The 116,571-nt window shown below is 37.8% G+C and overlaps 3 protein-coding genes and 1 long non-coding RNA gene across 5 annotated transcripts; 3 read left to right on the forward strand and 1 right to left on the reverse strand.

The window, feature by feature from the left end:
- Window positions 1-22,844: 22,844 nt before the first annotated feature.
- Window positions 22,845-24,968, forward strand: LOC756067. Its single transcript, XR_004062114.1, has 3 exons — window positions 22,845-22,909; window positions 23,985-24,151; window positions 24,634-24,968. It is a non-coding gene; the product is annotated as an uncharacterized LOC756067 (long non-coding RNA).
- A 4,256-nt stretch (window positions 24,969-29,224) lies between these two features.
- LOC105443292 (ABC transporter G family member 21-like) lies at window positions 29,225-36,165 on the forward strand. Its single transcript, XM_030974759.1, has 8 exons — window positions 29,225-29,364; window positions 30,282-30,419; window positions 31,052-31,144; window positions 31,383-31,518; window positions 33,717-33,822; window positions 34,272-34,371; window positions 34,987-35,054; window positions 35,443-36,165. Exons 1-6 carry the CDS (start codon window positions 29,233-29,235, stop codon window positions 34,369-34,371), a joined length of 705 nt encoding a protein of 234 aa, XP_030830619.1. The 5' UTR covers window positions 29,225-29,232; the 3' UTR covers window positions 34,987-35,054; window positions 35,443-36,165.
- A 5,797-nt stretch (window positions 36,166-41,962) lies between these two features.
- LOC105443293 lies at window positions 41,963-47,831 on the reverse strand. 2 transcript variants are annotated; one of them, XM_030974566.1, is made up of 5 exons: window positions 47,773-47,831; window positions 46,564-46,718; window positions 46,252-46,306; window positions 45,806-45,909; window positions 41,963-45,254 (listed from the first exon to the last, which is right to left on the reverse strand). In XM_030974566.1, exons 2-5 carry the CDS (start codon window positions 46,618-46,620, stop codon window positions 44,775-44,777), a joined length of 696 nt encoding a protein of 231 aa, XP_030830426.1. In that variant the 5' UTR covers window positions 46,621-46,718; window positions 47,773-47,831; the 3' UTR covers window positions 41,963-44,774. The 2 variants fall into 2 exon arrangements, with proteins under 2 accessions (XP_030830426.1, XP_030830425.1); XM_030974565.1 differs by lacking the exon at window positions 46,252-46,306 and having other exon boundaries at window positions 46,509-46,718.
- A 4,152-nt stretch (window positions 47,832-51,983) lies between these two features.
- On the forward strand, window positions 51,984-81,570 carry LOC100890285 (sperm-associated antigen 1). The gene is made up of 23 exons (XM_030974479.1): window positions 51,984-52,078; window positions 55,902-56,071; window positions 56,935-57,009; window positions 57,565-57,649; window positions 57,971-58,081; window positions 58,932-59,127; window positions 59,502-59,560; window positions 60,130-60,229; window positions 60,985-61,062; window positions 62,263-62,369; window positions 63,964-64,411; window positions 65,085-65,259; window positions 65,782-65,862; window positions 66,171-66,388; window positions 67,341-67,642; window positions 68,231-68,338; window positions 69,210-69,299; window positions 69,918-70,031; window positions 72,022-72,168; window positions 72,597-72,827; window positions 73,413-73,521; window positions 79,989-80,156; window positions 81,479-81,570. The coding sequence occupies exons 2-23, from the start codon at window positions 55,929-55,931 to the stop codon at window positions 81,568-81,570; spliced, it is 3,237 nt and encodes a 1,078-aa protein (XP_030830339.1). The 5' UTR covers window positions 51,984-52,078; window positions 55,902-55,928.
- Window positions 81,571-116,571: the final 35,001 nt, after the last annotated feature.

Genomic DNA, 116,571 nt, shown 5'->3' on the forward strand with positions numbered 1-116,571 from the left:
TATTTTGCGCGCGCACTGACGCGCGGACGTACGCGCACGCGCGCGTTTTTTGACCTGAAATTGACCGGACGAATATTGACCTTAATCATGATAAATATGAATCAAAAATGGCTTTTGGTTATGAAGATATGATCATGAGTTGATTTTCAGAAAAATTTACAAAATGGCGCCTAGATGACGTCATCAGTGAAGGTCATAGTTGAAAACGTTATTGTGTTTTGTACATATGCCTATACATATATGTGTGCCAAATTTGAGCCATTTTCAAGTAATCGTGCTTACAAAAAAGTGGTTTGAAATAATTAAAATAAATAATAAAGGCAATTCTAACGAAATTATAAGGTGTTCTGTACGCTTTACAGCCCACCTGATAATAAAGGCAATTTTAACAAAATTATAAGGTGGTCTGTACGATATACAGCCCACCTGATAAATAAATAAAGGTAATTCTAACGAAATTATAAGGTGGTCTGTATTAGATACAGCCCACCTGATAAAATAAATAAAGGCAATTCTAACGAAATTATAAAGTGGTCTGTACGATATACAGCCCACCTGATAAATAAATAAAGGTAATTCTAACGAAATTATAAGGTGGTCTGTACGATATACAGCCCACCGGATAATAAATAAATAGATAAACAAAGGCAATTCTAATGAAATTATAAGGTGGTCTGTACGATATACAGCCCACCTGATAATTACAAAAATAACATTAGTAACACCACCAACCATAATAATCATTGTTGTCATTATTATTGTGATACTGCTTCTAATACAACTCCTACTACATGTACTAGGAAGGAGGGGAAGAGGAAGAATCTTATTGTTTATTTTTTGTATTATCGAGGCATACAAATGCACAGGGAGGTAAAAGAGGGAAAAGTAAGGCGACGAAGAGGGAGAGAGAACGAGAGGGGATAGCCTATGGCCCGGGTTCAAATTCAGTTCTCTTTAATTTATTTGACCCAGTACTGATAATACTGAACTGCAGTTCAGGCGCGAGGCCTGCTTTGAACACTCCAATTTTTTCAAAGTAAACGTTCCGGCCTCTCCTCATAATTTTATCTACCATGTGATTGCCAAGTGTACGCCACACCGAATAGCACTAGCTCACATTTTCTTATTGTTGTCAAGAACTTATTGGCATGCAGCCAGTAGATTTTCATCATGTGTTTGATCTTGTATTGAAAAAAAAGATCAAACACATCATCATAATCTACAGAGTGCAACCAAAAATTTCTTAACAACAATTGAAATTTCTTTCAGGAAGCCTAACACTAAAAAGGTGTTTTTGATTCAAAGAGCATCGTAGAGACGATGAACAAATAAGAATAATGATACAGTTACTTCTATTTTCCCCGCCAAATAATCCGAACAAAAGAATCAACCGAGGGTAATCAACTGTTAAACGAATTTATCATGAGTCCTTGAAAAATTAATTAATACTGCTTGTCAAATATTATTGAAGAACAGCAAAGGCGAACGCGAAAGTCGCTACAATTCAGAAATCATTGCTTGCATTGCTTTTCTCTCAAAATTACCGTGATATATCAAGCTACATAGAACTATGATCGACACAAAAGATATTGTCTTGAAAACAGTCAGAAACATTAGAACTTGAATGAATAAAACATAATGCAAATGAATGAGACTAGAATGAATAGGACACAAGTTAATTTCTACCATTTAAATCATCCAGTACCAAAATACCTGAGCAAAATTCGAACCAGATGCATTTAATGGTAAACTTAAAGACAATGATTCATGACAATTGTCAATTGTCATGAGTTTATCGTCTAGACGTATTGCAAAAGATAATCAGAATAATAATGATCAGAATGATACCTCTACTATAAGGCCTTATTCTACATGTACTATACTACACTACTGCCATTGTAGTTTATGCTGATAATACAGATGATAATAATGATATGATAACAATTATAATAAAATAACAATAATAACGATTATAATAATTACAATAATAACTTATCTTAACGATAATAATCATGATAAGGATAATAATCACAATAACAAATGTGGAGCCCCACAGAATACCCCCCCCCCTATTTTTTGTATATCTTTGACTATGTATGTATGACACAAGTATATTTCTAGCCCCCATATAGTCCCTCCTCTTAGTTAATTAGGTACCCCCTCCTGCGAGAGTGGCCTCACCCACAACTAACCTAAACACACCAGCTGGGATACCAGGAGTGGCTTCTCACTTTGTTTTGCCATGCATCCTAGTCAACACCTTTCTTATTTTGTCTTCCTTTAATAGGTAAGAAAGAATCTTATATTATTCAATTGTGTTATATTCTTGTTGTTCATAATATGTGTATTTCTAAACTATTAGCTTCACTATTCACATATCTTGTATTACTGTGTAAAAAGAGATATTAATGATCTTTGCCAATGACTTGTTGGATTATATGACATGTGGACTATGAGAGGAAATATAAGAGATGCCATGTGGGGAGAGATAATGTCATTGATGAACATAGTAATCACTTGTAGAAATGATAGGAAAGTATTATCGAGTGTGTGAGATTGATGATTATGTTGTTTGATTTAGACAACATTTTAAGTAAGTTTTGAGAAGAGAAAATACTTCTTTAATGTCAGTATATTTGTCTTTTGCTCGATATTCATGTGTATATAAAATTATATATATATTCTTAGCCAATTAGGACATGTGCCCTTTACTATGCATTATGCCGAAGCACATTGTTATATATTATAGTTTGGTTAGATACAGTTTAATAGCGACATGGGTTGTTCGAGTCCAGATTAACTTTAACTTTCAGTATTATGGTATGAGTGAGTGTGGACTCACCATGTGTACAATACTAGTGTGTTATTAGGATATGGCAATAATACTCCTACTACATGTACTAGGAAGGAGGGGAGCAGTCGGCGGAGCAATTGTCGGCGGAGCAACTGTCGGCGGAGCAACTGTCGCGGAGCAACTGTCGCGGAGCAATTGTCGCGTTTTGCGGAGTAAATGTCGGCGGAGCAATCGTCGGCGGAGCATGTGTCATGGAACCGGGGGGGGGGGGGGGGGGGGGGTTAGAGGTCACTTTTCACTTAGGTCACTTTTTGTTTTTGTTGTTGTCCAAAAAGAATCGCAACGACTCAGCCGACCGCTGAATAAGCGGGGGGGGGGGGGGGGGGGGGGGGGATGGGGTAAGAGGACACCTTTTTTTTTTTTTCGGTCTCGAAATTTGAAAATTTGACATTTTGCTCCGTTGGGGGGGGGGGGGTAAGGTCAGCTTTTTTAGGTCAGCCATGGGAATTTAAAAAAAAAAAAAAAAAAAAAAAAAAAATAATAATAATAAAATAATCCAAAGGGGGGGGGGGGGGGGGGTTTAAGGGGGGTTTAGGGGGTTTACACACAAAAAAAAAAAACCTGTGTACGCGCCTGGCTTGAATGTTTCATTGCAATTGTGTGGGTCTGGAAACCGATGAAACGATTTCCCCTTGGTTTTCGAGGAACAATTATTACAACCAAACATTTGGCAGTACACCATGATTGACATGTATTGATTGCATATACCGCGTGCGCCGCGCTACATTAGTTTTTCGTGCGATACGTCATATACCCGTGCGGTACCCAAGAGGACTTACGGAAATTTCGACAAAATGGCAGTTTCCTTGGGCAGGTGATGACGTCGTAAAACAAAATCAAATGAAACGTTATTATTCTCTCTATGTCATGATAATGCTTTACAGTCGAGAGGTTAATTCTCTTTTAACCCTAATAAGGCCTTAGGGGTTGGGGGCGTTATGCCCCCCCCCCCCCTCCGCGATTTTTCTGATTGTTCCTGAACGCATCCGGATGGCGCCCCGCCGGTCGCTGACTTTTTTCTTTCGAGTCTTGCGCATCTTTTAAAACAATTTTGTTTGGAAAATCGGGGGTACAGTTACAAAGTCACGTGACTTTTCGTCTTTGCATTTCGTGATTTGTGTACAAAACATATGGAAATGTCATTTTTCCTAAAAGAGATAAAACATTGGTTATTGGGTCTTGTTTAAAGTTTAGGTGTTTGTTCTGGGAGTCAAAATAGTTGAATTGTAGTTAGAAAAAACAAAACAAACAACAACAACAATAAAATACAAAAGTTGAAAAAACAATGAAATACATAAGAAATTATCAAAACAATAGATAAAATAAGGAATAACCTAGCTCTTTCGTGTCGTATTATTGTTTCAAATGGTCTAACGTATACATGTAGTGGAAAAGAATGCTTAGATATAAATAATATATGATTTATGGGTAAAAAGGTGAATATTATGACCGTATTTGCATAAATTACCATAAATATGCAAATGAGTGAATTTTTCAAAAAAATAAATTTACCATAGTATTCTATACACTTCACCTGACATGCATGCAAATTTTCGCTGCAATCAGCCGTTTTAAGGGGGCATGATGCCCCCCCCCCCCCGGGGCACTATCAAGACCTCAAATAACCCGGCCTTTTTAGGGTTAATACGTGAGAACTTTGTTGAATTTGTATGTTTAATCACATTTCCATTCATATATAATTGCTCTAGTAGCACACGTCTTTGAAATGTTAAACAACATAACATTGGATTTTTCCTAGTTAAATTGCAGTCTGCGTTAATCCACTCATTAAGTTTTGGAAGTCCTTTGTTCATATGTTTGGTCAGCCATTCAACGTCATTATGCTTATAAAATATATTGGTGTCGATCATCTGCGAATAGTATAAAATTCAAAAGGGGAGTGGCTGACTGATTGTAAATCATTTATATACATTAAACAGAGTATGGGGCCTACATGAATAGTAGACAGTGAATTGTTTGCGATCATTTGGATAAGGGTAACACCACGAATTCCATAATAAAGATTTTTGGAAAGGAGAATATCATGGTTTATTGAATCGAAAGCTCTCTTAAAATCTAAAAATATATCCAGCATTGATTTCTCTGTTTTCAACTGCTTTGAAACTTGCAATAAAACTATTCCAAAGAGCATGATCAATTGAATACCTGTTCCTAAATCCAAACTGTGTATTACGAAGTATACTTTGTTTATCAAAAAAATTGTGTAGTCTGGAATAGATGCATTTTTTTCCATAGATTTTAAAGGAGAGTGGAAGTAATGAAATGGGTCTGTAATTTAAGAATATATCATTTGGTTCCTATTTATGTATAGGAATGATTTTGGCAATTTTCAGGCCTACAGGTTCACCCTGCTCAATATGTGAATTGAAATTATTGCACAACGGTCTAGATATGACATGAAAAACTTTTTTTTTGTTTTAAATACATAAAAATCGATATAGTCAAAACCAGGAGCTTGACCATTTTTGAAAGACAGCGAGCATTCTTGATTATTTCTTTTTCAGTGAAGCGTAAGAAATATGCAGTATGAGAAAAATTTGCTATTCAAATAAGAGGTACAATCAACATTAGCGACCAATTTGTGACCAACGTATTTAAAATAATCATCAAACCTCTCAGCCGTTTCTATAGAATCACTTATAATTGAGTTGTTACAGTCATACACAGAGGCATGTTCTGATATTTCCTTCTCTGGGTACTTTTGGACTTCGAGAAAATCTCAAATGCCGTTAATAGGGTAACACCCAAAGACAAATCTTTTAAGAATGAATATCATAATCGTGGAATCTCTTTGAATGGCTGTGAAATTGAAATTTTATGAAAATTGAAGACATGGACAAACATATTACGAAAGATTCCCAAAAGTGAGGAGACCATACAAAAATTTCGGCATCATAACATGTTTTGTGTTACCTTCGAAAAAATCTCAACTGCCATAGGTTAACAAGCAAAGACAAGTCTTTTAAGAACGAGTATACGAAATTATATATATATACCCCTACATTATGATTAATTAATTAGTAGGACTGATTCTAAATTATATTGTTTCTCTCTTTACATGGTCCAAGATACAGCTGAAAGATAAAGTTGAGTTCTGGTCAAGGTAGAATTGATAACATCTCATGTCTACCTGTATATAATACTTCCCCTCCAAGAGATCTTGTCAAGTGTATGATAATAAAGCACTTGATCAATCAGGTAGGTGGTCAATGTTAAAAAATGTTAAAAAATGATTTTAAAAATAATTAGCAATTTTCTAGGTTTTAACTTTTTTTTTTACTCACACGGTATACAGGTAGACATGAGATGTTATCAATTCGACCTCGTCCGACTTTTTCGCATGACCAGAACTCAACTTTATTCTCGCGTAATCGCCAAAATCGCTGATTCTTCCAGCATGTTTGATGATAAGTTTGCATTTTGCGCTGACGCCGAAAATGTTCCCTACCCTGATATTTGTTATGTATTTACTTTTCCAATTGACACTTATTTATTTTCAAAACATCGATCTACAGGAACAAAATTGGAAAAGCAAATAATATTCAATTTAGTATTAGTTCTTCTTTCGAACCAAACAAAACCAGCAACAACAAACTAAAAACAAATGAGGACAAAAAAAAATTGAACGTTGTAAATTGCATCGCATATTTCCATTTTATCACTTTTATGTAAATTCACGGACGCATGAAATCATGTGTCCTCCTGATGGGGAGGATGTCAAAGCCTTAAGCAAGATCGCAAAAAGTTTCGAAAAATCAACCCAAGGCAATTTCAAAATCGTTGTTCATTACGTATTGAAAGGCGAAAACATTACATTACGATATCCGAACATAATTATTGAATGGGGTTTCGAAATTACCCTCGAGTTGACTTCTCGAAAGTCTCGAAAGTCTTTGCAACCGTAACAACAATAATAAAGTGGTCATTAAAGATCAGTAGGCCTCCTTTAATATCAAACACTTGGCAAAAGTGATAGGCCATTATCCACTGAGCCAAAGAAGTATTTAAAGCCACCGCTTAAGATTGATACGTGATATTATTTTCAGAACGTCGCCATTGTGTTTGCGCACGGCCCGTTCTGTGACGTATCGCATGGAGTTGCTTGAAACACGATTGCAAAGACCTCAACAAATTAGAAAGTCTTTAAAAAAATTCAAGTCAAAGGCAATTATATGAATTTTATGAAAGTCTTTATATACCGTGTTGTACATCTTTGTTGTATTTTGTTAAACCAATTAAAACACAGGTATGCTATCCTCATCAAAGTAGAATGAAACCCAGCAAGCTGATAATTTTTACTCAAAACTGTCAGCCCGTATAAATATCTTGAAATAACTCCTAGTTGATTACAAAGCAAAGGAAACAATCCCTCAAAACTTTTAAGTTTCCTTGCTAGACATTAGTAGTAGTTACCACAGTGACATCGTGGACGGCCATAGGGTTTGTTTACGAATTTTCTCGTGTACAAAAGTTTTGACATGATGTATTCATGGCTAGTAAAGATGGTGATTGATCATAAAGCTGAGATGTACTAGCAAATTCTGAATGATCCGTCAGCGGCGTTGTGGATACAACGATACGACGTTGCGCAGTTAATGATAGAGTGGTAGACCTCAACAAGAGAGTGGGTGTTCTAGAAAATTTGGTGATTGATCATAAAGATGAATAATCCGTCAACGGCGTTGAGTATATAACAATGCGGCGTTACGGTTATTGCGGCGTTTCGGCATTAAACTACGGATTTACGGCGTTAAACTACGTCGTTGCGACAAAATGATAAACTATATAATTATAAAGATTCAATTTCCTTTGTATCAGTTCTGAGTTAAAATCAACGAGACGACACGAATACTTTCGACATGTCCAACTGTTACGCTTGTTCACCATGCGATAGGACCTATAGTCGCAAGTTCGACATGAAGAGGCATAAACAGAACGTACATCCTGATATGAAAGAGCATGTATACGAAACTGAAGATTCCAACGCTGGTGAAGAAGCTAGTGAAGATGATTTCTCCGAACCACCCTCTAAAAAGCAAAGAGTTGTACAGTTAATACAGTTTTTTTTATTTATATGTACGTTCTTGTCACTCTTTTGAATAATTGGTCGAACTTTGTCTGACCTAGCCACAACTTACGCATGCCAAATATTGCTTAACAAAAGAAACTGCTCAACTCTTTGAAACAGAGGAACCAAATAATTTGTCTCCGTACGTTATGAGAGAACATCCATTCATTGAATGCATTAAATAAAAGATTTATCATTAGGAAACTATTACACATGTGAGTTTCCTACATTGTAACTAAAATACAGGTCAGTGGGTATCTTGTAGGGCTATGACATCACTATTTTAATCAAAATGGCAACTCCCATAATGGCTAGCAAGGAAACTGCAAACATTGGATATATTGTTTTCCTTGCTAAGTAATCAATTATGAGTACTTTTAAGATATTTTAAGTGGCTCACAATTTTTAATAAGTCTGTCAGCTAAAGCTTGTTGGGTTTCATTTCCCTGATTACTTTTTAATCTTCAGAGTCTCCCCCCCCCCAAAAAAAATAAAAAAATATATATATATATTTTAAAAAATGGCTCAATGGCTATATGAAAAAGCGAGATTGTTTAAAGGTATAGACCAGTTCTGTTCATGCGATTGCATATAGGTATTTGTGTGTACTGCAAAGTTCTGGATTCATCAAAATGATAAAATCGGATGGCTTACCGTAAACGACTGTCTTACCCAGGTCATAAATTGTCCATTATCATTGCGACATACTGGTTAAGTCGAGAATCTGGCCGATTCAATTTTGATCTCCAACACACCGTACCAACGCAAATATTCATATATTCAAATATTAATATGCAAGGCAGCGTGGCAAGGTTAGGTTTAGAAAAGACGCGGGCCGGATCGATATGATAATTTACCAAATACACTGTTGGTCATAATGGTGGAATAATTATTTTTACCCAAATTTATGGAATGATTTTGACAATTATTTATTCTTAATGGATCTAGATAACAGTATACATTCTCAGAAACAAAGAAAATGCAATAAATTATCAATAATTCATTGCATTTTGCCCCGACCCCTAACATCAACAAAAATCTTCTATGTGGGCATGCCTTGAACCATAATGTATGGCCCTACAGAGGTTTTTTTTTTACTGTTGGGGACCGGGGGGAAATGCAATGAATTAAATGAATTATTGATAATTTATTTCATTTTCTTTGTTTTTTGTATTTGTGGGGCGGCGACGTACCCCCGCTGCGTAGAGTCATGATTCAGTGGCTAAGCAATGGCCTCGTTACTGTGAGGCCCCAGATTAAAAACCGTGTCGATCAGCTATATAAGTGCACTTTTGTGAGGCATTAGTCCTCATTACTGTCACTTATAACTTAAGGACGTAGGTCCCCTGGTTGATTAGCACAGTAGCACACACATGCTTTAGTAGTCACACAAAACACTCGCAAATTATTATTCAATAAAATCTGAGAATGTATACTATTATTTAGATCTTTTAGGAATAAATCATTCTCAAAGTCATTCCATGAATTGGGGTAAAAATAATTATTACACCTTTATGACCAAAAGTCATGTCTTGTTCTACCTTGCAATGTACCATGCATTTGTGTGTGTGTGTGTGTGTGTGAGAGAGAGAGAGAGACAGAGAGAGATAGAGAGAGAGAGAGAGAGAGAGAGAGAGAGAGAGAATGTTATTAAAAAGGTATCAGAAATTAAAATTTGTGAGAAAAAGAAAATGCTCTAGCTTTTAACGTACAAACTGTCTGAAGTTTTCTTCTGCGTTCAGTATACCACACGGTTTCACTTACATACTAATATACAGGTATGAACATACTGCAATTCTTTCGACTGAAATACAATGTAACATTTTCTCTTTTCTTACCAACTTTCGTAGATGAAACATTTATTATCGAAGAACAGCCAGTAGCAAATCAGGGAACATTACTCTTGTATGTTGACAAAAATCATGGAACCCAAAAATATAGAAAAATGTTTTCGATAATATTTTACCTTTTTAGTGACGTGATATATATATTTTTTTGTGGGGGTGGGGAATTTCTCTTAATTTCTTTTTTAAAGAATAGTGTCACCATCTATTAATTCTTTATTTATCGATCATCAAACAAACTAAATATAAATAATCATTGATCAGAATTTCCCATCTTAAAGTAAAGAATTAAGATTATCCAATGTAAACAGGTGTTATACAATTTATAATTGCTTATATCCTGCAACAATCGTTGCTTGCTAAATTGCTCCTCCCTAAAATTACAATGAGACATATATGTAGATGAAAATATGATCGACACAAAATGATAGTGTCTTGAAAACATTAAGAAAACATTAGAAATAGAATAATAAATGTGATCATGTAAACGTGATAAACCTCCGGTACCAAATAACCAAGCAGAACCAGGAAAAATGCAAATAAGGGTATACTTAAAGAATATAATTCATGAAATATTGTCCAAGGTCTTTCATCTGATTACATACCTACCTATCAATTTACAATATATATAATCCATAACTCACCAATGAAAATGTAAAATGTAATTTATTATTTTTTGCAACCAGTATTTTCTCTGTCGGATTTGTGGTTCAAATTCATTTTTATTTTTAAAGTTATTTAACATGGTACTAATGAATTTATCTGACATGCGATTGCCATGTGACACTATATGAAATAGTACCACCACAATATACTGAGGTGAAGCAAAGTTTGGCTTACAGCCAGTATATTAAGCTCTCGTGTTCGATCTTGTAATTGTTAACACGTCAGAATAAACCAGGTGTGATCTACTGGCTGCAAGCCAAACGTTGTTTGGTTGACACATATGGTTGTTAGACATTCAAACAGCTTTGTAGAGACGGGGAACAAATACATATAACAATACACCATCGTTAATCGTGAGAATGTTCAATTCTGCGTCTCCCTCCTAAATTCTGCAAACTGTGGAACAACCGAGTGGAATCAAATGTGTACATATAATCGATCGGACAACGTTTTTAAAAGAATAAATGACCAAAGACGAAATTGACTATGAAATGTGCAAGATTAGGAAGTTGCGGGATGAATCGAATGAAGAAAAAAGTATTAAATTGATTGAGAAAGTGTTGGGAACATTTTTTCCCTTCCCTCAGATGGAAAGGATTTTTTTTCTGATTTTGTCATGGTTATCCACGGTGTTAAACAAGGTGTGGTTTTATCACCCTATCTTATTTTTAATTGTAAATTGATGGTCTCCTTCATACATTGAAGGCACTTGGGAAAGCTATGTTTTATGGGTCAAATCTTTGCAGATGCTTTTTCATATGCTGACGATTCGATTATTATATCACCAAATGTGTCAGCCTTGAACGAAATGATTGTTATTTGTGAGGATTTTGCTCTTCAATTTGATTTGAAATGTAATAGTGAGAAAAGTCAACCTAGCATATTCAAATGTGGTTGAAAACATGGGAAACCTGTCAAAGCAGTAGACGAAGTATGTCATCTTGGAAACGTTCTTTACAATTTATTGTGAATCTTGTTCTTTCCAAAATTATTGGTGATTTTAATCGTCAATGTTTCATTCTGCGGAGTCATTTCCAATATGCTATATGTGATGTTCGAGTCGTTATTTCGGCACTCTGAAGTTGACAAAGTCAAGGAAACCAGAATCGACAGAAGAAAAAAGAATAACCCTCATGAAGTCATATTGCCAAATTTAATCTGACACATTCATTGATACCCGAATCGACAAACAGAAATAAGAATAACCCTAATGCTGTCACATTGTCACTTCATTACATGAGTTAAATTGGCAAATGGGGGATGAACGATTTTATATGCAATTTTCTTTTCTATACAAAAGAAATAAGAAAAAACACGATCATAACAGGAATCAATGTTTTCTTGTCGGTTTTTTTTGTCTGTTTAATCATCTGTTAGCCCAATATTGCTTGTCCGTGTATTTACTGTTTTGTTCTGCTTTGCATTTCACCTTTGGTGAATCTTTTTAAAGGATTGTTGAAATAAAGATGTAAAGCTTCGTTATGTTTTGTATGAGATGTACATTCATAGGCGTCGAAAGTGGGGGGGGGGGGGGGGGGCAACACGCATTTTGCCCCCCCCCTCCAAAAAAAAAAGCAGTAAAGGAGTAAAGATGGTTTATATTTTTAACCCAAAAGAACATAACAATAATAAAAACCTGAATTAAATCACATATAAAATTCCATTCAAAGAAAAGGAAAGTTAACAGGAAAAACATTGCGCATTCCACCTATATTTATCAATGGAGGTTTTTATAATAGCGATACGCGCATATCGTGGACATACTGTGAGAGAATGGGAAAGCGTGTCTGTTTTTTGTTATAGAACTTATAGGGGTGAGAAGACATGAGCCCCTGAAGGCTGGGGAACTGATGGGGGGGGGGGGGGGGGGTTAGGGTTATTTCTTATTCGATACCAGTGGTTTACAAATGTTGCTGAAATGACATGATTTTCCGGTATTTTTCTCAATTTTTTGTAAGTCATAACTTTTTATGCGATTGTTGGAAAATTAGAAATTCCCAAATTTAAAGTCGGGCAAAAAATATGCTTATTTATGTCTGGGTCTGCAGAACGGCTGGGATCGGGTGCTGGAGCCCCCTCACTTTTTTGAAAAAGTATGTTACAGAAAAAATGAAAGAAAGAGAGAGAGAAAAGATAAGTGACCTGCCAATGTCACAAATGAGGTATCAAAGTATGCTCATCTGATCATAATTAAATACCTAAAACCCCTGAGCTTCCGAGGGCTCTGCTCCCTGGACTCTCCGCCAATTTGTGACCTCCCAGTGTCACAAATAAGGTATCTAAATATGCTTATCTGATCGTAATTTAATGCCTAAAAACCCTGAGCTTCCTGGGGCTCAGCCCTTTGACCCCCTGCCGGGGCTCAGGCCCTGGACCCCACGACTGATCGTTAATACTCCACTTTGAAAAACGTTCCGCGGGGCCTTCATGTTACGTGTAGGAGTGGTAGTGATGCAGATTTTCCTTCTGCCTCCCCCGGCAACTTCCAAACGTTTTTGCTCATTACGTCACTGCCCCTGGAAGGTGAGCCCCTGGAATGTTTGCCCCCCCACCCCCCATCCCAAACTGCTTCCGTTGCGCCTGTGTACATTTAATACCATAGTGAAGGGGATAGGTTTTTGATTGAGATATCTGGATAGTGTATATTCTTTATAGAGTATACAGAATAAAAACAAGATGGAATTTGCTTTATGTGGTGAAATGGATGATGTCAGAAGTATTATGGGGCAAACAAGAAAATGGAACTGTATAACGGATAACGGAGAATGTTCATTCCTAAGTTATCAAGAATGTAATGATTACGGTACTTATCTTTGTCTACATTATATTGGCAGAGATGGAATGCTGTTAGGGAGACGGAAAGTAAAAGATAGACTTGTTTAATAGGGAGTGCTGTTTTGTATGGTTTCTGCTTTATGAATGGTTTAGATTTAATTTACATTTTTATAGACAATTGAGGTGTCAGTTCCATTGTTACTGCTTAAAGCCATTTATGAGTATGATGCATATGTGTTCATGTGGCCTTTCGATTGAGCATGGGTGAACGTGTGTGGATGTGTGTGAGGCATACTTTTTTGTTGGGGGTAGGGGAGTGTATGAGACGAGCTAGAAGTGAGAAGGGAACGATACATCTCTCGTCTCATCATATTCCTTTTCTTAAATATTAATTTCTTTTAGGACTTAAGTTCTTCTTCTTTTTAACTACTACATGATTGTATCACATATTTTTTCTCACAATAACACAAATATGCTTTGTCTATTCTAGGTGAAAATGTAATAAAAAAATCGTTGTTGAAGTATGACCTACTGTGATTTTAATCATTATAAAACATAAGCTATTTCTTTCATGTATTGTAATGATGAGGTAAATAAGCACAAATTTATTAAGTCTCATGTATAATTTTGCACTATTTTGTATCTTAATTGTGCAATTAATGTATTCGATTTTATTTTTTAAAGAGAAAGAGTATAAAATTCCAAAACAACACCACCGACTACAAAATTACCCCCCCCGAAAAAAAAACAGTTTATAAGTATTGAACAGGAAGAAAGAAATCGGGAGAAAATTCATCAAAACGAACATTAAATACGTACTATATGTTCATTCGTGATGGAAATGGATGCAGGCATATTGAAATATGAAATAATGAATTATAGAGCGATGATACATTCTTTGACGTTGATTGATTCGTTCAAATTTACATGAATGTGGTGACTTGTCGGCTACGAACGGCAGGCTACAATATCTACTCTTTCTATCAAAATAATAAGAAATATGTAGCTCTAGTAAATACACAGACAAGAAAGTAAAAAAAAAAAAAAAAAGGGCAACAGCGTAGCTAGGATTTCATTTTAGGGGTGGGTGCAGATTGTCCCCCACCCTCTCTCAAGCGCGAAGCGTGGAAGTTGTGACGGTTCATTAAATTATATGAGAAAGAAGACGATTCGTTGTACCTTTCTCGACTCTTAATCCCTGTCTGAATTTTCAAAAATAATATTCGATTCGTTGATTTTTATTAGGATATCCTCAGAAATGTGTATCATGCATGTGATAAATATATATTGACGTTTAAATCAACCAATCACCAAACAATCAGCATTTCATCATAAGATTTCCATAATTTGCCACTCTGTTATGACTTATTTCTTGCTTAATTTTTGTATGAGAGCGGGGTTGCGTCTAGGTATCTACACACTGGCTTGCAATTCCTACACTTTCCTCAGCTGCTCAAAGTAGATTGTGTTGGCACGCATGATGGCTGATGGCTATAGAATTTAAAGCTTATCATACAATTACATTTTCAAATAAAGGATAGTATATGATGCATATCTGTTGTTTCTTTTATAATCTTTTTGGCTCAGTCTTGATCATGTTTCTTTGTCTGCTCCTTTTTCTTCCTACGTCCTCCTTTCTTTTCTCTTTCTCTCTCTCTTTTAGCCGGCGCTAATCGCCCCCCAACCCCCCCTTCCTTGGCTACGCGTCTTAAAAAGGGAGATGCCAGAATGAAGACATTGAAGAAGATTAAAAGTTTGGATAAAAATAATCAAACAATGTGTTTTGAGGTCATATTTGTTAAAAATTTAGAAATTTTTATCCATCAACATGTTGTTGAACACTATGTTCAATTTTACATGAATGTGGTTGACTTGTCGGTTACGAACGGCAGGCTTCGGTATCTACTCAATCTATCAAACACTACGAAATCTAGCTGCAGTTAATAACCAGACAAGGAAGTAAATAAAGCAGGGAGATGATTAAAAGTTTGAATAAAACATAATCACAAATGTGTTCTGAGGTCATATTTATCCACCTGCGTATTGTTAAAAACTATGTTCAATTTTACACGAATGCGGTGACTTGTCGGTTACGAGCAGATGGTCATGGCAGGCTTCGATATTTTATAATACTAGAAGCTTTCTAGAGAGTACTTTAACATAAAGCTGGATAGAAACACTTCGTCACATCAAGCAACGAGAAAGTATACATCATCTCACAGAATTCTACTCGAACACTGCATCGAAATCAGGTAGGCCCAACATCTCTTATGTCTGTTGCACATGAGACGTCTTTCTGATGGTGTCAGTTCTTACTTGTATTTATAATGATATCGATTATTTAGGAGCGCTAAAACAAAAAGTACCCTTTCGCCTACAAAGTAACAGAATGTAAAGAGAGAAACTAAAAACTCATAAATAGGTAAATCATACTTTATTACTGAGGGAAGTATTTTTTTAAAGTGGTAAGACAGGTTAATTCTCTGATGGAAAGGGGGACATTGTTCCACGTTTTCGAAGCAGCCACAGTAACTGTATTTTTCGGTATAGTTGAGAGTCTGGAATTTGGGAATAATTAGTGTAAATTCAGTTGTTAAGCGTAGGTCTGCATTTCTAAAGACATGTCTTTGCCTCTTGAGCAGCGGGCTTTTAGTGCACATTGATCAGGAGCTTTGCTTTGGCAACTCTGATCGGCGAGATGGCCCAGTGATTTCGTAATCGCGAGATCCCGGCTCTGGATGTATAAAACATAAAACTCAAGGAGGGTGGGGTTAAGCTGTGAAGTGCATGTACTTACAGCAGTGCAGAAATGGACCGGGAACATCCTCTTTCAATATGGCATTCAAATCATTATCAGTTGTTTGGTTTCAGAAAGCGAAGAATGCGGCATTCTGAAGCCTTCCGCCTTGCATTCATCAGAACAAACCGCAATTCCCGTATTTTCTGCAGCCTGTAGGAACAGAATACCTTAGAATTTGTTTTAACATATTTAATAAGTCTTTACATTTTCTATTTTCTTTATTTCAACTGCAGGGAAATAGTAGCATTGAGAAGTTCGAGAAACATACTAGCTGGATCTTGTCCATGTGGTCAGACGTCTGCTCTGTTTGTTGAGACTTTTGACAAATTGATGCGAGAAAAACAATCATCGGTGATCAGTCACCATTGACCTTAAGCCTAACCCCAACGAATTCATAACCTTACCTCTAAAATACAAAAAAAAAATCAATAAATATATATAATACAATTTGAATCTCGTTTCAAAATTAAAGTATCAATATGCCTACATGTAGCCCAATATAGTTTTGTGTTGACAACAGGTTAGTCAACTCACTGGAAATTTGATTGTTTTGATATAATGCATTGAAGAGTACAATCTTGTACATGTGCTTCATGTGTAGATAAAACGTGCAAAGGAAACCATTGAGGGGTATACATTAATGAGTTGTAAATTGTAGAAAAAAAAAATCAACTGCTTTATTCTCTGACACATTGTGCACACAACTGTCTCATTAAATAGAATGACGTAATAATTCCTCCTCGGGTTAATTTACTTTTGTTCATGTTGTGAGAGGGGTAAATATGAAAATTAGAAGAGAGAGATAAAGAGAGGAAAAAAAAGAGAAAGAGGGAGGAGAAGAGATAGACAGGGAGCAGGCATATCAGAGAGGTAGAGAGAGATTGTAAAAAGCGTGTATCGAAAAGGATACGAGAGAGAGAGAGAGAGAGAGAGAGAGAGAAAAGAGGGGCAGGGAGGAATAGTCATGGAGCAGGCATATAAATAGAGAAAGAGATATTGGAGCAAGTCTGTATAGAGGATACGAGAGAGAGAGAGAGAGAACATATGGGCAGGGAGATCTATTATGTTCAATTAAATACAAACATCTTCACAAAACTATATCAATACCCGTACATTGGTCATTACGTTCTGTTGATGATGATGATAATGGTTTCTTTAATCTGTTCAATGACCTAATCATCTAAAGTTATGAAACATAAAACTGTTGATACATGACAATAAAATTGTGTATGTTTGTGTGTGTGTGCGTGTGTGTGTGCGTGTGTATGATGTGTGTGTGTGTGTTCATCGGTGTGTATCTATAATATGTAGTATCTTATTTATATATTGTTATTGTTGTAGTAACGTGTACAAACATGTAATCTCATAATTTATTATTTAAGTTTTTTAAACTTCCTTTTTAGTCTCCAATTTCTTAATTCCAGAATTGTAAGATTATGATTGTTTCATGTTACTTTTTTACATATATTATGTTATGGTTTTATGATTGAAATAAATGAACTGAACTGAACAGAGTATATCGATTAGTAGGCGGTTTCCTGGCACCACGTATTAGTCAAAACATATTCTTTCACATGAATGGTAATAAGAGCTTCCATTTCATTTTTTGAGAGGGGGTGTTTCCTAAACTGGTCTTTACCTTTAATGCACAGATCGAACCTCGATAGAACCTTAGTGGAACCTTAATGAAATTATTACATTAATCTTCTTTTTTTCTTTTTCTTTTTAAATTTACCGCAACCGCATGTGCATTCACGCGCACCCACACGCCCAGACGCAACCCTCCCCCACACACACCCATCCACTTCATTGAGATCAGTGCTTAATATACTCTTGCTGGTAGGGATTTATCTACATCCACTTATTTTCAATGAAAATGGGTTGGGGTCGTGAGCTGGGGGAATGGGGGTGTCTTTTTCTGCGTGTCAGGCTGTGATACAAGTGTGGAATGGAAATCGTCGGCTGGAAGTATATTGATCCATTTAAAGTGATAAATAGTGTGCTTAAACAAAAAAAACGTAATGTGTTTCCATGGTTGGATGGAATTATCACTTATCGCTAAGACTTTTGAAAATGAATCAAAGGACAATATATTTGTATAATCTTTTGAAATCATGTTTGGAATTTGAAATACATCATGGTTATTTCTGCACATTTCAGAGAGCGATGGACAGTGCTTTGACATTGACTTAGGATAACTTTCCGGAATTCTTTGCGATTGCGTGAAATAGTTTGACTTGGTTGACAAGTTCATATCGCAAGCAGCTAGATAAAAACGTAAAGTTATCTCATTGAAATCCCACTTTATAGAGCAGACCTTTGATATGGCAATGCGAAATCTCTCGGTGCAGTCGTTACGGCCCATTCCCCCGAACAAGCAGCTCTCTCTTGCATGGGACAACATTGACGTGACGTTCTACCCGAAACGGTCCTGGGGAGAACATTGCAGAGGACAGCAAAAAACAAACGAAAAGCAGATACTGAAAGGAGGTAACGCCCTCCAACCCCACCCTCAATTTCTCGATACCCCTGATTTATTTCCTCTTAGCATGCACTAGTATAATGACGATTTCATTTCGATATTTAAGGACTAGCCATTACACTTTTAGCTGCAAAAAGATTTATCTTAATTGAACCTGCACCATCAATTCTATTTGTAGTTGGAAACTTAGCAGTGTTTTTCCCCATGCTTACCATTTGGCTCAATCCTATATCATGTTATATAATTCATATTAACTATGCATTAATAAGCATGTAACTTACTTTCCTATCCTTATACTGAATTGAACACAAACCAGTATTAATATCACATTCATTCGCATTGTTTGACAAGATGATATAGAAATCAATCAAATCAAATCGAATTTCTGTCATATCTTCAGGAATGAGATTTTTGGTATCACTGGATATTTACTGGAATAAAGTAATGTTTTTTGGGTAATCCTTTTGAGGATTAAAACAGATTTCTTTCATTTTGAAGGATAACAAACTGAATTCAAATTTCCTTGTATAGTGAAAGTTATAATCTTATTGAACGTGCTTTGTTATTCATTATCCTTTTTTTAAGAAAAACATCATGTCTCTATTTGTACATTGTATCCCATCTCTTCCTCTGTTTAGTTTCAGGAGTAGCACGTCCTGGAAAGTTGATGGCACTCATGGGTGCAAGGTAAAGTTATCATACTATCCAACATGTTGAACTTGCCCTTATCTAGCACTCTTCTCTATGTCTGTGTATCATTTATGATTAGCTTCATTTTGTGGTAATGACAAAATATCATGTTCACAGAGAGTCGTCTGAAACTTTTAATAGATGTAATATTCGTTACAGCAAATGGGCCGAAATTATATATGCAAAGCTATTTCAGTGCACATATGATTTAGTTGATACACGTTTATTGAATACACACACAACATCATCTTCAATGGAGCCTCCCGTAGAACATGCTCCCTTTTGGCTTTAAGCTTCGAGTAATTTTACCTATTATTATATGAAATCAAAAATCGGGATCGAGTAGCTAACATTTTATATCATGCACATACGATCAAAATGGCATCAAGTTTCACCCCTTTAATCAAAGGATAGCTGACAAAATATAATCGATGCTTTCAATGATAAATTGATTTCACTTGAACACTACTGAATATTGAGTATTCTGTTACCACTTTCCCAGTGGCGCGGGTAAAACGACTCTGCTAAACGTTCTTTCGAGGCGACGCACTAGTGATTTAGCCGTGAGTGGTGACGTGCTGTTGAATGGAGGACCGATGTCTAAAATTGACGCCTCGGTGGGAGAATTGATCGGCTACGTTCAGCAAAATGATTTACTGCCGTCGACGCTGACTGTGCGAGAGTATCTTACCTTCTCGGTTTGTTTCCACTTTATCTTATTTCATTTGTCTTCTTCTACTGCATATTTAATGTAATACGCCTATAGGTTGTCGTCATGGCTTGTACTTCATAAACTGTCGATAACAAACTAAAAGGGCGAGTGCAAATGTTTTCTGAAAAGATATGAGATTAATTATTGATTCAAGTAGTTTTGCTCGATTTTGTTTTAATTACAGCAAACGAAAAATTGTTAATATTGGCCCTACCTAGGCCCTTGTATTCCTGTTATATACAATTTTAATAACATTCATGTTCAAAACCGATATAAACTTGAAATGCTTTTAATCGGGGGATAAGCCTCTTTAGCATTGCATTTGGAACATCTTAATTCTGACTCCCCCCCCCCCATTCACCGTACATTTTTTATCCCGAAACTCCAAGAAAATTATAATTTTAGCATAGGGTAGGTGTAGGGAATAGGAGACCACCAAGCTTGAACCCAACACTGTCTGTTCGTGTTGGCTTCAATATTGCTATAGAGCCATCTGTGGCCTTTAACAACACTACTGCGTATATCCAATTCATGTCGAAGACTAAAATGCGTTCTTTTTTCGAGAAAATTGGCAAAATTGACCAAGGTAAGCAATTTTAATCGTAAAATTTCGCTCTAATATAAAAACACAATTTTGACTGAATATTGTGGTGTATGCAGATATTTAGAGGTGGCTCTTAAAAAGTAGTTTTAAAAGGAAGTTTATAAAGTGTGCCAACCATCACAGAAATCTTATGGCCATTGTGTGTTGTGAATGGGTGTTGCAATGCACATTATGAATGGTGTCTGATCAGAAATGTGTGCAGGAAATGGGGGACACCAGGTCCAAGATGGGGGTCGTTTGTTGTGAATGTCGAGTATGCCGAGGACAGTCAATGAACCGATGCTGGTTGGTTAGTTGTCCATGTACAGAAATATTTTGGGCCACATTTGATTTATTTATTTCTGTTTGATTTTTTTTTTCTTTTGCATTTTTACAAATATATAACAAACAAAACATTGAAAATTTTACACATTTCAAAAGAATATAATTCGAACAAAGTAACTAATCGAAAACATCAAACAGGAGGGTTGGCAAAGTGAGCAAAGCTTGATAGCATGACTACCCTCAATGGATACATAATAATACGAATATGGTGGAACAAATATTGGTAAAGGGGAAAAGAGAGAGAGAGAGAGAAAAAATAAAAAAGAAAGAGGGGTGTACATCAAGATTCACAGATGTATGTGATACAATGTAGTTGGATTTCAATTTGATATATGAAGATAAAAAAGGAAGATGCACATTTGAATATTGGGTGGCCAACTTGGGATGTATTATAGAATGAGGAGACTCACGAGGTCGATATAAATGTAAAAGTGAGATCAGCGAGCTGGTTTATACTGTACAGACTGTAAACCTTTGTTTGTATACAAAACAGGTTTTGGGAGTATCCCAAGTAGGCCACATTGTTTTAAAATCGTTTCAAAATTACAGTAAGTTCATTGTCTACATGTATCTCTTTCAAAAAGTGTTTGAACTAACTATAACAATCCCATTTTCATTCAGATTGTACTTAAAATGTCTTGATTTGTAACTGTCCATTATTACCTACACATGCAGATAATGACAGACCTTTGGTGATGACGTCATTAATCATTGTTATCTTATTAATCAGTTACATCATTACCACAATTTTGTTACCAAATAAAGAGAAGAAGTTACTGAAGAGAATACAAAACTTTCCGTATGTGTAACATGTTCATGTTTATATAAATTATGCAAATGTGCTTAAGGGTCTCCAATTCCCTACACCTACCCTAATAGCAAAAGACAATTATGAAGTATTAGGCCCCGTTGCAAATAACTTACCGTTGATGGTAACTTTGCCACCAATGGTAAGTTTTGTGCAACGGAACACAGGTCTTACAAATAGCATCAATTGAGCTCCGCTCGTTCGTGTCTCCTTATATCGGTCAAGATAAATTCAAAGTTCCTAAATTAAATCTTGATCTTTGGAGTGGTTGCTACAACCGGCCGTGTCAGACATGTGTCAGACTGAGCTGTAACTACGTCTCTTATTGTCTGTCTGTCATTAAGATTTAGCAAAGGCCTGTTCGATATTATGCTCTCTTGCTTGCTCGCATGATATCTGCAATAGTGTATATACAGGCTTCTGTTGTTCATGATTACTTTATTATCATTAGGCTACTCTCACTTTGGGCAAGTTGAACTCTCGACAAATCGAAGACAAGGTGGATGAACTTCTGTGCAAGGTATAGTGAAGAGATGAATGACACTCAACATTTGCTAGTCTAACTATAATAAAGCACATTTAGGTTTTCTGCTAGTCAGCCAAAGATAATCTGAGTAACAATGACTAATCATTAAACTGTGGGTGATATTATCGCAGGTGATGCGTTTCTGAAAAGTTCGTCATACAGCTTATTAATCAGTTTATATTCATGTAATTAGGGTGTTTCCAGTGGAAAAATATAATAACGGGCCAGGACCAACAGTGATTTTCACTATAGCATGTATTTCCAAAGTAACGTTTTGTCGCTTTTCTATTAACGTTGTCGAGAGGGGTCGCATTCTGATATTTTCGGTAGATTAAATGGTTTTATATTCCTGGTCGGGGATGGAAAAATGTGACCCAAATTGCATCTTAAATTTTCCGGATCTCGTCATATTTTTAAATATTTGTGAAGGGCTCGGACTGGCAATAGAAACTTTTCGTGTGAAGCCTTCGATTTGGTGGTTCAGGGCCGGTCGATTACTTTCGTTGAAGGCTAGTTGAGTTTATCAAGGTAAGGTGGACTGGTCACCAGGGCCAAAGTATTGTTTAAGTCTACCACCTTCACCAGATCTTTACTTTTCGCATTGCTACTTTCCCGTTAAATTTTACACGTTGTGGCGGACAGTTTTCCCTTCTAGAATGTGCTGATTCACTGATTGATGTCGGCCACAGTCGCATTTCTGGAAGCGAAAGAAAGAGGGTTTCCGTAGCTTGCAAGGTACGTAAAAGTTCCTGAAAACAGGATAAATAAAAATGGAGAGAAAAAGAAGAGGAAAAAGAAAAGAGGGAGCAGAAGAAGTATGTGTAAGTGTGGGTGTGTGTGTGGGGGGAGGGGGGGTGTGTGTGTGTGTGTGTGTGAGAGAGAGAGAGAGAGAGAGAGAGAGAGGGAGGGAGAGAGAGGGGTAGAGGGAGATGGAGCTTACCCATCCAGGCAAGCCAGGTAATCCCATTTTTTTTCAAACGTTTTTTGGTCGTACATGGATTGCTGAAACGAAGAAAAATGATCGTTTGTTATTTTGGTTATGCTGGGCAATATTTTAACAAATATGTTCTTTTTTAATATATTTTCGTAAATTGGAAGAAGATGAATTTCGCTACAGTAACTCTTGGGGATACATCATGTATTGAAATGGATATGTTTTGACTTTTGATACCTTGTTGAAAAGAAAGAGAGAGAGAGAGAGAGAAAGATTCCGCGTTTGTTCATATAATTATACAGAAAGCATAAATTGTTTGTTTGACATTGTTGCTTAAACACTATGGCCCGCATTCACAAAATAGGTTTGTCGACAAACCTCCTTCTGTTTCGACAAACCTCCTTTTGTTATTTACAAACCAGGTTTGTAAAAAAACGCGTCAAAACGCGTCATATGACGTATATAAACCTCGGTTTGTCGACAAACCTCCTTTGTGAATTCGGGCCCTTTTCTTGTTCATCATTCTGTGGACATGGAGGAAGCCATATAATTTACATTAACTCTTCGGATTTTCTTAAAATGGTGGCTTTACGCTTGAAATATCTCCATACTAAAAGGACCAATACACAGCAATTGAGATAGCATCATGCCATTATTACACGTGTTTATATCCCTTATTAAAAAGAACCATATGATAACCATGTTTTTTCTCTCCAAATCACCATCCACCATGGTAACCATGGTACCCATGGTATCAAACAATGATAAACATAGGTTTATAAAACAATGAATTTCATTGTTTGATACCATGGTTACCATAGTGGATGGTAATTTGGACCAAAAAAAAAGATGGTTACCATGATTCTTTTTTATTAGATGTTTTCGGAACGGCGAGTGCTACTACTGGACGAGCCAACGACTGGGCTAGACTCAAGTGTGGCCTATTTCTTGATTCTCACTCTACGATCTCTGTGTGACATTGGGTACAATATCATTTGCACAATCCACCAGCCCTCATCTCAGGTCTTCAACATCTTTGATACGTAAGAATCTGTTACCACATTCTTTTCTTCCTAACTCCAAAAGGAATCACCAAGATATATTTTGCGCCGTAGTAGATTTGGGGTTCTATACTGGTGTCAGGCGCTTACGCAGGGGGGCGGGGGTGGGGGGGGGGGGGGAGCGGGGTTACCCCCCTCATTTTTTTAATGTGTGTGTTTTGGAGGAATACCCCCCTCATTTTTTTTAAAATTAAAGGGTGACAAAAAAAGTGACCTTACCACCCGCCCCCCTACTGAACGAAATATCCGTCGGCATAATTTTTCAATTTCCGGGACACAAAACAAAAATGTGCTCTCACCCCCCCCCCCCCATCCTTTAGTAAATGGTTCGGTTTAAAAAAATGTCAGAGGTCAATATGTCAAGCCTCAAGGGTAAAATAGCAGACGTAAAAATGTCAGGAGTAAAAATGTTACAGGTAAAATCTAACAAGTTACTCAACCTTTTGTTATCTTCTTTTAAACAGTTTATTCCTACTCGCAGAAGGCCGGTGCGCTTATTTTGGCGCTAGAACTGAGGCTGTCGGCTACTTCTCGTATATCGGTTATGCTTGCCCTGATACCTTTTCGCCAGCGGACTTCTTTATCGACGTCCTAGCCATTAAGCCTGGTAAAGAGGAAGCTTTACTGGCCCGCCTCAGTGTAAGAACAAAAAACATTTAATTCGGTCAAAAAAATCATAATACAGAGACGGTATAATGACATAGGCTGTTTTTAGTCCGGTTAAATCCATAAGGCATGAGCCTTTATCAGTTTATTTTATCTAGAGAAAAATAGGAAAGATCCTTGATGTATTGGGTATAGTTCCGTACAGTATGTCCCGCACGAAAATGGTTAAAGACCCGGAGGGGAATGACACTGCAAGAATTTACTAGGAGGGCGGACGACAAAGATGTGTGGAACAAGGTTGTAATCAACCTATTTGAACTGAAAAGATACCAAGATAGATAGAAAGACAGAATGTAATATATTCCCCACATCTACCATGCCTAATTGCCTTTCATTTCCCCCTTGTAATAAGTAGGTATAGTATTATTATGTATTGTTATATGCATTTCTTTTTTAATTGTACAATTCAGGGTTAGCTATTTATATGGACCGGATTTGTAGTAAATATACGTGTAATTAATATTAGTAGTAGGCCTAATTAATCATACCCGCACATTTACAGAAAATTAATTTAATCTCAATTCATCAAATTAAAACAATGCCATATAGAGGAAATGCATTTACCCAAGAACAAAAAAACAAAAACCATATGGTATGGTTTGATTTTTCCGATTTAATATTGCGGTCGTGAACTAATTGTGTCTATTCTCGGTCACGCGATATCGATTGCGAGAATTCTTATAAGCATATTTTACGTCAAGGGTGGTATTCTAAAAACTATATGTTATATAACTATATGTTATGTTAATTTGTGTTAAGGTTACGCCCCCGAAAGGCCCATTTCCATTGATTACCCAATTTAGAGCACCTTTTTTGGTGCCTAATTCGTGAGAATTTTTTTTTTGTTACCAGGGGGGCGGGCCCGTCGCCCCCCCCCCCCCCGTGGATCCGCGCCTGACGGTAGCGGCCGAAGTACATAGCCTATTGTCAGGTAAATGTAGTCTCATATTACAGACACCGTTACGTACAACGACTTACTTGCAAACTACATCATGATTATTAGTAATAAGAAGGAGAGAAAAAGACTCATTTTCGAATTGATGCATAGACTTCACAAATTCTAAACGGCTAAGTGATTCCAACGCATTAGATGTACAACTTTGCATGTTTTAAAACGGTGTATGTCATTTCTTAAATGCCTGTATCCTTTTCTCTTACTGATCTCTGAAGGACATCGCTGACACTTTTGATGAATTATGTTTCCCTACAATTTCGAAGATAGAATACGACTTAGAAAAAGCAAGGAAGGGGAAAGATGAGGTAACTTTTTTTAAAATCTTCTTCAGGTTTGTACTATTGTTATGTGCAAGGTGTTTTAGGGGAAGAATATCACAGATATATTATATGGAAAACTTGTATTGCTCTTCCTTGTATACATTCTTTGAAAAAGCAAGAAAAAAATAGCACAATTCAAAAAATGCTTGAAGTGAATGTTAAACATCAACGGTATCAATAAGATACTGATACACTTTGGCAGAGATTTCATATTTCAGTGTACAAATAAAAAAATCTTATGATCATTCTAAGTTGTGAAAAACCCCGGCCCCCCCCCCCCCCACTCAGTGTTATTTAGGGTACGCATATGCTCGTTCCCTCTTTTTGAAAGCACCCCCTATCTGAGGACTGCCAACATTTCCGAACCCCCCTTTCGCGGGCTTTTCGCGGGCTTTTCGCGGGCTTTTCGCGGGATTTTCCTGCCTTGGAGACCCCCTAAATCAGGAAAAATGCTCAATGTACCCCCCTAAATTCGGAATAATTTCTCAGGAGTCCAAAGAGATGAGAGAAAAAAAAAGAAAAAACACCCCCCTTTTAAAGAAATCTCCGGGTGAAAAGTCAAATACACCCCTTTTTTTACAATTCTCGGGCCGGACTTTGTCGCACGAAAAGTACCCCTTTACCGGACATTTTGGCAACACGCATGCGGTCATTTCGAAACCTGAGTGGGGGGGCCGGGTGAAAAACGTAATAATTAAAACTAACAACTAATCTTACAGACACAAGGAAACAGTAGTCACCCTCATAAACTCAATAATGTCGATAAGAGTCATTGGCCCGAATTCACAAAGGAGGTTTGTCGACAAATCTTGGTTTTCGTCGTCATAATTATGACGCATTTCGACGCGTTTTTACAAACCAGGTTTGTAAAAAAACGCGTCAAAACGCGTCATATGACGCACGAAAACCAAGGTTTGTCGACAAACCTCCTTTGTCAATTCGGGCCAATGGGTCTGAGAAGGAGAGAGAGAGAGCAAGAGAGAGAGAGAGAGAGATAGAGCAGAGAGAGACAGACAGAGAGAGAGAGAGACAGAGAGAGAGAGCGAGAGAAAGGGGAGAAATGTATTTGGAATGAAAAAATAGAAAGAATGAGAGAGTTTGGATGAGTGTCATAGTGCCAAGTACAGGTATTGCTTTAAAAAAAAAAAAATCACTTTGGATTTAAAGGTCTCTAAAGAAGTTATGATTCTCAAATTTAATGGTAAATTATTCCAAAGAGAAGGTGCTGCAGCTGAAAAGGCCCTCTCACCACAGACTGTTCGCGTCTTGGGGATCTAAAGAAGATGCTGGTGTAATGATCTAAGACTACGAGCTGGTGTATAAGGCATAACAAGGTTTTGTAAATAGTTTGGTGCCGATCCATTTACAGTCTTTCATGCGAGGAGAAGGACTTTGAATTTTATGCGCTTGTGGATTGGCAACCAGTGCAACATTTTGAGAACAGGAGATAAAAACCTAGCGTCTACCCGTTTTTAACATGCGCCAGAACCATTATTTGGTGCTTGTTTAGAAGGGAATTCACCCTCCTCAAATAAAAAAAAAAAGTTGGCTCGGCCAGACACAAAAGAATGAATAGTGAAAAGTTTGATAAAAATGGGATAATACAAAATGAGTTATAATTATATGCGATGATCATAGTTTTGTGTGTGTGCAAAAGGCATTGTCTAAACATCCAATATATCACCCTTTCCCACTGGAAAGACATGCTTGATACATTATGGGTCAACAACATTTTTCACATGACCTAAAGTTAGTAAAGTGTCTGTTCTACTTTCGAAAACATAAAAGGGGTGATAAAAGAGAGATTTTAGGTCATCAAAATGTGACGGTTCTGTCTGTACAACTAGGGCTACCAGTCCTTAATCTCAATATATTTTCGTATTGCAGGAATCGTTGATAAGAGAAGACGCGGATACCTGGTAAGATTTTAATTTTACTTATCATGTTCACATTTACAGGTTATTATACAAATAATACACAGCAGTGAGGGCATTAGTGAGAATTACCCACACAAGGTATCTTTGGAACAGCCTAACACGCCCGGGGCGGTAGCTGAGGGTGTTTGGACTGTTTTGAAGGTACCGAGTGTGTGTAATTTCACTCATGCCCGAACAAAATACTGTGTTTATTATTTGTTTTATAAGATTTTGTTTTATTTGTCATATGAAATGATGTTTTATAACATGATTTTACTAATGACCGGTCATTAGAATGGGATAATGACCGGTCATTATCCAAATTACGCGTTAGGCAATATAAATGCCTGGTCACGTGTACGCTTTCAACCAATCTTATGATTAGGATCCACGTCATCATCTTATAATGTTTCAATACCACACACTTGTGCAGAGGCACACACATGACAAAGCACACATGTTTGTTATCAGAATATGAAAACAGGGTTAAACATATTTACGTTGTGACACCAAAACCACGTCACCGCGTGGGTACATTATCATGTTCTCATTAGACATCGATCTTCATATTATACAGTGCTTCCCAGAAAAAAGCGAAACCCAGAATTATCGATGTTTTATCATAACTTAATCACAATTATGATTAATAAATGACACATATTCGTAAAGCCTAAATCCTCCTCTTTCATAATGATGCATATTTCACGATCAGCCATGCACACAGAAGACGATATACTCCATGCATGGCTGATCGCGACGAAACGGAGTTAAGTCTTTTGTCAACTATGTTTGTTGCTACGGCACGCAGCCAGTGAAAACGAATTCATTTAGTTAAATTATGGAAATGCAAGCAAACATAACTTTGTTATTTCTGGCCCAGGGTTACACATAAAACTTACCTACGTTCAGGTTTAACTTTTGGGAATGTTTGTTGCATTTGTTTTAGTCATCTTCAATATTATAAAAAGAAGGTTCACTGATACTCCCCCCCCCCAATAATCTTATTAGCAATTAAAATCAGTTAGTGCAATTCTAATTTGATTTAATTTTGTCACAGAAGGGTTATTATGACTTGATGTAAATATTTAAAAGTTATTATCATTGTTTTTTTAGTTGTTATTATTTTGTATTGTTATTAGAAGATATGCGTCTAATTATGACAAGAATTACTTGACAAATTACCTATTGACTACTGATGAACCGCTGATGTTTAACCTTCATTATTTTCAAATCAGTCAGCTGCCTTGGTTTAAACAGTTCGTCTATCTTTTCTGGCGAAGTTCAGTGGGTGTTTCGCGTGATCCTAAACTCAACATTCTCCGTATCATACTCATAGGGGTAAGTCTCCGCCCTATGACTTGATGTAAATACTTTAAAGTTAGGGGCCAAACCCATGTTGGATCGAACAAAAGAAGAAAAAAAAAGGGGGGGGGAGAGGAGGAGAAGAAGGACAAAAAAAAGATTGTGTCGTATTTGTTGACGAACATGGCTTCCGGAATTCCACCAGCCCTCCCCAGACAACCTTGCTAAAGAAAAGGTTGTGCGTAATTCTTGTTTCTTTTTCTATCCTCAACGGCTTTTCCGATTCTATGTCCTTCGTAAGGGAAAGATCAACTCTATATGTTATTTTTTCACCATCATGTCTTTAACAAGCAATGGAAGAAATTAGGAAAACTTGAACTCTCAAAGGAGGTAATATTTTAATTATAACTTCAAACAATAATTGTTATACTTTTGAAGCATGTTGATAACATTATTTGTTCAGTCCAAGTACGAAATGTCATAGTTTGTATATTGTTTTTATTTTGTATATAATTAATACACAACAGACGGCAGGGGTGAACAGATTTTATACCTCAGATATACGAAACTGTTTCGATTTTCTCAGATTGCTTTTGTCATTCTTATAGGCCTCTTTGTATATGAAAGCTTTCTAACTGTAATGAAAGAACTATCCTCGGGGAATTGACAGGAAAGTTCGTATTCTTACGAGATAAACCTACAGCCTGCATTACTGTCGTGTAGACTATCCCATATCATCGAAATAATGGTGACTCTTCATTGTTACTAATTGGGTAACCGTTATACCTCAGTCACGCCGCAGCTAAGGCCGACTGCAAACCGACCGTTCGCGAAAATGTACATTTTTATTCTATGTATTATTGGGTCTGGGGTCGGTCGTCTCTGTGTGACTAGGGTATAACACCACCTTTCTCTGTTTGTTTCGGTTTATATTTGTTGTCTTCCCCGAACAGGTGGCATGTGTGTTAATTCAGATGTCCTACGTGCACCTGGAGGAGACCTACACTGTATCTCGTGCTAACAACATCCAGGGTCTTCTCTTTCTCCTTGCATCCTTCTTCATCATCTGGAATTCACTCCTAGTGCTTGCGGTAAACGATGCTTTATTTTATCCATATTGTTCCCGACAGCCCAATTATTTGCAACGCCCCTATTTTTCCAATATGTATATGGTTTCTATGGTAGTACCCATCCTATTTAATTTTCTCTGTGATCTCCTCTCTCGGCCCGGCCCCCCGCCCCGGGAAAAAAAAACGTTTAAAAACACGTTAATATTTGGGGGACGTGCAGAAAATCAGCCAAAGGGAGGGGGACATTATCCCCAATCTGGACTATGCAATTTATTATTCTTAATATAGCTTAAGGAATTCATTCGTAATGTTTCATTATTTAGGCTGATGTGAGTTGGTCTAGTGGAACCGTCAGTGGTAAGCCTATAAAGCTATTTGTTTTCACCTAGAAACTTACTTTAACGGACCCCTTTACGAAACTGAATAACGTCTTTCAGATAGGTCAGTTCCAAAAACCTGAATCAATTTTTGACAGATACACGTCTATAAAAACGTAATTATGAGGAGGGGGGGGGGGGGGGGGCGTTCGTGTTGACATTTGAACCCTGTTATGGCTGTGACCAGACGTAAGGATCTATCATCTACGTACGAGTTGAATCCTGGCTACGAATATTCTTGATCAGAATTTCTGGAATTTTGTTTTTTACCACCAGGTTCTGCCGAAGGATCTACCGCTACTTATTCGAGAGCACCAGGATGGCCTATATCAGCTGAGTGCATATTACATCACTACCTTCCTCGTTCAGGTTGGTTGAGTAAGAAACGGCATGGATATATGTTTGATTACGTAATACGTCCTTCTTATGTTCGTACATTGACTACTACTTTCCAATAGGTGATAGACAAGGCCTTTGATCTTGCATTATGTTGATTTTGTTTAAGTCTTTGCCTTGCGCTCGTGTTCAAAGCACATCATCCTGACATTGTCATCTCCATCCTCAACCTCCGATATTTAAATGCTCTTTCTTAATGATTGTTTTTAAGAGCATCGTTGGTACAATCTTCATGATCGGCTCCGTGTCATCAATCTATTTCGTGGTTGGCCTCAAGAGAGATCCTAGCAGTTTCTTCATCAATCTTGCAGTTCTCATCATCATCTACCTAATCAACGTCGGATTCGGTGAGAACCTTGTCATTATAATGTATGTAATTCAGCGTCATATATATATATATATATATACATTGTGTTTATATTGTGCTGTTGAGAAGGAAATAAATGTTAATAAATACAAATACAAATATATACAGTTGGGCCCAAAAGGTTTCATTGACAAAAGTTGTCCTCATATTTTTGTTTACAACTTCACACATTCCGGTCAACTATTCTCCTCATGAGAACAGACAAGTTGGGTATCTCCCTAATGGATCTATAGGACACCTACCCCCTGGACATCCACCCCGGATAACCACCCCAGTCAACTACCCCCCCCCCCCTAGGACAACTACCACCGGACAACTTCCCACAGACAACTACCCCCTACGACAATCATCCTCTAGGACAACAACCCCCGGAAAACTATCCTAGGGGGTAGTTGTCCTAAGGGGTAGTTGTCCGGGGGTAGTTGTCCTAGGGGTTAGTTGTCCGGGGAGTAATTGTCCTGGGGTTAGTCGTCCTAGAGGGTGGTTGCCCTAGGGGGTAGTTGACTGGGGGTGGTTATCCGGGAGATGGATGTCCAAGGGGTAGGTGTCCGGATATGCTCCCTAATATACTTAGTTTATATTTCATAAATTTATATTCACTTTGAAACATATATATAGTTTATAACAGTTTTTCTTCTCCAGAAAATCAAAGGTTCTAAAGTTTTACATACAACCCCTTGTTACGACTTCTAAATTAGGCTTTAGAAATTTATGTTTCTAAAAATTATTAAGGCATTTTACTTAAATGAGTGATGTGAAAATTACTTAAGAATGTGATTTGACAACATGTCATTCCCATAATCATAATAATTAATTCAAATTAATGCAAATCTCTATACATTTGAAGCAGTGTTCAAATTTTATCATTACAAAATGCAAGGAGGTGAAAGAATGAGAATACCATTGTCGTAATTGAAAAGGGTTCACATTAATTAATACATGTCCAAGAGCATTGCAAACATGGTGTCATGGGAAAGTACTAGGAGTATATAGCAAGGATATCCTGAAGCGTGCTATTGACTTGCGCAAGGCAGGTTCTTCGTTGAGGGGGGGGGGGGGATATCGAAGACTCTCATCATACCTAGGTCATCTGTACAAACCATCATACGCAAGTACAATGTTAATTGGGACAGTACACTCTATCAAGGTCGAGTAGAAACCGGAAGCTCACTCCAACAGAACGTATACTTGTCTGCAAAGTGCAGTTAAACACAAGGATGATGTTCGACAAACTTTGAAGGCTTGAGGATCCAAGGTGTTGTCCACTATACTGTACTGAGGGTCCACCGCGATCATGGACTAAAATTCTTTTGAGATAGAAAGAATCCTCTTCTCCAGGACCATCATCGCAAAGCCCGAATTATTTTTGCTAATGAACTCTTCCAAAAAGACAAGGACTTCTGGGCGACAATCCTCTGGTCAGACCAGGGAGGTGGGAGGACAGACGAGACCAAGATCGAACTCTTTGGCCACAGTGATCTTCAACGTTATGCTTAACGACGGAAAGAAGAGGCCTTCAACCCTAACAACACAGTATGGAGTTGGCAGCTTCGGGTAATGGGGGTATTTTGCATCAAGTGGTCCTGCCTCACTTCAGGAGATTGATGGCGTCAGCACTTCATGAAGTAAATGAAGCAGTCAACTCAAAACATAATCTGGGTTCATAATTGATTTGGGTCCAGTGTCGAAGCGTGGGCCCAGTCTTTTTTTTGGGGGGGGGGAGGGGGAGGGGGTGGGAAATCTTTAGTCTACTCTGTGTTTTTTTATTTTTTAATATGGGAAAAACTATTTTTCACCATGTGTATACCTTTTGGCCCAACTGTAGCTATGAACCATTAGTCCCCAAGTGAAATTCTGTTGTTGGTTTTATCAAGCATGTTGAGAAAGTCATTAACTGCTAAAAACTGCAATTGACGGGGTGACTTAATTAAGAGTCAAATAATCAAAGTAAAAGACGGGTTCTACCATGAACATGATCACTTTTTTTTCTTCTTGACGTTGATCAAATAATATTTGCCATTTATTAACCTACATGCATATGAATTTAATCGTTACAGCCATGTAATAATATTTCTGATATGTGTCAGTTTTATAATAACTAGGAAACAAATGATGATATTCGTTGTTATCGTTGCTGTTTTTGTTGTCTTTTATTTTGTTATTTATTTGTATCGATAGATGCCTTGATATCTGCTATCTGTGAGGCTCCGGGTAAGACCGTCTCGAATGCAATCCCTTGTGTGATCTTGTCCAATGTAACCGGGGGATACTTCTGTACCCTGGGGTAGGTTTGTAACGAACCCTGCGGTTTGTTTGTAATTATGATAATTCTAATCCTTCTCTCACATCATCCATCAAGTTCATGCTATTAAAAAAAAGTTAATAATGTTTGTATTTTGTCTCTTATTTATTACGCAACATTTTGACGTTCCTGGAAATTATCTACGGGAACAATTATGATCATTCATGCTAAAAAATAGTTACTATGTTTATATTGTCTCTCTTATTGACTTACACAACATTTTGAAGTTTTTAAAAGTTATCCGCCGAAACGATATAATCGAAGGTAGTCATGTCATCTCCCTGATCTTTCTAAGGTCAATAATTATAACGGTAGACGGGTATAAATAATAAAAGTCTGTTATTGATACTCCGGACTGAAAGCCGCATCATTTTTCACATGTCTTTCCTCTACCCATTAAAAAACTAAAAAAAAAATGATTTGATTAACAGGTCTATGCCCCGGTTTCTGGCTCCGATTCTCGCCATTAATTGGCTGCCATGGGATACGAATTGCTGTCTATCAACCAATGGAAGGGTGTTTCTGGTATAGGTAAGTTCTGACTCACTTAACCCGAACCATTAACCTGTCGGAAAGTTATGAAATTGGGTTATTTCATCAATGTATAGATACGACAGTTAGAAAATACCAAATATATTAGTAACAGAGAAGGGGGGGGGGGGGGGGGGCTAAAGGTTGCAGCCCCCACGAATGTTAAAATGACAACAATTGAGGCAATCACAAACCCTTATTAGGGCAGTTGCCACTTCATATTGGAGGAGCCTACTTATCCTTGTAATATACATTGTAGGCCTCTATTTCCTTTTTCTTCGTTGCTTTTTTTGTGATGACATTTTCACTTGGATATTAATTTTGTAGAATAATTTGTTTACTACGCCCCTGCCCCACTTTTCTGAAAAAAGGTGCTTTAAAAATTATGGTTCAGCTTTTGTAATCGTGGAATATTTTAAAGCCTTCTCAACATATATCGTCTGTTCGGAGCCAGAAGAGTTTTAACTCTGGGTAAAAGTTTAAAAAGTAATGCCCTTTTGGTTCCAAACCGACGATACGTAGCAATGCATAAAATTGCGATTAATAAATAACATTAATTTCGTTCAAACATAATTATTGTATCGCATAAATCATTTTGTTCCAATCTTGATATAGAGTGCGACGGTAAACTGTGCCTGTTTGAAGATGGAGAGGGAGTTTTGAGACACTGGGAGCTTTCCCAGGTGAGTGATATTTTCTTGAAATGAACACGAAGGTTTACAGTGTAGTAGCGTGAGTCCATCCATATAAAGGAGGCACTTGAATAATGGGAAGGGGGGGGGGCACCGGTCTTACTCGTAAACATGGAATGCGAGAGGTGGTTATTCCCCGTTCTTTACCCTGTGCCCTTTTCCTATGTTCCCTTTCTCTCTTTACTTCCATTTTCTTTATTTGTATTTTTGGGAGTGAGTGAGAGAAAGAAGAAAGAAAGGAGAGAGAGAGAGAGAGAGAGAGAGAGAGAGAGAGAGACGGACAGAGACAGGGGAGAGAGATACACAGAGAGATAGAAAGAGAGTGATTTACACAGCCGGTAGTATAAAATGTTTTTTCTCCCCATTTCATTCTATATAGAACGCATTCAACAAGGACATGACGTACATTCTGTGTCAACTCGTCGGGTATCATGTACTGGCTTACATCGTTCTCTCTATGAAGATGCGTTTCAAGTGGGCAATTCGATGATTTCCCTTCCAGACCTCTAGATCTCTGTTACCATGAACAATCGTATTTCCAATTCGTAAATATCAAAAGTAAGGCAAACCCTTACTATAAAGATCCAAACTTAGTGATTTCCACCCAGATGGATATAAAATTTGGTTTGACAAAACCATGAGCTTAATTCTAACACATTTTAATATTGTATCCGTTTTTCTTTCCATATTGAATTAAGTACATTCTTATGATACACGAACTTGAATGTAATCATTAGAATGTTGCCTAATTTGTTTACAAATGTAGGCCTATATATATTGGAAGTAGGCTAGATACTATAATGCTAGCCGTGTAGATTGAGAGTTCTTTAAGGCTGCACATAAGGTGCGCAATTATAAAAACGAATGATGAGGTACATGATTTATATTTAAATTACGTATAAGTTCACAATTTCCTTATTTAGATATAGGATTATGTGTGTTTCCTTTTTGCATAGTAATAAGGATGTAAAAATGTATTGGAGAGGTAAGATCGGTTCTAGGACGATTACCCCCGACCAATTATCAACGAGACAATTACCCTCCCCCCCCCCCAAGGACAACCACCCGAGGACTGTTACCCCGACCAATTACCAACGAGACAATTACCCCCCCCCCCAGGACAACCACCCCGAGGAATGTTACCCTGACCAATGACCATCGAGACAATTACCCCCCCCCCAAGGACAACCACTCCAAGGACTGTTACCCCGACCAATGACCATCGAGACAATCCCCCCCCCCCCCCCCCCAGGACAACCAGCTCCGAGGACAATTACCCCAAAGGACAATTATCACCCGAGGACAATTAATCCCACTTAAAATTACCCTCTTTGACAATCACCCTCACCCCGAGGACAATTACCCCCCGAAAAAAACCCGACTTATTATCGGGGTAGACTTTCCTTTTAAGGAACAAGGGCAAACCTATCCAAAAAAGTTTGAGTAAAATCGGATAACTAATAAGGAGGTTATGAATTTTTAAAACGCGTCATATGACGTACGAAAACCAAGGTTTGTCGACAAACCTCCTTTGTGAATTCGGGCCAATACTTTTCTTTGTGTCGTAAGTCCAATGATCTCGTATTTAAGTTGAGAAGTAGAATGTCAACTTTCAGATGGTACAAGCGTTCCTTTTGTGTCGTAAGTCGGAGGATCTTGTATTTAAGTTGAGAAGTAGAATAGCCAGTCTTTTTCTTTGTACACATTCACATTATTTAGCCCATACTTATCCAATATTTTGTAAACTAAAAACATTGCAAATCGCTGACATTCACAATTTTCAAACTGCAATCTTTATGTTTAAATTTTGAATAAATACTATACCTTTGGCATTTCGAAATATTTTTGTTTACAATAGTGATATACATTCTTATCCTACACGACACTCATTCGATTTCCACATTCATTCAAAGCATCGATGAAAAAATGTTTAATATCTACATATTCAAAAACGTTATAAGGGTCTTAGAGGTTTTGATTGTTTGTTTATATAAATTAATTTTAGATGACCAGTTCATTAACAATACGAATCGAACACTTTCTTCACCTGCACACATCCACTTGCACACACTTGCAATTTTGTTTGTTTGTTTCTTTAATTTCTTTCAACTTTTTATTCAAATACTTTCTGAACAAATCTTTGTACGTGACACTCTATTCCCCTACATACTCCTATAACAGCGCCATGTACCCCCTTCCCGGCTGCTATCTACTCAAGCATTCTTGCCTATGATAGTTGGCCTCTGCATTTATATTGATTATTTTTACTTACCTCTATACTTTCAAGCTTTCAATCATATATATATATATATATATGCATTTGTATGTGTGTGTATTTAAAGTTGTCACTCTTTATGTAAATCAATTATATTATATACTATTATTATTATCAATAAATGCAGAAACATCTGCTAAAAAAAAGTTGGTACAATTGTTCCTTTACTTTGAGTCGTAAGTCCAAGGATATTCATATGTTACAAGCTTTCCTTTTCTTTGAGTCTTAAAGTGAGCAATATTTTTTTTTGGCTCCCTAAAATTTGAAAATCGCGCCGGTCGAGAATTCGCTCTGTGGGGGGAGGAGTGGGGGGGGGGGGGGGAGGAGGGGGGGGGGGGGGGGTAGTGAGCACTGAAACTACATCTTATATAATTTAGCCATCAGTTGCAAAAAATATGAGCTAAGGTTTATTTCCATCAATCGAGAGCAAGTTCACATGATTAAAGAATGCATACGTAATTAGAACATCAACAAATCGTAAGCTCGATTTCCTGGCCCCAGGGGCCGTCTTAGGGCCCTTTGTGGGGTCTAGGGGGCAGAGCCCACGGGAGCTCAGGGGTTTTAAGGTATTTAATTACGGTCAGATGAGCATCAAGGGGCCGTCTTAGGGCCCTTGGTGGGGTCCAGAGGGCAGAGCCCCGGAAGCTCGGGGCTTACGGTCAGATGAGCATCCAGGGAACCGCCTTAGGTCCCTTGGTGGGGTCCAGGGGGCAGAGCCCCGAAAGCTCGGGGGTTTTAGGCATTTAATTACGGTCAGATGAGCACATTTTGATACCTCATTTGTGACATTGGCAGGTCACTTATTTTTTCTCCCTCTCTCTTCGTTTCTTTTTCTCTGTAACATACTTTTTCAAAAAGTGAGGGGGCTCAGACCATTATCCAGGCTGGTATTGTCAGATTACTTTAAGCATATTGTAATCAAACTCAGTGATATTTTCCAAGCAAACTTATTTATTTTACTGCCGGATAGATCGCGTTCAAAAATTAAGAAAAAAACATGGCACAAAGAGAATACATTATGCTATGTTATACAAACATTGGTGATGAATAAATTATGGAATAAAATACTTTTAGTCATTTTGTTTTCATATACCATCCTTGAACTGTTTTCTGCTAAGATGACAGTATTGACAGTATTATGACACCGGTCACTAATATTGTATTGATATGTGAATGAATAAAGCAAAGACTATTATGATGAAACAAAGATAATTTATAATTCAGATGAAGAAGAAAGTTATTGCCATTGACTAAATTCTGCTGGAATTTCTAGGAACATACTTGTATTCTACTCATGGCGCGGATCCAGGATTTCTTTGGGGGGGGGGGGGGCAAATTTGAAATTATGCGAGCCAAATATTAGTACGTAATGGCAACCAGCAGTGGCGTAAAGAGCAAAAACGTTTTTTTGATCCGCATCACCCCACTCTTACATGCAGGCTCCGCTGAACGTTCTTTTTAAAGTGGGTGGAGGGAGACTAAAGTATTTACGATCAGGTAGAGCGTAGCGTAAATTGGAGTGGGGTCTAGGGGTGGAACCCCCGGAAGCTCAGGGGGTCTGGGCATTTAATTACGGTCAGACGAGCATATTTTGATACCTTATTTGTGACACTTTCAGATCACTTATTGGTGTGGGGTCCAGGGGCGGAGCTTCCGGAAGCTCAAGAGTTTTAGGCAATAACTTATGATCATATGAGCACCCAGGGGTCAGGCTTAGGTTGGGTCCAGGGGGCAAAACCTCTGAAGCTCAGGGGTTTTAGGCGTTTAATTACGGTTAGATGAGCAGTTTTTTAATACCCTATTTGTGACACTGGCAGGACACTAATTGGCGTGGGGTCCAAGGGGCGTTGCCCCTAGAAGCTCAGGGGTTTCAGGCATTTAATCACGGTCAGATGAGCATATTTTGATATCTCATTATTTTGCAACACTGGCAGGTCAATAATTCTTCTTTCTTCTCTCTTTTATTTCTATTTCTCTTTAATATACTTTTCAAAAAAAATTGGGGACTCGAGGCCCTCGATCCCCGCCGTTCCGCGGGCCCTGATATGTAGGCCTCTAAATAAGCATATTTCTTGCCTGACTGTAAATTTAGGAATTTGTCATTTTCCAACAGATGCATAAAAAGTATAATCTATTTAAAAGTGAGAGAAAAAATCTCGAAAAATTATGTCATTTCACCAACATTTGTAAATCACCGGTTTCGAATTAGAAAAATAAACCACGTTTAATATTTGAAGTCCCCCCCCCCCAATCTACACCTTGTTGGCGGGGAAAATTGCAACTGATCTCCTGTACCTTTAATTATTTCTCTTTTTTTCTTTCCCTTTCTCTCCTCTTTCCCTTTTCCTTCCCTTCCTACTCTCTCATTTAGGTTTGCTGGGGGAGGGGGGAGGGAGAGGGGGCAAGGGCCTTTCGCCCCCTCCCCCGATCCACGCGTTGTTGGCACCTAAATGGAATGAAATGTCTGTCGTTCTACACCCCTCGCTCTATCTCTCTCTTCCTTTCTCTCTTTCTCCCAATATCTCTCTCATCTGAACGTACTATACCGCGAAGATACCGACACCATTATTACAAGTGCAACACAAATCCATATACATGTATATCAATAGTTTAATGAACAATATTAATCTCCGTAAAATACATTCTATATTAGCTTTTTGAATATAAACATTCTTAGGCCTTAACAAAAACAAAGATTTCCGACCGACTAACACATGTTTTGGTACCTTAAGGGCAATACAACACCTTTTTTGTTAGGCCTTATGGGGCATTGCAAGAAAGTTGCGATTGATTGCAAGTTGCAAAATCTGCAACTGATATTTGCAATCGATTGCAACTCAAGTTTCTTGCAACGCCCCACTAGTCTCCTAAATTTCCTAGGGTTTTGGGGGGATTAGAGTTTTAACAATTAAATTGAGTTAATTAGATCTAGCTTTTATTCTCCCCTCTCTCTCTCTCTCTTTCTCTTTCTTACTAATGGGGCGTTGCAAGAAAGTTGAGTTGCGATCAACTGCAAGACTTACGCTTGATTTTTGAAATTTGTAATTGATTGCAACTTTCCCGCCCCATTAGACTCACACTGTATTTCACATACAGAAAATTTAGCTGTTGAGACCATCCCAAAGCATTGGTTTTGTCTCATTGAATAACATCACAATGCCACTGGCTTAATGTTTATCAGTTGCCTTCAAAAAGCTAGTTTTATACAAGTACATCTATATATACAAATACAAATTTGAAATATACATGTATCATATCACAACAAATATTTATGAATATGCAGTGGATTGATCATGACCTTTACAAAAATACTGGTCTCTTTGAAATAAAATGATTTAAGTTTTCCCGGTCTAATTCATCAATACTGATGCACAGTTGTTTGATTGCTCATCAGGATCAGCATGCAATTTGCCTTTAAGCCTAACAAAAAAGATGTGTATTGCCCTTTAGGTGCCAAAACATGGGTCGATGGTAATTTTTTATTTTTTTTAATACTTTTTTTTTTACTCCCTCAGTCTTTAGGCTGATATTTCCCAGTTTTGAAGTTAATACATTTTTTTCTCTAAAAAACGGTAAACAATAAAATAAAATTTAAAAGCCGACCGAGATTTCAAGATTTTCGGGTCGGTCGCAAAGGGCAATACAACATCTTTTTATAGGCCTTATTAGCATTCCACTTGATTTTTAGGGCAAACGATAATTCAAATTCACACAGCATGCCTTATTATAATAATAACAGTTAATTCTTTTTTTTTAGCGTTGTTCAGGTCTGCAGGCCCTTCTCAATGCGCTTTACAGATATATATTATTACCCGGTCATCGGATTCAGGCTTACCCACACACAATCACACAATGTATGGACATTCTCCACTCCCTGGGGGGCATCCCAGCCAGGCGTCATTTTTACAAGCGCACACTTGCTCATCTAGCCACATTAAACTTTCGCATCCTACCGGGTACCCATTAAAGGTAAAGACCAGTTATGGTCATGCGATTGCATTGTGAAAGAAACGTTGTGGAATCGATCAGAAAAGGTTGATCATCTAGCATCTAGCATCTGCAAGGTTCTGGAATCATCAAAATGATAAGAAATTTGGCCCATTCTTCGTAAAGTTACAAGCACTATACACAGAAAGATGCATATGGGACTACCCTATATCTCTCACGGACCATGAGAGAAACAAATTTACCAAATATATGAATTAGTAGGCGGTTTCCCGGCAAATTTGTTATCATCGTGTATTAGTCAAAACATATTCTTTCACATGATTGGTAATGAGAGCTTCCATTTCATTTTTTGAAATTAGGGCGTTTCCAATACTGGTCTTTACCTTTAACACCTGGGTGGAGAGTGACAAATGTAGATCAATGTCTTGCCAAAGGACATTAGTGCCGCGGTGGGACTTGAACCACGGACCTTGAGATCGACATTCCGATGACATATCCACCCTACCACGAAACCTCTACAAAATGGTATAAAATGGGCAGTGACATTTTAATCATATCCAGAGAGCAGTCAAATTCATAAATGCTTGGGAGGTTAAAAATGGACTTGCATCAAATACTGACTGGACGAGTGAAAAAACAACAACTTGAATTTAACAAATACATGATCACTTCTGAGAAGTTTTTATCTCAATAGAGATCACAGATTTTCATGTGGAATGCATTTTTCTTCAATTCTGAACTGAAGTCACATTTTAAGGGCATGATGCAAATAGCTAGCTAATAGCTATCTCTGATTTCGAATTTATTCTGGTATAAATCTTCATGCAACATATGAGTTGCTCCAACCAATATACATGTACCTTGAATGCTGTCCTTCTCATATACGTTTCTCTGTTCAATAGGCAAAATCAAAATGGTGCAAAATTTGTAGATACAAAAATGTGTCAAGATAAAGGGAGCAACAATTTTTTTCTTTTCCATCGTTGTTGCCAATATATGCCCAAGAATATGTGTACAATCTTTCAACACAGACTACTGCAATCATTTTTGTATACTTTACAATGCACTTTACTTGCAAAGAAATGACAGCCGTGGTCTAATTTCTGATAGGCGACAGAATACAGATTTTAGCATCTATTTTGCATCTCATACAGCCCATACATGTAGATAAGAATTTGTGGTAAAATTTGAAGTTCTTTGATTTTTTTTCTTTATATTTTAGTTTATGCAACTGAAATTATAATGAATGGATAGCAAAACTCTATACTTGAGGTGACTATTATAGATGAGCGTCCCATTCACTACGCCATCTTAAAGCAAATCAGAACGACTGATGGGAAGTTCTGTCTGAGATGGAATGCAGTTTCACTATGACTAATCAACATTACATTTACGATTATATAATAGTGGCATAGTGGTATTCACTTGGTGTTTAACTGAAAGATTTCAAATTCAAACCTGGCACAAATGTCTTGGCAATCATTCAATAATGCTGTTGGAAGCGAGAAATGCACTTACTGATTTCAAGAATGTTCTATTCATAATTAAAAACAATGTACTATCACAGAGAGGTTTTGAGTTTTGCATCAAGCTAATGCTAGAACTTATGGAAAAAAAGCCTGGGGAGTGTTTTACAAAGACTAAGATCGACTTTAAGTTGGATTTAACTATGGCAGACAGTTCATGCAACTGTTTGCTCTCACCATTATGATCTTGGATAAATTTGTTTTCTTCAATAATGAATAATAAAAAATGTAAATTCTGTAGATTTGTGGGCATGTTTTGTCTGTCCCTTCAGAGATCAATAACGGCCTGCAATAGTTAAGTCCAACTTATATTTGATCTTAGTCTTTGTGTAACACCCCCTGGACTGGAAGAGGACCTGAATACTAAACCAGAAGGTTTTAGTGACCAGGCCTGGTGTGACTCCCAGCTCTAAATAAAGCCCAGCAGTCCTTTAGGTATTTTAAGAATGAACATGGAAATTGAAAACCTGTTATGTGGTATGGGTTTTCTGCTTCTCATTAGAAACTAATTACAATATACAATGTACAGAGGGAATATGCATTGTATGTTATTTGTATAAAACCACCATACTATATGATAACAGAGGCAAGGAAAAGACAATCATCAAAAAAAAATTGGCATTACTGATTCCCGTCTATACAATATACATACATGTACATTTGATTTCCTACAAAACCAATGGCCTTGCCATCAAGAATGAAAGCACTAGGACAAGTGGTGCTCATTTCTTTCACTTTCTCTTTTGCTCTCTCTCTGTCCGTGAGAATTAAAAAAAAAAAATGATTATAAAGACCTCTGAAATTGTATGTTACTCAAATTTGTTGTAAGATGCTACTGAAGAATACATCTGTGTAAAATTTTAGCCCATTTTCTTCACAGTTGGGCTTCATTTAGCTTCAGGTGTCTTAAATCAACAAAATAGTTTGAATAAAACACCAAGTTTAACAAGTTTAACTAGGCGTTTTTGGGTGCGCCTGTAATCCAGCTACCAGTGGAAGTTACAAACTGATTCAGCTAGGACGCAGGCTCGAAACTGAGTCACATCTTTTGGATGGCGACGTTTTAAGGTCGGTCCCCAGACGTAAATAATCATATCTGATTGATACACGTCTGTAAAAACCCAATACACACGCACAAGAGTTGAATAAAGGAAAACAAAAATCAGATAACCGAGATATTACAACACTGATCAGGACTGATTGCACCCATGGCAGATCTTAAGTTTTGCATTAGATATCTCTGTTCTGACCTGGACACATAATGCAAAACTAATGTCACCAAAGTCTGTTTGTTAGTTTCCGCCTAAGGATTCCCAAGTCTTGATTGCATCACTGAACTCTGTGGACAGTCACAATTAGACCTAAATTTCACTTGACATGTCTCATACCACTTTTAACAACACCATCTAATATGGGGTCAATAACAGGGTCAAGCATTAATCATCATATTCTTTGGTGAGGAATGGAAAAGAGTTGTTTTATAAACAAGCCATGGTTGCAGCAGAGGATCTTAGGAAGCTCCTCTTTGCTTTACTTGTTGTAATATATACATTTTTATTTCTTTGGGGAAACACTAGCCAGTAGCCATGCCAGCAGACTTTGAGATCACAGAGATGGCTATATAAATCACAGTCACTCTTAACAAACACTCAAGAAAGATTACCAAGAGTGCTTTTCAGGACTCCCCAATCCTCCCTCTCTCTCACATGGTGCTACCACAAGCCTACTGTATACATACATTTTTGTTTCTTGGGGAAAACACAAGACATGCCAGCAGACTTTGAGATCACAGATTTGGCCATATAAATCACAGTCACTCTTAACCTGTTGCCTGTGGAATTCCCTCAGTCCCATAGACTGAATGTAGGATCCACTCAGTTCCTGTAGGCAATGGGTTAACAATCAAACCTGTTCAAACCATACCCAGGAGTACAAATGTTCACTGTGGATATTGCATCTAAATCATCTTTTTGTACCAGTTCCTTTCGCCTGAGCTGCATTCCCAGGCCTAAGCGGCTGTTTCTCATGCTTACATTGTATCCTAGCAACCAACTGCTCTTTCCAGTTGCTCTCATCCACGGCCCTTGCCCAGGTCGGGATGGCTGCTGTCGGTAAAGATATCCCGGCCATAGCAGCTCGGATCTGGTCATCCGCGGCCATCCCTTCTTTCCTCTGCTCCAGTGTCTGTTGTGTATCGGTGTGTGCGACCTGGCTAGCAGCGTCTGGGGCGGGGGTGGCCGAAGGAAGGAGTTTGGCAAGATGAATGGGGAGGTTAGGCTTGGTGGGGTCTGTGCTTGTGCAGGTTTCACTGTACTGGGAATATGCTGCATGAGGCATGTCTTTTTCAAGCTCATCATCCAGGCTTCCTGTGGCAGCACTCGGTTTGGGTTGTGCTGAAGCTGTCTCTTTGTCATCCTCATCTTCAGCTTCATCATCATCATGCTACAGGGTAATGACACAGTAGATCTTTTTTGTAATGTATTCATATATAATGCATAAATCTTTGTTAAGTGACTTTTACAAATGATTTCATTCACCAATTACAAATAATCGTATGTCAGGCAGAATTTTTGAATTGCATACATTGATTGTTACTAGGTAACCAGGGGTGATAGTGAGCACTAAAAAAGGAATTTTGTTTCCTTCTTTCTCAACCACCCTCCCCTTGAGTAAAAAAAGAAAGAAAAAGGAATTGGGGGGGGGGGGGGAATTGCATCTAACAACATTCCCCCCTTTTGAGTAAGAAAATTGGGGGGAAATAGGGAAAACTGGGAAAATAAGGGAAAAATCAGGGGGGGGGGTGGGGGGGGGAGAAGGAAAAAAATTGGGGAAAAAACAAAATTTAAAAAATTGGGAAATAAAAAAAGAATAATCTGGTGAACCATTTTAAATCAGGTAATTATCAGGCCTGGGTAACAAGCTAACAACCATAAATGAACAGGCAACCTGCATTGGTTTGAACATGGGCAAGACAAGAAAATGACTATTCATACCTCTTGGTCCTGCATCAAAAGTTGATAACCCCCATACTGAGCACCTCCCCCTGTCTCTGCTCCTCCACCATCATCACTGTCTTCCTCCTCGCTGCTCATATCACCTGCAAATAATCATAAGAGTCAAAACTAGTTTAATATAATCCAAGGAAATGTCAAGTCAAAAACAAAAGGTGAAAATCAACGGGGTATTGAGGGGGGGGGGTGCTCTGTGGGTTTTAGAATTTTAAAGAAACGACACCCTTAAATCTGTGTTTTTTCTATGACCCCCCCCCCCCCCCCACTTATTCACCAGCTGGCTGATTCGCGGCTGAATATTTTCTCACGGATTAAGCACAAAAAAGCCAAAAAAAGAACTCCTTACCTCTCCCCTCCCCCCACCCCCTTATCCTCGGACCAGCGCCCCTGATGTATACTGTATAAATAAGATGTAAAGAAGGTCAAACCTGCATTCAAGACTGAGTTGTAGTCCTGGGGTGGTGGCTCCAACTCGTCCTCTGCCTCCCTTAAATCTGTGTTTTTTCTATGACCCCCCCCACTTATTCACCAGCTGGCTGATTCGCGGCTGAATATTTTCTCACGAATTAAGCACAAAAAAGCCAAAAAAAGAACTCCTTACCTCTCCCCCCCCCCCCCACCCCCTTATCCTCGGACCAGCGCCCCTGATGTATACTGTATAAATAAGATGTAAAGAAGGTCAAACCTGCATTCAAGACTGAGTTGTAGTCCTGGGGTGGTGGCTCCAACTCGTCCTCTGCCTCCTTTGTTGACTGGGGGTTGTTGCCAGGCTCATTAGCTTTCGGTATTGGGCTCATGTTGTTTGCCCTTCAAGAGGACTGTAGGTCTCCAAAGTGATGAAACTTTAGTTTGGTTGTTAGTTTGGCTTTCTTTGGTTCCAAAAGATGAATGCACACTGGTGGAAATAGAGAGAGAATTTTGTAAACATTATTGGCAAAGATACAGTCACTTGGGAAGTTGGGACATCAAATGTAACAATGCCACCGCTGTCAATGGATGTTACATTTTACAAATGTTGGATTAACGTCTTTATCCCTTCACATTTAAAATGGCCAGTTGACTTTCATCCCACTAGCTCTAGACAACGTTTTGTTATACAGCGATTTGCAGGCCTATAAACGTAATATTTTCTTTTCTTTGTCTTTGGTTTTGTTAGCTTTGTTTATTAATGATTTTATGTTCTAATTTCCTTTGTAAAATTGTAGACCTATTGCAATGACCTTGCAAATAAAATCTAAAGCCAAATTCTAATGTGTAAATTTATTTGAAGGACAATGCACTATTGCACTCAGAATGTGGGAAAAATAACTAGTCTAAGTTTAAGTAGTCTAAACTAGAAGTAGAATCACTTTTGTTCAGTAAAATAAAATCCTTAAGCCAGGCTTAAGACCTTAGTTTATAGGCCTATAATGAAATAGTTGGAGTTTCAAAATCTAAGCGAACTTTGCCTTTGCCTTGGAGTTTGGTCATCACCATGATCGATCACCCCTTCATTCTTCAAACATTTGATACTCACACAACTCACGTCATACACCAGTTATAAATATTCATAATACCGCGTACACAGAATCTGATGCGATAATTGATCAAATGATGAGATTTCATACACAAATTAAAAGTGCAAAGCAATGTTTACTAGACTCTAGATCAATGACATGACATCGCCAAAAAAAAAAATCGACGGATCGCATCGGCGCGGCACGAGTTGCTCGCTCGCCCTCGGGGCCGGGCCGGGGCGGCCGCCCGGCTTGACAGTGCATTGGGCGTGATCAGTTTGATCCAGTCATCACTGCAGTGTCGCCAATGATTTGAAATGTGATACTAAATCTACATTCATTCTAGATACAACGTCATAAAAAATAATACTGTACAGGACTGATCTTCAACGCTCCACAACCATGAATAAACTTTGATCAAACCAATTTTATGTTACTTTTTACAGCTCTTACATTAATTTGATCTTGACCGCAGAGTCGAGCCACCCATCACAGCGCTAGCGCTATCAACAATACCATGCAATATGAATCGTCTCTTATTAATCTTGATTAAAATCGACCCGCATCCACTTCCGTACTTTTTGTTTCGTCCTTTTTCATGCTGTATCGACTAGCTTGCACCACCAAAATTAATCTAATCTCTCTCTCTCTATCACCCACTCGTGAAAGGGGGGGGGGGCAGGCGCGGAACCAGGGGGGAGGCGGGGTCGAGCGGGCCTTGCCCCCCCCCCCCGCAAAAAAAAAGAAGAGGAAGAAGAAGAAGAAGAAAAGAAAAGAGATCGGGGGGGGGGGGGGCGAAAGGGCCTGTTGCCTCTCCCCCACCGATCAAAATAATAAGAGAGAAGGACTGAGGAAAGGGAAAGAAAAAAAGAAATGAAGAGATAACGGGAAGGAGAAGAAAAGAAAAGAATGGGGATATCAGTTGCAATTTTCCCGCCAACAAGTTGTGGATCCGGGGGGGGGGAGGTCCTTGCCCCCCCCCCCCCCCGCCCCCGCCAAAAAAGAGAGAGAAGGAAGGGAAGGGAAAGGGAAAGAGGAGAGAAAGGGAAAGAAAAAAATAAGAGAAAAAAGAAAGGTAGGGTCCCCCCAAACGTCTGCCAAAAATATAAACAAAAAACAAACGAAAAAGAGAGGAGAGAAAAGAAAGAAAGAGGACGTATAAGAAATAGAAGCAGACAAAGAACAATTTTAAAATTCAGACAAGGATTTAGAGTCGAGAACGGTACAACAAAGCATCTTCTTTTTCTAATTTTAATGAAACGTCAAAGCTTCCGAGCTTCGCGCAGGAGGGGGGAGGGGGACTGACGAGGATTATTTTCGAGGGGTGTGACTGAATTGAGACAAGGTTTAAGAGTTGCGAATGGTACAACGAATCGTATTCTTTCTCTAATAATTTAATAAAACGTAAAAGCTTCGGCGCTTCGCGCGGGAGGGAGAAGCTGAATTCAGACGAGGATTAAGAGTCGAGAACGATACAGCGAATCATCTTCTTTCTCTAATAATTTAATAAAACGTCAAAGCTTCCGCGCTTCACGCAGGAGCTGAATTAAGACAAAGATTAAGAGTCGAAAATTGTAATACGAATCGTCTTCTTTCTCTAATGGTTTAATGAAACGTAAAAGTTTTCGCGCTTCTCGCAGGAGAGGGAAAACTTAATACAGACGAGGAACATTTTCGAGGGGGGGGGGGGCTGAATTGAGACAAGGATTAAGAGTCGAGAATGGTACAACGAATCGTCTTCTTTCTCTGATAATTTAATGAAACGTCAAAGGGGGAAGCTGAATTCAGACGAGGATTAAGAGTCGAGAACGGTACAACGAATCGTCTTCTTTCTCTAATAATAATTTAATGAAACGTCAAAGCTTCGAGCTTCGCGCAGGAGGGGGGGGGGGAGGGACTAAATAAGGACAAGGATTAAGAGTCGAAATTGTAATACAACTCGTCTCCATCTCTAATGGTTTAATGAAACGTAAGAAGTTTTCGCGCTTCGCGCTGGAGGGGAAAACTGAATTCAGACGATGATTATTTTCGAGGGGGGGGGAACTGAATTGAGACAAGGATTAAGAATTGAGAATGGTACAACGAATCGTCTTCTTTCTCTAATAATTTAATGAAACGTCAAAGCTTTTGCGCTTCGCGCGGGAGGGAGAAACTGAAATCAGACGAGGGTTATAAGAGTCGAGAACGGTACAGCGAATCGTCTTATTTCACCTTTGATTTAATGAAACGTAAGAGGGGGGGGGGGGGCTGAATTCAGACGAGGATTAAGAGTCGAGAACAGTACAGCGAGTCGTCTTCTTTCTCTTATGATTTAATAAAGCGTAAAGGGGGGAACTGAATTAAGACGAGGATTAAGAGTCGAGAACGACAACGAATCGTTTTCTTTCTCTAATGATTTGGGGATTGAACCCCCCCCCCCCTTGGTAATTTTTATGTGTGTGTTTTGGAGGAAACCCCTCCCCTTTTTTTTAATTTAATAAAAAAAAAAAAAAAAATTATGCCAATGGCTGACCTAAAAAAGGTGACCTTACCCCCCCCCCCCCCCAACGAAGAAAAATGTCAAATTTTCAAATTTCGAGACCAAAAAAAAAAGTGTCCTCTTACCCCCCCCCCCCCGCTTATTCAGCGGCTGACTGAGTCGTTGCGAAATTTCAAAATGTCAAAATGTTAAACCCCCCCCCCTTGAAAAAATCGTGCGTACGCCACTGGTCAGGATATCGTCGGTAAAATTGCGCTGCCGTCGGGAAAAATGAGAAAAGGGAAAAGGAAAGAAAGAAAAAGAAAAGGAAAAGAAAGGATAGAGGAGAGAAGGAGAAAAAAAAGAGAACAAGAAAAAAGGAAGGAGAGGGAAAAAAGGAAAAGAAAGTAAAGAACAGAAAGGAATAAAGGGAAAAAAGAGTAAAAGGGAACAAAATAAAGGGGGGGGGGGTGAAAGAGAGGAGAGAGAGAGAGAGAGAGAGAGAGGGGTGTAAGAGCCTGAGAGAAGAGGGGTGGGTGTAAGAAAGAGAGGGGGATGTTAGGTATAGAGTCGCTTCGTCGAGGGAGCAAGAAAGATACGCATAGTTATGTTGCTGTGTCGGGTCCGCGGTGTCGGTAATCTAGCTCTATCCTCGTGTACTATATCAATTATGTTCTGTCGGTAGGCCGGCATATTTTTACGAACTGTAAATTTTTATCATTTTTTAAACGAAACAGTACAACGAATCGTCTTCTTTCTCTAACAATGTATGTCAAAGCTTTCGCGCTTCTCGCGGGAGCGGCGAAAATAAATTCAGACACGGATTAAGAGTAGGCCCTAATGATTTAATGAAACGTCAAAGCTTCCGCGCTTCTCGCGGAAGGCGGAAACTGAATTCAGACAAGGATTAAGAGTAGAGAACGGTACAAAGAACCGTCTTCTTCCTCTAATATTCTAATTAAACGTCAAAGCTTCCGGGAAATATCAAACTTTGCCTTTTAATGACGCACTTTGAAAATTTCCATTTTTAGGTTCTTGCGAGGGACGCAGCGGTCGACCTAGCAAAAATGTTTGCATTCTGTACTTTGAACAATTTTGAAAACACAGGCAAACTTAAGCCTCTTTCTCCGTCTTTTAATAACATAAAATTGTAAATTTAGACACTTTTTGGTGATTTCTATACATTTTTGAAGAGCCCTTTAAAAAAAAAGGAAGACATTCCTCATTGGCTTTGATTCACCGTTGACCCTTTCATGATTTATGAGGCACTATTGGAAATTATTCATCGTTGTTGTTGCTGTTGTTTTTGTACTACGGTAAGGGCCCTACGTACTGACATTTATACTTTACAATAAAGCCAGTTTAGTTGATCATACATAAGGGATCACATTAATTATTTATAACGCCAGTGCAGTATATAATCTTTATTTATTTATTTATTTATTTCTGATATTTAGACAAGAGGACTCATTATTACCAATAATGGTGGTGGCTTCCATGAGGCCCCGTGTTAAACACAATGAGGTACATTATGGTTTAACAATATATATATATATATATATATATATATATATATATATATATATATGATAATAATATTAATAACAAAATCTTAAACATAAATTCATAACAGCAATACAAAAATAAGTAAGAACAAGACATTATATACAAAGTATTTGGTATATCCTAGTAATAAAAGAATGGTTTGTTTGTTTTGTTTTGCTTTGCTTTTCGTTCAAGAAAACGTTGTTGCATAATTATAATATTTTAATAGAACATTATAGCAAAGACAGTGATTAGTTTTTTAATCCGATGAAAAGTAAGTATTAGCATATTTCGGTAAGTACTAGACCTTGAAAAAAGGCAACATATACTTTGAGAGTTCAATTGTTACAATTAACAACAAAATATATTACAGGATAGTAGTACTGGAAAATATGAAAATTTAATGCATGTAATCTTGTTGCATTGTGCTCCTTAACGTGCAAGTGAGCAGAGCGACAGAGTTGGAAGATTGTCAGTTTTGAATTACTGAAATATTATGGATTCTAAACTCTAAAGAACCCTACAGCCAAATTATCGTATGTTCGAAATTGTGGTTTGTCGATCATGAAAAAAAACGCGGGGCTGCACCTCACCCGTTCCGCGGCACATGGAGCGAATCAAGAGGAGGGCAATATTGCAGGGACGATAATGACCAATACGACTCTGGACGACTCACAAGATCGCGTAATTAAGTTACCTCCGATATTGCTTTTTTGCACGAGGGATTGAGCAAGATCTTCACGTCGCATGTGAAAGGTTCGTCATTAAAATAATTAGTCTAGAGAGAATGATTGATGTTAACCTGTTGATATATGATAATAAATGGATGGATGTAGATTATGAAAGAAATTCAAAATGTTTCATAATGATTTGCAAACTATTCAATTTCAACCGATTTCCGAGGGTGCCGTTGCGTTGCGCGCTGGCGTTGCATTTGATGTGAATCATTGTCACATTTTATTTCATGAATCATGTGCTGATTCTGACTAGATCTAGGCCTACACATCAATTAATAAACATTGTTAACTGCCATTGTAAAATATACTAGTCTACTAATCTACTTTACTATACAAAATGCGTCCTAGTAGTAGATCCTAAGAGTAGGGAGGCCAATGCCCGGGCGTAAGGCTTCTACTAGGGAGGCCAATGCCCGGGCGTAAGGCTTCTACACCTACGATTTGTGCGCTCGTCGCCCACTTCAAAAAATTAGCAAAGGGAAAAAAATGATGTAAAAATAAAAATTGAAGAAAATATGAAAAGAAAATACAATTATACATTTCACAACATACCTATAATCACGGATCTGTAACAGTCTTTCACCATTTGTTGACAATCTTGCAGATTTTGACGTTTTTTAATCCAATAATTGTGGTTGCAGACGACCTTGACGCACTCGCACCACCGACTAAGAAAATCCTAGAGGGCGTAGAGGTTTGCTCACTAAAAACCTTCTCATTGGCAGAAGGTAGACCCTAAAAATATGGGATCCGTTTTGAGTAAAGAACTTTTGATAGAGATCAACATTTCAGATGTTCACAATTGCCACTTCTAACAACTAGAAAATATAAAGAAAAAAGATTATATCTTTTTAAATACAGATTTTTACAAACTGAACATTCGAAAGTAGATAGAGTACGATGTTTCTGTCAATCTTGCGTTGGTTTGAGCCCTATAGCTACATCCATCTCAAAATGAGAAGGAAAACAGTGAACAGTGACGTCATTGTTCGCGCCAAAAATAAAGGGTATTGCGACATAATCTGAGCTCCGGTCAGATCGTGCGGAAAGCGTAGTCTTATTTATAGACCCTAGTACCTTATTCTCACAGCACTAGATACGAGTGTCGTGCAGTAATGTATGAGAAGTGTTAAAAAAGATATTTCAGTAAAAAAAAAAGTCTACGTGAGCAGTCTATACTCCAATTGAGAATTGAAATGAAAGCCATGATTTGAAGGTGTGTGTTGTATGACATGGTTAGTGAGTGTGTATGTTACGTATAGCGAAAGGGAGAGAGAGAGAGAGAGAGTGAGAGAAATATTAGTACACGTACGTTGCATGCATGGATGTGCGCTATGATTGTGTTCGCTGCAAGATGGATTTTAATTGGACCTCGTAACTTCTCGATCGTTGATAATAAGGAATACTCATGAGGAAATCAAATTATTGGAATACACATCTAAGGTAAATATCAAAGAATTATATATATTTCTTTCCTTTTTTGAACCATCGTCTTTGGCTCGTAGTAGTAGTAGAAGATGTAATCGTTCGCACATTGATGGCTGGACTTCAGCCTGCATCGGGGCTTGCCTGTGTCGGTGGAGGGATCAACTAAGAAGAAGGTGTGTACGTGTGCGACCGATTCAAGGCTAGCCGCTGATGAGTGATTGCACTTTCGCGCGAAGTTTTAAACTTCATCATGAACTTTGTCCCTCGGGCCTGTCTAATTATGAACGTAACTTTGCGACATGAAATATAATTGTTTCAAGGCTCTTACGTACGGAAAGGCGTAGAAGGAAATGGCTACAAACCAGCTGGATATCTCCTATTTGATGGAACCTATGGAGTCGGCAGATGGGTGGATTTTCTTAGTGAAAGTAAATGCTTTCTTTTAATCTTAGTTTTAGTATAAACAAATTAGTAATTAAAAAGTTAGATTTGGGCATTGGCCTCCCTACTTCTACACCTACGATTTGTGCGCTCGTCGCCCACTTCAAAAAATTAGCAAAGGGAAAAAAATGATGTAAAAATAAAAATTGAAGAAAATATGAAAAGAAAATACAATTATACATTTCACAACATACCTATAATCACGGATCTGTAACAGTCTTTCACCATTTGTTGACAATCTTGCAGATTTTGACGTTTTTTAATCCAATAATTGTGGTTGCAGACGACCTTGACGCACTCGCACCACCGACTAAGAAAATCCTAGAGGGCGTAGAGGTTTGCTCACTAAAAACCTTCTCATTGGCAGAAGGTAGACCCTAAAAATATGGGATCCGTTTTGAGTAAAGAACTTTTGATAGAGATCAACATTTCAGATGTTCACAATTGCCACTTCTAACAACTAGAAAATATAAAGAAAAAAGATTATATCTTTTTAAATACAGATTTTTACAAACTGAACATTCGAAAGTAGATAGAGTACGATGTTTCTGTCAATCTTGCGTTGGTTTGAGCCCTATAACTACATCCATCTCAAAATGAGAAGGAAAACAGTGAACAGTGACGTCATTGTTCGCGCCAAAAATAAAGGGTATTGCGACATAATCTGAGCTCCGGTCAAATCGTGCGCAAAGCGTAGTCTTATTTATAGACCCTAGTACCTTATTCTCACAGCACTAGATACGAGTGTCGTGCAGTAATGTATGAGAAGTGTTAAAAAAGATATTTCAGTAAAAAAAAAAGTCTACGTGAGCAGTCTATACTCCAATTGAGAATTGAAATGAAAGCCATGATTTGAAGGTGTGTGTTGGTTAGTGAGTGTGTATGTTACGTATAGTGAAAGGGAGAGAGAGAGAGAGAGAGAGTGAGAGAAATATTAGTACACGTACGTTGCATGCATGGATGTGCGCTATGATTGTGTTCGCTGCAAGATGGATTTTAATTGGACCTCGTAACTTCTCGATCGTTGATAATAAGGAATACTCATGAGGAAATCAAATTATTGGAATACACATCAAAGGTAAATATCAATGAATATATATATTTCTTTCCTTTTTTGAACCATCGTCTTCGGCTCGTAGTAGTAGAAGATGTAATCGTTCGCACATTGATGGCTGGACTTCAGCCTGCATCGGGGGTTGCCTGTGTCGGTGGAGGGATCAACTAAGAAGAAGAAGGTGTGTACGTGTGCGACCGATTCAAGGCTAGCCGCTGTTGAGTGATTGCACTTTCGCGCGAAGTTTTAAACTTCATCATGAACTTTGTCCCTCGGGCCTGTCTAATTATGAACGTAACTTTGCGACATGAAATATAATTGTTTCAAGGCTCTTACGTACGGAAAGGCGTAGAAGGAATTGGCTACAAACCAGCTGGATATCTCCTATTTGATGGAACCTATGGAGTCGGCAGATGGGTGGATTTTCTTAGTGAAAGTAAATGCTTTCTTTTAATCTTAGTTTTAGTATAAACAAATTAGTAATTAAAAAGTTAGATTTGGGCATTGGCCTCCCTACTAAGAGTAATGATTGTCCGCATTTTCTCACGTTTTTTTCTTTGGCGCTTTGCGGAGTGCGGGGTTCGCGTTCCTGATCCGCTCGCTGGCGATGCGAAAAAAGGATTCCACGTAATAAAATACCAGAAGTTCAACGTCTACTTTTATGTCTGTCTTCTCGAGGACTTAGCGCTCTTAGCGTGAACGTCTCTGTACAAAGTCAATGTAAAATGCATCAAGAAAATCATTGCAGAACCCGTTTTTCACATCGCCATCGCGCGAATCGGAAAACGGAATTGTCAGCGAAAATGCGGACAATCGTTAATTTTTGCAGACGCGTTTTCTGTTTTTCGATTTGCGCAATGGCGATGTGAAAAACAGATTGACATTTATATTTGTTCTCCTTGTTGTTTCTCCTTTCCAGGATTGTTGTTGGGTGTACAGTAAAAAGATGGCTAACATAGATGCTGCGCAACAGATACTTGGAACAAGTAGTTCTTCTGACAAAAGAATTCCCATAGAACTTTTGGACTATGACTACATTGGGAAATGTACAGATGCAAAAGAACTGGAGAAGATCTACAAAATTCTCAGGTCAGTCCCACAAATTGTGTACCCCTCCACCCTTATAACTTTATTTCCGTTCCCTCCTCTCCTCTTTTTAGTTCATGTCTTTTCCTTGGTTTTTTTTTCATTTTTTTTTTCTTTCCTAGATTATTGTTCTGTCTGTCGGTCATTCTCCAAGCTAAATTTCTTCTCTTTCCAGTAGGCCCTGTTAACAAATTTGTCTCTTATTTATTTATTTTTTGTGTTTTGTGTTTTGTATTATTATGATTATTATTATTTATTGTTTTAATAAGGGGGGGGGGGGATGAGGTTCCATGTTTACAGGCCTACCGGAACCCTGTTGATGTTGAACTCTGCCTTTTGTGAGGAGCCAGTAATTTTAGAAAGCTGACTCTGCTTTTCAAATAATTAATTCAATTTCCAAATGATAGACAATAAGCGGTATACTGTTAAACAAATCCAATACCCAGTAGGACATGCCTGTCTGCCGTCTCTCCTACCCCTTTAAAGATATGTAAATGTAGAGAAGAATGCAAATTGACAATTTGTTCTGTTCATCCTCATTGCTTATTTTGTGTGAAAAGACAATGTTTAAGATTAATTATAGAGAATCTTTCAACACTGCCACGGCTAAAGGAGTGTAATGTAACTCACCACCTCTTTGCTTTTATTATCACCCCACTTGTGAAGGAAAATCTTTGCAGCTGTTTTAAATTGGCTCGTACCTTCCTTTCAGTAAACATCAACATTAAAATAGTCTAACGAAGTGACTATTATGGCCTTCCAACTCTACTCTTTGGCTCTGAAATTTGAACTGTATATCTTTCAGTGCTACTGCCTTGAGTGAATTGAATGGATGATTTATCTTTCTCTTGTTATTTTCTGAACAGGTCTGGTACCGAGGGTTACTACCCTGACCTTGTAGACTTCTGTGAGAAAAAGCTAGCAGACATTGCTCCGAAGAGGTACTATCAAACATTTTTATTTTGTGGTTTTTATTTGTGTACCTGTTTTAAAGTATGTTCTGTTATCGCAATACATGATGGGGGAGTAAAAAAGGCGTTGCTTTTTGAAACACTTGACCTGTACGCCCAGACTTTACTTGAACAAAATTTACAATGATATACCTTCAGTCAAGTATACATCACTTGTTCAATTGTTGCAGCACACGGCAGGAGCGGCTACAGTACATTATTATGTGGACGGCAACATGTTTGTGAGGGTTTACAAACTACACTGATATTGCCTCATCACCCTACATGTTTATTATTGTTTAAACATATTTGTGGCTTAATTACACCCAGTAATAAGATTGATTGATCGATCTGTAATTGAAAAAACAAGTCAGAAAAAATCTTGGAACCAGCAGGATTTGAACCTGCCCATCTTTCTTTCTTTTTTTCAATTACAGATCGATCAATCAATCTTATTTACTGGGTGTAAGCCACAATTATGTTTAAACAATTAACATTTCTCCAAGGAAGCATTACATTTATAAAATGTTTATTATTGTCTTATAGTAAATTACTGAGGAAGGAGGTTACCCCAGCTACGGAGTTTGACCTGGGCAAAGAGGAGTGGACAAAGGTCAACAATGACGTCAAGGTAATGAATATGGCTCTATTATATAGAACAATATTTATTGATTTGTGAAAAAGATTACCGTAATTGTAAGAAAAGTGTTTTGTCTTCTAATGGACCCAGTTCTTTTGAAGATTTGTAAGGCCAGTGGAAGATGGATGTGATCATAGTAAAGGTTTTTTGGTAGGATCTTCTCCATTACTTTAACCCGTTGCATGCTGAAGTCGGCCATTCCAATAGGCTCAGCACAGAAACCACCCAGTTTCTTTCAGCGAGACTGAATAAAATTTCAATTTCAATTTCATTTATTTCTGGTGAATGTTTTGTTTTGCATTTTCATTAAAGGAATGGGCCGATGACATTTCCAAGGAGGGGAGCATAGATGGAGAAGAGGCCACGGACGAGAACTTACCACCTGTTCGAAATAGGGGTGTGATAAACACAGCAGGCAAGAAGGTAATATCAATTATAAATCACCCCTCTTAAATAGAGATTCAAACATCCTGTGCATTACTGGTAACAGAACTATTAAATATGCACAAGCACCTTTAGACTTCTGAAGCGTTCCTCCCATATGCCAGAGTAAACTGCTGAATGAAACAACAACAACAAAAGAAGAAGAGAATACCCCCCCCCCCCCCCCCCCGCCCAAACAAAAAGGAAAAATGGAAAAAATGAAAAAAAGAAAGAAAGTGAGAATGAGAATAATGATATTTAAATAAATGAAACGACAAAACCACAGCGTAAAATTGAAAATAAATAGTATTTAGGTTTCCAGTTTAAAGATTTGACAGTGAACTTTGTTGAGCTTGACCTCAGGATAAACAAGAATGCTTCCCCACTACCTCGTGGTAGTATTAAAGGAAAACAACTCTTTATTTTGGCTACAGTCAATCAATTTTGCTCAGTATGTAATATTTCTGGGGGGTGTTTCACAAAGGTTCTAAGTTGAACTTAACTCTATTATTTGTTCTTAAATATTATGGAGAGCCATTTGCAGCCTCATAATGAAATGTATTCAAAAGCAAAAATTCAAGTATTTTAGACTTTTCATTAATTCCACATCAAGAACATGAAATCTTTCATGATATTAGAAAATATGAATGATTTGAATCAACATTTTATGCCTTCCAAAATAACTTTTACAAAATATTTTCAAGGATGCTAATGGCATTCCATATTGTTAAGTCCAACTTACAAATAAGTTCAACTTAGGATCTTTGTGAAACACCCCCCCCCCCCTGAAACCATATATCCCATTCTACTTGTTACCCCTCTGTAATATTCATCTTTTTATCCCTCACAGAACAAATCTTCCAAGGAGTGGGGGAAGCCGTCGTCAGAGCGGATCAAAGGGTCGGACTTCAAACAGTGGGACAAGTATGATGCTGATGAAGAAGAAGCCAAAGTGGAGGACAAGGATGAAGGCATGAAAGCTGCCTACGAGAAACTGGCAAGAGCCCGATCAGCCACAGAGGCCAGAGCGGAAATTGATACAAGTGGTAATTCATTTATTTATTGATTTATTTCTGATATTTATACAGAGTGGCACATATCACCAATTTGGTGGTTTTCCATGGAGCCCTGTTTTGTATTAAAAATAAACAAATAACAGCAGCAAAAACAAATAGGTAAATACACAAGTATATAAAGAGGTAAAATAACAAAAATGATCATTCAAGAATTATCCTTGACCATTTACAAGAAATATGTGAATTGAATTTTCGAGACATTGATGAGTTATGTGAATCTGACAAGGTTCATGAGCTTGAAAATGAATGGGAAAAAAAATCAATGGTTAATTTGTGTAAATTCTTGGGGGGGAAAAAAAAACTGAGCAATTGTTGTTAATTGTTGATTTCATTGTTCTTATCAGGTATGTCAGACCGAGAACGAGAAGCTGTGGCAAACAGAGAGAAAGACAAAGGAAACGAGGTGAGTGTTGGCATCCATTATGCCATTTTAATTTTTGCTGCTAATCCAGTGTATTGAAGATTGTCACCAGAATTTATATTGAGTCATTTCAAGTTGGGTGTTAGTGTTAGTGTTAGTGTTTAGAGCAGTCAAGAACTCTTAATCGAGCTAAAAATTTGCTGATGAAATTAAAGAGCCCGATATCAATATCGATAGCAAAACACGTAAACACCACTACACCCTACACTAGTTCCATGCCTAAAGTGTCGTAGATGTATAAATTAATGATAACTAAAGGGGTTGTCACATATATGTGAAATAAGGTAGTTAAGCATAGTGGAAGCTTCCGTAGCTTAAATGGACTTGGTAATGTTGTTCAGATTGTTCTAAAGGTTTGAGTGGACACATTGCAGGAAATAAATGCTGTATTGTAATCCATTTTGTTTAATGGTCATTTATACCAAGCTATGAGTTTTCTCTGTAATAGGCATTACATGCTAGCTACAACAAGAATCATGGACAGGATCGGTTTATACCACTCAATTCATCTTTAATTTCATTTTTGTTGTTGTTTTCTCTGTTTTGCCCAGGCATTCCGTGCCAGTGATTACCAAGAAGCTATTCTCTACTATACCAGGAGTCTATCTGTGGTAGCTTCTGCTCCTGCGTTCAACAACAGGTCCCTAGCAAGTGAGTTTTGGGATCAGGCTCCTAAACCCCAACCATTTTGTCTGTGTCCTTAAGGTTGCGAGATGATAAAGGAATAATGATGATAAAACGTAGAGATATACTGAAATCAGCATATGTATTAAAATAATCAATTGGATCACATGGAAATAGGTTACGTTTTTTCTTTTTTATCCTTGGATTATTTCAGGAATATGAAAATTTAAGGTTTGATATGTCGAAAGATTCAAATCGATTAATATTCAGGACTGATAATTACCCGATTTAAATCGGTTCTTCTGATTTTTTTTTTGATTTTTTTTTTTTTTAACCCAATTTTTTTATCTTTCCCCGATTTTTATCCCAATTTTGCTGATTTTTTTCTTATTTTCTCTATTCTTCCCTATTTTCCCCTATTTTTTCCCTATTTTGTCCCAATTTTCTTACTCAAAGAAGAGGGGGGGGGGGGGGGGGGGGGGGGTGGGGGGGGGGGTGGGTGGGGGGGGGGGGGTGGGGGGGGGAGGGGGGGGGGGGGGGGGGGGGGGGGGGGGGGGGGGGGGGGAAATGTTGTAAGATGCCTTTTTTTTCACTGAATCCTCCTTTTTTTTTTTTTTACTCAAGGGGAGCTTGGTTGAGAGGAAAAAAAAACTATTAGTGCTCACTATCACCCCTGAATATTACAATGTTTTCTAAAATCGGGTCGTACAGTGTCTGGCTTTACCTTGTATTACATGTACAATCACATGGTGCTAACTGTTGCTTATCTTCTTATCTTACAGGAATTAAACTAGGAGAGTATGAAGGAGCAGAGAAAGACTGTACTAAGGTGCTGCAACTAGAGCCTACCAACATCAAAGGTAGAGTAACCTCTCTTATATAAACATGAGTGCCATATGGTTGAAGAAGAAGTACAATTGACAATGATAAAGGGCCGTATTATGTGTTTTTAACCATGGCTGTCAATATTTTACTGCCAAGATATTTTGAACTGTCAACCCCTTAATTGCTGAAGAATTCTGTAGGTTTGGGTAATAATTCAATACAATTTCTCCCAAAGACCTTCATTTGCCTCACAGAAAATATTATATTCTTCTAGGGAATACCCTTCCCTCCTGAAGGCCATTATGGTTACATTCATGTGTGTTTGTATATGCATTGTTTAGCAATGACGTTTGCACAGGTATTGAGTAGGTATTTATAGAAATTGGGGAATTTCAGACTTGGGGAATTCCAACCATGTACAATCTGGATTGCGCAATAGTATTTCAAAACACTGTTTTCACATACACAAATGACACAAACTGTCAACAATACAGTAGAGGATCTTTGACATTCACTTCTACTTCAGTTTTATGTAGGAATTGCATGTATTTTAAGACAGGTTTTGTGGTATGACAAACTCATGTAGCTACTAATAACTACACATTCATATGTTGGTGAGTATACTGTGTATTGACATGTATGATGTAATGTGCTATATGAATATAACATTATTGCTGTTGTTATTATCATTATTAGTTTTAAAATTATTTTCTTATGATTATTTTTTTTATTATTATTATTATTATTTTTATTTTTATTTTTATTATTATTCTTCTCCTTATTATGATTTTTACTATTATTAATGCTATTATTACTACTATTGGTAGTAGTAGTATTATTATTATGTTCATGTTTATGTGAGAGGATTTGTCTGTTCTAGCCTATTTTTTGAATGGCATTAAAATGTAAAAAAATTTATCTGTAGAATACCTATATGCTTCTAGGCATGCATACCTTTGTAATGTAGTAATTGATCTGCCAGATTATTATTTGCCACTCCTCAAAGTTATTGTGTATTTTAGTTTAAATGATCTGCTATTGCTATTATTTCAGTTGTGTATAGTAGAACTTCAGAGTAAAACTATTCTGTAAAATGTACATAGAAGATCAGGATGGTAGTGATCATAATATATCTTGAAGTATAATTATTCAATAATTAATTTATGCAGAGTTCAACCACTCTTAATTTTTCACTTGAAGATTGATAAAAAATCATTGCACACTTATGTTTGCAGCCCTTTTGCGGAGAGGAACAGCCAGGAAATCTCTGAAGAATTACGAGTTGGCTCTCAAAGATCTGCAGGCTGTACTTCAAGTAGAACCCAACAACAAGCAGGCTTTGGTAAGTGCCAGTTATCATGTTGGTCTGAAATCTTTTACAAGGCAATCTTGTATGGAATATTGTCTCCATTACTTTATTGCGCTCGATTGGGGTGTTACAGACCTGCCAACCAGTACGATTTAGTCCTATTTAGTACGATTTTTAGAAGCAAATACGACAGTACGATTTTCCTTAATAAAATACGATTTTCAAAAAAAAAAAAAAAAAAAAAAAAAATGATTTTTTATTTTTTTTATTTATTTATTTTTTAATTTAATTTTTTAAATTTTGTTAAAATTAATATTTTGTGTGTGCATCCGCCATTTTCAATGGCAAAATGTCCATTCTGTCCTGTAAAGTATCCTACAAGTATCTCACATCAGAAATTTGGGGATGTTCATTGGTTCATCAAACACACCAGTCATGACAAAATCATGCATATTCAACCAATGATCAATAAAAAAAATTCTTTCTGTAGGTAGAAACTGTAAGAGGCATTGATCCGCGTAACAATCCGTGTTTATTTTCAAGAATACAACTTTTGTCAGTAAAATACAACTTTTGGGACTAAAGAATACAGTTTTTGAATTCCAGAGGTTGGCAGGTCTGGTGTTATTAATATATGTAATAAGCCATGTATTTTCATTTAATTTTTTCATTTTCGAATTCTTTATTCGCTTAAAATTCAAAAGCACATATATACAAAATCAAGGTTACAATATTGAAAGTAACATGATATAAACAAAATACAAAACATTTATACAAACAAACAGAGTTCAGTTGTATTGCAGTGATGCAATAACTCCAATGAGAGAAGCAAAAATAGCAATGATAGTTTTGCAAGTAAATAAAGCTACAACAAAAATTGCAATTTTGTTTCAACAATCACTCCCTCCCCCTTCCCCCTTCCCCCCATCCCCCTTCCCCCTTCCCCCTTCCCCCTTCCCCCTCCCCCTCCCCCATGTCCCACGCAGGAGGAAAGCATCACTGTCCATGTACAATTAATTTGTCAGGATAGAAAAAACACATTTTTTTCATTAAGCCTCATTTTACTTTGATAAACTTATTAAAGACCGCAATGTACACTAGAGTCACAGAACAAAACTTAATTGGAATACTGGAAAACTAGGATATTTTGAAAGGGTTCACAAGTTATGACTTCTGATTGAAATGTGAAGTGGAATCTAATAAGTAGATTCTGCATGTATTACTATCTTTCTGTTACATTAAAAATAAAAGTGCTTATAAAGCGCTTACCTTCGAAGTTACTAAGCGCTACAACATACAAAATACAATGAAACATTTACATATTTAAAAAAACAAAATACAGTCAAACCTGTCTACAGCGACCGCCCAAGGGAAACACAAAAAGTGGTCTTCGTAGACAGATGGTCTTTATAGACAGGTTCCTTTAGTACATGTTTCAATGAGAAACCATTTTCAAAGGAAACAAAAAATGTGGTCCTTGTAGACAGGTGGTCTTTGTAGACAGGTGGTCACTAAAGCAGGTTTGACTGTATATACAAATAAACCTACAAATTACAATACATATGGAAATATAGTACACATTCTCTGTGTTTTGAGTAATTTTTATTTTGTGTCTGTTTTTCCTTAGGACATGGTGAATGATGTTGTGACTAAGATGGGGAAGGATAAGACGCAGGTCGGGGACAAGCTTTCGAACGGTGAAACCAAGGAAACCAAAGCCAAGTCTGGAGGCAGGAGACTAGTCATCCAGGAGGTGGAGAGCGGCGAGGAGGAGGACGATGAGGAGAATGGATCTCGACGCCAAGCAAGCAGTGGCACCAGTGAAACGGACGGTGGCACTTCCAGCAAGTCCAAGAAGCCACCTCCTTCATCTGATGCCTCTACTGACCTTGCTCAGGCCAAGAATGCACCCCAAACATTGAAAGAGGTACCAACACCGACCCCGCCCAAGCCTGCTCCATCCCTTCCTGGTGCAGTGGTTTCTCTCAAGGATGATGGCAATGACTTCTTCAAGCAGGGGCAGTATGGAGATGCTAATGATCGCTACAGCAAAGCCATCATGACTCTGGAAAAGGGTGAGCTCTCGGTCATTTAAATGATCATTTAGATCTATCTGTTGACATCATTGTTAATTGTGTTAATCATCAAATGTGCATTAATTTTGTTATCTCTGAATTCCATCTAAAAAAAGAAGAATATCTTTAAGTATTATGTTTATCAGATCAAGAACATTTGTACAATTTATTTGTATGCCTCAGTTACGTAGTAGCTGGAGGCATTATGCCTTCGGGTTTGTCCGCCTGTCCGTACGTCCCATTCTTGTGATCGCGTTATCTCAAGAATCGATTAATAGATTCCTGCCAAACTTGGGTCATGTATGACTGTATGTATCTTGCAGAGCCAATGAACTGATTAGATTTTGGGGTCACCAGGCCAAAGATAATAGAGTCATGCATGTTTATGAAAAATAGCTTGTAATCACAATATTCTGAGAACCTTTTAATGAATTACAATCAAACCTGAATTTTAAAATTGCTTCTGTTTTGGTTCGTAAAATCGCTCTATGGAGGAGGCATCATTTTTTAGAATCTCTTAGAGTTTTCCTTTATTTGCATATTTATACGTTTAAAACTAGCATTTATTCAACCGTTCTCTGAAGCATTGATTTTGGAGTTACTCACTGATTAACTGTTAAGTAAGGCCAAAGTTTAAAGCTTATTTTATACCCTCATTCAACTGTTTCAACAGACAGGGAAGTGTACCCCATGGGATTGTCAACTCTATTCAGCAACAGGGCATCCTGTCATCTCAAGTCCGGCGATCCCAAAGCCTGCGTTGAGGACTGCACATCGGCTCTTGAACTTAACCCCAACAACGTCAAGACGTACTTGAAGAGGGCCCAGGCGTACGAGATGCTTGAAAAGTTAGTGATAAATATAGGCTTTTAGTTATTCCCATCGCTCTACAATAGGAACTGGGTTGGGGTTTACTAGTGCTCTAGTTCTTTCCAACTGCAGTTACCCATGGTATGCAAATCCATTTCATTTTTTTGGTTCAAATTCTAGTTTTGAGAGAAGTATAGTATAGAGTAGATTAAGTTTATTCCTGTTTATCATCTGTTTTTCACTTACATTAAAGACCGTCAACACTATTGGGCCAGAAGGGATTAGACCACACAGCGAGGTCACTGACAGGTGGCTTTATCATTAACTCAGCTCTCAACTAACATAAGAAAAAAGAGGATGATGGGGGACCAACAGGCACCGATTGGGGAAGTTTTCTAAATAGAGGGAGCAAGTAGCGACAAGTAGGACAGTGGGGCTTTAAGAACAATGTAGTTGAGTATGTTGCATATCATTTTCTATGATGCTATTCTTGTAGCATGAGCTCTCAAGTATTCAGAATATGCCTTTCCAAATATATTCTTGTCTTTCTCCCTGAATAGGTACGACTATGCCTATGTAGAATTCAAGACAGCGATGAACTACGACATGTACAATACCAATGCACAAAATGGAGCCAGCAGGTAAGTAATTATGCATAGTTCTAAATCATTGATTCACTCCTTTTACATGGCATGTTTGCTTTGCCTTTTTTTATCCACATGGATTTAATATATTTATTTTGTCAAAATAACCTGTTTTGATTTTATGATAAGTCAAAATGTCTAAAAGAAGAAGGACTAAATAAAGGCAAAGGGACAATATTTGCATCCTCTTTTCCTATGATCGTGTTCTCTCATATGCTCATTCGTATTCGTTATTCATTCCCATGTGTGCATGCATTCATTCATTCACTCATTTAGTCACTTCCTTGTATCGATATTACATACAGGATGCTACCCATTTTGAAGGATAAGCATGGGAAGCAATGGAGAGAGAAATTACCCTCGGTACCCAAATTTCCCAGCGTTCCCTGGCCAGCCTATGTGACCTCTAACCTTGGTTCCTCCACCACCCCCGCCACTTCTACCACCACCACCATGACAACAGATTCAGGGACTCACACCGGCTCTGTGTCTACCCCAGCACAGGTGCAGTCCACCAAACCAGGTGAGTACAGCCATCCACTATTATTATTATTATTATTGAATTAAAAATCAATTTCTTTGTGAAAAGAATGTTGGAAAAATGTGCATATTTGCATCATTAATTAGACATAAATTAAAATTAACGATATATATATATATCATAAATTTTACTAAGCATTCTTGATTAGTACATGATAAGACACAAACACGCCAAGTTTGGACAAAATCGGGAATCATCAAAATGATAAGAAATATGGCCCAGTCTTTGTAAAGTTACAAGCACTGTACACAGAAAGATGTATATGGGACTATACAACACATGCGTAATATCTATCACGTCCAAATAGATAAACTAATTTACCAAATATATCAATAAGTAGGCGGCTTCTCGGCAAAATTTGTATCATCACGTATTGGTCAAAACATATTCTTTCACATGATTGGTAATGAAGCTAGCATTTCATTTTTTGAGAGGGGGGCATTTCCAAACTGGTCTTTACCTTTAAAACTACAGCTAGATCAGCCTATAATATATACAATGGCATAGCGTCCTTTATCTGTTCATTCATGCATTAAATAGAGCTCCGTCTCCCAAACATTTGAAAAAATGTTTCATACATATCAAAAAGAATATTGCACCGTGAATGTTGATGTGTAATGAGTGTTTTTTAACATATGTGTCCAAATGAAATGACTTCATGTTTCATTTGAGCTTTGCAATGAGATTGAAAAGAAATGTTGGAAGCTAACTTTTCAACAGCAGGCTGTGTTCAGATCAGTCGGGCCTTTTTTTGGTTAGATGTTTAATGAAATAAAAGGGAACTTATCTAGACCATCACAAGGAATGCATTTGAATCCACTCTGCTTTTTACTTTCTACTTGTATTGGTCTGAAGTTTGGTGTAGCTGTCCAAACAAAAAAATATGAACCCATCCAATCTTTTACTTTTCTAATTGCTTTGAAATTTGATTTAGCTGCCAAAACCAGTACTGCACAAATCACACCCCCTGTGGCAGAAGTCCCTTCGTCATCGTCATCTACCACCCCTTCTGCTGCAAAGGCCACACCCAGTGCCCAAAAGGGAGCTCCGCCCTCTTCTGAAGGGGGCGTGTCATCACCCAGGAAGACCACTCCTACCGGCAGTCCTTCCCCTGCATCACCATCACAACCGTCACCAGGAGGAGCAGGGCAGAGGAAGAGTGCTCCGGATAAACCAAAGACGAAGGATGAGAGGTTCCAGGAATTCAAGGGTCAGGGCAATGACCTTGTGAAGCAGGTATTGTGGTTCATCTTCCTCCTCCTTCTCTTCCTTGTCATCATAGTCATCATCATTGTCATCATATTTAGTCTTGACTAAATTTCCTTTATTCTTAACATTAGTAATAGTATCTTTAATCATCCTTATCATATTAATCACCTTTACTGTGAACATTACTGTCATCTTTCATCATTAACGTCATCGTCATCATCCATAGCCCTCAAAATTAATTCTTTATGCTTACTATCATTTCTCATATTTCTTATGTTGTTGTTGCTGTTCTTCAAACTTGCTTTAGGTGCTCTCTTTTCTCATTTTGTTGATTCAGTATATTTAAAAGTACTATGTCCCATTTATAGGCCCCCAAAACGAAAATGTTAAGTTCCACCGGCATATGAAAGATAATACTAATTTAGAGCTGTTCTCGACTGTTGGTTGTTGAATTGACTTTAGGGTTTGAAATCCTTTTAGTAAATAGTTGTGATTGTCAGACCCTTATTCTCAAATGTTAAGTAATTACACCTCCATGCAATAATACTTTAATCAGAGATATGCCAAACACTGTTCTGTATCTTTTATATGGTAATTCTGTTTTTCTATCTCCAGGGAAAGTACAGTCCAGCCATCGGCTGTTATAGCCGTAGTATAGAGGTAGACCCTAGCCAGGCTGTCAGCTACTCCAACAGAGCTCTCTGCTATCTCAAGCTGGACCTGGTAAGAAAACACTCTCTCTGCAAGGAAATTCTCTTGGGACCTGTTTCACAAAGCCTTTTTTCAATGACAAATTATAAATAACAGTGACAAATCTGCTGATAACCAATCAGAAGCAAGGATTTTAGTAGCTTATAACAAAACTGTCATTTGTCGCTGATGATAGGTTTTGCGAAACACCCCCTTGGTGTTTTGTCTAAGATAGAATCAGTAATGAAATATTGTTTTCATATGCTCTGTAATTTTTTTGTATTGGAAGTCATTTAGCTCATGAAGTTTCGTATATTATGTTTTATTCTGGGAAATTTCATTTTGAACTGGTAATTGGAATCAAAGGAGATCAGCGTATGAAAGCAGTAGGACTCCTATTAACATAATATTCTCTTCTGTAGGTTATTTTTCTAATAAATATTAATATAAATAAAGATTTACTTTCTTGATTACCTACATAAATGCTACAGTACTACCCATTATAGAGGTAAATCTAACATTGCAGGAGCTCTCTTTGTGAAAGTCTGTACTGAACCATTTGTTTTAGTCTTTATTTGAGGTTTGGAGATGGGTCTGACTCCCCACAAACCAATACAAAAGAAGGGGGGGGGGGTGTAAAAAAAAAAAACAATCCTGAGTAGGATGAGACCAATAGTTGTATATTATTTTTTATGTACCGGTAGTATACAGTGATACAAACTGTTGAAAGGAGCCATTTGCAGACTGTTTACTGAGTCTAGACCCTATTAAAGTAAATTGGAAAACTGCAGTGCTCCTTGATCTATTAAAGACAACAGATGTTATCACTTGACTGAGGTGAAGCCATTTTCTTACAAATGATCTTATTATGTTACTCCGTCTTCTTACTTTACCCATCACCCAGCCAGAAGATGCAATCGAGGACTGCAACGAGGCACTGAAGAGGGACCCCAAGGGAATCAAAGCTCTCTATCGCAGAGCCCAGGCAAGAAAGGTAAGGAATAAGTTACTTTGATGGTTTCTTAATGTGAGTCGTGGCGAAGGGAGCATGGTCGTGTCGAAAAACACTTACTCCTGCTACAGTGGCTACCTGGTAATATCCTACACTTACCGAACCATGGACCTTAAAATCCGCCCAATCCTATGCAGTCCAATGTTATGCAACAACCCCATGTGAATCATTTGCTCTCAAAGAAAAGGATTGTAATAAAATTGAAATTCAAACAAAAATATGAAACTACTTATCAAATAAAAGTAGATTTAGTGGAACCAATTTTGATGAAACAAGTTCTGGCAACATTTTTAAACTTGCTTAAGCTTGGGTATATAGAGGGCAGCACACTGAGCCAACGGGTAGTGTCCCTAATATGCGTACGTCTGTCCGTACAGGAGCGTAAAACCTGCTGGCTTAGAGTTCGCCAAGTTGCCTACTTCACGAACGACTATAAACCGACGCATCAACATCTTTAAGCAATCTCTATCCGACATATTGTGAAAATCTTGTGCCAGTTGTCACAAATAACAATCCCTCCTGGTTTCTTTTAGGAACAAAAATTATTGAGAATATAATTTCATGATGTTGTACAGAGTTTTCCTCTTTGTCTCTTTTTAGATGTTGGGCAGCTTCCGGGAGAGTGTTAAAGATCTGATGGATCTGCTCAAAATAGAACCCAACAATGCACCTGCAAAGAAGGAACTAGACATTGTGAAAGACGCCTGGAGAAAGGTGAGTGGTGCTTAGTAACGAGATGGAGGTAAAAGAAGGAATGGAGAGAAGGATAGAGTGAAGGAGAGAAGGATGGAGTGAGGGAGGGATGGAGAGAAAGATAGAGGGAAGGAGGGATAAAGAGAAGGATGGAGGGAGGGATGGAATGAGAGATGGAGTTGGGGAGGGAGTGAGGGATGAAAAGGAGGATGGAGGAAGGGAGGCACGGAGAGAAGAATGGAGTGAGGGATGAATAGAATGGGAGATGGAGCTGGTGAGGGAGGGAGGGAAGGAAAGGAGGATGGAGGGAGAGAGGCATGGAGAGAAGGATGGAGTGAGGGATGAATAGAATGAGAGATGGAGCTGGGGAGGGGGTGAGGGATGGAAAGGAGGATGGAGGGAGGGAGGCACAGAGAGAAGGATGGAGTGATGGATGAATAGAATGAGAGATGGAGCTGGGGAGGGAGTGAGGGATGGAAAGGAGGATGGAGGGAGGGAGGCACAGAGATAAGGATGGAGTGATGGATGAATAGAATGAGAGATGGAGCTGGGGAGGGAGTGAGGGATGGAAAGGAGGATGGAGGGAGGGAGACATGGAGAGAAGGATGGAGTGAGGGATGAATAGAATGAGAGATGGAGCTGGGGAGGGAGTGAGGGATGGAAAGGAGGATGGAGGGAGGAAGGCATGGAGAGAAGGATGGAATGAGAGATGGAGCTGGGAGTGATGGAAAGGAGGATGGAGGGAGGGAGGCACGGAGAGAATGATTGAGTGAGGGATGGATGGAATGAGAGATGGAGCTGGGGAGGGAAGGAGGATGGAGGGAGGGAGGCACAGAGAGAAGGATGGAGTGAGGGATGGAAAGGAATGAGAGATGGAGCTGGTGAGGAGGGAGGGATGGAAAGGAGGATGGAGGGAGGGAGGCATGGAGTGAAGGATGGAATGAGAGATGGAGCTGGGAGTGATGGAAAGGAGGAGGGAGGGAGGGAGGCACGGAGAGATTGATTGAGTGAGGGATGGATGGAATGAGAGATGGAGCTGGGGAGGGAAGGAGGATGGAGGGAGGGAGACACAGAGAGAAGGATGGAGTGAGGGATGGAAAGGAACGAGAGATGGAGCTGGTGAGGGAGGGAGGGATGGAAAGGAGGATGGAGGAAGGGAGGCACAGAGAGAAGGATGGAGTGAGGGAGGGATGGAATGAGAGATGGAGTTGGGGAGGGAGGGAGTGATGGAAAGGAGAATGGAGGGAGGGAGGCAGAATCGTTAATACCTCTCCTCATTCATTTACCTCAACTGAATTGTATTTATTATTTATCACTTTGATTTGTTTTGTCTTCTTTTCCAATATAAATTACACATTCATTCATACAAACATGAGGTTATGTTTTAAGTTTACCTATTTTTATAATCCCCACATTGACATTTATTTGTTTGTAGTCTAATGTTATTCTGTATTTCTGCTTTTGTTCTCGTTGATATTTGTCTTCCAAATCTTTATTTTGTCAGTAAAGTGTTAAATAATTGTTTTGTATATTTTTATTGAAATGTGGAAAATAAATCAATTCAATTTTTTTTAAAAAGTGAAAGTGGAAGTATGGTGGGTAGATCTGGATCTGTTGGCGTATCTTTTGGATTCATTGTAAAAATTTACCTCGCGATTTATTCTTCTGTTTTCCTTTAAAGTGACCGGGTAATATTGCCTTAGATTCTGAAACAAAATCCTAGATTTAGCTTATGCTGTAATCTTAATTATAAACTTTTAGGTCAGTCAGGAATCCCATGACTTTTCAAGCCGATTACCCGTCTGATTATCAAGATATTTATGATTGGAAATCGAAATGAGTATGGTAAAACTGGTCACTCAAAGTTTTTTAATTTTTTGAGGCACTTCATGATCATTTTGAAGCGCAATTTTTACGGCTTCAATATTTCACCATATCACAGACACTGATAACACATAGGGCCATGCTTCTCAGATTTAACATTGTTAAACGATGCCTTTAATGTTGATAGGACATGAGGGATAAGCAGAACCAGGCAGCTCAGGAGAGCAAGCCGAGCGAAGGAAAAAAGAGTGCAGAGAACGGCGTAAACAAGAAGAAGAAATCTGGAAAGAGAATGCAGATTGAGGAAGAGGATGCGAGTAGTGATGAAGATAAGGTGAGTAAAGCTTTTTCTCAGTGTATACATTTAATACATTATGAGCTTTATTATGATGACAGTGATGATGATACATGCAGTGGTTGTCCAGGTGTCATCGTCAGCATTTCCAACTTTCAATATATCGCTTCTGCAACCATTATTATCACTTGTGCCATCTCTGGGCTTTATTTTGTGAAAAGTACAGGATTAGGGTCAGGTTGCCATTAGATTGTGATAGGTTTAAGCTTAGGGGTGGGATCAAGCTTAGGGATGGGATCGAGTTTAGGTTGAACGTAAGAATTTGGGTAAAGTAGGAAGCTGAGGCAGAGCAATTGTTGCAGGAATACACTTAGTGAGAAAACAAAATTGACCATGGAGTGATTGTTGCAGTAGGAGCATTATCCTGTACAACCACTTCCACCTTTAACTGTATGTTTCCAAAATAGGAGCCAGTATCCACAAAAAACAAAGCTCACACAACCTCTCAACCAGGAAGTCACTCTGAGGGGAGAGCAAAGTCGGCAACCTCATCACCAGCAACTGAGAAGGGAGTTGCAGACACAGGCAAGAAAGAGAACAGGAAGAAGGATTCTACTGCTGCGGAGGAAAAGGGGAGAAGTTTGACAAGCCATCGTCTTCAAAAGTTGCCAATGGTGTGCCAGCTCAAAAAAAGGTTAGCTTGCCAGCTGATTTTCAAGAAATAAAAAGTTGATCCATGCGAGCTTGGAAACTATTTTAGTATCTATCGCATGTTTATCTCAAACATCCAAGTGATATATAGTGTTGAAGGTATAGTGAATGAAATCAGGAAAATAGGGTAGTGAAAATTGATATCCAGTTTATACATCATTCTGTTAACCTTTCCTCTAAAGATTGTAGATAAATGAAGGAGGCTCTATATTATATTATAAGATAATGACGTCGATCTTAATCAAATGATTGGTTGAGAGCGTACACGTAATTTTGAAAATGACCGGTCATTATCAAATGTTAATGACCGGTCATTATCAAAATTTCATAAAACAAATAAAACGTAATCTTATAAAACAAATAATACACATCATTTTGTTCGGGCATTAGTAAAATAACCCACACTTGGTACCTTCAAAACAGTCCAAACACCCTCGGCTAGAGCCTCAGGTATGTTAGGCTGTTCCAAATGTACCTTGTATGGGTAATTCTTACTGATCACTGCTGTGTATTATTTGTATACTAATGTATGTGTATATTCATCTCATGATTTTCTTTGGCACTCTTTTTAGATGACCGCCTATGAATTCATGCAAGAATGGACATCACTCAAGAAGAGGAAGAACGTAGAGGGCCATGCCAGACTCTTGAAGCAAGTCCAGCCGCATGATATTCCAAAGGGTAAGAAACAATGGCCCATTTTCGTAATGAAATCAAATTTTTTCAAAGGCTGGTTCAAATTATCGAATATTTGTGGGGCACCACAAATATTAGAAATGGTGATATTTATGGATATTTCAGCCAACTCTGAACCAATTTTGATCAAACAAAGATGATTTTGTCATTTAACCCGTTCAACTCGGGAACCGAGATTTCTCGGGTCCCGAGGTACGTACTCACAAACGGGAACCGAGATTTCTCGGGTCCGAGCAAGGGCTTCTCTTATTGCAGAAAAGTACATCTATTCACCTTCTAAATACAATAAAAACTACCTGTATACAAACCTTGAACCTTTGGCTACATGCATCTCATTTTTTACCGACTGTAGATGCGTAATTTTTGTTTTATTACAAGTTTAGCATGAGAATGCACGAGTCCTCTTTCAGGATATTCGTATAGAACACATGCAAGTCAGTTTACGTTATTTTCATAGATTTTCGAATTCGCTGCTGCTAGCTAGCTGGGTCTACAATGCCTAGGACTGTGTAAGCCGGACATAATGATTTTACAAGCAGCGAATTCCACACTCGCTCTGGATACCTTTGTACTCGGCACGCGCGGATACACCGTTCAATGCATGAGCCTTGGCCTTATATGGTCATTGATGCCTATTCATGGTAACGGGCCGATTATTGAAAAGCTTATAGTATATTACAGTCTCGTTCGACCTAGCGCTCTCAGTTCAGTTTACTCATGCGTACGTATACAGGGTACCGGGCCGACCTATTATTGGGGAGATTAGCTAGTCTCGATATAGTCCATCCCATTGTTTCGTTTCAAGGTTGTCGGCTATTATTTACTTATCGAGCTATAAAGTGTCGGAGTTTTACTATTTAGTTCAGCTTTTTTATTTTCACGATAGTTGGTTGCACAAATTAGTTCTCAATTCTTTGCTTATAACTGCTCTTTATCTATGTAAGATAGTTTCTCAAAATGTCTCGTCATCGGAGAAAGCCTATTTTTAGCGTTGAAGATGCTCGAGAAGCGATCCTTGACTCGGACTCAGAAAATGAATATGATAAAATGGACTTATCAAGCGAAGAAGAGTATTCGTTGGACGTAGAAAATGAAGAATATGAAACAACGACATTCGATGATATTTCCATAAGTTATCTATAAAGCCTGTCGTCTCAAAAGTTTTGACTCCACATCTATCTTTTACGTCATTGTATTTACATGACAATACGCTTTTCATTTTATCAACTTGACCAATTTAGCGAATCATTCATGTATGGACCTCCTCTTGTATGAAAGGCTTATCCAGGCTCCCTCAGCTGCCCCACGCTAAGGGGGAACAAAAGAATGTAAAGAAGTAACTACTCTTGCCGTTTTGAAAGAAGAGGATGTAGGCGTAAATAGGTCAATTTACATTACAATACAAACAACCACTCTAACTTATACACCTTTACGAGGGCATGTAACAATTTTAGAGCAGGTTGAAGTAAAATATCTTGATCAACCTAAAGCCGGTCTTGGCTTGAGCGGGCATATGAAATGTTCAAATGTTATGTTCTGAAAAACGACCCCTTACTCTTCCTCTCTCCCCCCACCGAATATTACTCTTGTCTTGAGCAACTCCGGCGGTAAAGCCACGAATATGAGACTTTTCCCGGGCAAAGATGCTACCATGGCAATGAAGAAAAGCGAGTGCAAGATGAAGAAAATAATTGTTATTATTATTATTACTATTTTATTACAATATTGTAAGCATCATCATCATCATCATCATCATGATCATCATTATCATTATCATGTTTGCATGTACATGCCATCTACAGAACTGATCATGAAACGAGGATTATCTAAGTTTATTGACACGATAGGTTGAACAAGGACACAGATGGAGACGAAGACAAATAAAGTGAATTATTACGTTGTTTGCACTTCTTTCTTTATTGTTCCGTAATATAATGAATTACTATATTTCAATATTTATTTTCGAATAAATAAAAGACTACCAATACTACGGCGATTAACTCCTTATTAGCCACATCCTTTCAAAAAACAAAAAACAAACACAACAACGCGATACGGAAATAAAATACACTGAAGCACAATTCCAATTTCACAAAATTCCTGACGTATTCAGAGAGGGAAGGGGGGGGATAGAGACAGACAGACAGAGACAGACAGAGAAAGATAGATAAATAGATAGAAGAGAGAGAGAGAGAGAGAGAGATGATAATATAATAATAATAATAATAATAATAATAATAATTGATTCTTATTGAGCGCTACTACAGACAAACTGATCAGAGCGCTATACAACAGAAAAGAGACATACAAATCATAACAATTAAACTAGGAACAGTAATCAAGATATTATGAACGAAAAGAAAATTTAGCTACTCAAAATGTACATTATGGATTCAAGATGGAAAGAGTTGGGTTTGATTGTGATGAATTATGATTTTGTTCTAATCTCTGTCATTCATTTAGCTCTTTCCATTACATACAAAACAAATAAAATATGCGTACAATGATATTTAATGATATTTGTCTCTCCGGTCACCCCCCCCCCCCAACTCTGATTGTTTTTTCTTCTTTATTTTGTCTCCTTTTTGTTTGATTATATCTTTTTGCTAAAGTATAATGTCCGACGTATAACATCAAGGATATGTTATAATAATTAATCTCAAGGAAGGGATGATGTCGGCATACATGCAAATGGCGGAATAGACAACATTATGAAGATGAAGATGGAAAACGACATAGACAGAGAGACAGACGGACAGGGAGAGAGGGGGGGGGGGGGCGGGGCGAGATATAAAGTTGGACGTAGTCTGTACTGTATTTATTACTATGATATTTTTCTCACCGATTCCCCCCCCCCCCCTCAAGCTCACATTTTTTTCCCCATTTTTGTTGTTGTTTTGTTTATATCTTTGGGCTAAAGTATAATATCCGACGGATAATAGTACAGTCAATATAGCATAATAAACAATTTTTGTATCAATCAGTTTGATGCAACAGGGATTTACAATCAAAAGTTTTACTTGGTATAATTGTTGTTCAGTAATGTTCTTCTCATTTCGACATTATCAGCCGCTCGTTCTCTATTTCGTTTCCTATAATAAATATAAGATATAATGTGTACATCATCAGGGATAATTACGTTATAATAATTAATCTCAAGGAAGAGATGCTGCCGGCGTACAAGCAAATGGAGGAATAGAAAACATTATAAAAAAAATGAAGATGGAAAATGACATTGCCAGATAGACAGAAAGACAGAGAGAGAGAGAGAGGGAAAGAGAGAGAGAACAAGGGAGAGAGAGAGAGAGAGAGAGAGAAAGGGGAGGGAAAGCTAGGGGGCGGGAGAGATAGAAAGTTGGACGTAGTCCGTACTGTATTTATTTATATAATATTTGTCTCTCTGATCACCCCCCCCCCCCAGCTCCGATTTTTTTTTACCCTTTAGTTTGCCCTTTTTTTTCTTCATCATATAGATATCTTTTCACTGAAGTATAATATCCGACGTATAATAGTATTGTAAATATGGCATTTTAAACATTTTTTTATATCAATTTGATGCAACAGAAATTTTCATTCAAAAGTTTTACTTTGGTAATGTAATTATTGTTCAGTAATATTCTTCGCATTTCGACATTATCAGCCGCTCGTTCTCTATTTCGTTTCCTATAATAAATATAAGGTATAATGTGTACATCATCAGGGATAATTACGTTATAATAATTAATCTCAAGGAAGAGATGATGTCGGTATACAAGCAAACGGAGTAATAGAAAACATTTAATAAAAAAAGATGAAGATGGAAAACGACATTGCCAGATAGACAGAGAGACATATAGAGGGAGAGAGAGAGAGGGGGGAAATAGAAAGAGAAAGAGAGAACGAGCGAGAGAGAGAGAGATAGAGAGAGAAAGGGGAGGGGAAGGGGGCGAGAGAGATAGAAAGTTGGACGTAGTCCGTACTGTATTTATTTATATGATATTTGTCTCTCCGATCATCCTCCCCCCCCCCCCCCCACCCCAGCTCCGATTTTTGTCACTTTTAGTCTGTCCTTTTTGTTATCATATAGATATCTTTTCGCTGAAGTATAATGTCCGACGTATAATAGTATTGTCAGTATAGCATAATAAACAGTGTTTATATCAATTTGTTGCAACAGAGATTTTCATTCAAAAGTTTTACTTTGGAAATATAATTATTGTACAGTAATATTCTTCGCATTTAGACATTATCAGCCGCTCGTTTTTCACTTCGCTCCCTATAATAAATATAAGGTATAATAAAGTGTGTACATCATCATTATTTTATAATAATTTATCTCAAAAAAGGAATGGTGCCGGCATACAAGCAAACGGCGGAACAAAATTGGCAGATAGACAGAGAAAGCGACCGAGTGAGAGATAGAGGGAGAGAGATACACACATAAGCAGAGAGAAAAAGAGAGAGAAACAATCATTTCTTATAATTATCTATTTGTCTGTGACATTTTATCTTTATCACATATTCTTGTCCATTCCTTTATCGTGCATGATTGTTGTCTTTGAATGAGTGTTTCAGATAGGGTAAAGTCTGGCTTTACGTTATATGATTTTTATTTATGAGAATGTCGGAACGTGATCCCATTTAGAAATTTAAAAAACAGCAACGACAACTACAATAACAACAAGACCCTTCCCTCCCCCCAAAAACATAAACCAGGGTTATACATGAATACAAAGTCAGTTCATTGTTGTTGTTGTTGTTGTTGTTGTTTGGTATTATCGGCGTTTCATTCTTTTTTTAGAAAATTTACGCCTTTCACTTTATTTTTTTTTCTTCTATTTTTTGGTACTATTTGTAAATTCATACTCTTCTCTCTTTTTTTGGATAATAAAATCTCAGATCTGTCATCCAATTATTCAATTATACCCTTACCTTACTTCCGCTCTTTAGAGTTTTATAGCCATGACAACGACCCGTACCCTCAGCAACGTTCATTGTTCCTCTTACGTAACTCAGCTGTGGGAACATGCATGGACCAAAGGCAAAGACAAAGCTCTTTTCGCACATTCTATATAGGTCCCAAATACTTGCAGACATTTCTGTGTCGGTTTTATTTGTATGTATACTTTGTCAATACATATACTTACAAACTACAATTGTCAAAATTTGGCAATATATTCATACATATTGATATTTATATGGCATAAACATGCTCAAAGCGCTTTACATTAGTAAATAAAACAAACTAATTATTTTGCTCTCCAAATGGCACATCGGTATAGTCTGTACTGTATTTATTTATTATTATTCTATTTTGTCTCTCCTTTCACCCCAACCCTCCCCCATTCTGGATTCTTCTTTAGTTTCATTTTATCATGTCTATATCTTTTCGCTATAGTATAATGTCCGACAAAATAATATTATAACCGTCAATTTAGGCTGGTAATTATTTCATATGAATATGATGCAACAGAGATTTACATTCAAATCTTTAATTTCTTATAAATTGTGTATTTTTCTCATAAAATTGAGTATCTAAATAAAAAGCGAAAGAAGAAGAACAAATAAGAATGAGGCGAAGAAGAAGAAGAAAAGATAACGAAGAAGAAAACCCTACGAAAGAGCTGAAAGAACTGAGAGGCTTGGACAGCAGAGAACGGCCGTTCAACGTGTTCTCGACATGACAAAGCCAGATTGGCAAATGATCTGCGCATGCGCTAGGTTCCCGTTAGTCGAAGCCTCTGGCCGCTTGAACGCACACGCATTGTGGCGCGCGCTGAGCGGTCTCACGGTACGGCGTGTTCGATTTTTAATCTCGTTTGTGAGGTGGCTATCAGGCTGAATAATGCCGAGCTGAACGGGTTAAATTGTATTTCTTTCAAATTTGACACGTGGTTTTTCATTATCTCACAAACCCCCTCTGCAACAAAACTCAACTATCCCTTTAAATATATTATGTCCCTTTTGCAGCCAACATCAAATTCTGTAGAAATTTGCAGGAATTATGAATATGTCATGTATGTCCTATCTGTGAAATTTAAACGTTAGCAGTGTCCTAATATTCCAATTATGCAAGAAAACTTATTTACTTGCTAGACTTCAATGCCGTCAGACACTATTGAGTGACTGACTCTCTTTTTTTCTTCTTTGGTAATAACATACAGTGTTCATACAATGAGCTGTAAAGGATACATGAGCATTTGTCTACGTCAATAACCCACTTCTTGTATTAATAATGGCCAAAATTAAACTGATTGAATATTTTGCGCAGCATAAAACATACAACCATTCGGTACAGTCGTCTGAAAATCACTTACAGACATTTTCAAGCCCCCCTTTTTTTAGGGAAGTTCTAAATTAGTATCATCTTTCAAATGCCGTTGGAATTTAACCTTTTCATTTTTCGGGCCTGCAAATGGGACATAGTACCTTTAACAAATAAAATTGCTTTGTTTTGTAACTGTCCCTTCTAGTTCTGAGCAACAAGCTTGATGGAGAGATGTTGACCAAGATCTTGAGTGCGTCTGCCAACCACCTAGTGGAAGAAGACCCTGCCTTCACGTACCAGCTCCTCAACAAGCTACGATGTGTAGATCGCTTCAAGACCATCGCCATGTTCCTCACCAAAATGGATAAAGACAGTAAGAAACACTCCTCTCCCCCAACTCTCCCTTTCTCGCTCTCTCTCTCTCTCTCTCTCTTTCTCTCCTTCTCTCTCTCTCTCCTCTCTCTCCCCTTCTCTCTATCCTTCTCTCTTTCCTTCTCTCTCTGTGTCTCCCCCTTCCCCCTCTCTCTTTTCCAAGAAAGCAAGTTCATGAGACATTCTCGTTCTCTCTCTCTTGCCCTCCCCATCTATCTATCGCTTTTGCCTCCTGACTTTTCATCCCTTTCTCATTCTTTTACTAATGGTAAAATCAGAAAAAAATCATAATAACAGCTAACTGTCAACAGAGAAGTGCCACAAATCCTTATTGCCAATGTAAGGCTTCTTACCGTTGGAAGAAAGAAATTTGGCTGTTGATTCGTGAAAGTTCTCATCACTTTGTATTTCCAAGGTGGCTGGACATGAATATCCCCTTTTCTCTTTTATTCTCTCTCATAATCTATCACAGGTTACTTTCAATAAGCCAGTTTATAGATACAATCTGTGCATGAGCAGATAAAGGTCATTTTGTACCAAAATTGCAAAACTGAGAAAAATACTGGATACATGCTCATAAAAGTTGTGTCATCATAATTCAGTTATGCACCTACTGTACATTCGATGGACAAAAGATGGAAATATTCTTCTCAAGAGGGCAAACCAAATGTATACATGAAGCACATCCATGACTTTTTCAGTGAATATTCTAAAATGCACAAAGTGGGACTTCTGAATGTTTGAAGGATGTGTGGATATTTGGGTCATTTGTACCATGTACTAATTAAAGTAGGAACTGGTCTACTGAGTTGAATATTGCATTAGCAGTGGTCCTTGCAATGAAATTCAAATTTATTCCAATGCCAAATAGATTTAGATCTTATCCATGGAGGTTTGACACAGTAACTTCTAAAAGATTTGTACGGTAGGTAAACCATGGGAGTGTCGTGGTCGACTCGAGTGGCTTAAGGCGCTTGACTGGAGATGCGAAGGTTGAGGGTTCGAATCAGGACACGGCACTAATATCCTTTGGCAAGATATTAACTTACTCTTGCTACGCTCCACCCAGGTGTTAAAATGGGTACCCGGTAGGATGCGACCGTCATTGTTGGTCACACGGTTCTTGAGCGTCAAGTAACGCCTGGCTGGAATGCTTCCCAGAAGTGGAGATTGTGCACACAGTGTGCGAGGGCAAGCACTGAATCCACTGACCGGGGTAATAATATATCTGTAAAGCGTTTTGAGATGTGTTAAGCGCTATATAAAAGCTGAATATTATTATTATTATCTCTATTTTTCTTTTATTTTCTTTCACCACCCCAGACATGCAAAGATGCATGAACATGATCTCATCAAAGCCAGAGGTATGCAAGGAAGAGGATCTCAAGAAGCTAAGGAAAGCCTACCAGATATAGGAGCGAATATCACCACACCTGGAGTGGAATTACTGTGTTTTTTTTCAAGTATTTTTTCACCTTCCGTCTCTCTCTCTCTCTTCCTCACTCTAATTTGTATTGGTTCTGTATCATAACCCTTGCAGGCTACATAAAGTATTCTCTTATCATTGTATGGAGCATGACAACAAGATCTCTCCCTTTTTCATCCATGCTCTTTGCACTATAGATATCTCCTCTGTGTTTGAAAAAAGGGGAGGGGGCTGACTTCACCTATCATACACAAGCAAGGCTTTTGAGTAATTCCCTTTCACTAGATAATTCATGGAATAGGAAACAACCCCTTACATTTTTATTGTACTCAGCTTTCTAAATACACAAATAACCTCAAGAATACACTTGCTGTGGTCAAACATCTTTTCCACAAGAACATCTCCATATTATAAGTGCAAGATATTTTATTTAAAATCCTAAACTTTTAGCAATGTTGCAATAACTAGGCAATGTGTTTCATGATCAATTTTGGAATTTCTAACATTGCTTTATTTTTTTCGGCTACAAAAGAAATGCAGAGGACAAAAAAAAAAAGATTGCATTTGACTATTGTTAAGCAATAACATTTGACTGGGAGAATCCCAAAAATAGTGACAATCGGCATGTTTCCACTGGAAATTTGTTTATACAGAAGCCTCTACCTGGAATCTCCAGAAATTAACAGAAAGTAACTGCATATGAAGTCCAGTAGAAACGTGTTAAGTGTCTCTCTGAGATGTGTATTAAACTCACTGGGTATCCTATACTTTCTAAACTAACTCCCAAGTTTGTATTTTTTCTCTTGTTCTTGTCTTATGTCAAGGATTATATGTATTTGCCTTTCAAGGAACATGCCACCCAGTGTAACATTTCTGTGTTAAGTTTGTTCAATATTGTGGAATGAATTGCATGATATCTTACTATTTTTTATGACAGTTGTATGAGTACTTGACTAAATAAAAGTCGCAGAGTGTTATATGAAAACTGACAAAGCAAAGGTCAGAAAAAGAGATGGAAAGAGTACCTTTTGTCAGTGGTAAATATGATTTTGCTTTAAAGCGTATTAGGCATGAAAACTTCATACTCGGTTTGATGAGGTGAAATCAGGAAGTTCTTGATAAGGATTTCCTGAGGTATATTTGTTCCAAAGGGGAACATTGGGAAACTTTGTTGAATGTATTTCTGTTATATTCAATTTACTAAGCCCTGTATTTGACTTGTACGTGCAGTGAATTAAAATGAGTAAAACAGTCAGATTTTCATCCCACTCATTCCATTTTCAACTTTTCAATTTTTGCCTGCAGTATCGATTGAAATACTAATTTGAGATCTAATCTGAGATTTAGGAATAAGTCCATAAACACGTTATATACTTACTCCAATACCACTCTTTGTAGATAGTAATATTTAGATTATACAGTATGAGTATATAGATAACTTGTCTCAAGTTTTAATCAAAGAAATTACTATCAAACAGTATTGTATGTTTATCTCTATTTTTCTTCTGTTTTATTTCTTGTCGTCACAGAGAGAAGATGATGTTGCTGCAATAGCTATTTTTGTTACTCTTGAGAAAATAATGAAATTTTCTTCCACTTCTTGATGTTACCGGAGGCTGCTTGGGGTTATACAATAATCAATGAGTTGCCTTTTTCCAGATACATGTATTATGATGATGATGTCTGATGATAATTATGTCATTAAAATTTCCCAGTTTTGCATCTTGGAATGAATAAATGAGCTGTATGCCAGAATTATATTTGCACTGTCATGCATGTCTTCTTTTAGGAAAACTTAACGTTGGAAATATGCGTGTTTTAAATGTAGTCTTAAACAGTTCATGAAAGAGATAGAGAGAAAGAGAGAGATAAAGAACGAGAGAGAAAGATAGAGGGAGTGGATGAGAGAGACAGAGAGCGGAGAAAGGGAGAGAAAGAAAGAAATATATATATATATATATATATATAAGGAAAGAGAAGAGAGAAAAAGTTGGAGCAAAATAAAGAAGAATGGGATGAGAGAGTGAGGTGTGTGTGTGTGAGAGAAAGAAAGAGAGAGACGGACAGAGAGTGCCGGACAGAAAGAGAATAACAAGTGAGAGGGATACGGAAAGAGGGAGAGAGGAATGATAAAGATAGAAAGAGAGAGAGAGAGAGAGGGAGAGAAATAAAGAAAGAGAAGAGAGAAATGCAGCATGACAACAAAAATATATATAAACAACTTGAAGAAAACCTTAATTTTGGATAATGGATGAGGGCCCATTATACATACAAAGACAAATGCACGATCAGCTGATTAGATAAGTTACAGAGGATGCATAAATTAAATCTTACATCCTAATTTAATTGTTGGGGAGACAGGCTGGAACGCGTACTCATCTGCGCGCAATGTATTGTTAAATGTCTGTACTTTACTCGGTGGCAAAACTACGGGAAAAATGTGGAACCTTCACCCCCCCCCCCCCCACATCGAATTGAATAATTTGGACAAGACTAAAAAGAACTTTAAGAATAACTGAGAAAATGAAAGTTACTGACATTTCTGTAAATAGCAATTTGGAGAGAAGCTTGCAGTATACGTCAGATCGTGCTAATTCCTCGGGGGTGATTGTCCTTGGGGAGTAATTGTCCTCGTAGGTAGTTGGCCTCAGGGGGTAGTTGTCCTCGGTGGGTAGGACAGAGAAGGTAGCATATATTGGCACCAAGATTAACGGCGATATGAATATTCATTATTCCCTACGTCACAGACGTGCGGCGTGCGTACTCTGTCATATACACATGTATTCAGTACATGAAGCATTAGGTCATGTACATTGCTCCGGAATGAAGAGAATCATTATAAAGGACGAATTACTCCGTGAAGCCAAGTACAAGCAGGGAATTGAAAATAGCAAACGTTCCTCGGAGCGGCTATACACTCCCTAATCTATAGCTAGTTTTGTAATGATAGTTTATTTAGGATAATGGACATTTAGTAGGCCTATTGTTTAGTTGTTAAATAACATCACTCAGTGTGATTTGATTCGAGATATATCTCATTAATAAAACAGTATAGGCTGTATGAGTCTCGAACGAACCATATCGCCACTAATCTTGGTGCCAACACCGTTAAACTATGCTCCAAATTTAGTAATACATTTTGTGTGCCCTATAATGACCCGGGGTTGGATTATTTAGGAGAACAGAAGATTGATATTGTTAAGTTGTTTCATAACATCACTCAGTTTGATTTGATTCGAGATATATTTCATTAATAAAACAGTATAAAGGCTCTATGTGTCTCCAAGAACGATCGCCACTAATCTTGGTGCCAACACCGTTAAACTATGCTCCAAATTTAGTACTACCTTTTTTGTGCCCTATAATTATGCTAAAGACCAATGCAGGGTTGGATTCTTTAGGAGAATGGAAGATTGATATTGTTGTTTCATAACATCATTCAGTTTCATTTGATTCGAGATATATCTCATTAATAAAACAGTATAAAGGCTCTATATGAGTCTCACACGAACGATCGCCACTAATCTTGGTGCCAACACCGTTAATCTATGCTCCAAATTTAGTAATACATTTTGTGTGCCCTATAATGACCCGGGGTTGGATTATTTAGGAGAACAGAAGATTGATATTGTTAAGTTGTTTCATAACATCACTCAGTTTGATTTGATTCGAGATATATCTCATTAATAAAACGGTATAAAGGCTGTATGAGTCTCGGACGAACCATCGCCACTAATCTTGGTGCCAACACCGTTGATCTATGCTCCAAATTTAGTCATACATTTTGTGTGCCTTATAATGACCCGGCGGGGTTGGATTATTTAGGAGAACAGAAGATTGATATTGTTAAGTTGTTTCATAACATCTCTCAGTTTGATTTGATTCGAGATATATTTCATTAATAAGACAGTATAAAGGCTCTATGAGTCTCCAAGAACGATCGCCACTAATCTTGGTGCCAACACCGTTAATCTATGCTCCAAATTTAGTACTACCTTTTTTGTGCCCCATATGCTAAAGACCCATGCAGGGTTGGATTCTTTAGGAGAATGGAAGATTGATATTGTTGTTTCATAACATCATTCAGTTTGATTTGATTCGAGATATATCTCATTAATAAAACAGTATAAAGGCTGTATGAGTCTCACAAGAACGATCGCCACTAATCTTGGTGCCAACACCGTTAATCTATGCTCCAAATTTTGTAATACATTTTGTGTGCCCTATAATGACCCGGGGTTGGATTATTTAGGAGAACAGAAGATTGATATTGTTAAGTTGTTTCATAACATCACTCAGTTTGATTTGATTCGAGACATATCTCATTAATAAAACAGTATTAAGGCTGTATGAGTCTCGGACGAACCATCGCCACTAATCTTGGTGCCAACACCGTTAAACCATGCTCCAAATTTAGTAATACATGTTGTGTGCCCTATAAAGACCCGGGGTTGGATTATTTAGGAGAATGGAAGATTGATATTGTTAAGATGTTTCATAACATCACTCAGTTTGATTTGATTCGAGATCTATCTCATTAATAAAACAGTATAAAGGCTGTATGAGTCTCACACGAACGATCGCCACTAATCTTGGTGCCAACACCGTTAATCTATGCTCCAAATTTAGTACTACCTTTTTTGTGCCCCATATGCTAAAGACCCATGCAGGGTTGGATTCTTTAGGAGAATGGAAGATTGATATTGTTGTTTCATAACATCATTCAGTTTGATTTGATTCGAGATATATCTCATTAATAAAACAGTATAAAGGCTGTATGAGTCTCACAAGAACGATCGCCACTAATCTTGGTGCCAACACCGTTAATCTATGCTCCAAATTTTGTAATACATTTTGTGTGCCCTATAATGACCCGGGGTTGGATTATTTAGGAGAACAGAAGATTGATATTGTTAAGTTGTTTCATAACATCACTCAGTTTGATTTGATTCGAGACATATCTCATTAATAAAACAGTATTAAGGCTGTATGAGTCTCGGACGAACCATCGCCACTAATCTTGGTGCCAACACCGTTAAACCATGCTCCAAATTTAGTAATACATTTTGTATGCCCTATAAAGACCCGGGGCTGGATTGTGTAGGACAACGGATGATTGATTTTGTAAAGTTGTTCCATAACATCACTCAGTTCGATTTAATTAGAGATATACCTCATTAATAAAATATATATATATATAAAAGCTATAGTCTCAAACTAACTTACCTGTACACCATTAAACTTGGTGCCAACACCATTAAACCATGCTCCAAATTTAGTAATACGTTTTGTGTGTCTGCAAAGACCCGGGGTTGGATTATTTAGGAGAACGGAAGATTCCTATATTGTTAAGTTGCTCTATAACACAGGCGCGGTTCCAGGGGGGCAACGCCCCCCCCCCCCGCAAAAATAAAGAGAGAGAGAGAGAGAGAGAGAAAAGGAAAAGAAGGACAGGGAAAGAGGAGAGAAAGGGAAAGAAAGAAGAGGAAGAAGACAAGAAAAGGGGGAAGAAGGAGATTGGGGGGGGGACCGAAATGGCCTTGCCTTCCAGGCTGTTGCCTCCCGCCCCCCCCCCCCCCCCAATCAAAAAAAAATATGAGCGAAGGAAGGAAAGGGAAGGGAAGAAAGGAAAAGAGGAGATAAAGGGAAGGGAAATAAAAGAGGAAGAAGAAAAGAAAAGAAGGAGGATATCAGTTTTCCTGCCAATGAGTTGTGGTTCGGGGGGGGGGGGGGGGGGGGGGGTTATTTCTAATTCCATAACGGTGACTTACAAATGTTGCTAAAATGACATCATTTTCCGAGATTGTTTCTCACTTTTTATTAAATTATACTTTTTTATGCGTTTGTTGGAAAATGACATATTCCGAAATTTACAGTCAGGCAAGAAAAATATGCTTATTGAGATGCCTACATGTCGGGGCCCGCGGAACGGTCGGGATCGGGAGCCTCGAGCTCCCTCGCCCTCCCCCTCTTTTTTGAAAAAGTATATTAAAGAGAGCAAGAAATAAAGAATAGTGAACTGCCAGTGTCACAGAAAAAAACGAGGTATCAAAATATGCTCATCTGACCGTGATTAAATGCCTAAACCCCCCGAACTTTCGGGGTCTCTACCCTCTGGATTCCACCTAGGGCCCAAAGGTCGGCCCTTAAATGCTCATCTGACGGTAATTTAATGCCTAAAACCCCTGGAATTCTTGGGGCTTCGCCCCCTTTACCCCAAGCCAAATAGTGTCCTGCAAATGTCACAAAATAATAAGGTATCAAACATTGCTAACCTGACCGTAATAAAACGCCTAAAACCCCTGAGCCTCCGGGGGCTCTGCCCCTGAACCAAACCAAGGGCCCTAAGGCGGGCCCCTGAATGCTTATCTGACGGTAATTAAACACCTAAAACCCCTGAGCTTCCGAGGGCTCTGCCCCTAGACCCAACAAGGGCCTTAAGGCGGGCCCCTTGATACTCATTTAATTTAATGCCTAAAACCCTTGAGCTTCCGGAGGCCTCGCCCCCTGAACTCCACGACAATTGGTGATCTGCCAGTGTCACAATAAGTCCCCCCCCCCCCCAAAGAAAAAAGAGAGGAGAAAAGGGAAGAGGTCATAGGAAGAAAAAGGAGCAGACAAAGAACAATTTTGAAATTCAGACAAGGATTAAGAGTCCAGAACGGTACACAAATCGTCTTCTTTCTTTAATGATTTAATGAAACGTCAAAGCTTCCGCGCTTCGCGTATGAGGGAGGGGAAACTCGCCCCTCCCTGCATCCCCCCCCCCCCCCAGGGAACGCGCTCTGTAAGTGATTCGCACGCATCGCGTGCTCCGACCCCCCTAAAATAAAATCCTAGCTACGCGCTTGCCTGACCGTAATTAAACGCCTAAAACCCTGAGCTTCCGGGGGCTCCGCCCCCTGGACCCCACGCAATTAGTGACCTTGCCAGTGTCACAAATAAGGTATAAAAATATGCTCATTTGACCGTAATTTAATGCCTTAAACCCCTGAGCCTCCGGGGGCTTAAGGTGTGCCCCTGAATGCTTATCTGACCGTTATAAAATGACTCAAATCCCTGAGTTTCATGGGGCTCAGCAAGTAAGTTTTGAAAAAGAACAAAAACGAGTAATCCAATCGTATCGGCAATTGTGGTAGTGCGAATGTCATCAAATATGTTTTTTCCTTTTAACACAATAATTGTTTTGCAACTCAATTTAGGTCTGACTAAATATATACTTTTTCGTGAGGCCACAGACAAGTTATTTTATCATATAACTGATTAACATTTGAAGTTTTCCTACACTAGTGCCTGGCCGGAGTGGCGGATCCAGGGGGCCCGGGCGCCCTCCCCTGGGGAAAAAAGAAGGAAAAAAAAGAAGGGAAACAAAAAAGAAGGAAAAAAAAAGGAGGAAAAAAAAGAAATGACCTTACCTCCCCCTCGCCCCCCCCCCCCGTCAAATCTTACAGAAAGAGAAGGAAGGGAATGGAAAGGGAAAGAAGAGAGAAAGGGAAAGAAGAGAGAAAGGGAAAGAAAAAAAGAGAAATAAGAAAGGTAAGGGAGATTAGTTGCGATTTTTCCGGGGGGGGGGGGAACTGGCGTATTGATCGAGGAGGGGGCTCGGGGGAAATAAAATTTAAACGTGGTTTATTTCTAATTCCATAACGGTGGTTTACAAATAATGCTGAAATGACATAATTTTCCGAGATTTGTCCTCATTCTTTAGTAAATTATACTTTTGTATGCGTTTGTAAATTAACAGCCAGGCAAGAAATATGCTTCTTGAGATGCCTACATGTCAGGGCCCGCTGAACGGCGGGGATCGGGAGCCTCCAGCTCCCCCCCCCCCAATTTTTTTTTTGGAAAAGCATTTTAAAGAGAAATAGAAAGAAAGAGAGCAAGAAAGAAAAAATAGTTAACTATCAGTGTCACAACAAAATAAGGTATCAAAAAATTGCTCATCTGACCGTAATTAGACGCCTAAAACCCCTGAGCTTCCGGGGGCTCTGTCCCCGGGACCCAACCAAGGGCCCTTGGGCAGGCCCCTTGATACTCATCTGACCACAATTTAGTGCCTAAAACCCCTGAGCTTCCGGGGGCTCTGTCCCCGGGACCCAACCAAGGGCACTTGGGCAGGCCCCTTGCCTACTCATCTGACCAAAATTTAGTGCCTAAAACCCTTGATCTTCTGGGGGCTCCGCCCGCTTGACCTCACGCCATTCAGTGTCCTGCCAGTGTCACAAATAAAGTATAAAAATATGTTCATCTGACCGTAATCAAATGCCTAAACCCCCGAGCTTCCGGGGGCTCTGCCCCCTAGACCCTACTGGATGCTAATCTGACGGCAATGTAATGCCTAAAACCCTGAGCTTCTTGGGGCTCCGCTCGTTGGACCTCACGCAAATCAGTGTCCTGCCAGTTTCACAAATAAGGTATAAAAATTATGTTCATCTGACCGTAATCAAAATAATGCCTGAAACCCCTGAGATTCAGGGGTTTCCGCACCCTCGACCCCACCAGGGGCCCTGAGGCGGGCCCCTGAATACTTATCTGACCGTAATTTGCCTTCAACCCATGAGTTTCCGGGGGCGGACAAGGTATCAAAATCGTCTTGTTTCTCTAATAATTGAATTAAATGTCAAAGCTTCCGCGCTTGGCGCAGGAGGTGTGGATTAAGAGTCGGGAACGGTACAACAAATCGTCTTCTTTCTCTAAAGATTTAATGAAACGTAAAAGCTTCCGCGCTTCGCGCGCGCGGATAGGAGGGGGGGGGGGGAAACTGAATTCAGACGAGGATTAAGAGTCGAAAAACGGTACAACGAATCGTCTTCTTTCTCTAATGATTTAATGAAATGTACAAGCTTCCGCGCTTCGCGCGGGAGGGGGGGGGGGGGGGAGGGGACTGAAAACAAACGAGGATTAAGAGTCGAAAACTGTAATCAGAAGAGCAGGCGCGTATGGAGGGGGGGGGGGATTTGGGGTTGAACCTCCCCCTGTTCGGTTTTTGTTATGTGTGTATCTTGGAGCAACCCCCCCCCCTTTTTAATTATTTTTTTTAATTATGCCAATGGCTATCCTAAAAAAGGTGACCTCAACACCCCCCCCCCCCCTACGGAAACAAAATGTCAAATTTTCAAATTTCGAGACCCCCAAAAAAGTGTCCTCTTACCCCCCCCCCCCGGCTTCCTCTTTTTTGTTCCCTTTTAGCTCTCCTCTTTCCCTTCCCCTTTTCCCCTTCTTTTTTGGCGGCGGGGGAGGGGGGGGGGGAAGAGGCAAGGGCCTTTTGCCCCCCCCCCCGGATCCACAACTTGTTGGCGGAAAAAATAGTAACTGATATTCCCCTTCTTTTCTTATCTTCTTCCTCTTTTTTTTTCCTTTCCGTTATCTCCTCTTTTCCTTTTTGCTTTCCCTTTCCTTCTTCTCTCTTTTTGTTTTGCTGGGAGGGGGAAGTGGAAGCAACATCATGGGAGGCAAGGCCCATTTCGGCCCCCCTCCCCCTGATCTCTTTCTTCCCCTCCCCTTTTTCTTTTCTTTTTCCTCTTCTTTCTTTTCCTTTCTCTCCTCTTTCCCTTTCACATCTTTTTCTTCTCTCTCTCTCTCTCTCTCTCTCTCTCTCTTTCTCTCTTTATTTTCTTCTCTTTAGAGACTTTTACACCATTATTAAGAGACATAATGCGCAATCAAATCAAACTGAGTGATGTTATCGAACAACTTCTCAATATCAATCTTCCATTCTCTTAAATGATCCTGGGAAGCCTCGGTCTTTATAGACACACAAAATGTATAACCAAATTTGGAGCATAGTTTAATGGTGTTGGCACAAAGTTTAGTGGCGATGGTTCGTTTGAGACTTGTACAGCGTTTATACTGTTTTATTAATGAGAAAGATCTCGAATCAAATCAAACTGAGTGATGTTATGGAACAACTTTACAATATCAATCATCCGTTCTCCTACACAATCCAGCCCGGGTCTTTATAGGGCATACAAAATGTATTACTAAATTTGGAGCATGGTTTAACGGTGTTGGCACCAAGATTAGTGGCGATGGTTCGTCCGAGACTCATAGAGCCTTTATACTGTTTTATTAATGAGATATATTATTATCTCGAATCAAATCAAACTGAGTGATGTTATGAAACAACTTAACAATATCAATCTTCTGTTCTCCTAAATAATCCAAACCCGGGTCTTTATAGGGCACACAAAATGTTATACTAAATTTGGACCATAGATTAACGGTGTTGGCACCAAGATTAGTGGCGATCGTTCTTGGAGACTCATAGAGCCTTTATACTGTTTTATTAATGAGATATATCTCGAATCAAATCAAACTGAGAGATGTTATGAAACAACTTAACAATATCAATCTTCTGTTCTCCTAAATAATCCAACCCCGGGTCATTATAGGGCACACAAAATGTATTACTAAATTTGGAGCATAGATTAACGGTGTTGGCACCAAGATTAGTGGCGATGGTTCGTCCGAGACTCATACAGCCTTTATACTGTTTTATTAATGAGATATATCTCGAATCAAATCAAACTGAGTGATGTTATGAAACAACTTAACAATATCAATCTTCTGTTCTCCTAAATAATCCAACCCCGGGTCATTATAGGGCACACAAAATGTATTACTAAATTTGGAGCATAGATTAACGGTGTTGGCACCAAGTTTAGTGGCGATGGTTCGTTTGAGACTTGTACAGCCTTTATACTGTTTTATTAATGAGAAAGATCTCGAATCAAATCAAACTGAGTGATGTTATGGAACAACTTTACAATATCAATCATCCGTTCTCCTACACAATCCAGCCCGGGTCTTTATAGGGCATACAAAATGTATTACTAAATTTGGAGCATGGTTTAACGGTGTTGGCACCAAGATTAGTGGCGATGGTTCGTCCGAGACTCATAGAGCCTTTATACTGTTTTATTAATGAGATATATTATTATCTCGAATCAAATCAAACTGAGTGATGTTATGAAACAACTTAACAATATCAATCTTCTGTTCTCCTAAATAATCCAACCCCGGGTCATTATAGGGCACACAAAATGTATTACTAAATTTGGAGCATAGTTTAACGGTGTTGGCACCAAGATTAGTGGCGATCGTTCGTGTGAGACTCATACAGCCTTTAGTATAGAGATATATCTCGAATCAAATCAAACTGAGAGATGTTATGAAACAACTTAACAATATCAATCTTCTGTTCTCCTAAATAATCCAACCCGGGTCATTATAGGGCACACAAAATGTATTACTAAATTTGGACCATAGATTAACGGTGTTGGCACCAAGATTAGTGGCGATCGTTCTTGGAGACTCATAGAGCCTTTATACCGTTTTATTAATGAGATATATCTCGAATCAAATCAAACTGAGAGATGTTATGAAACAACTTAACAATATCAATCTTCTGTTCTCCTAAATAATCCAACCCCGGGTCATTATAGGGCACACAAAATGTATTACTAAATTTGGAGCATAGATTAACGGTGTTGGCACCAAGATTAGTGGCGATGGTTCGTCCGAGACTCATACAGCCTTTATACTGTTTTAGTATAGAGATATATCTCGAATCAAATCAAACTAAGAGATGTTATGGAACAACTTAACAATATCAATCTTCTGTTCTCCTAAATAATCCAACCCCGGGTCTTTATAGGGCACAAAAAATGTATTACTAAATTTGGAGCATAGTTTAACGGTGTTGGCACCAAGATTAGTGGCGATGGTTTGTTCGAGACTCATACAGCCTTCATACTGTTTTATTAATGAGATATATCTCGAATCAAATCAAACTGAGAGATGTTATGGAACAACTTAACAATATCAATCTTCTGTTCTCCTAAATAATCCAACCCCGGGTCATCATAGGGCACACAAAATGTATTACTAAATTTGGAGCATAGATTAACGGTGTTGGCACCAAGATTAGTGGCGATGGTTCGTTCGAGACTCATACAGCCTTTATACTGCTTTATGAATGAGATATATCTCGAATCAAATCAAACTAAGAGATGTTATGGAACAACTTAACAATATCAATCTTCTGTTCTCCTAAATAATCCAACCCCGGGTCATTATAGGCCGCACAAAATGTATTACTAAATTTGGAGCATAGATTAACGGTGTTGGCACCAAGATTAGTGGCGATGGTTCGTTCGAGACTCATACAGCCTTTATACTGTTTATTAATGAGATATATCTCGAATCAAATCAAACTGAGTGATGTTATGGAACAACTTAACAATATCAATCTTCCGTTCTCCTAAATATTCCAACCCCGGGTCTTTATAGGGCACACAAAATGTATTACTAAATTTGGAGCATAGATTAACGGTGTTGGCACCAAGATTAGTGGCGATGGTTCGTTCGAGACTCATACAGCCTTAATACTGTTTTTTTAATGAGATATATCTCGAATCAAATCAAACTGAGTGATGTTATGGAACAACTTAACAATATCAATCTTCCGTTCTCCTAAATATTCCAACCCCGAGTCTTTATAGACACACAAAACGTATTACTAAATTTGGAGCATGGCACCAAGATTAGTGGCGATGGTTCGTTCGAGCCTCATACAGCCTTCATACTGTTTTATTAATGAGATATATCTCGAATCAAATCAAACTGAGAGATGTTATGGAACAACTTAACAATATCAATCTTCTGTTCTCCTAAATAATCTAACCCCGGGTCATTATAGGGCACACAAAATATATTACTACATTTGGAGCATAGATTAACGGTGTTGGCACCAAGATTAGTGGCGATGGTTCGTCGAGACTCATACAGCCTTTATACTGTTTTATTAATGAGATATATCTCGAATCGAATCAAACTGAGTGATTTTATTGAACAACTAAACAGTAGGCCTACTAAATGTCCATTTTCCTATAAACTGTCATTACAAAACTAGCTAGATTAGGGATTGTATAGCCGCTCCGAGGAACGTTTGCTATTTCAATTCCCTGCTTGTACTTGGCTTCACGGAGTAATTCGTCCTTTATAATGATTCTCTTCATTCCGGAGCAATGTATACACGTACTAATGCTTACGAGTACAGTACATGTACCTGTGTATAAGCATAGACGTAATAGACAGAGTACGCACGCCGCACGTCTGTGACGTAGGGAATAATGAATATTCATATCGCCACTAATCTTGGTGCCAATATATGCTACCAGTTGTCCTCGGTGGGTAATTGTCCTCGGGGGGGGGGGGGGGGGGGGTAGTGTCCTCGGGGTATTTTTCTGGGGGTAATTGTCCACGGGGGTAATTCTCGGGGGGGGGGGGTAATTGTATTTGGGGGTAATTCTCCGGGGGGTAATTTTCCAGGGGGAAATTGTCCTGATACGAATATAAACAATTATGACCAAAAAAAATCAAAGTACATTTATAAATAAAAGAATTTACAAATCATTAATCGAATATATTAACTATGTATGCCTTTCGTTAAAGGTAAAGACGAGTTTTGGAAACGCCCTCAGTCCTCTCAAAAAATGAAATGGAAGCTCCAACACCAATCATGTGAAAGAATATGTTTTGACTATATACGTGATGATACAAATTTTGCCGGGAAAACCGCCTACTAATTGATATATTTAGTAAATTATTATATCTATCCGGACTGGATAGATATCGCGTAGTCCCATATACATCTTTCTGTGTACAGTGATTGTAACTTTACCAAGACTGGGCCAAATTTCTTATCATTTTGATTATTCAAGAACCTTGCAGTACACACCAATACTTATATGCTAGATGATCAACCTTTCCTGATTGATTCCACAACGCTTCTTTCATAATACAATCGCATGACCAAAACTGGTCTATACCTTAAGGTGAAAAAACTGTGGAAATGGAGTAATCCACTGAGAAACAAGGCTTGTAGAATGTGGATCCCCCAAATAATGATGATTATGAATTTCATGTATAGGCACATATAAATTAAACTTTTGAACCATTTTTAAAAACCGAGTTCCCCTCATTCCTTTGTGTTGATTCGTTTCTTTCTGCTCTTTTTTCTTTCTTGTTACAAAATGTCTGAGAATTATTGTGCCCCCACTCTACAAACCCGGCCTGCCACTAGGTGTAATCCCCCTTTAATAAGAGGTTTGAACACTCTTGGATGTTATTTATTTCTTTCATGCAGGACGGGATACTCGTGACCAGGAGGTCGGTATTATGACGCACATTATTCAGAATCGTTTATTTTTATTTACCCAAGGAGAAAATAATACCTTCACTCGATTTATATCTACTCGTGACAAGACAGTAGATTTTTATATCCGAGAACTTGAATTTCCGTTCTCTATGCCTGTAATGTAAAATAATAGTCTAAAGTAAATAAAGAACAACATTACATGCTTTAAAAATGAATTAAACAAGCGGTGAACTTTATGAATATGTAGTAACTTACAAGTTGTTCAGATTAATCTTGCATTACATCAAAGTATGTGCATATAAAAGCATGAATGAAGCGTTTTCAGAGATATATGAAGTATGTCATGTTGCTTACATGTTAAACTGTGTCCTATGAAAAGGACAGCCCTTCAAACGCCCCCATATTTTGAATTTAACGAAAATTGGTTTAAGAGTTTGAGCTAAACATAAATGCCACATTTTTTAAGTCCCATGATTGTACGGTTACATGAATGTGGCTTTGAGCAACAGTTTTTAAATTTCCTTCTGTTTTCTTAATCCCAAGATCTGACAATAGGCCTATACACCATATTGATGTACATAATATATACTCATTTCCCCCCCAATTGCATGCTTCTAAACAGTTTCTTTCACCAGGACCCAAAATTATCTTGAATGTGCTTTCGTTAATGTCATTTGAAGGGCCCGTTTTGGTTTAATGAATAATGGGAATGTCCACAGGGTATTCTTGCACTTCTCGTTAAAGCTAAAAATAAATTGGCGCAATGTCCACAGAGAAATTGTATCCCCCAAATAATGCTAATATTTCGTCGTTTGCCTCCGTTTTAATGTATATATGCTTTTGTGCTATTGCTTGATACTTTAATGATAATTAATTTATCTTGTTTTATTTTTATATAAAAGGGAGGCTTTTGAAAGAAGTTGGGAGACTACATAACTTTTGCACAAAAAAATAAATAGCATTTTCTAAGAAGGCTTTTAAAAAATCAGTTACTGACTAGTAGATTAAAATATTCAGCAAGATGAAAACGGTAAAGCACTAGCAAATAAAATGTAATAGTAAACTCGTATGAAAAGCAAACAGTCCAGTACAAATGGTTTTTTTGCTTAACATTCATTTTTGGGGCGCTAACGGTCAAATGGTAAAGTTTTGATTTTCCAGCAAAATAAATGAAGAAATAAATTCGTGAAAATGATAATACAAGTGGAAATATATGCTCACGCTCAGCGAACCATCCTCAAGAAAAGATTGTAGTTATCAACCTTCACCTTTGAAACTCGTGACACACACACACACACACTCACACACACCACAACAACGCACACACACCCGAATCCGCTCAAACACGCAGACATATCCTTTTCCGACCAGATGACGGACATACCAAAGTGAATCCCCAGCAGAGCCGTTATGGATCAAGCGCCGTCATTGTTTATTTTACCCATCGACATAAGAGATTGGAAGTCGGAGAAGACATTATTTTGTTGGTTAGCTTTGACAGGAGTCAGGGGGTGTAGATACAGGCGGCGACCCCCCCCCCCCCCCACACACACACAAACACATCGCATGGCGAATAGAGGGAGATGATAGAGAGAGAGAGAGAGAGAGAGAGAGCGAGAGGGAGAGAGAAGGAGAGAGAGAGAGAGAGAGAGAGAGAGAGAGAAGGGGGAATAAGAGGCCGGGGGAGAAACGTGAAGAAACGACGATATGACTACATCACCCACCCTCCTGTTCGCTGGCTTTGTATATCATTTCGGATGCCATCCATGTAGTAACATGCCCCCACCTATACTGACAAGCGGCCCCCGTTGTGTCGGGAACCATGCTACGCCACTGGAAGAACAACCTACCGCTCCCTGACCGACCTTACGCAGCAAATGGAAGAACATACACAAGTAATTACTGATTAGAAGATTAAGGGATGGGGTGCGATAAGGAACGGGGGGGGGGGGGAGGGGAGAGTGGCACTAGCTAGTTTCATATCTACCTACGCAAACAAAATAAACTAGAATGTTTCTAAATTAAGCCCATTAAATGGAATTATGACTTCTGATATTACGATGATGCGGCCATATTTCCGACATCAGCACATTACAACAACAATGACTTGAGGTTGTATTATTATTTGTACAATAGATGTTTACACAAGTTAAATTTCCCTTTATCTATGTACGCTCATTTTCTTAATTTTCACTTAATGAGCGCGCGTAGCGCGCTCCCTAGGGGGGGGGGGGGGGTGGGAGTTCCCCCCTCCCGCGCGAAGCTTTGAAAGAAGACGATTCTCGACTCATAATCCTTGTCTGAATTCAGTCCGCCCCTCCTGCGCATAGCACGGAAGCCTTGAAGTATTATTTGACAAAGAAGACGATTCGTTGTACCTTTCTCGACCCTTAATCCTTATCTGTAATCAGTCCCCCCCCCCCCCGCGCGAAGCGTGGAAGTTTCGACATTTCATCAATTTATTAGAGAAAGACGATGATTCGATGTACCGTTCTTGACTCTTAATCCTTATCTGAATTCAGTTTCCTCCCCTCCCGCGCAAAGCGCGAAAACTTTGGAGTTTCATTAAATTATTAGAGAAAGAAGACGACTCGAAGTACCGTTCTCGACTCTTAATCCTTGTCTGAATTCAGCCCCCCCCCCCATCATCCTGCGCGAAGCGCGGAAGCTTTGACGTATTATTAGACAAAGAAGACGATTCGTTGTACATTTCCTGACCCTTAATCCTTATCTGTATTCAGTCCCCCTCTTTCGAAGCGCGGAAGCTTTGACATTTCATTAAATTATTAGAGAAAGAAGACGACTCGAAGTACCGTTCTCGACTCTTAATCCTTAATTTGAACTCAATTTCCCCCTTTCTTCCTACGTCCTCTTCCTTTTTTCCTTCTTTTTTTCTCTCTTTTTTCTTTGGCCGGCGTTTTTTTTGGGGGGCGACCGCCCCACCGCCCCCTTGGCTACGCGCCTGCCCGACTCCTTGGTGAATCTATTGTTCCCTTTTGTTGAGGGGTCAGCATTCTTCCTCCGCCTCTCAATCCCCTTCATCGAGACTAAAGACACTATGTTTCAAGACATTTTGTTTGGTTAATTTCTTTGTTCAGTCTATTCCTATAAGAAGGTCTATTTGTCTTCGCCACTTTTTGGCTTTTCGATAATTTCATTTTTTGCCTTAATTTGTTGTCGCTCCTTACTTTCAAATATCATTGGTTACTGTCATTATTTATCGGGAGAATGACGTGAGCAAGATAGTAATGTTATTCTCTTTTAGTTACCCCAATTATTATAGTAACCAGACAGAGACGGTGATGATTGATAATAAGTATGGATTGAACATCGTTCCTTTAAGTGGATGCTCAAGATACCACTCAATCACTGTCCTGAGGCTATTGTCCACCGCAAATATGTCTTCATATTTGTTTCGAATTAGCGGCGTATCTCGGGTGTTGAAATCAATACAGGAAGATTGCCTTCGGGCGTACTTCGTGAGAATCAATTGGAATATGAGGACAGAGAGACTTTAACGCGTGCTCACACACGATCATACGAGTTGCATGGAGATACCAGCAATTTCGAGGAGGAGCACGGCTCCTGTGCCTCCTCTAACTCCACCACATTGAACGGATGTCTGTTTCATTCTTGTCCGACATTTTTCTTCATCAGCCTCAGGGACGTATTTTTTGCTTTCCCCCATCACTCACTGAGCGTGCTGATGTTGTACGAACCCTTGCGAACTTCCGTATGAGCGCTTCTAATTCTATTAGTGCAGCAAGAAAAGGGCATCTTTATAGTTGCGAAGGATATTGATTTATACCATACGCAAGGAAGTTGCTCTCCGAAAGAAGTGCACGGAATGTTCCATATATTAACCTTTGCATTCGTACTTCCGTTATGTGCCGAATTGATCTTGAGATGCATTCGGTGATGACGCTGAGGAAATTAAGTGCACATCTTGGATCAAACATTAAAATTTTGATTTACACTCGCCGTATATGACGGAATCCGTTTGCCCAAGACATTGGAAATTCTTTCACTAACCGGCCATTTCTTTTGCTTGTCATCTTCAGTTTGAGCATGAATCTTTCTCTCCATTTATATTTTACCAGTGGCGTATTCAGACTGTGGTCTCAGAAAGGGCTAAGAAAAACCTCAGCTTTAGTACTCTTCCCCACAGGGCCTAATGTACTGTAAGGAAATCACTGTTTGAAGTTTTGAAGGTCTGTATTCGGGCTGGTACTATGTTTCTTGAATAACTTCTACAAATAATGCACTGCAATTAAATGCAAAAGGGCTCCCTTTTTTGGAATATTGTAAGGAGGGGAGAATTTCCCCCTTGCCCATCCTTTAAAAACGCTAGTGCAATTTACCAAAAATACCGCTGCCGCATTCTTGGACTCAACACTGGATAAATATTGTGACGTGGTATCTGTCGTCTGCGGTAAACTTCGGCTCATCTGTCACGAAATATGTGAAAGAGACGACCCGTGATCTGATTGTCAGGGATGGAAATTACCATATCAAATTTAACCATGACTTGTTAAATCCATGAGTTAAACAATGAATGTGACGGATATAAATTCATGATCGACTGATTAAACGGTTAATTTAAAATGACTCTAATTTTGTCCTCAACAAGATTGTGCAGGTGCATGGATTTTCGCAAGAAGCGAAAATAGTTGTTGTTATCGAAACTGCTTTCTTATAATTAACTCATATTTGATTTTTTGTTAAAGGTTCCATAATCATACAGGAGTTTTCTCCAAGATCTGAATATAATCGAGATACAGAACTGATACAGCGATGGTTGAAATTTTGACCTTTAGCCTCGATTGTCATTCTAATTCTGACCAATAATTCAACTCCTTCAAAGTAATTTAGGACTCGTACTATTGAAGTTATTGAAATAAGAGTGCTGAGTAACAACCCTCCGTGGTATCGTCCATGCATCCAGGACAACTTTCTCGTGAATCAGTGACTATGGGTCATCTAAACACGAAGCGTCATATCTTTCGTCGTGATGAAACTACCTTCTGGATTTTGCTTTGTTTGAGTTGCTATGGCAACGGCATCGCTTCTAATATATCTCTAACTGGAGATGGACTCGTTGGCAGAGGAGGTAAGTAAAGAGGATATGTTTCTTTAAAATGGGCATCTGACATTCTGGTCAATTACCAGAAAAATATATCATCTCCTGGATATATTGATCATGTCGAACTCTTCCGTAACAATGTTTATGGATATCTTAATACATCAATGAATTTGGTCGGTATTATTTTACGCGCGGTATAGATAATAGTGTAATTGCATTTAACCACAATGCAAACAAGAAGAATAAAAAGTCCTTCATTATATATTTCCTTTATGTTTCATTCCAGATGTTTGCACCCTTGAAGTAAGATTAGAGTCTTTAATTTGAAGATGACCAGCTCAATGAGATAATGAAAGATAACAGTAGAATAAAACCAAAAGGAGTATTAATGAATGTCAATTCATTTTGTAAGTTAATGAATACCCACTCTCGAGTGCAAATCAATTTTGATAATGATGATCTGTTGCTATATTACCACAAAGGTGGTTTCATTTGAATATCACTGAAATAAATTTCGTCTTGCTTATTCGAAGTGATAGGGAAATTATATGGTTTCATTTTCATAAATATATCCACTAATACATCGGGATCGCACACACATTTAATTTTCTCTGAAGCAAATAGCGCTGGTTATTGGAAATAGATGTGAACGAATCATGACAACCAATTAGGAGTCTTTAATGTTGCTTGGCATACATAACTATGTGAATCAATGAGCAGAAGCAAAATAGATATTTCTTTAAAATTCAAGTGTTAAAACATTGTGAAAAATGTTCTGTATGGTAATATGGAGGCTCGTTGGTTATGATAGATATGAGGGAAGTATTTTTTTGTTTTAAAGTGCGTCCCAGAAAAACGAAACCGAGAACTATCGATGTTTTATCATAACTTAATCACAATTATAATTAATAAATGATACATACTTGTAAAGCTTAGATCCTCTTCTTTCATTTGATACAACTCATATGATGCGTGATTAAAATCAATTTGAAGAAAGGGTACCAAAAAGTCATTTGGCGGACGGTATCTTAATTCCAAAGAGAAAATCACATTTCTAGAAAGTTCATTTTCTGCCCTTTCATATGACACCTCAATCAGGAAAAACAAAAATCTATGTGTTTAAACTAATGCTTGCATTTTTATATTTTTATCAAACGAATTCTTTTCACTAACTGCGTGCCGTAGCAACAAACGCAATTGACAAAAGACTTAACTCCGTTTCGTTGACGATCAGCCATAGCCAAAAAAAAAAGCATTTTTGGGGAAGAAAAAAAATCGAGAAAAAATAATGATTTAAAAAAAAATGAACCTCGGTATTGGTGTAATTTTTGTAATTGGTGACATACAGTCCTCAAGAGGGCGACATGTATTGATTAAACAAATATTCATTTCACCAGCTGGTGAATAAAACCATCGAAAGCGACCGGCCAGGATAACAATTACGATCCTCGCAATCGATATCACGTGGCGACCTCTTGAACTCATATCTTGACCTATATCTAATATATATACATGTGCTTTAATTAGTATAACGATCTCCAGGATTCTAAAATGGGATGTATATGTAAGTTCCCTCTAACTCTCTCTTTTCTTTTTTCCCCTACGTTCTTCGACTTAGTACTTTATACTTACTTAGTTAGTTATACCTTATGGCAACGCATCAGTAATATCGACATACCAATACAAAACAATAAACGAGTTGGGAAGTACAGGAAGTAATAATGCCAAAACAGCCACAAATAAATTAGATGATAGTTTTTAATGACATTATGCATGTTTACACGTTTAAAGATATTGAATAATCTGCCCCGAGAAGTTCGATAAAAGGTGCAGAAGTATTATTAGTCGCACGAGAACGTGTTACAGGACAAAAATATTGCCACCGAAATCAAAAGGCTATTAGAGACATGGTAGCGTGATACCAGTTTGCCAGGTTGCCCTTCCCCCTCTTGATAAAAAAAAAAAACGTTCATTTGAGCAGAGTACTGTCCTGGAATCTCATGAAAAATTGGTCATGTCGGTTCACCAAGGAGCTGCAGCTGCGCTTGCATGTACAGCAGTGGTATTTTAATTAACACAGCACAGGAATACCTTGTTGACCTAATACGTTGATGGAAGATGGAAACGACGTACAAGCAATGCATCTTTACGATGAACATATAAGCTAGAAGATTTAAGAGAGAAAACATAGAGAGAGGAGGGAGAGAGAACAAATAGTGCCCGTTCGTATGTTTGTGTGCGTGTGTGTGTGTGTGTTGGTGTGTGTGTGAGAGAGGGAAATGGGATTAGCGCGAGAGAGAGAGGAAGAGAGAGAGAGAGAGAGAGGGGGGGATAGAGGTAGAGAGGGGAGGAGAGAGAGAGACAGAATGTGGGTTGCAAAAATGGAAGATTTATAATTGGATAACAGAAGCTAGGTCGTAAAGGTCATATACAGACATTCAGAAGAAGTGATTTTGGGATGGTCCTGTCCACCGTTTGAATAGTCTCTCGTCCGTCTAAATGACGATGAGGACGCTGGTGATGACAGTAGCAGTAGTAGTAATAATAGAAGTAGTAGTAGTAGGTAGTTTAGTAGTAGTATAGTAGTAGTAGTAGTAATAGTAGTAATAGTAGTAGCAGTAGTAGTAGTAGTAAAGTAGTTGTAGCAGTAGTAATGCTGGTACATGTAGTAGTAGTAGTAGTAGTAGTAGTAGTAGTAGTAGTAGTACTAGTAGTAGTAGTAGTAGTATAGTAGTTGTAGCAGTAGTAATGCTGGTACATGTAGTAGTAGTAGTAGTAGTAGTAGTACTAGTAGTAGCACTAGTAGTACTAGTAGTAGTAGTAGTAGTAGTAGTAGAAGTAGTAGAAGTAGTAGTAGTAGTAGTAGATGATAATAGTAGTAGTGGATTCGAACCCCAACCTTTTGATTGAAAGTAACTTGTATCTAGTCACATTAATCGATGGAAAAATAATTCTAAAATGACTAATTGAATCGAACTTTATTTGTTTCCAATCACAGTAAAAATGACATTATACATTCTTGTAAAAAATAGGCAAAGAAAAATGCATTTAAATATATAAATATACATTACAACAACAAAAACAAGAGAAGAAGGCATGATTAAATCTACAGTTTAAAGTATGGAATGGATAAAAAGGCGCACCCTGGGCGCGTCACAATATAATTAACAATAAAATAAAGCTCATGCTGCTGGAAAAGAGTAAAGGGAGAAATATTACTAATATATCAATTACTATTTTTGTTAATCTAATCATTTATTCTTTATTCCTTTAATCATTACTTTTATCATTATTATTATTATTATTATTATAAGTAGTAGTAGACAGTAGTAGTAGTATCATTATAATTTTTAGTAGTAGTAGTATTAATATTATCATTATCATCATCGTCGTCGTCTTGTCGTCATCTTCAGCTTTATTTTCAGCTATTCAACTTGAGGGAAAACTAGAAATTGTAGTTGTTTGCACACTTGCAGAAAACAATTAATTTGCATTTTTATATCTAACATTAAATAAAATATTTGCTTAAAGCAAGAAGGACGTTGAAGGGGAAGTCCACCCTAAAATAAAGTTCGTTTCAATGGAAGCGGACAAATTACAGATACGGATCAGTAAAAATTTGAGCAAAACCTGATTAAAATAAGAAAGTAATGAATTTTTGAACGTGCGATCATACCAGAATTTGGCAACTGTTTGACGAATTCTGCGAGGTCCTCTCCCATTGCCCTGTACTAAAAACACCAAACATTTGTATTTTCCATTATGACATTTTACAATCATAACCCCTGTATAAAATCAATCTATTCCGTCATCAATAAGTAAGAAAATGAGAGTTTATGAAATTGTCTGCACAGAGCAAATTGGAGTGGTCCTCGTAAGAGACGTCATGGTGTTACCAATTTCTGTTACGCTGATGACAACTTCAAATATTAATATTTGTTCTATTCCTAATCGGAAATTGCTCAAAATTTCACGAATTCACGAATTTCACATTTAATGCTTTTATTAAAACCAAATTAATGTGGACATCCCATTTAAGTCAACTCTAAACTCTGACCGCTGAGCTACTTTTAAGATATGAAAAAGAACCGTTGGAAACATTTTCATTTTAAGATTCTAGTAAGCACGTTAAATCTTCTAGTTCATACCCAACGAACAGCATATCATTATGAATAATCTTTGACCCAATATTCAACCCTTGCGCCCTTTTCTGGATGGCTCAAATATGTTTTTTTCTTTTCTTTATTTTCAATTTTTTTTATTAGGGAGTGTGATTAGGTTAAAAGCCAACCTTCATTTGAGTCTATGTTTTGCTTAATAGCATACGAGCAGCAGCGCTACGGCGCCTAGCATAGCATTATAAGGCGCGTTAGAAATATCTCTCGTTATTATTTTGTTATTATTATTATTATTTTTTATCAATATTAATATATTTATTATTATTAATATAATCATTATATTTATTATCACTATTGTTATTATTAAAAGTATTATTAGCATGATTATTACCAGTATTATTATCATAAATTTGTATCCATGTAATGATTCATTCCCATTAAGTGCCATAGATGTTTTCTATTAAGAATGTTTCTCTTTTCTCTAAAAGTGTAATTGATCAATGTCGTAATGGTTTGCTTTAAGTTTTTGATAAAAACATGAATTCATTTCTATCACTTTGTATTTCAGATCTTAAAGTGACACTGTTTAACGTCACGGTAAGCGTCTGTGACCATCATCAAACATGCAGTGAGCTAGGATGTGGTGTTTCGAATGGTACTTTGTGCAATTGCGACGATGCGTGCGTCAGGTACGGAGATTGTTGTTGGGACTTTGCTTCAACGTGCAATCATCGCTATATTACCCATGAAAACGACTGGGACATTGGTGCCTTCAGAAGTCTTACAACATGCGAGACGGTCCCTTCCAATTCACCACGTCGCTCGAGGCAATCGTATCTAATGGTCGGGCGATGTCCAGCGGATTGGCCACTGGTGGAGATTCGCGACCTATGTGAAAGACACAGTATGAACGACAGCATCATCCAGTGGCTGAGAGTGGACAACCAACAAGGAGTCACGTTTAAGAACATCTACTGCGCATTTTGCAATGGGATGGAGCCGCGCCATGTCATAAGCTGGAAAATCTTTGCAAACTGCTCAAATAATATGACGATTTCGTCGATATGGAGTAACTTGCTAGAATGTAGTGACGTACACATGAAGCCATCAATTCCTCGGACCCCTACCAATTTAAGACCTTGTTCTTGTTGTCTCCCGAACGAAAGTCTCCATCAAACCTTGCCATCCTGCGGCCTCTCCCAAGCCAGTGCGCCGGTTTCAAAGGCATGTGCAATGTATAAAGCACCCATCAACGTTGAGCAAAGAAGGTATAATAATCCTCATTGCTATCAGTGTGATGTCTCCTTCAAGAATATAAATAGCACGGTTTATGGTGGTATACCATCGCAAGACGTTTGTCCACTTGGAGAGGCCACTTATCACAGTATAGCCAATTCTGATATTATTTCACTCGACTTCATAGTACCTGTATCAATTTTCTTTGATCTACCTACTTTAGATGAGCTTTTTAAATCCACCAGGAAAGGCACGACCAAGGCGAGTGTGAAAAGCTGTGAAAAGGGGAATCAGCCTGTATTTGAAGCCGAATGCGAATTTCAAGCAGCGGTCGACCAACTCTGTGATAATGCAACGTCACATGGCTATCTTATAAATGCAGAGATTCGTTGGAATGGAGACATTGGTAAAGATATAAGTAAGAGCGTCGTAGTGTCCTCAATGATATATTACGTGGCGGATATATTCGAAGTTTCACCAAACAAATTACACGTTCTTAATAGTTCCTTTCCATCTTGTGTTTCGAGAAAAGAAGGTATAGTTAACTCGCTGGTTGCGAACAAATGCCAAGCCGTGTTGAATTTTACAATGTGGCTTGATTACAACGAATATGGACGATATTCCGATGACTTGATCTCAGTTCGCAGCAGTTATGTAACAACTACCGGTGATTTTATCCCTCAACGGCTTGACATTGTTCGCGGATGCCGTAATACGGATTCTTTACCGATCGACTTATGTCTCGGGAATCTAGATGATATAAAGAATACGACGAATCTTAACATGCAGAACAACAGTCAAGTCTGTCTCGATGAGGCTTGTTCATACGTTGCTCTTGTTAGAAACTTGAAGACAGCTATGCATTTTATCAATACATCAAACGAAGAGCTCACTGTGTCTTACACCAAGCAAACTTGCATTGTTAGATGGTGTGAACTTTATTCCGTCAAAGTCAATAACAGTTTTGATGATTACAACTTTGTTAAGTCCGCTATCGAATTAATTGAACATCCATTACAGATGAGCATAACTGTTAGTCGGTGGAATCAAACGCATGTTCTCGTTTGTTCATCAAGAAAAAATAACAGCGGTGTCTTTCAGGTTCCTCATCAAATCCTGACACTCGTTGGATGTGTTATATCAATTGTAGCATTGGTTCTAACGCTGCTTACCTACGCACGTTTCCCTTTACTACGAAGGAGTACATTTGTGAAACTCATCATGGGCCTCGCTACTACTCTGCTCATCGGGCAGCTTCTATTACTAATCTTTCTTGGCGTTGCCGGGTATAATGCCAAGGCGTGCACTGTACTTTCGATTGTAGCGCACTACGTTTGGCTTGCAGTCTTCACCTTCATGCTTCTAATTGCTGTTGAGCTGTATCGCACGTTCGGCCGACAAAACAGCAAATCTATTCGTGGCGCAAAACCTCGAGTTTTCCATATCTACCTCATTGGTGCGATGACATTACCCCTTCTTATCGTTCTTCCTTGCGTGATACTGCACCTTTTGAGGCTGACATCACTGACCTATGGCGACACTTCGCGGGGTTGCTGGCTGGGTGACACCAGCGCAAACCTATTCGCCTTCGTGTTGCCCATTACACTGATCCTCGTGATAAATGCAGTGGTTTTTGTTGCGACAGTATATAACCTCTGCACATCGCGAGGCGAAGTTTTCAAGAATGACGTAAGGAAACGCAGGACAGAGGCAAGAAGGAACCTCCAAATATCAATGAAGGTACAAGTGAAAAAATATTTGTACGACAGTACGTGTCAGGTACATAACTTGTATAGGAATTCGAGAGGAAGTGCGGTACAGAAAACTAAATAAAACTTTCCTCCAATTGTTCTTGTGATCTGATGTTGGTTATTTAATTTTTATAGTTCATCGAAATTATAATCACTGTAAACACAGATTTCAGCTTATGAAAATCTGAACTAAGTAGATAAATGATTTAATAATTGAAACTTATATAAAAGTGAACGTGACTGCTTAATGGTAGGTATCTTTGTCCATCTTATTTCTAATTCATGTTAATTATGTTTGGAATAGTAATTGATCAGGACGTATTTTTTGTGTGCTTAAAATCATGCGACACGCAAGGTTTATTCCCACACTGTTAGAACGGTGTTTAAAATATCACTGTTTAAAAGAATGTTGTTTAAAAAAGTAAACAACGTTGTTCAAAATCGAAAAATCAGTGCTCGATTGACTTAAACAACTATGTATTAAAAGACAAAAATATTTAATGCCATGAATATGATGAACAAATGTTGAAGTAAATTGGCAACAAGCTCTGCATGTTGCAGTGTATAAATCGTTGTGATTGTTGCAGGAGTGGTTCCAGTAGGTCATTTCACAAATTCAAACAACCAGATAATAACCATTAAACAGTTCTGTTTAAAATTTAAGCAACTCCTTTTAAACAACCCAGGTGTGCAGTAATACTGAATAAACAACAGTTGCTTAGTAATTTAAACATTATCGTTTAAAATTTAAACAACTTGCTTTAAACAACCGAGTTGTGCAATTTTATTACTAAACAACTGTTGTTTAAAAGGTTTCCTAATTTTTAAACAACTAAGTGTTCAAAATGTAAACAACCTTAATTTGTTTAATTTTTAAATAACGTTGAGCGATTCACCGGTTAACTCGGGGTTGTTTAAAATTTTAAACAACTTGTTTAATTTTTTTCTAACAGTGCAGCTTTCTGTGACTTCATTCTCGATGAGGGCTCTTTTTTTTTCTTCTATTTTTTCTTTTAAATACATTTTCTCCATCCTGTTTTGCGTAAGAGAAAACAAAATATGAAGTTATACAAAAATAAAATGCAATCCCTGATTGATACATCGAACCGGAACCCCTTGGTTGTGCTCAGTTGAAAAATTTAGTTTTCTGCACAAAAAGGATATATTTCTCGACTTTTCTATTGATCCATAGCAAGTCCATATTTTGGATTCATTTATGTTAAAGATATAAAACTAAATTAAATCAGCGAGCAAAATATAACTCTAAGAGATTGCCAAGAGTGAAAGCATTTATTTGTAAACCTATTATTGGAACTTGTAGATTAAGTCTATATGTATGTTATATTGGATTATTGCATTGCTATGTTGCCAACGACTCTGTGTATATTAAAGCATTTATCATTCTTTCCCATCATTTCCTTCTATAAAACATGCAGATATCCACTCTCATGGGTTTCACTTGGTTCTTCGGGTTTGCTGCTTCATACCTAGATCATCAGGCCCTTTGGTATGTCTTTATCCTCCTAAACACGCTACAAGGGCTCTTCATCTTCGTTAGTTTTATGTGCAATGGCAACATTTGGTGTCTATGGACTACGAGGTAACATAACTTATTAGGTGTAATCAAGAACACTAAGTTGTGCAGGCTAATGGACTATATCACGTTAAATTTCTGAGAGATATATTAATTTGTCTCAAGACATACATTTCAATTAAGATGTACTATAAGAGTACACAGTGGATTCTCATCAGGACTCCGGTAAGGAGCTGATCGACAAATTATGCTGATGACCCGTCAACGTTGAACATCACATCAAGTAGAAAAACACGCGTCTTGATTTTTTGATCACCTTAACGAAATTGTTGTCTTCGTTTTAACCTGAACTTGTTATGAATTCCAATGTAAAAGCTGAATAAACTATCATAGAGTTTAACACCGTTATCTATATTATGTATGAAACGACTTTCGGAGATCTTAAAGACATCAACAAAAGTCATTAAATCCTTCAGATGCACGTACATGTCAATAAATTATCTATTCATCTATTGTAAAGCACTTCATTGTTTACAAGTATGTTTCTGTTTCATCTTCCATTTATGATCTTGTTATACTTTTTATAAGTCATGTATGAATATTGTAAAGCGCATTGAAATGTCAACAGACATAAAATGCGATATACAAGAACAAAGTATTATTATTATAATTTTATTTTAATATTTTTTAAGAATCGTGATCGTGAACATACCTGGGATGTAGGGATGCTTTTTGAGGGTGAATCGTGTGCCACAAGATTGTTAGCACAATGTGGTGTAGGGGGCGCCATTCAAATATTGCTGTCTTGGCAAATGAAATCCACTTGCCAAAAGCAAGTGGACTACACGATTGCTTATAAAATTGAAATATTGTTTTCTTACCTTTTTTCATAAATGATTGCGACATTATGCTTTATTCTTAAAATACAAGTTGTATATGTTCTCAGAACTGTATTGATCAGTCTGGATAGTCAGAGAGATTAATCAATAAAGTTGTGAAAGGATAGAAAATTTATTTATCAATAATAAATGAAACTGTCACAATGGAATCTTTCATTTTTACGTTTTACAAAAGAACTAGATTTTCTTCAACACGTAGAATATATAATTGCATTCAGGAAAGGAAAACAGAATACACACAAACAAAAGTGGAGATCTCTAATTCAATTTGATTTGATATTTGATATTTAATTAGTTCTCTTACATGTTGATCTGTTTACTTTGAATTGTATTGTATTTGTTATGCAGATCGAATGTTATAATGAACAACGATTGTAAATATTTCTGATTTGAAGCAATAAAAAAAAACTGTCACATTCACAATGATTCAATGAAATTAGGTTTTTTATTTTTTTATTTTTTTTAAAACGTTTTAGCCCTCTATAGGCTATTTTATTGAGTCAAACAAACATTTTTACAATTCAATGAAATTAAGTCTTTCCTTAACTCAAACAGAACAGAATACTTTCACATTTCTCTCCTTGTTGTTCATACAAACAAATGTTGAAGTGCCTGCCATTTAGTAAAAAATTTGTTATGCATACCAGATATAGAATGGATATATCTCTCGTCTTCATAATATTGAATAATTTTCTTCTTCAAAGAACTAAAATTTGGAATTTTGTTATTAAGCTTTTGAACAAATAGTTGATGCTTAATCAATCACCATGCAATTTAAAGCATCGTTTCTTTTGTCTTCAAAACCAAAAATTACATTTTCTAAATTAAACTCTATCTGTAATCGAGAACCTTCATTTATCCATTTTACCGTTTACTTCCAGATTGATTTACTGATCTCACAATTGTAAAAGAAATGTACAATATCTTCCAACTCATTTTTACAAAACGAACATTTATCGTTACTCACTATTTTCATCTTATACAGTTGCTTGTTCAAATACAGAATCCTATTTACTATCTTAAACTGAAAATATCCTAAACCAATATCTGAAGTAAAACGAAATATCATTCTATGATATTTCTGCATTCTTATACATTCAGGGGTATAATCTAAATGTCATTCCCATTTCATACATATTGAGTTAACACAATTTGTTTTTCCAAGAAAAGTTTTGTAAATATATTGACAACCTTTTATGTCATGTACTAATATTTTGATATGTCACGGCATTAGAGGATCTATTACATTTTTTTCACATTTTTCAATATGCATTTGATATCGACACTTTATAGCTTGAGTTACAGAATAATAAGACAAATAATTTAGTTTCAAGCAGAATTTGTTTTCACGTTGCTCACGAGTCAGAAGTTTTTCCTTATCATCAATCAAATCATTTATACATCTGATGCCTTTTTCATACCAAGATTTAAAAAATACAGATTTTTGTCCAATTTTTATTGAGCTATTTCTCCACAACGGATAAGTTAACGAATCATCTCCCTCTTTACGACTCAACATAGACAGAGCGTGAAACACATGTCTCCAAAAAGGATTAGCAACTTCATGAGACAATGCCGAAAAATATTCATCACCAAACCCTACTATAAATGGTTTTGTTAAATGTATTCAAACTTCACGGACACATCGAATATGTCACGAGTTTTCATTCTATTACTATGGCTATTTATCCTGATGTAATACACTCATGGGTGTATGTATTCGAAAAAAAGATCGGATGGAACTTTAATAGATGCAACTGTATATCTAAAGAGTAAATGCTATGTCAACCTTGGCGTTTAAAATGTTTCCTACGATTGGGTATAACTAGATGACAGAAATTGTTGTTTCTGATTGGTTCAGCTTGGTTGTGAGTGAATGCAGTAGTCTAACAGCAAGAGAAATGTTTTATTGGTTAGGAGATTTTTTGTAACCAAATTATTCACTGCAATTTATTACACGTATCCACAAATAATGTAGATTGCCAAAACAGTTCGTTAGTTATCGTAACACAGAGTGTTGGTCCTGTGTATAGTAGAGATTGTCATGTATGTCATGTCTGATTGAGTCTTTAAGCGGTAGTATATGGTGTTCTATAGCATTTTTCGTATTATGATTGGTGTGTCAAATGAAGTGTGTTGCTCGCCACCAATAATATTTTGTTGCAAATCCGAGCAAAGGATTTCAATTTTTATCCTTCCTACATTTTTTTTTCCACAATTCGTCGCTCATACTTTATGCTCAATTCTAGCTCTGTGTGACATCAGTGCGCAATTTGATTTTTGTATTGTTTTAGAAATAAAGAAATTATTTAAAAATCCCAAGCGGCTTTTGAAGTTTCGTAATTTTCAAATCTCTTGAAATGTTTCCCATTGAGTCATTCATGATTTAAATGTGCCATGAATTAGTGTAAATGATGATGATGATGATGATCATAATAAAAATAATAATAATAACAAAAATGATAAAAATGATAATAACAACACTAGTGGGTTCTTTGATTTTCCCCTCCACTCAATATGCATCCTCTTATAATAACTATCATGTGTTCCTGTGTGTTGTCGTTCAGACTCGTTCTTGTGGGCTATCGTATTCGTGGACTGTTGCTCTAGTACCTGGAAGTAGGTACACAAATAAGTACACACACACGCACACGCACACACACACACACACACACACACACACACACGTGTGTCCATTGCATCGGGGGAGCGGTTGGTGTGGGTATGGGGTCAAATCTAGCTTGATAATTAAAAGTGACTTTAAAGATCAACCAATGTGGTGTCGATCCTAAGACAGGTCTGGAAGCAGGTGGCTCCCTCCCTCCCCTATAATTCTGGAGTGAATAGTGTATGTTATGTAGTATTTAATTACGAGGAATGCCCCCCCCCCCCCCGTGATAACATATTATTTCCACGCAATCAGGCTCACCTGAGCAGATGAAAGTAGGGGCCTTGCAATAAGGGACCTGGCTTCCATCCCCGTTGCACCAGGAACATAGGATTTATTGAAACAGTTGGACATTTAGTTTTCGGTATGCTATACTATTCGGGAGGGGGGGGGGGGGGGGCTATACCCCATTTGAACAATTTTAGATTTCCCTTTTCTAGATGAGATGTTATTTCTTCAAATTTTTGCTTGAATCCAGCCATGGGTTTCCAAGAAAAAGAAAAGAAAATGTACAATTACTGTCAATGAGGAACTTTGGGCGCTGCCCCAGCCCCCCCCCTTTGGGTACGTACTCCATTTAAACAACTTTAGCTTTGCCTTGCCTAAGGATGAATTATACAAAATTTACGGACGACAGACGACGGACAAAAAGTGATCTTATTAGCTCACTTGAGTTTAAATCATAGGTGAGCTTAAAGGACCAATAACAAAAACAATAGCGGAAACAAAACAAAACAGCTTTTTCTGAATATGATATAAATCGGATTGGGCATCGACCTAACATATTATTAACTTCAAAAAGGACCATCGAAAACGTTTTCAGAGGTTTAATTTAATCTCAACTACATGTTTCTTTTAAACTCAACATTAATCTGAGCACGATAAGCAAATAAACAAATAAAACAAAAACAAGAACAAAATGTTGAACTAATACAAAGAGTGGATAATTGTCATTAGTTTACAAGGCAATATTTCGTTCATTAAAATCGCCTACACTCTGAATATGACAAAACCTCTAAGCGATGATCCCAATGATGAAATAATACAGGAAGGTCAAACAAAGAAAAGGAATGGAAAATGAAATTTGATTATTATAAGTGCATGTTTCATGTATCCCACATCAACGCTGCATTGTATGATTTGACTTTTGATTGAGCAAATGGACAGAAATAGAAATTGAGTTTCCGTTCTTTCAAATATGGGTACGACCCATTACAGATGATCCGAATACAAATTGTAGTATTGTCATAATTAACCTGTTTTTATAGCGAGCCATAGTATACTATTAATTTACGTCAACGCTACACTGTATGATTTGACTTTTGATTGAGCAAATGGACAGAAATAGAAATTGAGTTTCCGTTCTTTCAAATATGGGTAAGACCCATTACAGATGATCCGAATACAAATTGTAGTATTGTCATAATTAACCTGTTTTTATAGCGAGCCATAGTATACTATTAATTTACGTCAACGCTACACTGTATGATTTGACTTTTGATTGAGCAAATGGACAGAAACAGAAATTGAGTTTCCGTTCTTTCAAATATGGGTACGACCCATTACAGATGATCCGAATACAAATTGTAGTTTTATCATAATTAACCTGTTTTTATAGCGAGCCATAGTATACTATTAATTTACGTCAACGCTACACTGTATGATTTGACTTTTGATTGAGCAAATGGACAGAAATAGAAGTTGAGTTTCCGTTCTTTCAAATATGGGTACAACCCATTACAGATGATCCAAATACAATTATCGTAATTAACCTGTTTTTATAGCGAGCCATAGTATACTATGACGGTTTTCAATCAAACTTTGACATTACAAGGTTAATTGTTTTTAAACAAGCGCAATTAATCAAACAATAGTTATCAGCGGACCAACAACAAATAAATATGCAGAGACGCTCTAGATGTAAGATAGTTGTGCTCAAATACATATTGTTATGTGTTTGATTAACGTCACTGATAGATACATCATCAATTTTGAGGCATCCTTATTGGCTATAAGCCTTTATGATAACATTCACTATAAACGCTCTTCGGCATTGTGTGTTTCTATTACTATGGATAATAATAACAAAATAAACTTGACATGATTGGCATTGCTACTGTTCGGTTTGTCGCAATCAACGTCAAGGGCATTCCTTTATAACAAGCCCGCTGCTGTACAACCTTTTAAGCTAATTATTAGGCCATGCATGGCATAAATGTCATCATTTAAAATTAGTGCACCGCATAGACCATTACTGCCAGAAAGAGCCTTTACTCATTATAGCAATTTCTTTTGACCGTCGTTAATGCAGGATACAAAAGACCGATGCTATCAAAGGCGAGTGTCAGATTTGGTGTGCTGCGATGAAACGAGCCTCTGAAATATGGAGCTGAGTTATTCTCTTCTGGGAGGTGTTTCACAAAGATCCTAAGTCGAACTTATCTCTAAGTTGGACTTAAAAGTTATGGAAAGCCATTAGCATCCTTGAAAATATTTTGTAAAAGTTATTTTAAAAGGCATAAAATGTTGATTCAAATCATTCATATTTTCTATTATCATGGGAGATTTCATGTTCTTGATGTGGAATTTATGGAAAGTCTAAAATACTTGATTTTTCGCTTTTGAATATATTTTATTTTAAGGCTACAAATGGCTCTCCATAACTTTTAAGTTCAACTTAGAGTTAAGTTTGACTTAGAATCTTTGTGAAACACCCCCCAGGTTGTTGATCATGCTCTCTATGTCACAATAGGTTATTTCTTGAAAGTGTTTCGATCGATTGCCAACAGCTTCGTATCATTTCGTAATTGATGCTCATACTTAGCACAAAGGGGAACGTTTTAGCAAAAGGTCGGGTAACGCAGCAAGCCGATCCGACGCAACGACCCGATGATTCGAACCAAGCGACGGCAAACACGTATTGGTTGTTTCAGAATTTAAAAAAAGGGAAGGATCATTTGCTCTTTGGAAATTGAGAGAAAGATGGCTACGTTCAAGTGAAATCTTAAAAGCTAGGTGATTGCTATTTATACAATACATTTCCTTCAACATGGACATCGCTAATATGTCTGAGAAGTGGGTGAGTATTGATTAAAAAATACAGTCCAAAATTGTGTAATTTTCCATTTTAATTGTCGTTGATTGTTATGTCTATAAGTTTCATTCAAATAATGATGCAAGTAATGCATGGTACAAAGTGTATGACACTTAACTTAAAATTCATTAAACAAAAAGATATTTGTTTTTCTATTCCTCCCTTATCTGGTTGTGGTTAACACTGCAGAAGCGGTAATAACATTCAAGTATATTATATATTTTCCAAAGGTATGGTTTTTATATTAATATTTTGTAATCATATGTCATGATTTATATGGTTAAGAGGAGTTTGACGTCTGGTAAAGAAAAAATAAATGATAAAATGCTAGCTTTGTCATTCTTTCATATCAGTTTGCTAAAATACTACTGTAGAAAGGTCCCCTGAACAGATTTGCTCTTCCAATGCCTTCAAATTCCAAATAGTTTCTTGTACCAATTTCAAAG

This window comes from Strongylocentrotus purpuratus, unplaced genomic scaffold, assembly GCF_000002235.5.
Source record: "Strongylocentrotus purpuratus isolate Spur 01 unplaced genomic scaffold, Spur_5.0 spur5_scaffold_7, whole genome shotgun sequence".
Lineage (NCBI taxonomy): Eukaryota > Metazoa > Echinodermata > Echinoidea > Camarodonta > Strongylocentrotidae > Strongylocentrotus > Strongylocentrotus purpuratus.

What these genes read in the sequence shown, in the direction of transcription:
- LOC100890285 (XM_030974479.1), top strand. Translation starts at nt 55,929, where the DNA reads ATGGCTAACATAGATGCTGCGCAACAGATACTTGGAACAAGTAGTTCT. An exon ending in GCAGACATTGCTCCGAAGAG is followed by an intron (nt 57,010 to 57,564) that starts GTACTATCAAAC and finishes ATTGTCTTATAG; the next exon opens with TAAATTACTGAGGAAGGAGG. An exon ending in CACCAAAATGGATAAAGACA is followed by an intron (nt 80,157 to 81,478) that starts GTAAGAAACACT and finishes TCACCACCCCAG; the next exon opens with ACATGCAAAGATGCATGAAC.
- LOC105443292 (XM_030974759.1), top strand. Translation starts at nt 29,233, where the DNA reads ATGTTTAACCTTCATTATTTTCAAATCAGTCAGCTGCCTTGGTTTAAA. An exon ending in ATTCACTCCTAGTGCTTGCG is followed by an intron (nt 30,420 to 31,051) that starts GTAAACGATGCT and finishes TTTTACCACCAG; the next exon opens with GTTCTGCCGAAGGATCTACC. An exon ending in TCACTACCTTCCTCGTTCAG is followed by an intron (nt 31,145 to 31,382) that starts GTTGGTTGAGTA and finishes ATTGTTTTTAAG; the next exon opens with AGCATCGTTGGTACAATCTT.
- LOC105443293 (XM_030974566.1), bottom strand. Translation starts at nt 46,620, where the DNA reads ATGAGCCCAATACCGAAAGCTAATGAGCCTGGCAACAACCCCCAGTCA. An exon ending in ACCCCCAGTCAACAAAGGAG is followed by an intron (nt 46,307 to 46,563) that starts GCAGAGGACGAG and finishes GATTTAAGGGAG; the next exon opens with GCAGAGGACGAGTTGGAGCC. An exon ending in TTTTGATGCAGGACCAAGAG is followed by an intron (nt 45,255 to 45,805) that starts GTATGAATAGTC and finishes ATTACCCTGTAG; the next exon opens with CATGATGATGATGAAGCTGA.